Source organism: Lacerta agilis, chromosome 18, assembly GCF_009819535.1.
Source record: "Lacerta agilis isolate rLacAgi1 chromosome 18, rLacAgi1.pri, whole genome shotgun sequence".
In the NCBI taxonomy this organism is placed as follows: domain Eukaryota; kingdom Metazoa; phylum Chordata; class Lepidosauria; order Squamata; family Lacertidae; genus Lacerta; species Lacerta agilis.
The window spans coordinates 10102379-10236704 of NC_046329.1; the positions used below are offsets into that span (position 1 = coordinate 10102379).

The 134326-nt window shown below is 49.1% G+C and overlaps 4 protein-coding genes across 13 annotated transcripts; all 4 read left to right on the forward strand.

Annotated features, from left to right (window-relative positions):
• Window positions 1–2117: 2117 nt before the first annotated feature.
• Window positions 2118–71351, forward strand: TCF3 (transcription factor 3). Of its 10 annotated transcripts, none has more exons than XM_033136612.1 (19): window positions 2118–2216; window positions 6718–6790; window positions 33103–33176; window positions 33442–33535; window positions 39828–39886; window positions 41434–41563; window positions 46070–46119; window positions 50793–50895; window positions 51751–51890; window positions 52649–52775; window positions 55991–56049; window positions 56178–56256; window positions 57213–57286; window positions 57608–57802; window positions 59181–59310; window positions 61468–61615; window positions 68978–69204; window positions 69694–69838; window positions 71205–71351. In XM_033136612.1, the coding sequence occupies exons 1-18, from the start codon at window positions 2145–2147 to the stop codon at window positions 69834–69836; spliced, it is 1977 nt and encodes a 658-aa protein (XP_032992503.1). In that variant the 5' UTR covers window positions 2118–2144; the 3' UTR covers window positions 69837–69838; window positions 71205–71351. The 10 variants fall into 10 exon arrangements, with proteins under 10 accessions (XP_032992503.1, XP_032992499.1, XP_032992501.1 ...); XM_033136608.1 differs by having other exon boundaries at window positions 33100–33176; window positions 33439–33535; window positions 71205–71350; XM_033136610.1 differs by having other exon boundaries at window positions 33439–33535; window positions 71205–71350.
• Window positions 71352–81188: 9837 nt separating this feature from the next.
• On the forward strand, window positions 81189–85045 carry LOC117039503 (cytochrome b-c1 complex subunit 10). Its single transcript, XM_033136638.1, has 3 exons — window positions 81189–81325; window positions 82487–82620; window positions 84865–85045. Exons 1-2 carry the CDS (start codon window positions 81276–81278, stop codon window positions 82605–82607), a joined length of 171 nt encoding a protein of 56 aa, XP_032992529.1. The 5' UTR covers window positions 81189–81275; the 3' UTR covers window positions 82608–82620; window positions 84865–85045.
• A 6537-nt stretch (window positions 85046–91582) lies between these two features.
• MBD3 (methyl-CpG binding domain protein 3) lies at window positions 91583–101411 on the forward strand. The gene is given in 10 exon segments (XM_033136785.1): window positions 91583–91640; window positions 91643–91706; window position 92605; window positions 95484–95525; window positions 95528–95647; window positions 97019–97157; window positions 98464–98559; window positions 99129–99306; window positions 100231–100428; window positions 101311–101411. Coding segments are annotated over 9 exon segments (885 nt in total). The 5' UTR covers window positions 91583–91588; the 3' UTR covers window positions 100424–100428; window positions 101311–101411.
• A 6485-nt stretch (window positions 101412–107896) lies between these two features.
• MEX3D (mex-3 RNA binding family member D) lies at window positions 107897–112850 on the forward strand. Its single transcript, XM_033136847.1, has 2 exons — window positions 107897–108071; window positions 111591–112850. The coding sequence occupies exons 1-2, from the start codon at window positions 108011–108013 to the stop codon at window positions 112844–112846; spliced, it is 1317 nt and encodes a 438-aa protein (XP_032992738.1). The 5' UTR covers window positions 107897–108010; the 3' UTR covers window positions 112847–112850.
• Window positions 112851–134326: the final 21476 nt, after the last annotated feature.

A 134326-nucleotide genomic window follows, 5' to 3' on the forward strand; every position in this document is an offset into this window, starting at 1 on the left:
ATTGCAGCTTTAAGCCCATATACAAAATAACACACAGTATTGGGTAATTACAACCAGTTATATATACATATAAAACATGGATAAAACTTTCAAAATTCATATAGCATTCCATTTCATCTCTTATAAGACAACACAGAGGTTAAAAAATCTTGCCATCTTTGTTTCCGTTTTGGCACCTAACTTAGACCGCACATCTGGGTTTCCAACACTCTCACAAATGCACAAACTTGAGAAAAGCATGCTGCTATCGTCAATCGAATAAGCTTTGTGCGTGGTTATGTGAAGGCTTAAGGTTATGCTTAAGGGACGCAGGTGGCGCTGTGGGTTAAACGACAGAGCCTAGGGCTTGCCAATCAGAAGGTCGTCGGTTCGAATCCCTGCGTGAGCTCCCGTTGCTCGGTCCCAGCTCCTGCCCACCTAGCAGTTCGAAAGCACGTCAAAGTGCAAGTAGATAAATAGGTACCACTCCGGTGGGAAGGAAAACGGCGTTTCCGTGCGCTGCTCTGGTTCGCCAGAAGCGGCTTAGTCCTGCTGGCCACATGACCCGGAAGCTGTACACCGGCTCCCTCGGCCACTAAAGCGAGATGAGCGCCGCAACCCCAGAGTCGTCCGCGACTGGACCTAACGGTCGGGGGTCCCTTTACCTTTAACATTCTCATAAACACACTAACTTGAGTTACAGGTAGGTAGCCGTGTTGGTCTGCCATAGTCAAAACAGAATTAAAAATTAAAAAATCCCTTCCAGTAGCACCTTAGAGACCAACTAAGTTTGTTCTTGGTCTGAGCTTTCGTGTGCATGCACACTTCTTCAGATACCTATCGCCAGTAGAATAAGCTTTGTGTGTGGTTATGCGAAGGTTTGTGTGGTGGTTCCCCCCGTTCTCGTGCCTATTTTGGGGGGGGGTTGGAGGGGGGGAACTGGCTCTACCCCTTCTTTTTCTGACCCCCCCCCTTCCCAAGGCCTTATCATCTCTATTTGTGTGCTGTGTGTCTCTGAGTAGCAATAGTTTCCCGGTTTTCCGAGGATGGCCAAAGGCATTTGATGCAGGACCTCAGAAGGTACCCAGGGATAGAGGTGCTCTCTTATTTCCTGCTCCCTTCCCTTCCTGCAAAAATAAAAATCCTGTTTTCGTTTTCTTTTTTTTATAAGAATTTATTGGATTTTCATAATAAAAATACACAAAATACAAATACAAACACTACATAAACTACACAAAGTACACACAAGCAAAACAATTAATTACTTATCCTTATCTTCTTTATAATCCTAAACTTGGGACTTCCTCACATCCTCTCTTTTGCGTTCATTTCTAATCTAATCTTTAGTAACTTTGTAACATTGTAAAATCTACTTTCTTACGTCTAATCTTAATCTTACAATTATAATCAACATATTTTAAATCTTATTCTTATGAAATAAAACATCAAATTTCACATCTCAACTTCTTTTGTCCTCTCTTAACTTTGTTATGCTGTGGCCTATATTTCTTCTGATTCCAATTCGAAATATTTAAAAAAATAACACATTTTAACAAGTACCTAAGTATTTATTCCATTCTCCTAGTCCGTTTTCCCTCTGGGGTCGGAGTACCGTGGTCAGCCTTTATAATATCCCCATTAATTCATACTTTACCCCACCCTTCTCCTGTCCATCATCACCCTTCCCTTATAAAAATCCTGTTTTCATCTCACATATTCCCCACCCACCCCTGCAAAAACTGTGGCCGTCACCTCGCAGTCCGTCTCGCCCAGAAATTGGGGGGTTGGTGGGTTCAGAGAGGCACATTTTTTGGAGGGGGGGGAAATCAAAGCGTTTGTGGGGCTGAATTTGCACCCACCGATTTCCCCCCCCCCAATCCTCCATTCTCTATTCAATAACTCACTTGTTGTGGATTTGAAAGCAGATCCCTGCATGAAGGGGATAGCATTGCAAAATGAAACGTTTATTTCTGGTTGGTTTTGTTCCTCCGTTTCACAAATATTATTTTAAATTTTAAAAAATCTCTTTTTCTTTCTCTCCCTCCTCTCCTCTCTGCTCCCATCCCTTCTTCCTCTCCTCCTCCACCCCTCGCCCCTCTCCTTTTCTTCGGTGCGGAATAATAATAACAACGAAAAGACGGACTACGTTTGAATCTGGGGGGAATATGAACCAGCAGCAGAGAATGGCCGCAGCAGGGACCGACAAGGAGCTGAGTGACCTCTTGGATTTCAGTATGGTAAGCGAGACTCTGGTTATTTATCTCTTGCGGGGTTTACGCACATGTGAAGACGAGGGGAAGGGGCGGTGGCAAAAGGAATGGTGGCATTACACTGGGTTGGGTGTGTTTGAGCGAGGGAGTCGGACAGAGGCAACTCGCAAGGAGGCGAGCGGTTGCGGGTACCAACTTGTTTGTTCCTCGTCGCAGTATCAAGGGGAACGTGTAATTGCTACGGTCTCCTTGTTGTGAAGACTTAGGGAGGGTGGGGGCGGAGTAGGGGAAGGAGGGAGGGAGGGAGAGAGAGGGAGAAAAGGAAGGAAGGAAGGAAAAAAGAAACAGAGGAGGGAGGGAGGGAGGGAGGGAGACAGAAGGAAGGAAGGAAGGAAAGGAAAGGAAAAATGAAACAGAGAAGGAAGGGAGGGAGAGAGAAGGGGGGAAGGAAGGAAGGAAGGAAGGAAGGAAGGAAGGGAGAGAGAGAGACAGAGAGAAGGAAGGAAGGAAGGAAGGAAGGAGAGAGAGGGGGAGGAAGGAAGGAAGGAAGGAAGGAAGGAAGGAAGGAAGGAAGGAAAAAAGAAACAGAGAGAAGGGAGGGAGGGGGAAGGAAGGAAGGAAGGAAAAAAGAAACAGGAGGGAGGAGGAAGGAGGGAAGGAAAAAAGAAACAGAAGGAAGGGAGGGAGACAGAAGGAGGGAAGGAGACAGAGAAAAGGAAGGAAGGAAAAATGAAACAGAGAGGAGGAAGAGAGAAGGAAGGAAGGAAGGAAGGAAGGAAGGAGAGGGACAGAGGGAAGGAAGGAAGGAAGGAGAGAGACTGAGAGAAGGAAGGAAGGAATTGGACAGAGAGAGAAAAGGAAGGAAGGAAAAAGAAACAGAAGGAAGGGAGGGAGAGAGAGAGAGAAGGAAGGAAGCAAGGAAGGAAGGAATCAGGAATCTCAGCTAAAGCATCCATGGCAGGTGGCCACCCAACCTCTGCTTAAAAACCTCCAAGGAAGAAGTATCCACCACCTTCCATCCCACCGCCTCCGCCTCCTACTGTCAGAAAGTTCTTCCTGACGTTGAGTCAGAATCTCCTCTCTTGCCCCTTGCTAGGTTGGCAGGAGCTGGGACTGAGCAACGGGAGCTCGCCCCGTCATTGCGGGGATTCGAACCGCCGACCTTCTGATTGGCAAGCCCTAGGCTCTGTGGTTTAACCCACAGCGCCACTCGTGCCCCTCTCAAGAGGGAATGCCTCCTCCAAAAAGAGGCATTCTCCCGTTTCTTGGGCGCCTTCTGCCGATTTTATTGAGGAGAGCCGAATGGAGGCAAACTTTCGGCGGAGGAGAGGGTTGTGTCATGCCGGCCGAACTTGGAAGGGCGTGTGGTCTTGGCTTTTTAAGATAAGGAGCCTTGGAAGCAGGCCACGGAGAAGCACCACGTCACAGAGAGATAAAACACAACCCCAGAGAGTGACAGCTGACAGCGTCGGTCTCTTTTCTCTTCTCTAGTCCATTTCAACTTCGGTCAGGCAAGGGGTCACCGGGGTTGCCAAATTCTGCAGATTATATTAACACGGTTTCTTGAAATTTGGTGCCTGTGGGCTTTCTGTTAGATTCAGAGAACTGGAAATTTGGGATTCTGGATGGTTCCTTTTGTATTTCTGTGCCAGCTCTCTCTCTCTGCGTGTATGTGGTGTTGTTGTTGTTTTAGCACACAGCATCATGGGAGCTGTAGTCCTTGAGCGCTGCATGCATTAAAGGTGGTTTTCCCACACTGCATGGAAAATGAGAGAGAGAGAGAGAGAGAGAAGGAAGGAAGGAAGGAAGGAAAAATAAACTGAGAGAGAAGGGAGGGAGGAAGGGAGAGAGAAAGAGAAGGAAGGCAGGAAGGAAGGAAGGAAAAAGAAACAGAGAAGGAAGGAAGAAAGGGAGAGAGGGGGAGGGAAGGAAGGAAGGAAGGAAAAAGAAACTGAGAGAGAAGGGAGAGAGAGAAAGAGAAGGAAGGAAAGAAGGAGGGAAGGAAGGAAAAAGAAACAGAGAAGGAAGGAAGAAAGGGAGAGAGAGGGAAGGAAGGAAGGAAGGAAGGAAAAAGAGAGAGAAAGGAGGGAGAGAGAGAGGGAAGAAAGGAAGGATGAATGGATGGATGGAAGGAAGGAAGGAAGGAAGGAAGAAAGGAAGAAGAAACAGAAGGAAGGAAGGGAGAGAGAGGGGGGAAGGAAGGAAGGAAGGAAAAAGAAACTGGGAGAGAAGGAAGGGAGGGAGAGAGAGAGAGAGAGAGAGAGAGATAAACTTAAGGGAACTCCTGCCTTCTGTTGTTCAATCAGTTTCTTTTTTGTTTCCTTTGCACGTTCGCAAATCTGTTTCTTTTTCTGACGCTGCATAAAAAGGTTCAGAAGGGAGGATGCAAGTTGTCTGCGTTTTAAGGTGGCGGTGTAGGAAAAATATAAAGGTGCGGTTTTGCACCCCTCGAATTGGAGGAAATACCTCTGCTTCCTCCGAAGCCTGGTTCCGCTTGCGATGCTTTGAAGCGCCGCAGGTGGAATTGACCCTAAGCCAGAACACAGGAAGTCCATCTCGCTCAGTGTTTCTTGCACTGACCGGCAGCGCCGGGGGTTGCCCTAGGTCTGGAATTTCCTGGACGTAGCCGGAATACTGCAGTTCCCGGAAGCGGCGCCTGGGCAGAAAGCGCTGAAAGGTCCGTGGAAATCCAACGTTGGAAGTCTAGGTTATGACGAATTTCCTTAAGAAACAGCTCGAAAGCTATTGTTTTTCTTTTGCAAAGAAAACCCCCTAAGCTTAACAATTTTTGCGACTGGGTTTTTGCTCTTTGAAATGTTTTTAGTCAAGTGTGTTTCTGGAGAAGTGGGGGGACCGAACCCTGGGATCTTCGGCATGCAAAACGGCAAGCGCCTTTCCTAAAAACAGAGTAAGGCGCTAGTCCTCAGCATTCTGAACCTAGAGATGATCCATAGGGGCAACTTCCTTGTTGCTCCAACACATTTTGCGACTGGTGTGAGTTTATTCATTGCATTGATCTCCCACCTTTTCCTCTGAGGGAATCCATGGTTCGCCCCTCCTCAGTTAATCCCTACGACGGCCCTGCAAGGCAGGCCAAGAGGGCTGTGACTGACCCCAAGGTCACCCAGCGAGCTTCCTGGCGGAGAGGGGATTCGAACCCTGATCTCCCAGGTCCTAGTCTGACCCTCTAACCACTGCACCCCACTGTCTTCCTAGAGTCTTTCTGCTGTGGGGGGGCAGCTCTATAAATTAAATAGGTAGGTCAATATGTGGAAAGGAAAATGTCCCCATAGAGAAGGACCTGAAATATTTTCCTGGGAGCTCAAATTTGTTTTTGTTTTGTTTATTTTTCTTTCCCTTTTAACCTCTTTTCTGTTCTTTCCTTCTTTTTCCTTCCCTGTTTCTCTCTTTCGCCCCCTTTTTCTGTTTTTATGGTATCTATATGAATGTCTTGGTTTGGCTAAAAAGGAGAAAAGAGAGTAACTTTTGTGTCCCCCCCCCCTATAAACCTTAATAAAATTTATTGAAGCAGAAAGAGTCGCTATGAATGGCCCTTGGAGCCATAACTCGGCTTAATGTTGAACTTGCAAATTGCAGTCTGCTTAAGTTTCTAGTCCACAGTCATTTTCTACGCAAGCCACTTGTTTGCTGATAACCTGTGCCATATCTGAGGGATGGACAAAATCTCCTTTTTAGTCCCACAACATCATGGTACCAAACATGTTGGAGAAGGCTGCTTGCTCCTTATAATTTAGAAATCTGCAGCGGCTCAATTTGCACAGGCAACATTGTGATCCAGGTGTTTGTGCATTGTTTAAATATGCCCTTATCATTCCTCTTCCCGGATCTTCCCAGCGTCGGATAGAAAGCACAGAAGAGAAAAATCAAAGATGCATATTTTCACAGGTCTTTCCTGCAAAATGTTGACCAGGAAGACCGTGCAAGTGTGTTTGGAGTTGGAGAGATCTGCTTATGCATTGATCTGGGGCCAAAACTTGTTGATATTGCTGTGATCTCACGGGCAGTTTCTGATGTATCTGAATGTTTTTGAAGGGGGGGGTGACGTTAGGATTGCCATATGTCTAAACTTCATTTGCAACTTTGGCCCAAAAAAAGTGCTCAACTTTCGTGTCTGAATTTTCGCTTTTTGAATTTTTTTGGAATGATGCATGGGTACCTCGGTTCCCGAATGCCTCCGTTATCGCACGTTTTGGTTCTCGCATGCCGAAATCCCGAAACTAAATGCTTCCCTTTTTTACTTTCCTTGGATCAAGGGACTTTTCTTTAACTTCTCGAAGCTCTAAACCCGACTCTAGGTTGTCTTCTGATCTAGCCAGATGTTTAACTGAGAATCCATCACCCGTCCTTTGAAAAATCAAAACTTTAGAGCTGTCTTGCCCCCAAAACGGCAACGGAAATTTCGTTTTGGCGACCGCAGCCTTGGTTTAAGGAGCTGTTTGGCGACCGGCGTATATATATCTTGAGTTCCTAACTCTCCTTTCCCCCTCTTCTTCTTCTTCTTTCCCAGATGTTTCCGCTGCCAGTAGCCAATGGGAAAAACAGGCCTACGACTCTCGCTAGCACGCAGTTCGGAGGATCAGGTAACCTTGAATATATCTCCCTGTATTTCTATATTTTTTTTTCCTCCAGGGTTACACAAACGAGGAGCCTGAGGTCTTGTGCTTGCTGTTGCCGGGACTCCAGCTTCCTGCATGGCAATAATAATAATAATAATAATAATAATAGTACAATAATATAAATGATGCAAGCAAATGGTGGAAGTTGCGGGGATTCCGGCACAACAGCTGGAGAGGGGCGACAGGAGAGGATATATTGATTCATATTTCCCTTCCTAACTCGCACTAGCAAGCTGCTTTCTACAGCAGACTGTATTCCTCCCTTTACACAGCAGAAAGCTGGTTGCAGACTTGCGTGAGTCCCTTTGATGCCTCCTAAAAGAATAAAGGGACGTGGGTGGCGCTGTGGGTTAAACCACAAAGCCTAGGGCTTGCTGATCAGAAGGTCGGCGGTTCAAATCCCCGCAGCGACGGGGTGAGCTCCCGTTGCTCGGTCCCTACTCCTGCCCACTTAGCAGTTCGAAAGCACGTCAAAGTGCAAGTAGATAAATAGGTACCACTCTGGCAGGAAGGTCAACGGCATTTCCGTGTGCTGCTTTGGTTCGCCAGAAGCGGCTTAGTCATGCTGGACACATGACCCGGAAGCTGGACGCCGGCTCCCTCGGCCTATAGAGCGAGATGAGCGCCGCAACCCCAGAGTCGTCCGCGACTGGACCTAATGGTCAAACAGGTTTAGCCCATCTGGGAGATAACCTAGGTGCAGTCCAGGTGAATCCGGAAGCAGGCAGGACAGAAAAGAAGGGTGTGACTTGGGACAACAACTCCCATGATCCCTAGCTAACAGGACCAGTGGTCAGGGACGATGGGAAGTGTAGTCCCAAAACTTCTGGAGGGCCGAGTTTGCTGTGTGACGTGGCCTTTTAGAGGGTCTGGAAAGGTCACACCCACCTGCTAGCCACGTGCAAAAGGAAAGATGCTCCAGCCAGGTGTAACAGGTGGTTTCGAGTGGCTGGACCAACAATCCCCTGCAGGACCACTCCAAACAGGCAATGCTGTACTTAACTGCTCCAGTGGGTTAAATCCCACACGACCGGCGTTCCCCGTCCCCGATCTACGAAACAGCAGCCCTTCCCCTCCTGCTCGCGAGAGCCAAAGGGACAGCTGTCCTTTTAGAAAGAGGCATTCTCCCCTCTCGAGAGCAGAGAATGCCTCTTCTCAGACCAGGGATATGGGGGATATACCAGGGGGTCTTCCAGAGATTGGTGCCAGAACCCGCCTGCCCCCCAACTTCCAGCAGCCAATCCCGGGCCGGGGGTCTAGGGCAGGCACCCCCAAACTGCGGCCCTCCAGATGTTTTGGGACTACAATTCCCATCATCCCTGACCACTGGGTCCTGTTAGCTAGCGATGATGGGAGTTGTAGTCCCAAAACATCTGGAGGGCTGAGTTTGGGGCGGCGCCTGTTCTAACCACTACACCCCACTGCCTTCCTAGACCACTGGGTCCTGTTAGCTAGGGAAGATGGGAGTTGTAGTCGACTTTGTGCCTGTGCCTGGTCTAGGGCGAATGGGGTTTGTAGCCTGGCCACATCTGGAGAAAACCTGTTTGCTAGAAGGCTGCGTTTTTATGTTTAACTGCAGGTGCAAAAGTTCAAGGTGAGGGGGGAAGGAAACCCCCCCTTTCCCCCAATTTTTTTTAAAAATTTTTTGGATCTGGGGGCTCCGTTCCCTAACTTGGTTTTTGTGTGTTTCCTTTGATTTTGAGCATGAAAGCAAAATGTGCTTCGTTTGATGGGGGGGGCGCTTTGCTTTGATATGGGGTGTGTGCTATAGAGACTTCTGCGCCCGTTCGCGTCTTGGGAGCGGGGCGAGTCTGTGCACGTTCCCGAATTTTGAAGCTACAGGTGGTTGCAACAAAGTGGAATCTCTCCCTTCCCACCCCCACAGCACACACGAAAATAATACTGCCCCCACCCCTTTCCACTCCCTCTGCCCGGAGCTTGTCGCATCTGAGGAGGTTTCTTCAACTCCCACCCCACCCCCGGCTTTGATGCTTTTCACAAAATAATTTGGGCTTCTTGCTTGCCGCAACCGCCCCAGCAGTGTTTGAGATTCCGGGACGGGCTGAGCGGCCTGTACTCTTCCTTTTTGCCTTCTCAGCGCTCGTCCTTTCTGAAAAAGAGGGGAAGCAGAAGGGTTGGTGGAAGCTTCTGTTTTGTGCTGGGTGGAACTTCCATGGGCAGGAGAAGTCTACCCTCGGAGAAAGGGCCGAGTGGGGATGTGGGGCTTCTGTCGCTGTCGTGCCCCAAGGCTGGATCGCGTCGCTGCTTTCTTGTCTGCAGCAGGGTTAAAACTTTATGACTTTTTCAAAAAAAAAACCACAAAAAAACATCATTTCCTGTATCACGAAGGGGTGAGCTTTTTTGGTTACGAACACTGAAAAAGTGGCTGTTTCGTCTCAGTTTTTTTTGGGGGGGGGAAGGATCACCCCGAAATGAAAAGCTAGAATTGCCGTATAGAGGTGAAACTCGGAAAATATCGTGGAAAGGTTCATTTCTTTCAGCTATTCAACTTAAAGGGTGAAACTAATATATGAGATAGACTCATGGCATGCAAAACGAGATATGTGTCAAGCCTTTATTTGTTATAATTGTGATGGTTATGGCTGATGAGAACCCCAAATTAACAATCTCAACTTTGGGGTTTTCATCCGCTGTGCGCCATAACCATCACAATTATAACAAGCAAATGCTTGACGTATCTCGCTTTGCATGTCTTGAGTCTATCTCATATATTAAACTCCAGTAGCTAATGAAAACAATTGCTTTCGTAAATGGACTTTTACACGATATTCTGCTTTTTCGAGTTTCACCTGTAGGTAATTCAGTGAAAATGGCTGCAAGAATTTGTCGTAAATATGGAAACCTTAGCAAAAAAAATAAAATCATTGCGGGTATTGGAGAAACGTTGGAAGCAGGGGCCCTCCGTACCCCAGATCCCAAGGCGTAATTTGTGCACAGAATGTGCAATCCAAGCAATGCACGAACTTTGCGGCGCTTGCAAACAAAGACATACGGCAGCTTCGATTTACTCTAAGCAGCAAGAAGGTTGTCAAACTTAATCCATTGTGGGAGCCCGTTCGGCTCCCAAAAGGGTCGAAAACCGAGGCGCAGCGTCTGATTGGCTGCAGGAGCTTCCTGCACTCGGCTTCCGATAAACATTCGAAAACCGGAACGCTCACTTCCGGGATTTGCGGCGTTCGGGAGTCTATTTGTTCGGGAGCCAGGCCGTTTGGCTACCAAGGTACCACTGTACGATGCACGAAAAAACATTGTGCAAGCATCAGAAAATCCGCAATCGCTGTTTTCCCCCCACCCCTGTATCCTAATGCATAATTATTATGTGCAATTGCATAATGCATTATACAGTTACGTATACAAAAAATCCGGATGATTTTGGGGTGACCTTTATCCCCTCCCCCCCCCCAACCAAAAGGTTTGGAAAGGAGAGTTTTCATTGCTTTTTAGCCAAAAGCTCGTTGAACTAAGCTGCAGGAACAAGAGGTTGCCGAAAAATGGAAAACCTACAAGCTCTAGTCTGCAGTCTTCCAGATGTTGATAAGATTCGCGGGTTGCAGCGGCCTTGGCTGTTGGCCCTGGGGATGATGAGAATGTGGCCGCCACATCCCCACGTCCCGACCTCCTCTTTATCAGGAGAGAATGCCTCTCCACAGTTGTCTCGATGGATACAGGTTCATGACCTAGGAAGAGGCATTCTTTTCAAGAATACAGCGGCGTCTTGGTTCTCAAACTTAATCCGTTCCGGATGTGCGTCCCAAAACCAAAGCGTTCCAAAAGCAAGGCGCGCTTTCCATAGAAAGTAATGCAGAATGGATCGGTCCATTCCAGACTTTCAAAAACAACCCCTAAAACATCAATTTTACATAAATTTTACTATCTAACGAGGCCAATAATCAATGTGTAAAGGTAATGGAGGAGACTCTTGAGAGTCCCATGGACTGCAAGAAGATCAAACCTATCCATTATGATGGAAATCAGCCCTGAGTGCTCCCTGGAAGGACAGATCCTGAAGTTGAGGCTCCAAGACTTTGGCCACCTCATGAGAAGAGAAGACTCCCTGGAAAAGACTCTGATGTTGGGGAAGATGGAGGGCGCAAGGAGAAGGGGACGACAGAGGATGAGATGGTGGGACAGGGTTCTCGAAGCGACTGGCATGAGTCTGACCAAACTGCGGGAGGCAGTGGAAGACAGGAGGGCCTGGTGTGCTCTGGTCCAGGGGGTCACGAAGAGTCGGACACGACTGAACGACTGAACAACAAAGGTAAAGGGATCCCTGACCGTTAGGTCCAGTCGTGTCCGACTCTGGGGTCGCGGCGCTCATCTCGCTTTACTGGCCGAGGGAGCTGGCGTCCAGCTTCCGGGTCATGTGGCCGGCATGACTAAGCCGCTTCTGGCGAACCAGAGCAGCGCACGGAAACACCGTTTACCTTCCCGCCGGAGCGGTACCTATTTATCTACTTGCATTTTGTGCTTTCGAACTGCTAGGTTGGCAGGAGCAGGGACCGAGCAACGGGAGCTCACCCCGTCATGGCGGGGATTCGAACCGCCGACCTTCTGATCGGCAAGCCCTAGGCTCTGTGGTTTAACCCACAGCAGCTTACCTTTGGGCAGAAACCAAAAAACACCCCAACCCAAAACCAGCAACCGCCTATCAAAGGAGCAAGCGCCTGTTTTCTTTCCCCTTTTTGTGGATCCCCCCCATACACCTTTAATTTGGCACACTTTGATCTCTCTCCAAAAAGGAAGGTTGGCGTTGCATCTGAGAGTTGCTCTGTCACTCTCCGACCGACTCCTTTCTCCCTGCCCGCCCCCTCCGTCTCCAAAACAAAGAATTAAAACGCCAGCTTGGATTATATCTGTAGAAAGATATATTTATATGTACGCACGCACATAGGTATGGATCTCTTCCGCCTTTTATTGTGGAGCTCTGTGTGTGCAAAAAAGTTCACCTGATCTGTAAAAGCTTCAAGTGGGGCATCTTGCCAGCTCGTTGCGGGTACCTTTCTAGGATTTCGTTAATCCCTAAAATAATATATATGCTCCTGTGATTAAAGAAACAGAGGGCTTTTAAAAAATGAAATTGAAAAACGTCGCAAAAGGGTTCCGCCTTCCCCCCCCCCCAGCCACTCTGGTTTAAAATAAAATAAAATAAAATCAGGTGAGTTCTTTTTAAAAGTGGCAGCTCTTGAGTTTTCAGGTTGCAAAGCCATAAAACCTGCCGGTTTTTTTGGGGGGGGGGGGGTTGGGGGATTTTTTATTGGTTTTTCCACTCCTTTTTTGTTGCACCAATCTAAAGATTAAAATCATCGGTTGCACCCAGTGCTTGCCTTACTCAAGAGTAGACCCATTGGCGTTAGTAGACCCAAGTTGGGCACGCCTGCTGTTTTCGGCGGGTCTACTCCTGAGTAAGGCCAGCGTCGGCTGCAACCCCGTCGATTTTATTTTTCAGGAAACCCTTCCGGGCTGTAAAGATATTTTTTTAAAAAATAAATAAACAAATTATTGTTTTTTTGTTTTGTTTTTTAAAATGGCATAAATTGCACATTGCATAAGTCAGGCTGAGGGTTGAAATCTGGCACATTTTTCCAGAACAACAGCTAAATGAAATGGGTTTGGCAACCCGTCCTGGCATGTCGAGTCTCCCCAGGGTTCCAGGGATTCGCAGTAGAATTTGCCACTCTCCTTGCTACAGCCACGCTTGCTATTTTAAGTCAGGACCATGAGGACTAGGACCTTGTTTTACCTTTTTGGTCGGCGCTCGGAGTTCCCCAGGTGTGTTTTGCGACTTGGCGCGGGTCCTGTTGCGGCCATGCGGAGATCTCTGGGCGCCAGTTTGGCCCCTCCGGCTTTCTCCAGCAGGTCAGCTGAAGACCTTATTCCTAGTTCTCCTAGCTAGCCCATCATCCCTAGCTAACAGGACCCCAGTGGTCAGGGATGATGGGAATTGTAGTCCCAAAAAATCTGGAGGGCCGAGTTTGGGGCGGTGCCTGCTCTAACCACTACACCCCACTGCCTTCCTAGAGTCTTTCTGCTGTGGGGCAACCTTGCTATGTTGTTTCCGCGAGTGCAAAACGGCTGCTTTTCGAAGCCCTCGGAGGAAAGGCAGGCTGTAAAATCTCGTTGATAACTAAGGATAATAAGCCGGTGGACTTCTGACTTTTCAACGAAAAGTGCAGCCTTTCCTTGCGGGGTTGTTGCATTTTAGCTGCGTCTCCGGCGAAAGAGTTTAAAAGGGAAATTTTGAGCCAGACTTCCAGAGTCTTAACATCAAAACCTTGCACTTCAATACAGCGGCACCTCGGTTCTCAAACTTAGTCCGTTCCGGAAGTCCGTTCCAAAACCAAAGCGTTCCAAAACCAAGGCACGCTTCTTTCCCATAGAAAGTCATGCAAAGTGGATTAATCCGTTCCAGACTTTTAAAAACAACCCCTAAAACAGTGTTTTTCAACCTTTTTTGGGCAAAGGCACACTTGTTTCATGAAAAAAATCACGAGGCACACCACCATTAGAAAATGTTAAAAAAATTAACTTTGTGCCTATATTGACTATATATAAAGTAATTCTCTTGAATAGGAATCAAATAAACACAAAGAAAGTATTTTATAATTACTTTTCAGTTTTTCCCACGGCACACCAGGCAACATGTCGCGGCACACTAGTGTGCCACGGAACAGTGGTTGAAAAACACTGCCCTAAAAGAGCAATTTGACGTGAATTTTACTATCTAACGAGATGGTTGATTCAAAACACGAAAGTAATAATCAATGTACTGCAGAAAAATCAATCAGTAGCTGAACTGGGTTCCACACACTCACAAAAACCAAACGAAAAACAGCTGCAAAAAACAAGAAATGAATAGCGAAAACAGACAGAACTCAGCGTAAACACTCAAAACGGAGCACGTTCGACTTCCGAAAAAAGTTCGCAAACCGGAACAGCTACTTCTGGGTTTGCAGTGTTTGGGTTGCAAGTTGTTTGAGTGCCAAGGCGTTTGAGAACCAAGGCATCACTGTACAGTACCTTGCAATAAAAAAAACTCTGCGCTTCAATAATGGGTTTCTGAAAATCCGAGATGGAAAAAACGAAAGGAATTCCTGTGTAACCAGGAGTTTGGGTTAGCAGGGTGGCTAGTTGCTGTTTTGAGTAAATAAATTTCTCACGCAACACTCCCTTTTAATCTCGACTGGATGTTCCTATTCTTTTTTTAAAAAAAAATTAGAGGGTGTTTCTAATCAAAGGGATCCATCTCGTCAGGGATGGCATGACGGCATCTCCCAGCTCCTGCCAGCTCGGCAGGTTTGGCAAAGTTGGCACCGTTGCAAAGCCAACGCCGAGCGAGGGCGGCGCTCGCTTGCCCTCGCTCCAAATGGGCGCAACTCTTTAGTCCCCTGCACCGTTTTGTGGGAGAACCCCAAACTATTGCTGAAATTGCGGCAGGGGGGAGTGGGGCTTATTTTGTGGCAGTGTATCGCTGTCGGATGTGGGCAGGTTTGAGAGCCGCAACCGTTCCACCTGGTTTTTTGGCACGCCTTTCGAAGGGGAAATCTTCCGCCTGGGGGGCCATATTGGGTTCTTGACTGCAATCCAGTGTCGGGGTGGGGGGGGGACTGATTTACTAGGGAAATTTGGAAGAAGGGTTTAAGCCAACTTTTCTCCCTGAAATCACAGCTTCCCAGCACTTACAAGTACCTTCATTTTCAAACGCCTTGTTTCTCAAACACCGAAAACCCGGAAGTGAGCGTTCCAGTTTCCGAACGTTTTCCGGAAGCCAGGCGTCCGACGCGGCTGTCAGCTATCGTTTCCGGGGCGCCTGCGCCAATCAGAAGCCGCGCCTCATTTCCCAAACATTTCAGAAGTCAAACTGATTTCCGGAACGGATTTAAGTTTGACGCTTTTGTTTTCGCTCTTTATTTTGCGTTTCGGTTTTTGAGCCTTTTTCGGTTCGTTTGCTTTTGCGACCGTGTGGAACCCAGTTCAGCCACTGATGGATGGATTGATTGATTGTGTGGCTGTGGAAATGGATAACACCCCCCCCCCATCCCAACAACGCAGGTAAGAAAAAATAATAATTTTTATCATCTACGACGCTTTCTTATTTATTTTATAGCACAGCACATTCTTGCTTTCGTTTTATGGATCAATGGTCTCGTTGGAGAGTAAAATTCACGTTCCATTGTGGTTTTAGGGGTTGTTTTTAAAAGTCCGGAACGTATTAATCTGTTTTGCATGACTTTTATCTATGGGAAAGAATCGCGCCTTGGTTTTGGAACGCTTTGGTTTGGGAACGGACTTTCCGGAACGGATTAAGTTTGAGAACCAAGGTGCCACTGTATGGCCATTGGAAAATATCACCCAATGGAGATTTCCGTGTTCAGTATGCGAATCTGTGAGGGAGGGGTGCGTTTTTGCCAAAGGGAGGGGGTCTGCAAAAAAAAAAGCAGCAATGGGATCCGAGGGGACATTTCTACCACCTCTAAATTGGTAACGTGCCAAACCACCGTGTTGATATCGAGGAAGATCGGGGACAGGGGTGTGTGTGTGTCTCGCGGCCTTCGGTTTTCTCTGCCAATTGCCGCCTCTCTCTTAAAAAATGGGGGGTGGTGGTGGAGAGAACGCCGCGGCCTCCCTTCCGAAAGCTTGCAAATGCCCTATTAACATTGTTATACAAAACAGCAGCGCGCCGTTTAATTAGGAAAAATAAGGACTAACCTCCACCATATGTTCCGTCTCCGTCGCTATTTGCATTTGAAAGTCCGGCTGTGTTTCAAAATGGGATTTTCGCCATGTTGAAAAGCCTCCAAGTTTTGGGGTTGCTATGGGGAACGCGAGCGTGTTTGGTTGGGGAGGGGACGATGACGGAGACGACGCTGTGCATTCCTACCGACTTGAAATCTCTGTGTGGATTTTCTGCATGGTTTTGAATTATTCTTTTTAGCGGGGAATTTTCTGTTACCCTCATTGTGGCATCTACAAGTGATCCTCGAGGAAGGAGGTTTGTGGCCTGTGTTCGATACCCCCCCCAAAAAACATCTGTACTGCACCCTAATATATCATAAGCGAGCAGTTCTGCCTGGGTTTTTAAAAAAGCAAACTGCGGCCTGCGATGTGGCAGTGAGTTCCACTGGTCAGCCTGGCATTCTCCCTCCAAAAATGAAAGCTTCCTCTGGTTGTAAATATTAAGACGATACCAGCAAGGATGAGTCTTTCTGTAAAAGTGTGCATGCACACGAAAGCTCATACCAAGAACAAACTTAGTTGGTCTCTAAGGTGCTACTGGAAGGAATTTCTTATTTTATTTTGTAAAAAATATATATGATTTAAATCAAGTCTTACTGACGAGTGACTTAAATCGTGATTTAAATCGATTTGATTTAAATCAAATCCACCCTGACGGCTTGCGAGAAAAATAATGGGGGTTGTGGATCGGTTTGATGATAAATCGGTTTTATTATAAAACAGATTGGTGGGCAAGGGGTGTGTTCCCAGTCCCAGCTAGAGATGGAACCTAGACCCTCCGGCACACAAAATCGAATTTACAGCCCTTTGCCCTAATGATACGGCAACATTCTAGTCCTCATTGTTCTCAGCAAAGAGCTGGTTTTAAGTACAGTGGTACCCTGGTTCCCAAACGCTGAAAACCCGGAAGGACGTGTTCCAGGTTTTGAAAGTTTTTCGGAAGCCGAATGTCCGACGCGGCTGTCGGCTATTGTTTCCGGGGCGCCTGCGCCAATCAGAAGCCATTGCTCAGTTTCTGAACATTTTGGAAGTCAAAGGGACTTCCGGAACGGATTAAGTTTGGCGCTTTCTTTTTCGCTATTTATTTTGCGTTTTTTGGTTTTGGGGGCTTTTTAGTTTAATTTGTATTTGTGACTGTGCGGAACCCATTTCAGCTATTGATTGATTGATTGATTGTGTGACTGCGGAAATGGATAAGAGCCCCCCCATCCAAACAATGACTATCATCAGCGCAAGGAAGTGAAAAATAATAATTTTAATTTTCGTCACCTACAATACCGTCTTATTTATTTTATAGTACGGCACATTGATTATTGCTTTCATTTTATGGGTCAATGGTTTCATTAGATAGTGAAGTCCATGTTAAATGGCTGTTTTAGGGGTTGTTTTTAAAAGTCTGGAACGGATTGAATCGTTTCGCATTCCTTTCTACGGGGAAGCGCGCCTTGGTTTTGGAACGCTTTGGTTTTGGAGCAGAATTTTCGGAACGGATTAAGTTTGAGAACCAAGGTACTGTACCACTGTAGATGCCCGGGATCGATCCTCAAGCCTGCCTTTGTAGGGGGGGGGGGACCCTCCAGGCAAATGCCTCCAGCGACAGCCAGGATTTTGCATCTACAAAACGTGCCAAGTCTTTTATATACCTGATGATCATTCCAGATCCGGAGAGCGGCAGTTTCAAGTCAGGAAGCTGGCCCGAAACCTAAATTTAACTCCGTTCTATTTTAAATCGGCTCGGGAATTCTCTCTCTCTCTCAACCCCCCCCCTCCCCTCCAAATTTGGTAAACTTATTTTTTAAAAACAAAACACGTTTGCAGTTCGGCAAGCGAGAGCCAGAAGTTAGATGGTGAATGAGCTGACGAATATTATTTTTATTTCTGGACTACCGTTTGGGGTTTCACTTAGCTCATTTGGACCAGAATCCCAGCTTAGCAAACTTTCCTGTCAACGCATCATCAGCCAACGAAAGGACCTCTGGGAATCTCGGAGGAAGTGCACAAAGGCAGATGGGCGCGATATGAATACCTTGGTTCTCAAAACTTAATCCGTTCCAAAACCAAGGCGTTCCTAAACCGAGGCGCGCTTTCCCATAGGAAGTCATGCAAAACGGATTAATCCGTTCCACACTCTTAAAAAAAAAACCACCCCTAAAACAGCAGTTTTAATGTGATTTTTTTTAAACAAGATTTTATTGGTTTTCCACACAAAACAAATACGAATACATCAAAGAAACAACAAATACAACAAAAAAGAACAAAAATAAAAGAAAATACATACCTACATACAGGAACACCAACACTCCATCAATTTAATTCTAATCTTATTTCGAGTCTAATTAAGAGGACTTCCCCCATTCTCTCCTCTGCTTTCAATTCTAATTTACTTTAGTAACTTTCTATCAATTTTAACAAATCATTCACTTATATTCATAATCTGCATCTCTAATTCTTATGTCATTTAACATCTAAATCTCAAAATACAACTTCTTAATACAATTTTTATCTTCTTATAAGTTTTAACGTGAATTTTGCTATCTAACGAGACCGTTGAGCCATAAAATGAAAGCAATAATCAATGTACTGTACTATAAAATAAATAAGACGGTACTGTGGATGATAAAAATTAAAATTAGCTGTTGTGAGTAGCTGTTGTGGGGGTAAACCACAAGAGTGGAGTTTCTGATGCACGATTTTAGTCCAGGCGCTCTTGTGACAATGTGTTCCCAGGTTCAATTTTCAGCCATGTCCAGGTGCCCAGATTTACGCAGGTCCTGGAAACCGAGCCTGATGAGGAACGGTTGAAGGAATTGGCTATGTTCAGCCTGGCAAAGAAAAGACTGAGACTAGATAGGAGAGCCACCATCCATTATCTCAAGGGCTGTCCCATGGAAGAGTGAGCCAGCTTGTTTTCTCCCGCTCCCGAGGGCAGGACTCGAATCCATGGCTTCGAGTTGCAAGAGAGGAGATTCCGGGTCGGACTAGATGCCCCTCGGGGGTCTCTCTTCTGACGCTGCCATTTTACGATCTCAACCAAACCGCTCGACTGGCACCAATTCACTTGTCCTGGGATGCAAGAGGGGGGAAACGGATGCAGTTCAAAATGGAAATAGTACAGTACAAGCTCTGGACTAAGGCAGAGTTTTTTAAATGTCGGTCGCCAACTAGTGCCCGGAAACGGACATATAGTCGCATTTGGAACCCGTGCCGGTAGCCAAACACACCTGGGGGATTTTGAACGCCGTTAGAGGGCCGCGTCCACCGCCTGGACCCAAGGTCCCCCAAAACGAGGAAAGCAGTCTGGGCTACCTGGCCAGGATGTTTTGCATGTGCAGGAGGGAGGGAGCGAGAAGCTCCTGGGCCAGGAAGGTTAAAGGTAAAGGGACCCCTGACCGCTAGGTCCAGTCGCGGACGACTCTGGGGTTGCGGCGCTCATCTCGCTTTACTGGCCGAGGGAGCCGGCCTCCAGCTTCCGGGTCATGTGGCCGGCATGACTAAGCCGCTTCTGGCGAACCAGAGCGAACCAGAGCAGCGCACGGAAACGGCGTTTTGAACTGCTACGTTGGCAGGAGCTGGCACCGAGCAACGGGAGCTCACCCCGCCGTCACAGGGATTCGAACCCCCAACCTTCCGATCAGCAAGCCCTAGGATTAGAGGTTTAACCCACAGCGCCACCCGCATCCTGGTGTGCAGTAGTTGTTGTTGTTCAGTCGTTCAGTCGTTTCCGCCTCTTCGTGACCCCATGGACCAGAGCACGCCAGGCACGCCTATCCTCCACTGCCTCCCGCAGTTTGGTCAGACTCATGCCAGTCGCTTCGAGAACACTGTCCCACCATCTCATCCTCTGTCGTCCCCTTCTCCTTGTGCCCTCCATCTTCCCCAACATCAGGGTCTTTTCCAGGGAGTCTTCTCTTCTCATGAGGCGGCCAAAGTACTGGAGCCTCAACTTCAGGATCTGTCCTTCCAGTGAGCACTCAGGGCTGATTTCCTTCAGAATGGAGAGGTTTGATCTTCTTGCAGTCCATGGGACTCTCAAGAGTCTCCTCCAGGGTGTGCAGTTAGAGATACCTTATTTTCCGCACTATGAAAATGCGATTATTATTATTATTATTTAACCCACAGTGCCACCCGCGTCCCTGGGCCAGGAAAGCAGGGTGCAAATGCGGGCACAGAATAAGACCTGCAGACGAAACGGGCCCTGCCTTGCCAAGCTCCTTTTGCAGAGCTTCTTTGCAAAGGAAAGCTGTGTCCCCGAGAAAGGAGCTCACCGTATTGTTGTGGCAACAGCAGTTTGGGGGGGGGAAACAGTCTTAAGACAAAGGATTTCCCAGGCTGCCTGCCTCCCCCCTTTCTTCCCACCCCCTGTTTTTTGTTTAAAGCAGCTGGCAGCAAGGGAACACTTTGTTTACGGAAGAAAAGAAGTTTTTTCCCCCCCTTTCTTTCTCCGAGGGGCGAGCTTGTTTTTCCGGGCGCAGGGAATCGGCCCTTCCTGGCAGGAGCAGTTCTCCTCCTTATTGCCTTTTTCCTGCTCCGTGAGTCACCCGTCTGACGGCCCGCGCGGCAGATCGTGACCCTGCGCAACCCCAAAGCACCTTGCCTTGTTTGTTTTGTGTGTCCCCCCCCCCCCAAATACCAACGGCCCTCTTGGCTCGGCTCCTTCCCGTAAAGACTACGGGGCTAAGATTCTAAGATCATGGCCGCTGGTCCCATCACCTCCTGGCAAATAGAAGGGGAAGAAATGGAGGCAGTGAGAGATTTCACTTTCTTGGGTTCCATGGTCACTGCAGATGGTGACAGCAGTCACGAAATTAGAAGACGCCTGCTTCTTGGGAGAAAAGCAATGACAAACCTAGACAGCATCTTAAAAAGCAGAGACATCACCTTGCCGACAAAGGTCCGTATAGTTAAAGCGATGGTTTTCCCAGTAGTAATGTACGGAAGTGAGAGCTGGACCATAAAGAAGACTGATCGCCGAAGAATGGATGCTTTTGAATTCTGGTGCTGGAGGAGACTCTTGAGAGTCCCATGGACTGCAAGAAGATCAAACCTATCCATTCTCAAAGAAATCAGCCCTGAGTGCTCACTGGAAGGACAGATCCTGAAGTTGAGGCTCCAAGACTTTGGCCACCTCATGAGAAGAGAAGACTCCCTGGAAAAGAGCCTGATGTTGGGAAAGATGGAGGGCGCAAGGAGAAGGGGACAAGAGAGGATGAGATGGTAGGACAGTGTTCTCGAAGCTGCCAACATGAGTCTGACCAAACTGCGGGAGGCAGTGGAAGACAGGAGGGCCTGGCGTGCTCTGGTCCATGGGGTCACCAAGAGGCGGACACGACTAAAAACTAAACAACAACAAGATTCTAGTTCTCATGACTAGCCGAGAGGATGCTATCTTCTACCAATGGTCTATTGAGCTCAATGTTGCCAGCTCTGACCGGCAGCAGCTCTCCAGGGTTTCAGGCAGGGGCGTTGCACAGCCCTACCCGGAGACTCCATGGAATTGTTGTTGTCGTTGTGTATTGAGTTTAATTACTGCCCTATACCCGGAGGATTGAACCCGAGACTTTTGCATGCAAAGCCCAAAATAAGATTCTAGTCCTCAACGTTTCAGCTGATTCATGCAGGACTTCGGTTTGCCTAGGATTTCAATGGCAGAATTGGCATGGGGGGGGGGATTTAGGGAAATTCAACAATTTTCTTCGGGCGATTTGCTGGAGAAAGCTCCGCTGATTCACCCACCCAAAAAGCTGCACACCTTTTTGTTTCTGGATTTTTTACAAAGTCACACAACTTGCAAAACTTTTTTTTTAAAATATCCTTGTATACACACACACTGACATATGGACAAGTGTTTAATGGCTGGTTCCATCTTGGTGTTAGCATTCTTTAAAAAAAAAACCCCACACAATTGATTTTATTGTGTTGACTTAAAAAACTCCCCCCTTTTTCTCAGTGATCCCCTTTGAGGTCTTTTGTTTGGTCACTGTGGGGCGACCTTGTTTTCACAGCTGCCAGGAAGTGTTTCGGGGGCCGCAGAGTTTATTATTATTATTTTATTTTAATTGTTTTCAACCCTCCGGCTTATCTGTGCTCCGTTCGTCGTCATCTCTCCCCATCCCTCCCCTGCCAGATTTATATTTCTCCGATCGCAGGCTGCGTCGGCAGAGCCTGAGTTTCTTAATCTCGGGGTCCCGGGTTCGAGTCCTGCATCGGGCACAGGATTCCATGCATAGCAGGGGGGTTGGGCTGGAGGTCCCTTCCAGCTCTGCGATTCTGTGGTTGGTTCCATGGCTTCGCAGGAGCTTGGCAGGTGGAGCGCGCCACTTTTAATCTCAGGGTTATGGGTTCGAGTCCTGCATCGGGCAAAACAATTCCTGCATGGCAGGGGATTGGGCTAGAGGACTCCCGAGGGTCCCTTCCAGCTCTACAGTTCTGTGGTTGGTTCCATGAATTCGCAAGAGCTTAGCGGGTAGAAAGTGCGACTTTTAATCTCAGGGTTATGGGTTCGAGTCCTGGATCGGGCAAAAGAATTCCTGCATGGCAGGGGGTTGGGCTAAATGACCCCTGGGGGTACCTTCTCCTCCCCTCTCCTCTCCTCTCCCTGTGGTTCTTAAAATGCCCCAAACGATGCAACCGTTCGAGCCGCAGACTCTTAATCTCAGGGTGGCGGGTTCGAGTCCCGCATTGGTCAAAAGCTTCCTGCATTGCGGGGGCTAGATGCTTCATGGTCCCTATGATCATGATTGCGATTATGATTATGATTAGTTAAATCTGTATACAGCCCTCTCCCCGCAGGTCTGAGGTTGGTCCACGGGATAAAACCACAATATAAAAACACAAAATTCATAATCGAAAACAACCCGTCTTTCTGCCCCTCTTAACCCATTCTAAAAGGGCATTCGATGCCTCCTCTCCTTGTATTTCCTCTCGAGCTGAAAAGCCCCAAACGCTGCAACCGTTCGGAGCCGGAGACTCCTGATCTCGGGGTCGCGGGTTCGAGCCCCACATGAGGCAAAAGATTCCTGCATTGCAGGGAGTTGGGCTAGATGATTCTGGGGGTTCCCTTCCCGTTCTGGTACGATCTGCGTCAAATTTTGCCTCCGGCTTTCTGCTCCCCGGCCTCCCTAAGAAGAAGAAGAAGTTGTCTTCCCCCCAACCATCTCTAAAATTTGGGTGGGGCTAGTGGGCGGGGCAAAGCCGGACAGTGTGGGGTGCTGCCCAGTGGTGGTGGTGGTGTGGGGACCACATTTAAGCTGCCTCGCTCCTGGATCTTAGTTAGCTTTCTCACTCCAGGAAGATCTGGGTTCGAATCCGCTGCCCAGCCACAAACTCACTTGGCAACCTGGCCGAGATTCCCCTCCTGCCTGGCCTACTTTGCAGGGCTGATGTAAAGGTAAAGGGACCCCTGACCGTTAGGTCCAGTCGCGGACGACTCTGGGGTTGCGGCGCTCATCTCGCTTTACTGGCCGAGGGAGCTGGCGTCCAGCTTCCGGGTCATGTGGCCAGCATGACTAAGCCGCTTCTGGCAAACCAGAGCAGTGCATGGAAACACCGTTTACCTTCCCACCGTAGCGGGACCTATTTATCTACTTGCACTTTTGACGTGCTCTCGAACTGCTAGGTTGGCAGGAGCAGGGACCAAGCAACGGGAGCTCACCCCGTCATTGCGGGGATTCGAACCGCCAACCTCCTGATCGGCAAGCCCTAGGCTCTGTGGTTTAACCCACAGCGCCACCCGAGTCCTGGTATGCAGTTAGAGACACCTTATTTTTCCAGACTATGAAAATGTGATTATTTATTATTATTATGTTTTAAAAGACAGTCTTTTGCCGTTTTCGGTTCAGAATGGGATTTCGAGCCGTGCGTCTGAATGATCGCTGGAACCGAGCCCAAATGGCTGCCGGAGATTGTCTTCGGCATTTGGCTGAACTTGGCTGTAGGGATTTCAAAGGGAGGTGGCCGGGGCTGGGTTTGTGCGGAAAGGGGAATCGAGTCGGGGCGGTTGCCGAGGCTAGGTTTACTCTCGAGTAAAACGCGGTTGGCCGCAACCTTATCGCGGCTGTTCCCAAACCTTTCCCATAAATCCGTACCCGGTTGTCCCCTTATCCTGTAAAAAAAATTAAGACATGCAGAAATACTCCCTGCTAAGGAAGAGTTTAACGGAGTATGATTCGAAACAGCGGCAGTTAATTGCACATTAATCCAATTAAAACGGTTTAGTTTAATTAATTCAACGGAACTGATGGACTTGATCCAACGATAGCAAGCTTTGCAAAATCTGGTAGTTGGTCTTTTGCGCCTCCAGCCCCCCCCTTCCCAGTTATCTCACTGCCCACGTTGGGAGCCACCGGTCTGTGGTTTAGTTCCTGAATGGCTTCTTTCCGGTTCGCCTGGAGGACATCCTTGACTCGTCCCAGGCGAGTGGCTGCATTAAACCTCTGGCTCGGAGCATGCTTAGGGCTGCCCGACCCAATCCTGCGCTTTCAGACCAGGAAGCAACCCTCTCCGAAAAAACCGTGGCGACTTTTTACATCGCATTTTTACTATTAAGTTTTCATACGTGCTGGAAGCTGCCCAGAGTGGCTGGCTCCAACCCAAAAGCTGGACGCGGGTCTAGAAAAATATCATTATTAAATTGTTGTAACCTGATTGTCCGGGATGAGGGCGGGGGGGGGGGTCGAGTATAGTGGAAAACAACTTTGCTGCTCGCGACGAAGGCTAAACCTAATTATCGGCTGCCTTCTTTTATTGATTCCCAAATCTCGCTCGGCGATGTCCCCTCCCGATTCCAGCCCCGATTAGGCACTTAAAAGCAGCTTAATAGGGAAGTGTTTATCATGGCAGCCGTCTGCTACCTTCATTTAAATCAAATTATCGTCCCCACCTGCTTTAGGGGTCCCTCCCCCTTTAAAGGGGGGGAAAACACCCCGGGAATCTGAGCAAAACTCAATGCAAAGGGTCGGGTGAACATCCGCTGCGCGTCCCTTTTAAGTTTCGCGGAAAATTCACGCGTCTCCCGCGTGCCGTGCGCGGTTCTCCGGCGCTTGTGGGCCCCGAAGGACGCCCTGCAAGGTGCAGGAGGCTGGCCAGCCCTGAAAGGACAGAAAATGCAGGGGGGGGGTTGTGTTTTTAAAATTGTGCATGGCAAAGTCGCCGGGTGGATCTGCACTTCCGCCTTCTGGCCAGCTGCCTTGGAGGGGGCGCTCAAGAGCAACCAGCAGTGGAATCGCAGAGTTGGGACCCCCGAGGGTCGTCCGGCCCCAACCCTTTACAATGCAGGAATCTCAGCTAAAGCTATGCGGATGATACCCAGCTCTACCGCTCTTTTAAATCGGAACAAATGAAAGTCCTGTGTGAGTGCCAGGAGGCGGTTGGAGGATGGATGGCGGGTAACAGATGGAGGTTGAATCCTGACAAGACAGAAGGACTGTTTTGGGGGAGAGGGGGCGGGCAGGTGTGGGGGACTCCCTGGTCCTGAATGGGGTAACTGCGCCCCTGAAGAACCAGGTGCGCAGCCTGGGGGTCATTTTGGACTCACAGCTGTCCATGGAGGCGCAGGTCAGTTCTGTGTCCAGGGCAGCTCCATCTGGGACGCAGGATGAGACCCTCCCTGCCCGCAGACTGTCTGGCCAGAGTGGTGCATGCTCTGGTTGTCTCCCGCTTGGACTACTGCCATGCGCTCTCCGTGGGGCTCCCTTTGAAGGTGACCCGGAAACTACAACTGATCCAGAATGCGGCAGCTAGACTAGGGACTGGGAGCGGCCGCCGAGACCATATAACACCGGTCCTGAAAGACCTCCATTGGTTCCCAAGATGTTTCAAGCACAATTCAAGGGGTTGGTGTTGACCTCGGCCCAGGATATCTGAAGGAGCGTCTCCACCCCCATTGGCCAGCCTGGACACTGAGGTCCAGCTCCGAGGGCCTTCTGCCGGTACCCTCCCTGCAAGAAGTGAAGTTACAGGGAACCAGGCAGAGGGCCTTCTTGGTTGTGGCGCCCTCCCTTCAGATGTCAAGGAAATAAACAACTATCTGACTTTTAGAAGACACCTGAAGGCAGCCCTGTTTAGGAAAGCTTTTAATATTTGATGAATTATTTGGGTCCCTATTTTCACGGGAGAAATGTTTGAGGGGATGGAATTGTTGTTATTGTTGTTTAGTCGTTGAGTCGTGTCCGCCTCTTCATGACCCCATGGACCAGATTACGCCAGGCCCTCCGGTTTTCCACTGCCTCCCGCAGTTTGGTCAGACTCATGTTGGCAGCTTCGAGAACACTGTCCAACCATCTCGTCCTCTGTCGTCCCCTTCTCCTTGTGCCCTCCATCTTTCCCAACATCAGGGTCTTTTCCAGGGAGTCTTCTCTTCTCATGAGGTGGCCAAAGTCTTGGAGCCTCAACTTCAGGATCTGTCCTTCCAGTGAGCACTCAGGGCTGATTTCTTTGAGAATGGAGAGGTTTGATCTTCTTGCAGTCCATGGGACTCTCAAGAGTCTCCTCCAGTACCATAATTCAAAAGCATCCATTCTTCGGCGATCAGCCTTCTTTAGGGTCCAGCTCTCACTTCCGTACATCACTACTGGGAAAACCATAGCTTTAACTATACGGACCTTTGTCGGCAAGGTGATGTTTCTGCTTTTTAAGATGCTGTCTAAGTTTGTCATAGGGGATGGAATAGGACGCCCCTATTTTCACGGGAGAAATGTTGAGTATTGAAATGGAATTTGCACGTTATTGATAATCTTATCCTCCAGGAATCTTACAGTCGCAAGGGACCCAAGTTTTCCAATCCTCATTTGAAGCCATCCCTGCTTCTTGTGGTTGGGAGTTCCATAGTCTAACTCTGCAGAAGGAATTCCTCATTTTGATCCGGCCCGAACGTCCCGCAGTTCAGCTTCCTAGGCTGACCGCATGTTCTAGTGTTACGACAAAGGGAGGAAACTGTCTGTCTGTCTGTCTGTCTGTCTCTGTCTGTCCACTTTCTCCCCACCGTAGATGGCAGGTTTGCATGCAAGATTTGCAGTGCCAAAAACCCTTAAATGGGGGGTTGGGTGGGGGGGAGGACACGCTTTCCCCCTGACAAGCTACATTTTATATTATTAGTACGTATTTAATTAGAACACGAACACACGAATGCTTTATGAATATTCATGATCGGGGTTATTAAAATGCATAATTAATCTGTGGGGTCTCTCTCTCTCCCCCCCCCCCCCAGTTTTAATAACTCTATTAACGTAGCCAGGGTGGGAGGCAGAAAGGGAGCCCTGTGTTATTTTCCCTTCCTACCAACGCGACGGGACGTTGCGCTGAGAATTTCTTGTGCGAGCTGGAAGAGATTGTATTATTTTAATTTCATTGGTCTCTGCTTAAAGAAAGAATACTGGTTTTTATTTACAGTGGACTGTATAGCTAGTTGGGTTTTTATTCAGAGAAGACGTGCTGAAAGAAAATAATCCATGCCTGCTCATTTTGGCAATTATTATTATTATTATTATTAATCAATCAATCAAATACCTTTATTAGCATTGCAGTATAAAATGTTTCAAGTAACTGGAACAATTAAAAAGACAAGGGTGAAGTTGTCATGGGTTATAAGGTCACACTAGGGTTGTGTGCATGTGGATATTCTGCTACGCCCTGTTCATTTTCCACGCGGGTGGTGCTTTGGTCTAAACCACCGATCCTCTTGGGCTTGCCGATCGGAAGGTCGGCGGTTCGAATCCCCGCGACGGAGGGAGCTCCCGTTGCTCTGTCCCAGCTCCTGCCAACCTAGCAGTTCGAAAGCACATCAAGTGCAAGCAGATAAATAGGTACCGCTGCGGCGGGAAGGTAAACGGCGTTTCCGTGCGTTGTGGTTTCCGTCACGGTGTCCCGTTGTGCCAGAAGCGGTTTAGTCCTGCTGGCCACACGACCCGGAAAGCTGTCTGTGGACAAACGCCGGGTCCTTTACCTTTTACCTGTTTTCCGAAAGGATAGTTCGTTGGGAACCCTTTTGGGTAGAATTGCGGCTAAAAAGGCAGCTTGTTCATGCCGCAAGGAGTTTAAACTGCGGAAGTCGCTGCTGCAGGAATTTTGTGCAGGAAAAGGCTCTTGATGGCATCTAGACACAACAGTCGGACGTCCCTATTTTCACGGGAGAAACGCTGGAGGGGATGTAATAGGACGTCCCTATTTTCAGGGGAGAAATGTTGGAGGACAGGTGAACAATGAAATAGAATTCACACCTTATTTTTACTGTTAAAAGGGGGGATCTTGGAGAGCACACTTGAAAACTTAATAGGAAACAGCAGCATTTGGACGATACAGCGCAGAAGGAGCTTTTAAGCTGTTAACACAATGTATATATATCTATAAATCCAAGCGCTGAAAATTCCCAGTGATGTGCGAAGTTTAACGTTGCCTAGCGTTTTGGGGTTCCCGCCTTGCTATATCTTTTGGGGGTCGGCTCTGTGTTTGGACACCTTGCAAGAGACCGGCAGCAAATTTTCCATTCCCTGAGGAGCAGGTTTCCGTGCCATCAGATGCTGTTGGATTGCCGACGGACGTTTTCGAAACTGCGCCGGTTTAGGGGTTTATTTATTGAATATCTGCGCAGCGTTGGGTGCGAGTCTTCGAGTTCATTATAAAGAGATTGGGGGTGGCTCCTTGACTTTGTATAACGCCCTCCCTGCAAGGTTGGCCGGCGTTTATTGTGCCCAGGTTCCTTTTCAAGCCGTCTCTCGTTTAATGGCCGAGCGTCCGCATGGAGAATATTCTGTTTTTGGTGCTCGTCAAATCCGCAGGTGACGCCAAACTGGGAGGTGTGAGCGAAAATGCCGCGGACGACAGAATCGGCATTCGAGATGACCTTAACAGATTGGAGACCTGGGCCGAAGCCAAAAATATGAATTTCAACAGGGATAAATGTCAGGTTTTGCAGTTAGGCAGGAAGAACCAGATGTGCACAAATATAGGATGGGGGGCACCTGCCTTAATAGCAGGACATGTGAAAATGATCTAAGGGGTCTTGGTGGACCACAAGCTGAACATGAGTCAACTGTGTGATGCAGCAGCAAAAAAAGCTAACGCGGTGAGATATTTCACTTTCTTGGGTTCCATGATCACTGCAGATGGTGACAGCAGTCACGAAATTAGAAGACGCCTGCTTCTTGGGAGGAATGCAATGACAAACCTAGACAGCATCTTAAAAAGCAAAAACATCACCTTGCCGACAAAGGTCCGTATAGTTAAAGCGATGGTTTTCCCAGTAGTAATGTACGGAAGTGAGAGCTGGACCATAAAGAAGACTGATGGCCGAAGAATGGATGCTTTTAAATTATGGTGCTGGAGGAGACTCTTGAGAGTCCCATGGACTCCAAGAAGATCAAACCTCTCCATTCAGAAGGAAATCAGCCCTGAGTGCTCACTGGAAGGACAGATCCTGAAGCTGAGGCTCCAAGACTTTGGCCACCTCATGAGAAGAGAAGACTCCCTGGAAAAGATCCTGATGTTGGGAAAGATGGAGGGCGCAAGGAGAAGGGGAAGACAGAGGACGAGATGGTGGGACAGTGTTCTCGAAGCGACTGGCATGAGTTTGGCCAAAGTGCAAGAGGCAGTGGAGGATAGGCGTGCCTGGCATGCTCTGGTCCATGGGGTCACCAAGAGTTGGACACGACTGAACACAGAACGACTGCATCCACAGAAGTTTGCGTCCAGATCTAGGACGTAATACTCCTTCTCTATTCTGCCTTGGTCAGACCACACCTGGGATACTGTGTCCAGTTCTGGGTACCACAATTCAGGAAGGATGTTGACAAGCTGGAAGGGTGTGCAGAGGAGGGAGACTGAGATGATCGAGGGTCTGGGAAATCGAGCCTGATGAGGAACGGTCGAAGGAGCTGGGGATGTTTAGCCTGGGAAAGAGGACATAGGAGAGCCCACCTTCCGAAATCTCTTATGGGCTGTCCCATGGGAGAGGGAGCAAGCTTGGTTTCCTCCTGCTCCGGAGGGGAGGACTCGAACCCGCGGCTTCGAGCGACGAGAAAGGAGATTTGACATCTGGAAAAGCTTTTTGGCAGTCGGAGCTGTTCGACACCCCGGCAGGTGGCGGACTCTCCTTCCTTGAAGGGTTTTAAGCGGACGTTTGAACGGCCCTCTGTCCTGAATGCTTTAGTTGAGATTCCTGCATTGCAGGCGGGTTGGACTAGATGACCGTTGGGGTTCCCTTCCAGATCTACAGTTCAGTGGTTCTATCGTTTGATCTGCTCCTTTAACCGTTCCTCGGTGTTGGAATGTAGATCTGTAAGCTCCTTGCGGGCACAGCCCCACGTCCATTCAGTGATTTAGAAGTTTCTTGGCAGCTCCCAAACCTGCTTTATTAGCGGGTTTTGTAAATTTCACGTTTTCGGCCAATGCAGATTTAAATTCTTCTAGGACGGAGCGTCAAAAAAAGGGGGTCACCGGGGTGTGTGTGTGTGTGGAAGTGAGCAAGTGGCACGTTTGCAAAGCAGAACTTATTGTCAGAGGCAACAGGAATGCAAAGCTCCCCCCTCCCCACAGCCACCCCAGAAAAAAAATACTATCCAAATCGCATTAGCATCTTTTTCCGCCACCTCGATTCCGCAAAGTAATCACATTGGAGAGAGCAGGGATTGGGGGAAAAGGAGGGGTGGGGTATTTTTTTCTTCTTTTTTCTGATTAGAAAACAAAATCTAAATGAGAGTTATGAATATTCATTAGGCGTGGAGATTAATATGCATAATTATGCAAATTAGACAGCAATTAAACACCGATTCTCCGGGGAAATGATTAACACAAAAGGCTGCGGAATGGAAGCCTTGCAATTTTGAAAGAAGTTTCTGGTTAAATGAACAGTGTGGGGAGATTGGGGAGGGCCGCGATTCTTTTGTGTGTGAGTGTGAGTGCAGCATTGCACTTTTGCACACACACACACAGCCTTGCACACTCGCATCGGGGCGTGCATTTCGGCCCCAGGTTCCTTGCAGTCTCGAGAAGGTCGGAACCGAAGACCTTTCATTTACATTGGTTCCTTGGTTCTCAAACTTAATCCGTTCCGGAAATTGCGTTCCAAAACCGAAGCGTTCCAAAACCAAGGCAGCGGCGCTTTCCCATAGAAAAGCAATGCAAAGTGGACTAATCTGTTCCAGACTTACAAAAACAAGCCCTCAAACAGCAATTTGACATGAATTTTGCTATCCAACAAGACCATTGATCCATAAAATTAAAGCAATAATCAATTTACTGTACTATAAAATAGTTGTGGTTGTAGTTGTAGACAGTTGTAGATGATAAAAATTAATTTTTTCTTCTTCACCTGCACTGATGACGGTCATTGCTTTGATGGGGGGCTTTTATCCATTTCCGCAGTCAATCAATCAATCCATCCATCCATCCATCCATCCATCAATCAATCAATCAGTAGCTGAACCAAGTTCCGCACAGTCACAAAAACAAATTGAACCGAAAAAGCCTCAAAAACAAAAACTCAAAATAGCCTGTAGAGTTGAAGTTAGATAATTTTGAGTTTAATTGTTAGGTTTAAGATAAGAGATAGATTTGGATAATTGGATATTGATGTAATATAGGTTAAGAGATAAGAGAATAATTGATAAGTTGTTGTTAGAAAATAGATAGAAGTATAAGATTTTGGAAGTTACAAAAAAGGTATTCACAAGGGACGGAGAAGGAGGAGATAGGAGGAAGTCCAACTAAGATATGAGGAAAATACAATTTTTTTAAAGATAATATGTTGTAATTTTTCTAGTGTGTTTTGTTGCTGTTGTTATTGTAGTTGTTATGTTGTTGTTTTGTTTGTTATCTTAAAAAATCTTTTAATAAATATTATTTTTAAAAAACAAAAACGCAAAATAAGTGGCAAAAACTAAAGTGCCAAACTTAATCTGTTCCTGGAGGCCCGTTTGACTTCCGAAATGTTCGGAAACTGAGACGCGGCTTCAGATTGGCGCAGGCACCCCGGGAACAATAGCCGACGGCCGCGTCGGACGTCCAGCTTCCGGAAAATGTTCGGAAACCGGAACACTTTCGGGTTTTCGGTGTTTGGGAACCGAGGTACCACTGCAAAACCATAAAATGGGCCAATCTTCCAGTAGGAAACTACCCTATCCGACCATTGTGTCCCTCCAGGGCAGTGTTGCCTACACAGGCTGGCAGCCTCTCGCCCACCTTTCTCGGCCCTATCCGGAGACGCCGGAAATCGAACCCGGCGCACGTGCTCTGCCCATTCAGCCATCTCGCCTTTCCCTGTCGGGTTGCACCCCCCCAAGCTGGATAAGTTGGGGGGGCAGGCAGCAAAGGCCTGCAAATTTGGGGTGTGTGTGTTACACTTCCGTAGTTGGATTTTTTTTGGGGGGGGTGTCTCCTCCTCAGGGAGCCTTGTCAGTGGGCACGTTCCCGCTTAATGCCAACCCTCTGCGCCAGCCCTAAGCTCTTTTCCCCTGCTGTTGCTTCAGCTCCCTGCAAGTAGAAAGCTAGCGGCACAGGACGTGGGCCAATAGGATCTGTTTTGCGTGTTTCAAACGTAGCATTTAACCAAAGGGGCAGGCTCCCGCGGGTGACCTCTGGGGGAATAGCCCACTCCTCCGACAATCTTTTTTTTGGGGGGGTGGAGAGACCGTACCCCTTCAGTAGTGGAGGGATTTGCATTTGGGGGCGGTCCTTCTTCTGACTGCGTGTGGGAATACGAAACCACTGGAACCACGACGATCCAGGGAAAAGAATTCAGTTTAACCAAATTGTCGGGCAACTTCCTCCCCCTCCTCTTGCTTCCTGTTACTTGCTGGTACGTACTGGTTTGTACTGGTGCTTACTGGTCTGTACTGGTTTGTACTGGTGCTTACTGGTTTGTAAGCAATGCTTTTACCCCTTTGCAAAAGCTGCACAAATCTGAGCTGATCCTCAAAAATCTGAGCTGAACTCTGTTGCAAAACTTGGAGCTGATTCTCAAAAAAAAAACCATGGGTTTTAGAGGAGGAAAACCAGAAAAATCTTTTCTTTTTTTTCTTGTTTCCTCCTCTAAAAATGAGGTGTGCCCTATGGTCCGGAGCGTCCTATGGAGCGAAAAATATATTCTCTATTGAAAATAAGACGGATTTAACTAAAGTTGTGAAGTTTGCTATTCTCCCCACCCTGGAAAGAACCCCCTGCCTCTCCCCTCTTCTCTGTCATTTGAACACGGAATAGAACCTTCCCCCTATCCTGACACTCTAACTTTCTGCATGCAAGGCTTTCCATCATGGGGCGGGGGGAGAACACGACCCATGACGAAATTCAAAAAGCTATCGTCCCTTGGTCAGCCGTGCAACTTTGCAAAACAGGAAAAAGGTCTCTTTATTCTCTCTTAAACATCCAAATATCGTTCTGTTTTTGGAAGGAAAGCGGTTTCAGCTTCAGGAGAACGCTGTCTTTGTTTGATTGGGCTGCTTATCAAAGCTGATTCCTTTTTTAAAAAATAATAATAATAATAATAATTTCCTGGGCTTGTTTAATTTTTTTATTTCTCTCCCTTCTTCCAGCAGGTTTGGACGAGCGGCCGACCTCTGGCTCCTGGGCAGCAGGAGATCAAAATAACTCCACGTTTGACCAAGTCAGGGTAAGGATTTTTTTTTAAAAAAAAAAACAACAACTTTGAAATAGAGCAAAAATTAAAATAAAATCTTTAGAAAGATTTTTTTCCTCCAAAAGCATTTTGTTTTTAAAAATCTGATTTAAATGGGGGGGGGTGGAATCCGATTTATTTTTTTAAAAAAAAACCCATTGAATTTTATCCACCCTGCCGGAGAGTCGCCAGAGTCGCGTTCGTTTTTTTTTTAAAAGGATCCGCTGCTACAACATTTTCTTTCTCCTTCTTCCAGCAGGGCTACGGCGAAGGTCCCCACTACGGCGAGCACAGAGAACTTCCATCCCATAATAGCCTATCTTCGTCATCATTCCTGGGGTCTGGGATCGTAGGTGAGGGCCGCTGCATTGGTGGGGGGGGGACCTGCCTGCGCGGAACGTTTCTGGGCGAAGGTGCGTTGCAAAGGGGATTGAGCCAGATGGCCGCTGGGGTCCCTTCTTGGTTCCGGGTGCAACCGAGGTGATCATGAGGACTACAAACTTGTTTTATTTTACTTTGCGGGGTACAGGACCCCGCAGCCGCTAGGACACCTGCTTTGAATGCAGAGCGTCCCACGTCCAGTCGCAAGGTAGGGCTGGGAATGCCCCCCACCCCCGGTTTGAAACCCCGCAGAGCGGCTGCCAGCCAGTGCGGACACCGCTGAAGTCAATGGGACATATATATCTAGGAGTCTTGGAAGACCACAAACTTGACACGGATCTAGGAGTCTTGGAAGACCACAAACTTGACACGGATCTAGGAGTCTTGGAAGACCACAAACTTGACACGGATCTAGGAGTCTTGGAAGACCACAAACTTGACACGGATCTAGGAGTCTTGGAAGACCACAAACTTGACATGGATCTAGGAGTCTTGGAAGACCACAAACTTGACACGGATCTAGGAGTCTTGGAAGACCACAAACTTGACACGGATCTAGGAGTCTTGGAAGACCACAAACCTGACACGGATCTAGGAGTCTTGGAAGACCACAAACTTGACACGGATCTAGGAGTCTTGGTAGACCACAAACTTGACATGAGTCGACAGTGTGATGCAGCAGCTAAAAAAGCCAATGCAATTCTGGGCTGCATCAATAGGAGTATAGCGTCTAGATCAAGGGAGGTAATAGTACCACTGTATTCCGCTCTGGTCAGACCTCACCTGGAATACTGTGTCCAGTTCTGGGCACCACAATTCAAGAAGGATACTGACAAGCTGGAACGTGTCCAGAAGAGGGCAACCAAAAAGGTCCAAGGCCTGGAAATGATGCCTTATGAGGAACGGCTTAGGGAGCTGGGTATGTTTAGCCCGGAGAAGAGAAGGTTAAGGGGTGATATGATAGCCATGTTCAAATATATAAAAGGATGTCATATAGAGGAGGGTGAAAGGTTGTTTTCTGTTGCTCCAGAGAAGCGGACACGGGGCAATGGATTCAAACTACAAGAGAGAAGATTCCACCTAAACATTAGAAAGAACTTCCTGACAGTAAGAGCTGTTGGACAGTGGGATTTGCTGCCAAGGAGTGTGGTGGAGTCTCCTTCTTTGGAGGTCTTGAAGCGGAGGCTTGACAGCCGTCCGTCAGGAATGCTTTGATGGTGTTTCCTGCTTGGCAGGGGGTTGGACTGGATGGCCCTTGGGGTCTCTTCCAACTCTAGGATTCTATATTTTTTGCCATATCATTTTATAACAATGCAGTAATAAAATCCATCACGTTATCTTTTCAACTCTTTATCATGTTGGCTTTTTAAGGCCATGACTTCCTTCAAACCCTCCTTATGATATCCTAACATTCATCGCTAATATCTGTGCTTCACAAACTGATCACTGCTTAAAATTATCACACCACTAAAATTTCATTTTACAACGGCCTTCCTTCTTTAATCTGCAAAGCTTCTCGCAATCCTACCAGCGAATTCAGTTCAGTGTAATTGTCCTTCAAATAACCTGCAAATTTAGTCCAAGCTTTGATGAATTTGTGGTCCCGTTTTTCTCGGATTCTTCCCATCAAACTTATCCAGAAGTCAATGGGACCAGACCTAGCTTTCTATGTTTGGGGTTGCAGAGGGCGGTCACTTCAGGCGGGCCGGATCCGACTCCGCATTTCGTTTTGCGGCCTGAGCGCGACCGGGACGGGAGAACAAGGGTGCCTCTGAGCATGCCCCCAAGTGCCGGAATGAGCTTTTTCGGTAACGGGGGGCGGCTGCTTTCGCAGACAGAGCCAGGAGGGGTGCGGCTGGACAGCTGAGTTTTGGGATTTGAACCCGGGCCCTAGTCTGCCACTCTAACCTCTAAACCACATTGGGGGGGGCAGGTTCCCGCAAAGATGGGGAATAGGGTGATTCATAAAAAATAAAAAAATAAATTAAATTAAATTAAAAATTTAAATGCCTGCTCCAAAGGTCTTATCTGACTACACTAGGGATTATATAGCTATACCTGAAATTTCATGCATATCAGTGAATATCTTCACGAAAATAGCTGTTTACTTGACCGTTTCCCTATGTTGTAAAGGCTGAAATTTCAGTTCAGTGGAGCAGGGTCAAGCTATTAATTAATATTCACAAAATTTCAGATATAGCTATATAATCCCTAGTGTGGTGAAATAAGACCTCTGGAGCAGGCATTTTTTTAAAAAGTTTTTTTTAATGAACCGCCCAAATGGGGAACCCCAAAGCGAATTTTTTTTGGGGGGTGTGGCCCACCTTTGCCCCCATCTCTGACCGGCAGCAACAGCCTGCGTTCTGCCCTTCCCCTCTTCCGAAACACCCCCCACCCCTTGAGTCTGAGACTCTGCTAATCCCCGCAAAGCTGGGTGTTTGGGGGGGGGAGAGAAAGAGGGAGGGCCGAGGGGGGTGTCTGTTAATTCACCTGTGTCGATAAATAGATGGATACCGATAAAATCTCCATTGATCACTGCTACCTTTTGCAAACTTGCATATCTGCAAACGGATCAGCGGGTTTTATTTTATTTTATTTTATTTTATTTTATGGGGGGGTCGCGAATAGTGGTTAAGTAGTCTGGGAGCCGATAAACCCCGGGTGGATCCCTTTCAGGTCATTATTTCTAGCAATTAACTCCTTTTTCAAGACCCAGCCTGCTAATCTAGCCGCTGCCGTGTTGGGCAATGTTTTTTAATCGGTTCAGGCTGAACAAGACACACACACACACACACACGACTCCCCCCACCATGCCAATCGCCTCCTTTAATCTCTCCACCTTATCTCGCCTCCTTCCTCTCTTGCTGCTCCCCACCCCCACCCCCCCAAAAAGCATGCCATGAATTGCATTCGTTCTGGTTCCTGGAACCTCGGGCAAACATGTCAGCTCCGGGTTTTGCGCCTACTTTTCTTAACTGCGGTTTAGCGTTAACCCTGGTTGTTGTTGTTGTAATGTAATAGATGTTCAGACATTTTTCATTCTGGTCTCTGGGACCATGAGCAGATGCGTCAGCCCTGGGTTTTGCACTTGCTTTTCTTAACCACGGTTTAGCTTTGGATTTTTGCACCTCCTTTTCTTAACCCTGGTTTTAACCCTGGTGTGTGTGTGTGTGTAGACATTTTTCGTTCTGATTCCTGGAACCCCGGGCAAACACGTCGGCTCCGGGTTTTGCGCCTACTTTTCTTAACTGCGGTTTAACATTAACCCTGGTTTGGTTTTGGCTTTGTAATAAAAATAGGTATTCAGATGATCCGGACATTTTTCGTTCTGGTCCCTGGGACCCGGGGCAAACACGCCAGCTTTGGATTTTTGCGCCTGGTTTTCTTAACCATGGTTTAGCGTTAACCCTGGTGTATATATCTATATTTAAATATACGTTCAGACATTTTGGTTCCTGGGACCCTGGGCAAATGCGTCAGCTCTGGGTTTTGCACCTGCTTTTCTGAACCACAGTTTAGTTTTAATCCTGGTTGTTGTTGTTGTAATGTAATAGATGTTCAGACATTTTTCATTCTGGTTCCCGGGACCCTGAGCAAATGTGTCAGCTCTGGGTTTTGCGCCTGCTTTTCTGAACCACAGTTTAGTTTTAACCCTGGTTGTTGTTGTTGTAATGTAATAGATGTTCAGACATTTTTCATTCTGGTTCCCGGGATCCTGAGCAAATGTGTCAGCTCTGGGTTTTGCGCCTGCTTTTCTGAACCACAATTTAGTTTTAACCCTGGTTGTTGTTGTTGTAATGTAATAGATGTTCAGACATTTTTCATTCTGGTTCCCGGGACCCTGAGCAAATGTGTCAGCTCTAGGTTTTGTGCCTGCTTTTCTTAACCGCGGTTTAGCTTTGGATTTTTGCACCTCCTTTTCTTAACCCTGGTTTTAACCCTGGTGTGTGTGTGTGTGTGTATAGACATTTTTCGTTCTGGTTCCTGGAACCCCGGGCAAATATGTCAGCTCCGGGTTTTACGCCTGCTTTTCTTAACTGCGGTTTAGCGTTAACCCTGGTTTGGTTTTGGTTTTGTAAAAAAAAAAAAAAAAAGATATTCAGATGATGCGGACATTTTTCGTTCTGCCCCTGGGACCCTGGGCAAACGCACCAGCTTTGGATTTTTGCGCCTGCTTTTCTTAACCATGGTTTAGCGATAACCCTGGTGTATATATCTATATTTAAATATACGTTCAGACATTCTGGTTCCTGGGACCCTGGGCAAATGTGTCAGCTCTGGGTTTTGCGCCTGCTTTTCTGAACCACAGTTTAGTGTTAACCCTGGTTGTTGTTGTTGTTGTTGTTGTTGTTGTTGTTGTTGTTGTAATGTAATGTAATGTAATAGATGTTCAGACATTTTTCATTCTGGTTCCCGGGACCCTGAGCAAATGTGTCAGCTCTGGGTTTTGCGCTTGCTTTTCTTAACCGCGGTTTAGCTTTGGATTTTGGTGCCTGCTATTCTTAACCATAGTTTTAACCCTGGTGTGTGTGTGTGTGTGTGTAGACATTTTTTGTTCTGATTCTTGGAACCTCAGGCAAATGCACCAGCTCTGGGTTTTGCGCCTGCTTTTCTTAACCGCGGTTTAGTGTTAACCCTGGTTGTTGTTGTTGTAATGTAATAGGTGTTCAGACATTTTTCGTTCTGGTTTCCGGGACCCTGAGCAAATGCGCCAGCTCTGGGTTTTGCGTTTGCTTTTCTTTACCGCGGTTTAGCTTTGGATTTTTGCACCTGTTTTTCTTAACCATGGTTTAGCGTTAACCCTGGTGTATATATCTATATTTAAATATACGTTCAGACATTCTGGTTCCTGGGACCCTGGGCAAATGCGTCAGCTCTGGGTTTTGCGCCTGCTTTTCTTAACCATGGCTTAGCGTTAACCCTGGTTGTTGTTGTTGTAATGTAATAGATGTTCAGACATTTTTCGTTCTGGTTTCTGGGACCCTGAGCAAATGCGCCAGCTCTGGGTTTTGCACTTGCTTTTCTTAACCGCGGTTTAGCTTTGGATTTTTGCACCTGTTTTGCTTAACCATGGTTTAGCGTTAACCCTGGTGTGTGTGTGTGAGAGAGAGAGAGATTACAGGAAACGCTACTCTCCCCCTTTGGACTCGTCTTGCATCCTCGTATCGCAGAGATCGATGTGCACCAGAACATAACATTTGAACAATATGGGGGGTGGTGGAGAAAATGAATAAAGGAAAACCTCGCAGTTCTCTCTCCCGGCAGAGGCGGTTTAGGCCCCGGATCAGCCTGGCGATGAAACCCGGCGGCCTTTATTTTTTTGCACGGGGAGAAGGGAGAAATAAGGGGGGGAGCGTGCGAGAGACCGTCCTCCGCATGGCAAATTTAGCTCCTAAACCGCTTTGAGAGAGGCAGGGGGGGGGGAATTAGGTCAGTTAAAAGATTTTGCCCTGCAACCCCGCGACCTCTTGCTGACTTAACGCTAAGCCTCTCGAGAGAGTCGGGGAATGCGGGCCTCATGGAAAAGCACACCGTTTGTAGGGTGGCCATATTCCAACAATTGTTTGTGTGGGGTTTGTTTTGTGTTTTATTTTTTGCAAAATTTCCAAAAGAAAAATGAAGTTTTTTTTACACACACATAAACACACCCTTTTTTAAAAGGGACATCACCAAAAAAGAAAAAGGTCGGCGATTCCAATAAGGGCTGCCCTACAACCGGGTTCCCCCCCCCAGGACATTTCAGCCGCTTTTCATAAGAAATTCGGGGCCGGACGCCATTTTCGGCGGACAGATCCCGGCTACCAGACGTACGGCAGCACTAAGCGATACATTTTGGACAGTTTAAAGTAAAGTAAAGGTAAAGGGACCCCTGACCGTTAGGTCCAGTCGCGGACGACTCTGGGGTTGCGGCGCTCATCTCGTTTTATTTGCCGAGGGAGCCGGCGTCCAGCTTCCGGGTCATGTGGCCGGCATGACTAAGCCGCTTCTGGCGAACCAGAGCAGCGCACGGAAACGCCGTTTACCTTCCCGCCGGAGCGGTACCTATTTATCTACTTGCACTTTGACGTGCTTTCGAACTGCTAGGTGGGCAGGAGCTGGGACTGAGCAACATAAAAGTTGGAACGGGAACCCCAGGGGTCATGCAATCCAACCCCCGTCGCCTGAAACGCGGGTTCAAGAATGCCGGCTGCTGCTCCGCAAATGACCCCCCTGGATTTGGGTGCTCACAGACTCCTCTTCCTCCCCTCTCCTTCTTTTCTCTAGGGAAAGGCACGGAAAGAGGCGCTTACCCGTTCGCAAGAGACATGCCGGCTCTCAACCAGGTGAGCAAAACTTCCTTAACTTAATCCTCCTCTCCTTTTGCCGTTAGGGGGATTGCCGGCACGGAGAGCTCAAAAAAATAAACCTATGCTGCCAATACTCGTGGTAAATCAGTATACAATCAGCAGCACAAAAACGGCGCACACAAATCTACCAAACCATTCCACGTATAGAATTCTATATTGGTAGCCCAATCAACAAGAAAGCAATGCAAAAAGTCAAACAAAGAAGCCACAAACAGAAAACTCATTCAAGTTAGTACAACAGGACGATTTCGGTCTTTAAATGTCTTTAGCCAGGCTCCTGTAGATATTGATGAAAATAGGTCCAGTCAGATGATACGCACAGGTGTGTTAATAGATGAAAGAAAGTCCAAACAGATGGAATATTGACGATGTGACGCACAAAAATTAGACAGGGTGCCGGCGTTTGTCCCCTGTTTCGCCCATGGACAATTTTGGGCTTCTTCAGTAAACTCTTCCCCAGGATTTACTGTATATTCATACATACACTGGTGGGATATGAATAAGGTTTGACTTTTCATCAATATCTACAATATCTATTGCTTTCTTGTTGATTGGACTACCAATATAGAATTCAATACGTGGAATGGTTTGGTAGATTTGTGTGCGCCGTTTTTGCGCTGCTGATTGTAGGCACGGAGAGCTCGGCAGGGCTTTCGGAGCCCAACAGCAAATGGCACAAAGGCTCGGGTATTTGCAGGTAGACTGCTGCAGAATGTGGAGGTTCCGTTCGGCTACGAGGCCCCCAGCGGTTTGCGGAGAAAATCTAGGGAACTCCCAACTCCCGTTTTTTTGCACCCGTGAAAATCAAGATTTCCCCGCTCCTTTTTAGATGCTTTCACCGAGATTTCCCGCATGGCAGCGGGTTGGGCTGGATGAGTCCTGGAGGGCCCTTCCCGACTCTGCGATCCTATACTCTCTCTTCTCCCCCTGCATCCCTCCAACCAAAGACGCTGATTTAAAAACTGCACCGGTTTTTTCTGGGCATTGCGTTTCCAAAACAGCTGCGTGGGGACTTGCTCCTCGGTACAAGCGAGGATTTAATTTTTAAAATCGGAGGAGCATAAATGCCAGCCGGCTGTGGGTTTTAATTTTCCTCTGGGTTCCGGGGGGGGGGGAATTGTTTGCAGGGAGGAGGCGTGAGCGTGTGTTGGGGACCGAAGATGGGGGGTTGGCAGGATCTGAACGCAGCAGCAGGCAGAGCTGCCTCTATAGCTCCGAGGGCTCTGCACTGACCGGCAGCCTGAGAGCGTCTTTCCGCGTCTCCCCAAACGAGCGCAGGGCACTAGTCCTCATGGTTTCAAGGGGAAGCAGAAACACACGGCTTTCTCTAAAGCCGAGCCGTGGGTCTCTCTGGCTCAGAATGGCTTCTCTCGCACCCACAACCGGGTGCCCCCCTTCCTCGTCCTCGGGGTCGGTGGGGGGAAGAGAATGGGCCCGCCTTCGAGGGTCGTCGCGCCGCCCCCTTTTCCTCTCGGCTCTTGTTCACGGACGCTGTCGTTTTGCTCTCTCTCTCACCCCCGCAGCCCGGCTTCCTGCCTGGCGAAATGGGAATTTCGAGCCCCAGCGCGTTGTCGCCGACGGCGGTGAAGGGCGGTTCGCAATATTACCCGTACGCCAACAACCCTCGCCGGAGAGGGGCGGATAGCAGCATAGGTATGTGGGGCCCGGCGGGTTTGGGGAGGCCGCCCTTCCGCGGGGCGTTTGTGGTGCTGCTGCGGACATCATCAGTATGTTGGCCCATCTAGCTGAATGTTGCCTGCACGGGCCGGCAGCAGCTCTCCTTTCCCACCCTGCTTAGAGATACCAGGAACCAGACGTGTACATTGGCCCATCTAGCTGAATGTTGTCTGCACGGGCCGGCAGCAGCTCCCCTTTCCCACCCTGCTTAGAGAGGCCGGGAATCAGACCTGTACATTGACCCATCTAGCTGAATATTGCCTGCACGGGCCAGCAGCAGCTCTCCTTTGCCACCCTGTTTAGAGAGGCCGGGAATCAGACATGTACATTGGCCCGTCTAGCTCAATATTGCCTGCACGGACCGGTAGCAGCTCTCCTTTCCCACCCTGTTTAGAGAGGCCGGGAATCAGACCTGTACATTGGCCCATCTAGCTGAATACTGCCTGCACGGGCCGGCAGCAGCTCTCCTTTCCCACCCTGCTTAGAGATACCAGGAACCAGACGTGTACATTGGCCCGTCTAGCTCAATATTGCCTGCACGGGCCGGCAGCAGCTCCCCTTTCCCAACCTGCTTAGAGATACCAGGAACCAGACGTGTACATTGGCCCATCTAGCTGAATGTTGCCTGCACGGGCCGGCAGCAGCTCCCCTTTCCCACCCTGCTTAGAGAGGCCGGGAATCAGACCTGTACATTGACCCATCTAGCTGAATATTGCCTGCACAGGCCAGCAGCAGCTCTCCTTTGCCACCCTGTTTAGAGAGGCCGGGAATCAGACATGTACATTGGCCCGTCTAGCTCAATATTGCCTGCACGGACCGGTAGCAGCTCTCCTTTCCCACCCTGTTTAGAGAGGCCGGGAATCAGACCTGTACATTGGCCCATCTAGCTGAATACTGCCTGCACGGACCGGCAGCAGCTCTCCTTTCCCACCCTGTTTAGAGAGGCCGGGAATCAGACCTGTACGTTGGCCCGTCTAGCTGAATATTGCCTGCACGGACCGGCAGCAGCTCCCCTTTCCCACCCTGCTTAGAGATACCAGGAATCAGACGTCTAGATTGGCCCATGCAGCTCAATATTGCCTGCACGGACCGGCAGCAGCTCTCCTCTCCCACCCTGCTTGGAGAAGCCGGGCATCAAATCTGGGGCCCTTCTGCATGCAAGGCAGGTGTCCCACCACTCAGCCATGGTGTGGGGGGGGCCACGTTGCACACTTTCCATCAAAAGCCGTCCTGGTCCCCAAACGCCCCCCAACCTGCCCTAGCCTGCCGGAGAACGGGGTGCATTTCCAGAGGCATCCGCTGCCTCTCTTTGGGGCGGGGAGACCCTTCCCCCCCCCGCACCCAGCTCTTCAGAAGCCCCCCTCCCCATTTATTACGGGGCGGGGCGGAGGTGCCTACAGGAAACGCTCTGCTCCGGTTCCAGACATCTGGCATTCATTGCGGGAAAGGAATCTCAGGAATGAAGGCTTGTTGGAGAACTCGGGCATGTGCAGAAAAAAAAAACCTTCATTTCCCCCCTCCCCTTTTAAACTTTGCCTAAGTTATTCTGCTTTATTTCGGGGCGGTAGCAGTCAAGGACGCAGGCAATAGCCCCCCGCCCCACCCCAAATAAATCGGGCCTTCGATAGGCACCCTTTTCGGTGCGACTTATCGGCACTGTGAGGGTTCTAGGAACCTGGAAATAAAAACACAGCCGAGATTCTCCGGGAGTTGGCAAGCCCCAGCCATCCTGCACCCAGTCGAAACATCTATTTGTCCAGATCTGGCTGGCAGCAGTTCTTCGGGGGGTTCCCCGAGTCTCTCCCAACCCTATCTGAACATGCCCCCTCCCCAGCGAAGACACATTTCCTTCCAAAATGCCCTATAAGCCTAATGCTTTTTTTCTGCCTGTGGCCCCCCCTCTCCCCAGCAAGGACGCATTTTTCTTGCAAAATGCCCCGGAAGCCTGTTCATTTTTTCCTGCCTCCTCCCCCTGCCCCGCCACCCCCAGCAAAGAGGCATTTTCTTGCAAAACCGTTTTTTGCAAAATAAAATAAAATAAAATATGAAACAATAAAATCCCATGAACGTTCCCTGTCTGGAAAGGGGCGTGGGACAGCTCTGCCTGCGCAAACCCCCCACCCCACCCCACGGTTTCCCTCCTGCACAATTTCCTGCCCCCCTCCCCCCGCTTTTTGCTTTCATCCCCCCGCCTTGGAACTAATGAAATCCACCTGTTCTGTGGCAGCAGGTTCACTCCATAAAATGCCTCTCTCTTCCACCCCCCCCCCAAGCATGCTCCGGCCCGCGGGGTCTTAGCGCCGAGCTTTTTGGGTTACCCGTCTCCCAAAGGGGGTCGTGCCGCAAAAAAACAACAACAACGGAGACTTAAAACGTTCCCAGATGCCGGAGCCCCTATCCACCCGAGGGCCTGCCGTGTCTCTGTGCGACTCCCCGTTCCGAATTCTCGGGGCTGGGTGCGGGTTGCGGGTTTTGGCACCCAAGGTTTCGCAGAAGGGGTAACTGTTGGGGATCCGAGCCGCAGGGGTACGGCGGTAGCTTGGTTCTCAGACTTAATCCGTTCCGGAAGTCCGTTCCAAAACCAAAACGAGACGGAGTAGAGGATTTCTGGAAGATATCTGGGGGGTTCTGGGGCAGGTGGGACAATGGTCCCCCCCCCCGGTCCACCCGCAAAGGGAAGGGCCCTTTTGTCCCTCCTGGGGTAGGGAGAGATGGGCAAGTGAAATCTCTGTGCCCAGGGGGGAGAAGGAAGAGACCTTTGTTCCCGGAGAGAAATGGGGAAGAGAGGCCTTTGTCCCGGGGGAGAAATGGGCGAGACCTTTGCGCCCAGGGAGAAAGGGGTAAGAGATGTCTTGTGTCTCCCCGGGGCTATACAGCGGTCCCTTGGTCCTCAAACTTAATCCGTTCCGGAAATTCCGTTCCAAAACCAAGGCGTTCCAAAACCGAGGCAGCGCTTTCCCATAGAAAGCAATGCAAAACGGAATTAACCCGTTCCAGGCTTTTAAAAACAACCCCTAAAACTGCCATTTAACTTCAATTTTACTATCTAACGAGACCGCTGATCCATAAAACGAAAGCGATAATCAGTGCGCTGTACTTTAAAATAAATAAGACAGTATTGCAGATGATAAAAATTATTATTATTATTATTATTGTTATTATTATTATTATTTTACGTGCACTGATGATAGTTTGGATGGGGGTCTTTTATCCATTTCCGCAGTCGCACAAATCAATCCATCAATAGCTGAACTGGGTTCCGCCCAGTCGCAAAAGCAAATGAACCGAAAAAGCCTGAAAAACGAAAACGCAAAATATATAGCGGAAACTAAAGGGCCAAACTTAACCCGTTCCGGAAGTCCGAAATGTTCGGAAACCGAGGCGCGGCTTCTGATTGGCGCAGGCGCCCCGGAAACAATAGCCGACTGCGCCATCGGACGTTCGGCTTCCGGGAAACGTTCGGAAACCGAAGCACTCAAATCCGGGTTTTTTGAGTTTGGGAACCAAGGTGCCACTGTACACTGGTAGCAATATGCATCTGGGGGGTCGGGGCTTCCCATTGGGACATCTGCCCCCCCCCCCGTGAGAACAAGATGCTTGGGGGCGGGGTTCACTTTTATGCAGCTTACAGGTCTTGCGTTCGAGAATGAAACCCTCGAGATCACAGCACCGAAACCGGGAATGCTAAAAATACCCCCGCCCCGAAATAGCGAGCCGTGCGGTCATAACCGGGAGAGCGGAGAAAAGTCCCGGGGGACCTTTTTCGAAACGGTTCGTGGCCTCTGGCCGCCCACCCGTAATAAACCCGTCGGACTGTGAGCGTGGCTTGGAAACTTCTTCTTGTTAATTGGATTTATATACCGCCTAGGCCTCGGGGCGCTTCGCGGAATGAAATCGGAATATAAAACCGCAAAATGCGCCATCGGAATAAAAAGCAACAACCCAGTAGTACACACATATCCCCCAAAAAACACCCCCAGTATTCTGACTCCGACAGAAGTCGGCGAGATTATTTTAGAGCAGAAACGTTCAGCCCCTTTAAACCCCAAAATGCGTTTCTTAATCCTTTCGAGATCTGCTTGTGAATCGCCCCGAGACCTGTGGGTTTAGGGCACAAATTCAACAAATTAATAAAATACTGTACTATATGACAAAGTTGTTTTTCACTCTAAAATAATGTTCAAAATCTGGGCTCTCCTTATTTATACACGGATAGTATATCTCCCACCCACCCCATTTTCTTAAATCGGAGTCCCCTGAAATAGGAGGTGTCTTATAAAATACGGTAATTCATAAATCTGGGGTGCAACAGGATGGGGGTCTCGGTTGGCAGAAGGCACCCCTGGCGCTACGAAATCTATTCTGCCACGTTAGGAATGGCTTTTTTAAAAAAATCTGTAATTATGTTTGCTAATGCTTTTTTAAAAAAATCTTTCTCCCCCCCCTCCTTTTCTCCCCATCCTCCTCGCACCCCAAATTCAGATGGACAACCGAAAAAAGTCCGGAAAGTTCCTCCAGGACTTCCCTCTTCGGTAAGCAATTTTCGGTTTTACTCTTTGGCGAAGGCGGCCGCAGCTTGGGGTGATCCCCCCCCCGTGCCTCCCATTGGCCGGGCTTCTATGATGTCACCGAATGCCCAGCAACGGTTGCAAGCGTTAGGATGGCGGCGAGTTCGAGAGGGAAGCCCTTAACGGTGGGCACCTGGCGGGGAAAGCGGGTGGGTGGGAATCAAATCTCTATGTCGGGAACAAGGTGGGAAGTGGGGATCCCTTTATGGATCAAGGGATCCCAGACCCTGAGATCTCTTTAGGTGCCTTTCTCCGTGTGCCTCCCCCAGGAGAGGTCCAGAACGGTGGCAACTCGAGAGGAGGGCCTTTTCCGTGGTGGCTCCCCGTTTGCGAGATGCTCTCCCCATTAGGTGCCAGGTGAAAATGTTCCACTTCAACCTGGTCCCTTTTGAAATGTGGTTTTGTTTTTAATTGGGGGTTAGTTTTTTTGTTTTTGTTTGAACGGCGTATTTTGTGGTTTTAATGTTTTATCTTGCGAACCGCTCTGAGAGCTATATTATTATTATTATTACTATTACTATTACTATTACTATTACTATTAATATACCCGCAGGGCTCAGGGCAGTTCACGGAATAAAATCAGAATATAAAACCGCAAAATGCACGATCAGAATAAAAACAGCAACAACTACCCAATAACCCGCCCCCCCCCAAAAAAACCATTAACAAATTTAATAAATAAAATCGATATTGGGGAGAAGCGGGGAATAAGCTCACCGGGTAGCTCGGTTGGTTTGGAGCCATGGGGCTGATAAAAAACGCCCAAGGTCGCGAGTTCGATTCCCCCGTACGGTTGGACCAGGTGACTCTCGGGAAGCAGGCAAAGGGAGGAGCCAAACCGAAAAAACGGCTGGGGGGGTTTAGGGTTGCCATATTTCCGCAAGTGGAAATCTGGACGCAAAAGTTGTTGAAGTTTTTGGCCAAAGTTGTTGAGCCAAAATCTATACACTTCCGACATGGCTTGCCAGATGGGCGGAGTAAAATTATTATTATTATTATTATTATTATTATTATTATTATTATTATTATTATTATTAAGTCCGAATTTCCCCGGACATTTAAGCCATTTCCACCTAGACACTGTTTCTGATGGCAGAATACCCGGCAACGTCCAGGAAATTTTGGGTGTGTGGCAGCCCTAAAGGTTGAGCGTGACTATTATTATTATTATTATTTATTAATAATAATAATAATAATAATGAATTCCGAATGAACTCTTGATACCGACTGGGACTTCAAAGACATAAAAAAATCTCCGCTCAGAAACCTCGGGGAGAGTTTCTCCCCCCCTTTCCTCATCCTTCACCCCAAACTTTTAGGGCGACGTTTGCAGGGGGGGACACCCTCTCTCCCCATAAATGCACATTTACGGATAAGGCGTGTCGGTCAGTTAACTCACGCTTGAAACCACCACCCCCCCATTCTCTCGCTCCCCCTCTCTGTTTTTATTTCAGGGACACCCCCCATCCCGCCTCCCCCCCCATACAAAGACTTTCCCAAGCTGCGGGTTTTCGGGGGGCCAGTGGCTCCCCCCCAGAAACGCCCCTGCGCTCGAGTTTTCCGCTTTATTTCCCGCATAAGCGGAATTCTGCATATGTCCAGAATTTTGCATTTTGGGGGGGGGGTGCTTAATGAAACCCTCAAGCCCTGCACCGCCCCCCAATATTATCCCCCCCAAAATACATCAGAAGGCAAGCCGGCGGAGAATTATCCTTTCCTCCGATTCGAGAACTGCATAGTTATTTCCGCCCCGCCCCCCGGGAAGGAATCGTCCCTGCTTCAGTTTGCAGAATTTATTTATTTGGGGGGGGGGGACACATTGCCATTGCATGCACAAACCCTCCGTCCTGTTTGCAGATTTCCCTTCCGTTGAGATTTTCTCCCCTTTGCATGCATCCCCCCTGTTTTTGAAGCTGCTCTTTCCCCCCCCCTCTCCCGCTGCCCCCACCCTCATATTTTTCCCCCCGGTCTCCCCCCTCCTCGCTCCCCCCACCAATCCCCGCCAGCCCCACGCAGCTGCCTGCAAATCTGGCCGCTTGCCAACCCCTGGCAGATGGCACAGAGCTATTATTCCTGCTTGGAGCTCCGGCTCCTGCTATGTAATCAAATTATCGGAAAAGGCAATTTGCTGGGTTTCTTATTCTTTGCAGCCGGCTACGTTCCCCCCCTCTCTTTTTCTCCCCCCCCCTCCAACCCCAAAACCTGCACCTCTCGCTCCAGTACACAGAACACGCTGCAGGGGAGGGGGGAATGGGGGGCGTGGGAATCGTATTTTTATTTTATTCCCTGCAAATCCACGCACCCCCCTTGAGTTGGATGCGGTTTTAAAAAAATAAAATAAAAATATATGCAAGGTTATTATTGTTATTTTTTAAAGGCTGTTTAGCAAGGATCCTAAAAAGCAAACAAACCCGTGATCAAAACTTGGAGGGGGGGCGCGTGTACGATTTTGGAATCGTTTGATATAATTATTTTTTCTTGGTTCCCTGCAAATCTGCGCCGCGCCCCCCCCCCCGAGTTGGGTGTTTGTTTGTTTTTTTAAAAAAGAAGCAATTTTTTTTAAAAAGGCTGTTTTGCATGGGTGCAAGATTCTCGTCATCGAAACTTGGAGGGGGGGCGGTGTATGATTTTGGAATCGTTTGTTATTATTTGTTCCTGGTTCCCTGCAAATTTGAGTTGGGTGGGTTTAAAAAAAGAAGAAGAAAACGTGCTTTTTTTTTAAGGCTGTTTAGCATGGGTGCAAGATTCTCATAGTTGAAACTTGGAGGGGGGTGGCAAACTGTTACAACCCCCCCCACTCCCACCCCGTGATATATGCAAAGCGAGCTAAAAAAAAATCCACGTCATTTTAAAAGAGCTTGAGAATCTTCCCGGAGGCCTAAATTCTGCTCCTTTTGAAACTCTTGAAGCCAGTTTCAGTTTGTGGGTTTTTTCGGTGTCTTAAAAGTGGTCATTTCTGAATGCACACACCCCCACAAACACCCTGGGAATTGGTTCCCCCCCCCAAAAAAAAAACCACACACACACCCTGGAATGAGAAGAGCATAAAGGGTCCATATGGGTCTCAAGCTCATTCCCCAATGGCATGCAGGTATGGCTGGGAATATCTCCCCCCCCCAAAAAAAGAAATTCGCTAGAGAGTAGCTGCCGGTCAGAGTAGGCAACACTGGGCCAAAGGGACCCAGCGGTCTGATTTTGAATAAGGCACCGTCCAGTGTTCCTGTTCAATCGGCTCTTTGAATTTGCCATGAAGCCGGGAAGATCACTTGCCTGTGGAGTCGCTGCCGTGCGAGGAGTCTTTGGCGCAGCGTGGGGCTCGAACCCGCGGCCCCGAGATTTAAGAGCCGTGCCTCGCAGGGGGCTAGGAGGAGGCAGGCGGCCGTTCCCTGCTCTGACCGGCAGCTGCGTGCGAGGAATTGGGAGGAAGCCCCTCGCTCCCTGCATTGCAGGGGGTTGGGATGGATGACCTTTGCTAGCCCCTTGAGCAGACCTGCTGCCCCTGCCAAGCCTCCCTGGATTTCCCGCCTGCCGTTTTAAGCCCATAGCTTGACATTGAGGGGTTATTCCTGCCCCCTTCCTGGGGGGTCTCCTAAGAGGATTCAGTGGGCAGGGTCAGCCTTAGCCCCGCCCCCAAAATCTCACCAAGCTCCGCCCCCAAGCCGCCACCCTCTTAAAAGACTAGGCTCCACCCTCTCTCGGCAGGTCCCGCCTCTTTCGCTCCCAGGCTCCTCCCACAGGAGATTAACCCTTTTGCTCCGCTGTTGCTGCTGCTGCTGTTGCAGAAGCGCTGGGTTTGGGGAGACCCGGGTTCAAATCCTCGGCTCAGCCACTAAGCTGGGGGGGGGGATGCAGCTTCCCTACCTTGCAGGGCTGTTGTCAGGATTAAGTGCGCCACCTTGAGGTCGTTGGGGTGAAGGGTAGGAGGTTAATTAATTGCAGCGGAACCTCGGTTCTCGAACTCAATACGTTCCGGAAATCCGTTGCAAAACCAAAGCGTTCCAAAACCAAGGCGCGCTTCTTTCCCGTGGAAAGTCACGCGAAACGGATTAATCCGTCCCAGACATTTAAAAAACAAGCCCTAAAATGGCAGTTTGCCGTGAACTTTGCTATCTAACGAGACCCATCGATCCGTAAAAAGAAAGCCGTAACCAACGCGCTGTACTTTGTAGAGGATTAAAATTTAAAATGAATTTCTTTTCTTTACCTGCACGGGTGACGGTCATTGCTCAGGTGGGGGGGGGTTATCCATTTCCACAGTCACATCAATCAATCAATCAATCAATCAGGAACTGAACTGGGTTCCGCACAGTCACAGAAACAAATGAACCAAAAAAGCCTCGAAAACGCAAAATAATGAGCGAGGACAAAAGCGTCAGACTTAATCCGTTCCGGAAGTCCGTCTGACTAAAATTGTTCTTTATGCCCTGCTCATTTGGCTGGGTTGGCCCTCTAGGAAAAAAAGGGGGCAGAATTATTATTATTTTTTAAACAGAATAAAACTTTGAAAACTCCTTGGCTCGGCAATCACGGGTTCCTCCGGAGGTCGTCGGGATTCGCACCCGGCACGGACTCCGTAGATGCTGCCGGCTGGGGAAATGGGTGACGGACTTTCCCCTGTTTTCTCTCTCTCTTAACAGGTATATCCACCCAACTCAGGTGACGACTACAGCAGGGAACCAGCCAGCTACCCCCCATCCAAAGCCCCCAGCACTGTCTACCCTGGAGCCTTTTACATGCCAGGTAAGGGCGGGCGAACAAACGAACGAGGCGGGTGAACTTTTGGGGTGCCTTGCGGCGGTGGGGGTGTGTGCCAGAGAGAGAGAAAAAAAAACCTGGCACCGTTGAACTATCTTTCTCTCTTCCTGGACACAGCCGCAAGCAAAACGCTTTATAAACGTGCTGCGAAGCGCAATATACAAATGTGTCACTAGGTGGCAAGAGTGAGCTACGCCAAACGCAATGTATTTTTTTTTCAAAATTTGTTGTTGTTGTTCAGTCGTTCAGTCGTGTCTGCCTCTTGGTGACCCCATGGACCAGAGCACGCCAGGCTCCCCTATCCTCCACTGCCTCTCGCAGTTTGGCCAAACTCATGTTGGTAGCTTCGAGAACACTGTCCAACCATCTCGTCCTCGGTCGCCCCCTTCTCCTTGTGCCCTCCATCTTTCCCAACATCAGGGTCTTTTCCAGGGAGTCTTCTCTTCTCATGAGGTAGCCAAAGTATTGGAGCCTCAACTTCAGGATCTGTCCTTCTAGTGAGCACTCAGGGCTGATTTCTTTGAGAATGGATAGGTTTGATCTTTTTGCAGTCCATGGGACTCTCAAGAGTCTCCTCCAGCACCATAATTCAAAAGCATCCATTCTTTGGTGATCAGTCTTCTTTATGGTCCAGCTCTCACTTCCGTACATTACTACTGGGAAAACCATAGCTTTAACTATACGGACCTTTGTCGGCAAGGTGATGTCTCTGCTTTTTAAGATGCTGTCTAGGTTTATCATTTTCAAAATTAGTGAAATGTATAAATTTGAAAAGCGTAAATGATTTTAAATGGAGAGGAGAAAAGAAACCCTTTTTTTTTTTTGGTCCTTGAATCACAGATGGACTTCACAACTCGGCGGATTTGTGGAATTCCTCCACCTCCATCAGCCAGTCCAACTACGGGGCCATCCTGGGAGCGTCGTCCTCCCCTCTCCCTCAATCCGGCAACTTCAGCAGTCTTCATCAGCACGAAAGGATGGTAATGGCACAGATATATTTTGGGGAAGGAGGTAGTAGTAATAACAGTGATGATAATTATTATTGTTGTTGTTGTTATTGTTGTTATTATTATTTCATTTTGGTACGCCTAGTGCTGCCATACATCCAGAATTTCCAGGCGTATCCGGGACTCGTCTGTCGGAAAAAGCGCCGGGCGGAATTTCTGAAAATCATTTTTTAAAAAAACCTCAAAAACATCAAATTTAGGGGGGAGATATTTTTTGGGGGGGGTTAACACAAGATTAAAATGTTCCCCTATTTCCACGGAGTAAAGGGGGTTAATGTAGGGCTGCAGTAGGCACAAAATTTCCCAGATATAGCCAGACGAAAATGAGGTAGTAGTAATAACAGTGATGATAATATTAATAAAAATTATTATTATTTCATTTTGGTACGCCTAAGGCTGCCATACATCCAGAATTTCCAGACGTATCCGGGACTCGTCTGTCGGAAAAAGCGCCGGGCGGAATTTCTGAAAATCATTTTTTTAAAAAACCTCAAAAGCATCAAATTTAGGGGGGAGATATTTTTGGGGGGGGTGTAAACAAGAATAAAATGTTCCCCTATTTCCACGGAGTAATGGGGGTTAATGTAGGGCTGCATTAGGCACAAAATTTCCCAGATGTCTGGGCGGAAATGGTGTCTGGGCGGAATAACCAAATGGCAGCTAAAATGCCCAGGGATCTTTTGGGGCAATTTTACTAAATAAATAAGGTTGGCCCCTTTGTCCCCTTCCAGAATTACCCGATGCATTCAGGAGAAGTGAACGGCGGTCTCCCCTCGGTCTCGGGGTTTTCCTCGGCCTCCAACCAGTACGGCGTTTCCAGCCACACGCCCCCCATCAGTGGGACGGAGAGTGTCATGGGTTCGTATCCAAACCCTTTCCTTTCCTTTTATTTTTTTCCTGTTACAGCTGATAACTGAGTATTCGAGCTGCCTCCGTTCCAGAGATTTACAGGCCAGAGTTGGGCAAGACGTTCAATCTTGCGAGCGTAAAAAATGTGTCTATATTTTAGAATAGGCAGAGAGGGTGCCGCAGAGTCGAAATGGGAAAGTGGGAAACAGCTGTGCCGCAAGCGAAATTTCCTGATTGTGGCCAAGTTGTTCCGACGCTTGGTATCATTTAGGCGCTGGAAAAATTGGACTGTTTGCTTTACTAAAACCCAAAGTGAGTAGCTGTTGCGGTGATAAACCACAAGAGTGAAGTTTTTGAACAAAGATTTCCTAATTATATGCATTTTGAACCCTTTATGGGCCTTAATCTTATCATACCAAAGATAGGCATGCCATCCAAAAACATTGTCCTGACCTTCCAAATCTAATACATCAGCGTTCTCTAACGTAAACCAGTCTTTCAACCAACAAAAGGCAGCTGCTTCATAGTAAACCTTTAAATCTGGCAGGGAGAATCCACCTCTTTCCTTGGAATCAGTTAAAATCTTATATTTAATTCTTGGTTTCTTTCCCTGCCAGATAAATTTCGATAAATCTTTCTGCCACCTTTTAAAAAACAACCCATCTTAGCAATAATAGGTAATGAAACAACATTTTCGGCAATACGTTCATCTTAATTACTGAAATTTGGCCTGAAATAGATAACTTTAAATCCGTCCATATTTCTAAATCTCTTTTTATCTCATTCCAAAGTTTTTCATTAATTGTATTTATAAAGATTTAAATTTTTTGCTGTCATATCAACACCCAGATATTTAACCTCCTCCTACCGTCAAACCGTAGCCTTGGGATAAGGGACCCCCGGGGGTCATCTAGCCCAACCCCCCCCCCACCTTGGCACCATCCAATCCGAAACCGGACCAGACCCTGTTTAGCATTGCTAACATGCGCTGGCAAGTTTTGCGAGCAGAAAACCGAAATTCCCAGATGACCGCGAGGAATCGGGGAAGGGGGGGCCAGTTTATATGCAAGGGGGGGTCCACTGCATGTTTATTTCCCTTCCGTCGCCTGTTTCAGGTGGGAAAAACCTCTTCCGGCCTTTTCCTCCTCCCGGCACTCCGCGCCCCTGCCCCCCCGGTTCTCGTCCTTCCCTGCTGGATGTAGGTTAATCCCTTGGAGAGTGTCGGAAAACCATTAGTGCTACGGAAATAGATGCGTTTGGCTCTAAGCCGCTGTCTAGGGGCTGTCCGGCACTAATGCCCCCCCCCCTGTTCGGCAGATGCAAGCACGCAGCCTCCCTCTGTTTGGAGCTGGAAGCAGGTTTATTTTATATATGATGGTGTTGTTGTTGAGTTGTGTCCGACTCTTTTTGACCCCATGGACCAGAGCACGCCAGGCACCCCTATCCTCCCCTGCTTCCCGCAGTTTGGCCAAACTCATGCCAGTCGCTTCGAGAACACTGTCCCACCATCTCGTCCTCTGCCGTCCCCTTCTCCTTGTGCCCTCCATCTTTCCCAACATCAGGATCTTCTCCAGGGAGTCTTCTCTTCTCATGAGGTGGCCAAAGTCTTGGAGCCTCAGCTTCAGGATCTGTCCTTCCAGTGAGCACTCAGGGCTGATTTCCTTCAGAATGGAGAGGTTTGATCTTCTTGCAGTCCATGGGACTCTCAAGAGCACCAGAATTCAAGTATATTTGTTGTTGTTCAGTCGTTCAGTCATGTCCGACTCTTGGTGACCCCATGGACCAGAGCACGCCAGGCCCTCCTGTCTTCCACTGCCTCCCGCAGTTTGGTCAGACTCATGTTCGCAGCTTCGAGAACACTGTCCAACCATCTCGTCCTCTGTCGTCCCCTTCTCCTTGTGCCCTCCATCTTTCCCAACATCAGGGTCTTTTCCAGGGAGTCTTCTCTTCTCATGAGGTGGCCAAAGTACTGGAGCCTCAACTTCAGGATCTGTCCTTCTAGTGAGCACTCAGGGCTGATTTCTTTGAGAATGGATAGGTTTGATCTTCTTGCAGTCCATGGGACTCTCAAGAGTCTCCTCCAGCACCATAATTCAAAAGCATCCATTCTTTGGCAATCAGCTTTCTTTATGGTCCAGCTCTCACTTCCATACATTACTACTGGGAAAACCATCGCTTTAACAATACGGACCTTTGTCCGTATATATGACCCGATTTCCTTCAGAATGGAGAGGTCTGATCTCCTTGCAGTCCATGGGACTCTCGAGAGTCTCCTCCGCCTGTCTTTGCCACAGGGGTCACCAGACAGCGTCTTTGCAGGGAGAGCGATGCATTTATTTATTTTTGCACCGGGGGGGGGGCGGTGGAGGGTGCTTCTCTCCCCTTTCCCCCCCCCCAAAGAAGAAGCAACCGGGGAGGCGAAATGCAGACCCGTTGCACGAGATGAGGAGGAGGGGATTACTCAGATGGGGGGGTGGCGCCGTGGTCGGATCAAGACTCAAAAAGGCCTAGTGCTCTGTTGTGAAAAACACACACACACACACACACACACACACGAGTGTGAGGGGGCTGGAAACTCAGGCCGTGCTAATCTCCCTCACCCTGCAATGAACCTGTTGCAAAAATCCGGTTGCAAAACCCCGGTGGCTATTAATCTCTCTCCTCTTCTCTTTTCTCGGCTTTTATTTTTGCGTTTTCGGTTACAAACCTTCGTTTCTTTCCCTAGAATATATTCCATTAGCTCAACAACCGATGCCACAGCCTAAGAACAACTTCGGTTCTCTATTGCGACCCTAGTTATTTCCTATCGCAAGAAAGCCTGTTTTTCCTTGACGTCCTAAGTTTCCATTTGGTTTCGCTGCAACGTTTGTCTCCGTTTTTAACGGGTGTTCGTAAATCCATTGCTGCTTTTGTTCTCTTTAAAAAAAATGTTTAGGGGGCACTCGCGTTTTGACTCCAGAAAACCACCATTTTAGAGTTCCAATCGGGGGAAATAAATACAGTAAATGGACAAAAGTATGAAAAGATTCACAAAACGTTTAAGGATATCCGTACCCTTGCGTTCCCCCAGGGGGGAAAGCACTGCATATCCCTGCTTGGATATTTAAAATGAATCGGGCCTGATGGAACCAGCCGCCTCAGCTCCACATTTCCGCGGGCGGTTCTCCTTTTCGCATGCGCGCGTTTTCCTCCTCCCTCACCCTCCCTCTCTCCTCTTGTGCCAGGTAACCGAGGAACCACCGCTGGAAGTTCAGGAGATGCGCTTGGGAAAGCGTTGGCTTCGGTAAGTGCTACTTTCCCGAAAAAGTTTAAGAGAAGCTTTCCCTTTTTTGCGGGGGGGGGGATAAAAAGGGCCCGCTCCATAATCTTTGAGAAGACCAAACCTTTTCGTCGTTCTCCCCTTTTTTGCAGATCTACTCCCCAGATCACTCTAGCAATAATTTCTCTTCGAACCCATCCACACCGGTGGGCTCCCCTCAGGGAATAACAGGTGAGCTTTCTGCATTTTTTGCGGGGGTTGGGGGGTTATGTAGCAACCCTAGAGCAGGTCACCCCAAGACGCAGGCTTTTAAAAAGAAAAAAATGCTATTACAGTGGTACCGAGGGAGAGATGGACGAGACCTTTACGCCCAGGGAGAAAGGGATAAGAGAGGTGGTTTGGCACGTTCCCAATCTAGGGGTGGTAGAAATGTCCCCTTGAATCCCATTGCTGTTTTTTTGTTTTTTTGTTTTGCAGAATGCTAAAATTAACCCCCCTCCCTTTGGCAAAAACGCACACCTCCCTCGCAGATTTGCAAACTGAACATGGAAATCTCCATTGGGCGATATTTTCCAATGGCCATACAGTGGCACCTTGGTTCTCAAACTTAATCCGTTCCAGAAATTCCGTTCCAAAACCAAAGCGTTCCAAAACCGAGGCACGCTTCTTTCCCACAGAAAGTCACGCAAAACGGATCAATCCGTTCCAGGCTTTTAAAAAAACAACCCCTAAAACAGGAATCGAACGTGAATTTCACTATCTAACGAGACCGTCGATCCCATAAAATGAAAGCAGTAAAACGGCGTGCTGCGGCCGCGCCATCCGTCCATCAGTAGCTGCACCCAGTTCCACTCAGTCGCAGAAAAAGAGCCGCGGAAACAGAAACGCAAAATATATAGCAAAAGCCGGGCAGAGCTCAGCGTAACGCTCCGAATGGAAGCGTGACATTCGGATCGGAAGCGTGGCACTCAAACCGGAGCACATTCGGCTTCCGAATAAAGTTCGCAAACCGGAACACTTACTTCTGAGTTTTCAGTGTTTGGGCTCCAAGTTGTTTTGAGTACCAAGGCGTTTGAGAACCGAGGGGGCACTGTGAACTTTATGCTGGAATACAGCCGGTTACGTCTCATATCTTTACTGTCCTGGGCCCTGGCACAAACTCTCTCATTTTTCTCCCCCCCCCCTAGGTTCTTCGCAGTGGCCCCGGGCTGGCGGACAGGGTGCCTTATCCCCGAGCTACGAAGGGACACTTCATACTTTGGTAAGCCTCCTTCCGGTTCCCCTCCGCTTCTGCTTCCGGAAAAGGGAGCTCGCGACGTGATTTATAGACTCCTAGAATCGGAAAGTTGGAAGGGACCCCGAGGGTCATCCAGTCCAACCCCCTGCAATGCAGGATTCTCAGCTGACAGACGGACACCCAACCTCTGCTTAAAAAACCTCCAAGGAAGGAGAGAGTCCGCCACGTAGAGTCGGAATCTCCTTCCTCGTCCCTCGGAGCCATGGGTTCGAGTCCTGCCCTCCGGAGCAAGTAGAAAACGAGCTTGTCTGAGACCCTCTCTCCTTTCTCCCCCCCTCCCCGCAGCAAAACAAGATGGAAGACCACTTGGACGAAGCCATCCACGTCCTGCGGAACCACGCGGTGGGGCAGAGCAACCACAGGGACATCCACGACTTGCTGGCGTCGGCGGCGTCGGCTCACGGCACCACGGTCGGCGGCCTCAGCCAATCCTTCCCCCCCGCCTCTGTCTTGCCAATCGCCAATCGGCACTCAAACCTGGTAAGGGGCGAGCCGAGGGTGCCAGCCAGTGTGGTGTAGTGGTTAAGAGCGATGGAATCTGGTGAACCGGGTTCGCGTCTCCGCTTTTCCACATGCAGCTGCTGGGTGGCCTTGGGCTAGTCACACTTCTCTGAAGTCTCTCAGCCCCACTCACCTCACAGAGTGTTTGTTGTGGGGGAGGAAGGGAAAAGGAGAATGTTAGCCGCTTTGAGACTCCTTCGGGTAGTTATAAAGCGGGATATCAGATGCAAACTCTTCTTCTTCCTCTTCCTTTGCCATTTTGAAAGCTCTTGTTGGGATTTTCGATATATCATAATATTTTATTCTCTCTCCACCCCCGCATAATGAAAGTTAGATAGGTTACTCAAACCATTATACAGCGGCACCTTGGTTGTCAAACTTAACCCATTACGGAAATTCCGTTCCAAAACCAAAGCGTTCCAAAACTAAGGCAGCAGCGCTTTCCCATAGAAAGGAATGCAAAACGGATTTGCCTGTTCCAGACTTTTAAAAACAACCCCTAAAACAGGAATTGAACATGAATTTCACTATCTAACGAGACCATTGATCCATAAAACGAAAGCAAGAATCAGTGTGCTGTACTGTAGAATAAGTAAGACAGTATTGTAGATGATAAAAATTAAAATTACATTTTTTTTTTCTTTACCTGCACTGATGATAGTTCATTGTTTGGATGGGGGGCTTTTATCCATTTCCACAGTCACACAATCAATCAGTCTGCCAGTCCGTCAGTCAGTCAGTCAGTAGCTGGACTTGGTTCCACACAGTCCCAAGAACAAATGAACCGAAAAAGCCTCAAAAACAAAAACTCAAAAAAACAAAAGCGCCTTCCGAAATGTTCAGAAACCGAGGCGCGGCTTCCGATTGGTGCAGGCGCCCCGGAAACAATAGCCCAGGCACGTCCAACAGGTAGATTGTGATCTACCAGTAGATCACTGGACGTCTGCGGTAGATCACTGGTAGATCACTGACTCCCCCAAAGAAGCTCAACAAGTTTGTCTCCCCTAAGAAAATCTCAACATTTTTGCCCTGTACCCCTAAAAAACTGGGCTTTCCTCCTCCCAAAAAAAACCTCAACAAATTTGACCTGAAGCCCCCAAAACGGGGTAGATCACTGCAGTTTTTAACTTTGGGAGTAGATCACAGTCTTTTGGGAGTTGGCCACCCCTGCAATAGCCGACAGCCACGTTGGACGTCCAGCTTCCGGAAGACATTCGGAAACCAGAACACTCACTTCCGCGTTTTCAGTGTTTGGGAACCAAGGCATTTGAGAACCAAGCTGCCACCGTCATGAAATGTATAGACTTGAGAAGCATCAATTAAAACTTAACACGCGGATCTGCCTTCGCTCCTTCAGGTGACAGGAGGACACTCGGAAGACGGCCTCCCCAGCAACCCCAGCCTCCTCCACAATCACGTCCCTCTCCCAGCGCAGCCCAGCTCACTCCCGGACCTCAACAGAGGCCAGTCTTCGGATGCCTTCAGCGGTAAGGTTGAGTCGCGGGCCTCGCCCACGCCGTCCTTCCTCCTCCCCACGGGGCTCAAAAGTCCCGGCGTCCTTGCTGGGGCAACCGAATGCCATCTATCCCAACCCCCTGAAAATGTAGGCATCGCAGCTAAATCGGCGTTCTTGTCCAGGAGGACCGTTGGGCGCGGGCGATATATTGTCCAAATGTTGGTCGGAATTCGCCAGCCGCTTTTTGCACCCAGGCACGGGTGGCACTGTGGGTTAAACCACAGAGCCTAGGGCTTGCTGATCAGAAGGTCGGCGGTTCGAATCCCCGCAATGACGGGGTGAGCTCCCGTTGCTCGGTCCCTGCTCCTGCCAACCTAGATGTTCGAAAGCACGTCAAAAGTGCAAGTAGATAAATAGGTACCGCTCCGGCGGGAAGGTAAACGGCGTTCTGGGGTTGCGGCGCTCATCTCGCTTTACTGGCCGAGGGAGCCAGCATCCAGCTTCCGGGTCATGTGGCCAGCAGGACTAAGCCGCTTCTGGCAAACCAGAGCAGCGCACGGAAATGCCGTTTTCCTTCCCGCCGGAGTGGTACCTATTTATCTACTTGTACTTTGATGTTTGGCCAAACTGCGAGAGGCAGTGAAGGATAGGCGTGCCTGGCGTGCTGTGGTCCATGGGGTCACGAAGAGTCGGACACGACTGAACAACAACAACTTTGATGTGCTTTCGAACTGCTAGGTTTGCAGGAGCTGGGACTGAGCAACGGGAGCTCACCCCGCTGCGGGGATTCGAACCGCCGACCTTCTGTTCGATAAGCTCGGTGTTTCAACTCACAGCGCCACCCGCGTGATATCTGCTTCATAATTTTTGACCTGGCGATGCATCGCAACGTTTGTGCGTGCTATGCAAAAATCGCGACGCAGGAAAAAAACCCACAAAGCCCAGCCTCTTCCTAGCTCCATCCTTATTCCAGACGTCACGATACATCAGTAATATCACGATACATCAGTAATATCACGATATATCGGTATATCACAAGGCTGAGCGCACACGCAGAGCTTTATTGCGGTCCCTAGACCCCAACGCATTACGTACAGAAGTGGTGGCCAAACTTGGCCGTCCAGCTGTTTTGGGACTACAATTCCCATCACCCCCTGGCCACTGGTCCTGTTAGCTAGGGATGATGGGAGTTGTAGTCCAAAAACAGCTGGAGAGTGTTGTTGATCCTTGGGATCCCTTTCCAACGCTATACGATTCTACGACATCCATCCCTCTCAGCGCTTGAAATAAAAGTTTCAGGTTTGGGGGAGATATTTCATTTTGGATTGTTGGTTTAAAAAAAGAAAAGGAAAGGAAAGCAAATTTCTAGCTCTTGCGCCGAGATCTTGAAGGTCCCCTGCCTTGTCTCTCACCCTTTTTTCTTTTTTTAAATAATTTTTTTATTATTTTATACTATACCACAACAAGAAAATCAAACATACATTCACTTACATTTTCCAGTTTTGGCTAACATAGCCGTGACTTCCCTTAGACCTTCCACATGGCTTTTGAAATTATATCTTAGTATTATACTTCTTTAGTCTACCACTGCTTACGTTATCGTAAATCTCATGCATACTCTAACTACCATACTTAACAATAATATTTCTACACATGAACCACAAAACTTCTTGAAGTCCTATTAGTGTGTTCAATTGCAAATTGTCTTTCAAATAGTTCCAGTTACAGGTGGGTAGCCGTGTTGGTCTGCCATAGTCGAAACAAAATAGGAAATTCTTTCCAGTAGCACCTTCGAGACCAACTGAGTTTGTTCTTGGTATGAGCTTTCGTGTGCATGCATCTGAAGGTATCTGAAGAAGTGTGCATGCACACGAAAGCTCATACCAAGAACAAACTCAGTTGGTCTCTAAGGTGCTACTGGAAAGAATTTCCTATTTTGTTTTGTCTTTCAAATAGTTCGTAAACTTTAAGCAGTCTTTGATGAATTTCTGGTCCCGAATTTCTGGTTCCCGGATTCTTCCCGTCATTTTATCCAGTTCTGCATATTCTGTCAATTTCCCTGTCCATTCTTCTTTCGTCGGTAATTCTTCTTGTTTCCACCTTTGTTGCTAGCAAAATCCTAGCTGCAGTCACTGCGTATTGGAAAGTGTCTTGTCTCTCATCCTTGCCTGCCTGCTTCCCTTTCCAGGCTTGACGGGGGGGCTGGGCCGGGCCAGCGTCTCGTCGGGCACCAGTGAGATCAAGCGAGAGGACAAGGAAGACGACGAGAACACGTCCGTGGCGGACAACTCGGAGGAGGAGAAGAAGGAGCTGAAGGCGTCGCGGAACCGAACAAGGTGCTCACTGAACAGGTCTCAGTCCTTTCTCTGTTCCCTTTCCGGGGAGTGGCATGGGGGGGGGACCACCGGGATCCTAGGCCTTTGGCGCGGCCGGCCGGACGGCAAAGCCCCTCGACGGACGGGGAGGTCGAGGTTGGGACGGGACGACTGGGAAAGCGAGGAAACCAGCTCGCTCCAAACACCCCCAGGAGAGACTTGCTGGGTGGGGAGGGACGCGGGTGGCGCTGCGGGTTAAACCAGGGTTTCCCAAACTTGGGTCTCCCACTGTTTTTGGATTACAATTCCCATCATCCCTGACCCCTGATCCTGCTAGCTTGGGATGATGGGAGTTGTAGTACAAAAACAGCTGGAGACCCCAAGTTTGGGAATCTCTGGGTTAAACCACAGAGCCTAGGGCTTGCCGGTCGGGGAGGTCGGCGGTTCGAATCCCCCGCAATGAGCTCTGCTTTCGACCTTTGAATCTCCCTTGCGGTTTACTGCAGTTTTACCCAGTCGGCTTCTTCCTTTTGGGGGGGGCGTGTTTCGGGGACATGCTTTGCCAAACCGTCTGGCCCTGAGAAGTGCGGTGGATAGTTGGGAGGGGGGGAAATGTTTGGGTTTATGTTCGTTCCATTGCAAAAAAATTAAAAATTAAAAATTGCATTGCAAAAAATTAAAAATTGTGGCGGGTGGTGTGTTGCCCTGTGTGTTTTGTGCATCCCTTTCCCCCCCCCCACGACCCCCACCCCACCCCACCCCGGTCCCCTTATTTGTGCACGATGCTTTCCGGTGCCGAGGTGTGCCCGCGAGAGGGGGAAAAAAATGTCCTCCCCCCACCCACCCCTTGTCTCATTCTCATTTCAAATCATCAGTCAAGATGAGGACGAGGATGACGACCTCCTCCCCCCAGAGCAAAAAGCCGAGCGCGAGAAAGAGAGGAGGGTGGCCAATAATGCCCGGGAGCGCCTCCGCGTCCGCGACATCAACGAGGCTTTTAAGGAGCTCGGGCGCATGTGCCAGCTGCACTTAAACAGCGAAAAGCCGCAGACCAAACTTCTAATCCTCCACCAAGCCGTGTCGGTTATCCTGAATCTGGAACAACAAGTTAGAGGTCAGTGGGGGGCTTCCGATGTGGTGACGTTTTCCGAGCGGCAAAGGGGGCTGTCTGTCTCGTCCTCCCGAAACCCCCCTTGTCCCCGGCGCTCCTCTCCGAATCCTGCTGACCTCCCCGAACCCCTTGAAACTCCCGCGTCTCGGTTTTGTTTGTTTCTTTGCCATTTTGGTGTCTCTGTTGTCGTTTAGCGCGTCGCCGTTTTTTTGCTTTTTCTCCGCTGCCTTTTCGCACCCCTCGCTTTTCCCCGTGTCCCCCCCCATCCGCGCCGGAAATATGGGAAAGCAAGCGTCGCACTTCCTGCATGCCGCCACCCCTCGTGCCTCTGCCAGGGGGTGGGGAGTCTCCCGCGCATTGTCGTTTTCCTCTCCTGCCCCCAAACTGCTACGTACAGCTGCAGTCGGACTCCTTCGACACCCCATTGCTAAAGCGGGTTTATGATTCAACATTTGCAGGCTTCCGGCGGTTTGCAAAGGAGCAAACGAAGCCATGGAATTAAAATAATTTTTAAAAATTCCTTCCAGTAGCACCTTAGAGGCCAACTAAGTTTGTTCTTGGTATGAGCTTTCGTGTGCATGCACACTTCTTCAGATACACTGAAACCGAAGTCACCCAGACCCTCATAGACCCTGCCAAGTCAGGGATAAAAGCATCTGCGCAGATATAGTCGGGGGGCTAAAACGCGAGCCCACTTCTCTGCCAGGCGCAAGAGAGCCAGTCTGCTTTCTCCTCTCTGTGAATGTCTTTCCCCCACGCTTGGCTGTGCATGCAAGCACTTAACTTTTCCTTCCTCGGAATCTGCGAAATGGACGCATCTCGAGTTCGATGCAGTTTCACCTTCGACGGAGGTGGCCGGAGGGCGGGGAGGGGGGGCCAGCGCGCCTCGTTTCTCGGCAGTACAGAACCTGTGCCCTGTTCTTCTGCTCTGCTCCTTCGTTGCTGCAAGCCCCACAATGTGCTCCTCTCTCCCCCTTCCACCCTGGAGCTTCCTTTAATTTCCCCTTTTTGTCTACCGCGACATGTATAACTCTTTTATTTTATTTTCCCTGGTCTCTTCTCTCTCTCTCTCTTGTGTATATCCTTCGTTTGCTGCCACCCCTTCTCTGCTTTCCTACAGACAGACCCCAGCCGTGACCCCCTCGGTGGTTCCAACCCTGTACCTTGTACTTGCTGCGTCCTCAGAGAGACAGGAAAACCCGGGCGGGCAGCAGCAGCAGCAGCGGGGCGGGCAGGGGAAGGAATAGCCTGCAAGCAGAAAGGCAGGTGCACCCTCCCCTAATCTTGAAGTCTGTGGTGCATCTCCTTTTTAAAGTTGTTATTTTATTTCACCACGTTCCCAAAGGCAGTGCGTTTGGGACAGTTCGGCCGCTGGCGTCCCCCGAGCCGAAACCCGGCCAGCTGAAGAGCGCTCCGATTTGGCCCACTTCTCCGGCTGCAGCCTTTGGGCGCAGATGGGCCGCCCGTGGAATCGTAGAGTTGGGAGGGGGGACCCTGAAGATCATCCAGTCCAACCCCCACCGGCGACACAGTTGTCCCATATGTCATGCCCTCCAGATAGGGCTTTTGAAGTCCAGTCACAGGCAGGCAGCCCCGCTTGAAGGAGTAGCATTCCCTACGAACACAAGAGAAGGGTATTCGGGGGACGCCTCTCCTTAGAAGGGCACGTACGCGTTTAGAAAATCAACGTTGCACCGTGTTGGGTGGAGTGTGTCTCCCGAGCATGTGCAGAGTATAGGGAGGACCGGGTTGCCGATCCTGTTCTTGCAGGTGCCCCAAAGCTCGACAACAAATCTCCCCACTTGCTCTCCGCGACTGGCATTCATAGGAAAAACGGCATCCGATACTGGAAGGAATAGACAGCCGGCGTAACTCATAGTTATCAATAGCCTTACAAGAACATCAGGGGCGCGGGTGGCGCTGTGGTCTAAACCACGGACCCTCTTGGGCTTGCCGATCGGAAGGTCGGCGGTTCGAATCCCTGTGACGGAATGAGCCCCCGTTGCTCTGTCCTTGCTGCTGCCCACCTAGCAGTTCGAAAGCATGTCAAGAGTGCAAGTAGATAAATAGGTACCGCTCCGGCGGGAAGGTAAACGGTGTTTTCGTTCACTCTGGTTTCCGTCATGCGCCAGAAGCGGTTTAGTCCTGCTGGCCACATAACCCGGAAAGCTGCTTATGAACAAACGCCGGCTCCCTCTGCCTGAAAGCGAGATGAGCGCCGCAACCCCAGAGTCGCCTTGGACTGGACTTAACCGTCCCGAGGTCCTTTAACGTAAAGGGACCCCTGGCCATTAGGTCCAGTCATGGACGACTCTGGGGTTGCGGCGCTCATCTCGCTTTACTGGCCGAGGGAGCCGGCGTCCAGCTTCCGGGTCATGTGGCCGGCAGCACTAAGCTGCTCCAGCACCATAATTCAAAAGCATCCATTCTTCGGCGATCTACTCGCAGTGTATAAAATACTGGCAGTGATGTACCCATTGGTTGTTGAGCTTTAAGCCAGTTCCTCCCCCCTTCTTTGGGGGGGGGGAGATCTCTGAGGGGCCCAAGATCTACCAGGAACACCCCGCAACCTTCCAGTAGATCGTGATCTGCCTGTTGGACATGCCTGTCCTGAGCCAACGCAGAAGGCAGCTTCGAGCAAAATTTTGCAAGCAAGCAAGCCACGTGGTCCAGTCCGGCATCCTCTTGTCGGAGGCAGTAGATGCCTCTGGGTACCACTTTTTTTTGCACATCGCAGCTAAGGGGGGGTCTTGTCCGCTTGTGGGCTTCCTGGAGAAATCTGGTTGGCCTCTGCAAGAACAGGGTGCTGGCTTAGATGCTCCTCTCTCCCCCCCCCCCCAAGCTTTGGCCGGATCTAGCATCGAAATTCTGACTTTCTTTACACATTTTGAGGGTTAGGCGTAGGCCATTCATTTCTGCCTTGGTCCGGATATCGAATGCCAAGAGACGGGAGGACGGAGAGGAGATTGATTCTAGGCAACACCTACAGGCGCAATCAAAATTGTTCCAACCCTGCCCCCCCCTTTCAAATCAGGTGAAATTCCGCTGGAAAGGCAACTTCGATGGGCTTCTCCAGTCTCGCCCTTAAATTGCATTTTCAGCCGAATTTCGGGGAAACTGCTCTGAACTTACGTTGTGCGGAGCTGTTTCCGTGGCTTTTGTGGGATTTCACACCTTGCAAACAGCTGAAAATTTGCAAATGGTGAGAATAAACGTGGTTTGCAATTGGGGGGGGGTTGGATTATTTCGATTGCAACTCTTTAATAATAATAATAATAATAATAATAATAATAATAATAATAATAATAATAATACTTTTTCCAAGAGAACAAGGTGAGCTCCAGCACCTTTTTCTACAAAAACAGCTCTGATTATTATTATTAATAATATTAACACTCATCATAACAACCTTCTTCTGGGAAACCAGAAGGGAGGGTGTAAATAAAAAATAATTGTTATTATTATCTTCTGACAGTAAGAGCCATTAAACCGTGGAACAGACTCCCTTGGGATTTGGTGAGCTCTCCCTCCTTTTGGAGGTTTCTAAGCGGAGCTTGGGTGGCCAACTGTTCATGGAGATTCCTGAGATTCCTGCATCGCACGGGGTTGGGCTAGATGACCGCTGGGGTGTCCCTTCCAACTCCACGATTCTCTGTGTAAACCGCATAATGCTTATGTGGCGAATGTTTAGGAAGGGACCACAACCTTGGAGGACGGAGGGCCCCCCCGGAGCCCGCAGGGAGGTCCCAGACATACCACCACAACCAGGGTTGTGGTCTTAAGCTGAGCTTCTCCTCCAGTCGCAGCAGACCTGTCCGTTGTGTGGCGGATGTGTGCCATTGCCCAGTCTGGACACATCTAAGCACCCCACCCTTTCCAGCTGTGAACAGACCTCCCTGGGATCTTCAGTCTTGGATCTCCCTGGAGGCAGGGACACTCTCTCCTTCCTTCCAAGGTTTCAGATTTCCAAAGGCCGGCGCGGTTGGGTTGGGCTGTTATTGAAACGTCCAAAATCGACATCACAAAACAGGGACTCCAGCTTAGTTAGGCGTAGAGCAGGCATGTCCATCAGGTAGATCATTGGACGTCTGCGGTGGATCGCTGACAGATCACTGGCTCCCCCCTTCCCCCAAATAAGCTTAACATTGGCTCCCCTAAAAAAAAAAGCTCAATATTTTACCCCCTCCATGAAAAACAACTTTGACCTGAACCCCAAAAACGTGGGTAGATAGAAATAGAAATACTTTATTGTCACTGTTACAGGTAGGTAGCCGTGTTGGTCTGCCCATAGTCACAACAAAATAAAAAATAAAAATAAATTCCTTCCCGTAGCACCTTAGAGACCAACTAAGTTTGTTCTTGGTCTGAGCTTTTGTGTGCATGCACGCTAATTCAGATACAGATATTGTTCTGAAGAAGTGTTCATGCACACGAAAGCTCAGACCAAGAACAAACTTAGTTGGTCTCTAAGGTGCTACGGGAAGGAATTTTTTTATTTTTTATTTTGTTTAGATATTGTCACTGTGACACATGTTTACAGTGAGATTAAATAATAAATAATAATAATAATAAATTTTTATTTAGACCCCGCCCTTCCCAGCCAAAAACCGGGCTCAGGGCGGCCAACACTAATTAAAATCACAGCGAAACATAAAAACGATCAATTTAAAATACAGTACAAATTAAAAAATTAAAAATTAAAACTGCAGTCTCGTTTTCAAATAGCCCACCAATAAAAGAATGAAGCATAACTATCAAACAGAAACCAACCCAAAGGCCAGGTGGAACAGCTCCGTCTTGCAGGCCCTGCGGAAAGATGCCAAATCCCTCAGGGCCCTGGTCTCTTGGGATAGACCGTTCCACCAAGTCGGGGCCAGTACTGAGAAAGCCCTGGCCCTAGTTGAGGCCGACCTAGCATCTTTGTTGCTCGGGAGCTCCAAAAAGTTATTATTTGAGGACCTTAAGGTCCTACATGGGACATACCAGGAGAGGCGGTCCCTTAAGTACGAGGGTCCTAAGCCGCATAGGGCTTTAAAGGTCAAAACCAGCACCTTAAACCTGACTCAGTACTCCACCGGGATACAGATATTGTCACTGTACCACACATTTGCAGTGAGATTAAATGCACCCCCCAAAAAAATCTCTCAGTCCTTGTTACACTCTCTGTTCTGTCGTGCGACCACCAACCCCAAACGTCGGCTGCAAGGTTGCTGTCTTCCATTCAGCGGCCTCACGGCCCACAGGTAGAAGCTGTTCTTTAACCTGTTGGTGAGGCTTATCCTGCTTCTATATCAGATTAAAAAGCTGCTGGCCAGGGCGTGAGTCATCCCTGAGAACGTTCCTCGCTCCTCTGAGGCAACGGTTCTCCTGCGATGACGTCTAGCGGACTCAGGGGGACAGCCCACGATGTCTTGTGCTGTCTTCACCACCCTCCCGTAGGGACTTTCTGTCCACGGCCGTCAAACCAGCGTAACCCACACCATAATACATTGTGAGAGAACGCTTTCTATCGTGGACCGATAGAAGGAAACCGCCAGATCACTGCCAGTTTTTTAACTCTGTGAGTAGATCGCAGTCTCTTGGGAGTTGGCCACCCCTGGCGTAGAGAAACTCCTCGGCGACTTACCCAGATCTTGTGGGACTCGCCGCTGACCATTGGCCACGCTGGCTGGCTGGGGCTGATGGGAACCGGAGTCTAAAATCGCCCCAAGGCGCGATGGGAACCGGAGTCTAAAATCGCCCCAAGGCGCGGAGCCGCCACCCCCGATTTATTGTATTGCTTCTGCAATCGGCTGCCCCAAGAGGGAGCTGGCGGCCTCTCCTCACTTGGAGGTTTCCGTGCGGAAGCCGGGTGCCCAACTGCCCCGGGTCCTTGAGCCGAGACCCCAGCGTCGCTAGGGGGTTGGACTGGATGACCGCTGGGGGGTCCCTTCCGCCTCTACGATTCCAAAAAGAGAGGCGGCACCTGTATTGCCCCAGAGGACAGGGGGACAACCTGGCTTTTTAAGTTTGATTTTGCCCGTGTTGCCAACCGGCACGCACGTCCTCCGAAGCGTTCGGCGGCTCCTTGTCTCTGAGGTGGAACGAAAGGGTCCTCCTCCTCCTCCTCCTCCGTCAGTTGTCCCGTGCCGCCTTGGCTCGCCGCTGACGTAGACTTCCCCCCCCCCGCTGCCCACCTTGGCACCGTCCCCCCTGCCCCTGCCCCTGCCCCGCGGAGTCCCTCCGTCGCTCCCCAGACTAACCCCCCCCCCCGTGGTGCTGTGTGAACCCAGCAGTACAGATGAGGCGCTGTCACTGGAAGACAAGGACGTGAGGGACCGGGAGAGGCGCATGGCCAATAATGCGAGGGAGAGGGTGCGCGTCCGGGACATTAACGAGGCCTTTAAAGAGCTGGGACGCATGTGCCAAATTCACTTAAAAACAGACAAAGCGCAGACCAAGCTCATCATCCTTCAGCAGGCGGTGCAAGTCATATTAGGCTTGGAGCAGCAAGTACGAGGTACGGCGCCGGGGGGGGGACACCCCCACCCCACCCCGAGGTCTTGTGCGCATCTCTCCCATCTGTGCCCTCTCGCTCGCTCGCGCGTCTCTGCCTCTCTCCCTTCCACCCTTTGCTCTGGGCTCGAGGTTTTCCGTCGCTTCCCTTCTCCCTTCGCTCTCTGGTTCGCGGTCCGTGCAGAGATGACCCCCCACCCCCAAAAAAGCGGGGTGCAGCGGCGGGGCTTACAGCTTTTAAGCGGCAAGGTGGGGAAGGGGCTCGGGGAGGGCGCCGGGCGCCCGGATTCTAACCCTCTCGCGCTTTGTGCAATCCTTATATCCCTCTGTCCGTCTTGCCTCTTTACCTTGGATGCTTGTTGGGTTGGGTTGGGTTGGGTTGGGTTGGGTTGGGTTGGGTTGGGTTGGAGGTGGCTCTTGCCAGACCCGAACGTCCAGATTTCCTCCTCCTCCCCACCGCTTCTCTCTCTCTCTCTCTCCTCTCTCGTCTCAGAACGTAACCTGAACCCTAAAGCAGCCTGCCTAAAGCGCCGCGAAGAGGAGAAAGTGTCTGGCGTCGTCGGGGACCCTCAGATGGCACTCTCGTCGTCTCATCCGGGTCTAGGAGATGGGCACAACCCCGTGGGGCATATGTAAAGGTACTCTCTCTCTCTCTTTCTCTCTCTGCACCTGCTCTGGGTCTTTACTCCAGGTTGGGGAGTTTTGTTTCTTCTGGAGAGGGTTGGTCCTTCAATAGTGGGCTTCGGTCAAACCTGGTACCAAAACATGTAAAAGAATTACTGTGGACCTCCTGTTTTTTTTTTCTTCCAAAAGCTAAGCCCTGGACCCCCTACTTTTGGAAATTTTGACACCTCTATGGTACTTACCTGTGCAAAGCAATTACAGCGGTCTCTAGGTTCTCAAATTTAATCCGTTCCGGAAATTCCCTGCCAAAACCAAAGCGTTCCGAAACCAAGGCACACTTTCCCATAGAAAGGAATGCAAAACGGATTCATCCGTTCCAGACTTTTAAATACAACCCCCAAAACAGTGATTTAACATAGATTTTACTATCGAATGCAGGGGTAAGCAACCTAAGGCCAGGGGACCGGATGCGGCCCAATCGCCTTCTCAATCTGGCCCACGGACGGTCCGGGAATCAGCATGTTTTTACACGAGTAGAAAGTGTCCTTTTATTTAAAACGCACCTCTGGGTTGTTTGTGGGGCCTGCCTGGTGTTTTCACACGAGCAGAACGTGTCCTTTGATTTCAAATGCATCTCTGGGTTATTTGTGGGGCATAGGAATTTGTTCATTATTATTTTACTGTTCTCTGTAATTCTATAACAGCTTGGTACGGTACAGCCTCCAAGAGAGACGAGAAAAGGCTCCAACGAGCTTTAAGAATTGCAGAAAGGGTAATTGGTGTTAGCTTGCCTTCAATAGAGTCAATTTATGCTACCCGAGTTAGGAAGAGAGCAGAGGGAATTGTAGCAGATCCTTTACATCCCGGTCATCATCTGCTTGATTTACTTCCATCTGGACGTCGCCACAGGACTTCATATACAAAATCGGCCAGGCACAAGAATAGTTTTTTCCCTTGTGCCATTAAATTGTTAAATTCGTAGTTGTATAGCTGAAGGGGAGGTAAAATATGGGTGGGGTTTCTTTGCTTCTTTGTATTGTGAGAGGAACAAGTGTCTGTATGTTTACATTGCAAAGTAGCCGAAACAAATTCCAAGTATGTTGGAAAATGTACTTGGCCAATAATAAATTATTCCTATTCCTATTCCTATTCCTATTTTTGCAAAATATACTCTGGCCTCCCCACGAGGTCTGAGCGACAGTGGACCGGCCCCCTGCTGAAAAAGTTTGCTAAGCGATTCAGAGATGGGTCGGAGGCACCCTAGGGCGGTGGAGTACACAGGTGTCGCTTTTGAGATGTGCGTTTTTGCGCAACGAACCTCCGGGCTCTTGCGCTGTTTCTCTCTCACACCTTCCCCCCCCCCTTTTTCTCTCTCCGCAGGTGATTTATTTTCTTCGCCCTGCAAGCCGACGTCTGTAGGAAGAAGGGAAGGCTGGATCTCTCACACATCCCCCCTCCTCCATTCCCCGACAACCACCGTGTGTCCGCACCAGAAACTGTAGTCCTGTTTTTAAATACCGATGTGCGGCCCGTTTTTGGGGAGGGAGGGGGAAAACATGCGGAGAAAAGTTCAGCTAGAAGGAACTTTTCTCTCCTTTCTCTCTCTCTCTCTCTCTCTCTCTAAAGGAAAGGAAAAGTAACAAGTTTTATCGAAACAAAACAAAACCAACAGCAAAGATTGCCTTAAGTCTATATTCTCTCGAACTTTCAGTGCATATCCTTCAGTTACCGAGTTTTTTTTCAGGGGGGGGGGTGTTGTTTGCGGGGATGTGTAACATTACAAATGGCTTGTGTTCACATAAGGCCAGCAAAAAAGAAATTGTGCCTACGCATTTTATTTTTCTTTCTTTCTTTCTTTTTTAAAAAAAGAACATTAGTTACAATAATTTTTTTATCGTAGAACAAACATAGTAATGCCTTTTGTGGACGGGGGGGGGGTTGTTGTTTCGTTTCGGGTTGTTGTTTTTTTTAGCTTTTTTTGCGTATATGTTTTGTAAGCAACGACGGGAGGGGGGGAAGGACGTGTAAAAAAAAAAAAAAGAGATTTCTTCCCCACCCCCTATCGACCCGCTTTTTATTTCCACCACCCCCCTTCTATCTCTTTTCTCTGCTGCTGTTTCTATAGTTAATGTCGCATATTATTTTTTAAAGAAATTAAGATCAACCAGAAATATTAAAAGTTTGTATTAAGAGGACTGGATGTCTAAAAACGAAAAAGGGGACTAAATTCGAGGACGGAACGCCGGGGTTTTGGGTTTGGGGACACACACACAAACGGAGACACGGAGAGTGTTGTTGTTTCGGCTTCAGAAATGTCGCAAACGTGAATTGAAATAGGCGGGCTGGTGAATGTCCTCGTTTGGCTAGGAGCTTTCCACGGTCAAGAATGTGCCGTCGAATATTGAAAGGGGATGGGGGTTGGAGACGGCAAAGCGATTCGGAAGAGTTCCCTCCGCCCCGCACGGTTCTCGAACAGTCCTATATCGTGCCCTCTGCTCCCATCTTAAACCCCACCCCAAAAAAGTCATCTGCGGTCCCCCTTTAACAGAGGTCAAAGACACTATGAGCAACCTGAAGTCCTTTTTACGGAAGACCGTGGCATCCCGGGAACGCGGATCTCAAGACAGCGAGGATCGGGGGACTTTGGGAGAGAGCGCCCGTCTTTGAAACGCAGGGTGGAGATGGGATTTCCGGCTCACGTTCCCACCGATAACCTTCTTCGTTTTTGGAACAAGCACCTGAGCGAAACCGGCGTGGAACGAACAAATGGAGGGAGGTTGGGACCGGTTGGTTTTTAAAAAAATAATAATTAAAAGAACTGCTGGAGGCAGAACGAAGAACAAACGAGCCGCATCGAGGAAAAAAAGACGAGATGGCGAGATTTGGGGGTGGGGTTTCTTAGCCGGAGGCACATGGGGGGGGCCCACAAGGCCACACGCAGGACTTCCTGCCGAAGATGGACCCGCTTTGCATTTCGCGAGCTCGGGAGGAACTGGCGCCGGCCGGTGGGGCGGTCCCCTCGCCGGATACTTCCGACCCCCCCCCCGCCAGCTTGCGGACAGAAAGCGACTGGGCACCCCTCCGGAGAAGGCCACACCCGTGCCGCGAGAGGAGATCGCCATCGCAGGTCTCTGATTTCAGGAGGGCGCGTCGACGACTTGTCCCGGTGTCTCGCCCAGGCGTCGTCCTCCCAAGTTTGCCCGCCGGGGGGGGGGTTGACAGATCTTTGGAGACTCTCTCCCGTGGGTGGCTGCAACCTTCGGAATCGGAGGTTTCGAATATCCCGGAAAGTTTGACTTTGGGCAAATCCCGTTAGAAACACACACACACACACTCTTCCGATGGCGTAGAAGCTGCATCCCAGGGGAAGGGGGGGCGCTTTACTAGCAGAGACGGGGAAAGGTCCCTGCTGGGGTGGGAACAGGGCACCCTTTTTTGCGGCGTGGGTGTCCCCCGCGGTCCCCGCTTTTCCACCCGTCACCTGGCTCGATTCATCTCCCGTCGCAGACCCGATTTCTGGCCCTGTCGCCGCGGTTGGCGATTCTGCGCCAAACTGGAAGGGGGGTTTTTTTGGAGGGGGGGTTGTTCTCTGGGGTCGCCCCACGTCAAGGTGACATTGCAGGAGCCGAGGATGCGGAGTGGGCAGGATAACTTTGGGCATCTCCTCCTCCTCCCCACCCCGCCCTGACTAAATCTCCCTTTAAAGGAGAGTCGCGACAACGTCCTTTTCCAGTGCCAGTTCATACAACCCCCCCCCCCCGGGGGGGGCAAACACTTTCCAGTCCACAGTCTCAAAATAAGTCCTCCTCCCTTCCTTCCTTCTCAAAGTTGTATTTTATTTTAACTATTTGGTTCTGTTTTTTATTGTGTTTTTGTTCCGTTCGGGGAAAATGGAGGGGGCGGGTGGAGAGCTCGCCTTTTCGGTAGGGGCTCGTCTACACTACAAACTCTTAAACCAGTTTCAGACCGGTTTTAACTATCTAAAGGAATCCCGCCGTTTTTCGCGAGGGCGCTCAGAGATCCTTTGCCGCGGGGAGCCAGCTCCGGGTGCTCAGCCCCCCCCTCCCCGCTCCTTGCAACCCCCAGACGCCCCCCTGCATTTAGGTCGCTACGATAGCTTAAAAACGGGTTTGAAACTGTTTCTTTCTTTTCTTTTCTTTCTTTCTTTCTTAAAGTTTGTAATATAGATATGTCCCAAATGATCTTGGGATATTTATTTTTGTTGGCGGGGGTTAGGGAATTTAAGAAAGGGACAACCAGCGAAACAAAACAAAACGAAACAAAAAAAAAGGAGAAACAGCACCGCGGGGAGGGGGGGGGATTTTTTAAAAAACTTTTTTGTTTGAAGAAAAGAGGGTCACGCACTGCAGAGAACAAATTTTACCTTGATTCCCGTTAAGCTATATTTTTTTAGGTGGGGCGGGCGAGACTGTGTATCCTTTTCAGCCTCTCTAGATGGTTTTTTTTGGGGGGGGGCTCTCTCTATTTCTTTGTTGCTATTGGGGATTTTTATATATATATTAAAAAAAAAGATAAAAATGGATCTTTGCTTTTTCATGGGGGGCGGGAAGGGTGAGTGGCCCCGATCCAGGTACAGTTAGCCATGACTTAAGTCTTAATGGGAAATGAATGGACTCGACGAACCTTTCATTTATTTTTATTGTACTTTCAATGGACGAGTGGGGTGGGTTAAGTCATGCCTAGCTGGTATTTGGATTTGGGGAGGGGGGTGGCTAGGGGTATTTGGTTTTTTTTTCTCTTCTCCTTTTGCTGCCTACATTGTAAAATCCAGCTGTACGTTAAAAGTGGCTGAGAATCCTTGTTATTAAATCAGATACACATTATAGTTTTGAAAGATATATATATGGTATAAAATATATATATATGCCTAACCCCGGTTTAAAAAAAGGAGGAGGAGGAGGAGGAGGAGGAGGAGGAAAATGGAAAGAAAAAAAGAGTATTTGGTGAGGTGTGGAGGGCACCACAGAATGGAGGGGAGGGAACCCACACTTTTGGACTGAATCACAAATTTCTGGGATCGGGTGGGTGGGGGGGTGGGGAGCACGGGGGGTTAAAAAAAATTGTGTTTCCGAGTGCCTCAAGATATGGATTGTGTTCATTTTTTAAAAAATAATAATAATAATAATTTTATACAAGTGTCGAGAAGAAGAAAAAAACAGCTGGCTGGATTATTTGGAATTTTTAAATAATCCTTAACTTTTTTAAAAAGTAGAATTTTGAGAACTGTCCTGTATATAACAGTAATGTAGCAATAAAAATTTGACATTTTATAACAATATTACCTTTCCCCCCCCTCCCCACCTCTCCCCGTATCTGTCTCTCAGATGTTGTATACCTATCGATGAAAAAGTTGTAATAAAGGTTCTGCCTTGTACTAAAATCGCTTTTTTTTTCCTGGTTCTCTCGCTGCCCCCCCCCCCAATCCGTTTCATTCCTGACCTTGACGGGAACGTTGAGTTCTTGCTTTTAATTTTTTTTAGGTGGGAATAAAAGGCTGCCATCCTAGATTCCACTTACTGAACTCGATGGGAATTACTCCTGAGTAGATAATGGCGTGAGGTTGCGCTGATTTGGGGTTTGTTTGTTTTTTTAAAATCTAGGGTTGCCACGCGCCTGGGATTTAACCAGCCTGTCAAATCGCCAAAACGTCCTGGATTTCGAAGTTGTTTGCGATAACTTTTGCTCGGCAAAGTTGAGTTTAGGAAACTCGGAACGACGTTTGAGTTTCCTTAAAAATAGGAATAGGGATCAATTTTATTGGCCAAGTACCAGCATAATTGGAATTTTGCTTCGGCTTCGTTGCAATATAAACGCGAATGAAATGGGAAAAAAGGGAAAGCTTGTTTTGCCCGTTTTCCGAAATTCCGCTGCTTTAATCCAGGGCATCCCTTGGCAACCCAAGAAGGACTTCCTTTTGTACGCGGAGGAATCTGTATTTTAGATAGGGTTGCCAGGACTGCTTCCAAAAAATAGCGGACAAGTGGGAGGGGTTTTTTTAAATTAAATTAAATTAAATATTTTCTTACAAACATTTTAACACATATTAAAATACCATTTCATCATAAAGCTTTTGAATTAAAAAATGCCCACTATTTTGTGGGGGGGGAATAGTGAACATTATGTGAAAAAGTGGACCCTAATTTTAGAAGACTTTTGGGGGGCTGCAGCCCTGACTCCCATTTACCTGGGAGCAAGGCCTGTTAAATACAGAAGGTCCCTGGATCAACTCTCCTTTCCTGAAAGCTTTTGAGAGTTGCTGCCGGCCAGGGTAGACAATATTGAGATGGACCCAAGGGTTCCTGGCTGCTAATATCCCGTTTGAAACCGGAAACTTGCTCTAGGACAGGCACGTCCAACAGGTAGATCATGATCTACTGGTAGATCACTGGACATCTGTGGTAGATCACTGGTAGATCACTGGCTCCCCACAAAGAAGCTCAACATTTTTGCCCCCCAGAAATGGGGCCTTCCCTAAAAAAAGGTAAACAACTTTGATATGAACCCCTAAAAAATGGGGCTTTCCTCCTCCCTAAAAAAACAACTTTAACTTAACCCCCCAAAACAGGGATCTCCTTCCTAAAAAAGCTCAACAACTTTGACCTGAACCCCCCAAAAGGGGGTAGATCACTGCCAGTCTTTAACTGTGTGAGTAGATCTCAGCCTCTTGGGAGTTGGCCACCCCTGCTCTAGGATAAATAGTTCCCACCAGGAGTGCCAGCTTGGCCCTGTGACCCGTGGGTGCCATGCTGGCGCCGAAATTTGTGGGTGCCCGGCTCCTTCATGCAGAATTTTGTGGGTGCCCAGGGTCACATTCGGTTGTCACATTGCTTTCCATTCTCCGAAATTAAAAGATATTGCTTGCCCTATGTCTCGTTGATTCCAACGGGTGGAACTTAGATGGGTGCAGGCCCTGGGGAAAAAAATGGGGTCTGGAAGCCAAGCCTGATGAGGGACGGTCGAAGGAGCTGGGTACGTTTAGCCTGGCAAAGAGGAGACGGAGAGGAGATAGGGGAGAGCCACATTCCAATAATATATCTCAAGGGCTGTCACACGGAAGATGGGGGCAAGCTTGCTTTCTCCTCCTCCGGAGGGCAGGACTCGAACCCGTGGCTCCAAGTGACAAGGAAGGAGATTCCGACTAAGCGTAAGGAAGAAATTTCTGGCGGTAAGAGCTGTTTGACCGCGGGGCGGAAGGTGGCCAACTCTCCTTCCTCTGAGGTTTTTTTTAAAAAAATAAATATTAAGAGTTTTTTCAATTAAATCCAAATTACAATACATGATTAAATTTTCCCAAACTCCCCTTTCTCTCACCAAGAGGAGCATACAAAACAAACCCCCCTCTCACTGGGGTGATCAGCAATTCTTTCCCAATTTAACCACTTGCTTTACAATCATCTTGTAACTTTTCCGACTTCCCCGATTTCCCCTCCCGTTGATTTCCAGATTGTCCCTAATTCACAGTTATTGCCAATTAATCCCCATATAACTTTCCCTCCTCCTCACATTTTTCTTAATTCTTTTACTAATTTTTTTATTAGTAAAAGAATTCTTATTTATCATTTTATTCTTATTTATCATTTATTTATTCTTATTTATCATTTTAACCTATCCTCTGCAATTCACTCTATTCCTGAACCTCCGTTGCCTAATTTCAAATTCCATTACGACAACCCTTTTTTAAAAAAATAATTTCATTTTAACTCTTTCCCCCCCCCCTCCTCTGAGGTTTTGAAGCAGAGGTTGGGTGGCCATCTGTCGTGGATGCTTTAGCTGGAATTCCTGCATTGCAAGGGGGTCAGACTGGATGGCCCCTGGGGGTCCCTTTCCAATGATTCTATGATTCCCAACTTCCATTAGCCAGCCAGCTCAATGGTCAGGGGTGATGGGAGCTGGGATTTTGAGAGCCGCAGGTTCTCAGCCCCTTTAGCTAAAAGGAAAGGCCTTGAAACCTTGTCAAATGCAGGCAATTGCGGAACAAATTATTATTGATATTCCACAATGGCTGGGGCGGGGTTTAGGAAGCTGCCCTTGCTAGGAAGAACGGGGCGTTTCCTTTATTAATATTTGCATTTACACTTTTTAAACTGACGCACCAACCGGAAAGAAAGGAACATGCCGCTCAGAGGTCAATTGCAAAGGCTAAAATGCGCTTTAATTTATCGGGTTGCCAGGTGTCCACTATTTGAGTGGACAGTCCACTTTTTTCACATTATGTTCACTATTTCCCCCCCCACACACACACACACACAAAATAGTGGACATTTTTTTTATTCAAAAGCTTTATGATGAAATGGTACTTTAATACGTGTTAAAATGTTTGTAAGAAAATATATAATTTAATTTAACCCCCCACTTGTCTGCTATTTTTTGGAAGCAGACCTGGCAACCCAAGCTTTAAAATACATATTTTATTTTAATTAAAAGTGCTTTTTAAATAAAAGTCTTTGTCTAGGCGCTTGGTGCAATGTGCAGCTGTGAGTAGGGTGTGTGTGTGTGTGTGTGTGTGTATATATATATATATATATATATTCCACCAATATATATTTAAATTAAATAGTGGCCCAGCTGCACAAGGTTAAGTGCAACTGGTTAACTTTGCACAAGTTTTTATTTGTTGCGATTTACAAATGTGGAGTTTTTGAAAGGGCTGGTGGGATCCTGGCTCATTCAAATACCTATTTGGAAATTATGCATTACTTTTGCAGACATTTTGTTAAGTCTTGCTGCCCTTAACACTGCTTTTAAGGAGTTTGAGGTTGTGGCCACAGTCCCTCTGGCCGGTTATAGCTGAAAATCGGAACATTTATTACATATCTAAAGGGAGCCCTTGCCTGATAATAATCAGGCACTGCAGTAGACAGCGCACTCCCCTCTCTCCTTGAAAACAAAAACAACTTGGCGGGGGTCCTTCGACGAGGAGGGCAATGGAATGAGGCGGAAAGCTGGCGCCGCGCAGGCGCGTTAAAGCAAAGCGTGCAATGCTTAACCATAGATCTTTTTTTTAAAGTAGAGTCGCGCGCCCACAGTCTTCTTGCGAGGTTGATTTAAAATATACATATATATATATATAGATAGATAGATACAGTATATATATTTGCGTGTGGTCTCTCTCTCCCATTCAATAAAAAGCAGGCTGCAAACGTATATATTTGCATTTTTAAAATACTTAAAAGCGTGGTAACATTCAGATCAAAGGAATACCAGATTTGGGGCATTTGCTGCCAACTGAGTGTGTTGTTTGGTTTTTGGAGATTTTTGCCTGGGGATTCATCAACAATCGCCAGACAATGTCAATGAATCTATGTTGTGGTTTTTATCTTGTGAACCGCCCTGAGACCTTGCGGGAATAGGAGGAATAAATCTTATTTAATAATAATAATAATAATAATAATAATAATTTGTATTTGTGTTGTCCTATTATTTCCTATGATTATAATAATGACGACGATGCGAATTGTGCAGTATTTGCGATGTTCTGTCGTGTCCTATCCACGCCATTGTCATTTATTGTTCGTAAGCCGCTTTGGGATTCCTTTGAGCTGAAAGCAGCTTGGAAATAAAAGAAACCTAATATTCCTACCATAGTTTGATTATAAAATGCATTTGTGGTGTTTTATCATAGGCTATTATTATTATTATTATTATTATTATTATTATTATTAAAACAAAATAAAATAAAAAATTCCTTCCAGTAGCACCTTAGAGACCAACTTAAGTTTGTTCTTGGTATGAGCTTTCGTGTGTATCTGAAGTATTATTATTATTATTTGCCTATGATTGTTGTTGCTGTTCAGTCGTTCAGTCGTGTCTGACTCTTCGTGACCCCATGGACCAGAGCACGCCAGGCACACCTATCCTTCACTGCCTCCCGCAGCTTGGCCAAACTCATGTTGGCAGCTTCAAGAACACTGTCCCACCATCTCGTCCTCCGTCATCCCCTTCTCCTTGTGCCCTCCATCTTTCCCAACATCAGGGTCTTTTCCAGGGAGTCTTCTCTTCTCATGAGGTGGCCAAAGTACTGGAGCCTCAACTTCAGGATCTGTCCTTCTAGTGAGCACTCAGAGCTGATTTCTTTAGGAATGGATCGGTTTGATCTTCTTGCAGTCCATGGGACTCTCAAGAGTCTCCTCCAGCACCAGAATTCAAAAGCATCAATTCTTCGGCGATCAGCCTTCTTTATGGTCCATCTCTCACTTCCGTACATTACTACTGGGAAAACCATAGCTTTAACTATACGGACCTTTGTCGGCAAGGTGATGTCTCTGCTTTTGAAGATGCTGTCTAGGTTTGTCCTTGCTTTCCTCCCAAGAAGCAGGCGTCTTCTAATTTCGTGACTGCTGTCACCATCTGCAGTGATCATGGAGCCTAAGAAAGTGAAATCTCTCACTGCCTCCATTTCTTCCCCTTCTATTTGCCAGGAGGTGATGGGACCAGTGGCCATGATCTTCGTTTTTTTGATGTTGAGCTTCAGACCATATTTTGCGCTTTCCTCTTTCACCCTCATTAAAAGGTTCTTCAATTCCTCCTCACTTTCTGCCATCAAGGTTGTATCATCAGCATATCTGAGGTTGTTGATATTTTTTCCGGCAATCTTAATTCCGGTTTGGGATTCATCCAGCCCAGCCTTTCGCATGATGAATTCTGCATATAAGTTAAATAAGCAGGGAGACAATATACAGCCTTGTCGTACTCCTTTCCCAATTTTGAACCAATCAGTTATTCCATATCCAGTTCTAACTGTAGCTTCTTGTCCCAAATAGAGATTTCTCAGGAGACAGATGAGGTGATCCGGCACTCCCATTTCTTTAAGAACTTTCCATAGTTTGCTGTGGTCGACACAGTCAAATGCTTTTGCGTAGTCAATGAAGCAGAAGTAGATGTTTTTCTGGAACTCTCTAGCTTTCTCCATAATCCAGCGCATGGATTTGCCTATGATAAAACACCACAAATACAGTTTCGTTATCTTTATTTATTTCTGCATTTATTTGTTATTATTATCAGCCTATGAGAGAACATCTCGAATACAGCAACAACAACAACAACAACAACAACAACAACAACAATAATAATAATAATGGACTACACTGCAGGGCTGTCGTCCAGCTCAACGTGCTTGTGCCATTACGCGGCTTTGGCCGCTAGATGGCGCTGGATTCAGTTCTATGGACAACGTTCCCAGGGAACAGAGAGAGGGGTGGGTGGGGCGAAAAAAAAGCAAGCTCGCAATCCGGCGGCGCGTTTGCGACTCTTGATGGAGGTCTATATGTACGAGGAGCGGGCCAGGCGGCGTCGCGACACCGCGCACGCGCGAACGCAAGCACGCACGCAGGAAGCGCACGTGTGTAGGGGAAAGGGGGCGGTGTGCGCACGCGCGTGAGGGAGAGGTGACCTTCCAGGCGGAAAGGCGCTGGAGCCGGGGGTCGAGGCAGGATGCTGAGCAAGTTCGTGGGCCCCCGTTACGGGCAGCTCCTGCGCAACTGGTGAGTGGTTGCTCTTGGGGTGGGGGTGGGGGAAGGTCGGAGAGGGGGCGGGGCCTCGCTTTGGCCCCGCCCCGCCCTGCTCCAAAGGTTGGGGTGGGGGGTCACCCACTCACCCCCAAAATTAAAACCCCCCCATTAAATTGGAGAAGGTTGAACACACGTGGACTGGGCTTGCTGGGAAATTCAGGTTCAGAAATGACATCCCCCCCAAAAAAAAACAACCAGTTAACCTTTGGAACTCACTGCTGCAGGAAACAACTGTGGCCAGCAGATTATAATAATAATAATACTAATAATAATACTAATAATTTGTTATTTATACCGCTCCCATCTGGCTGGGCTTCCCCAGCAACTCTGGGCGTCTTCCAACAAAATATTAAAATGCCATAATCCATCAAACATTAAAAGCTCCTTTCAGATGTGGGTGGCTATGGAAGAGGGTTCCTTAGAGGTCCCCATTCCTTCTCCCCAAAGCAGGATGCAGGGGTGGGGTGGGGTGGACAGCACCTTGCTGCTTGTTTGGCCCGGAAAAGAGCAGGTAGGAGAGCCGTCTTCCAAATATCTCAGGGCATGGAAGAGGGAGCAAGGAAGGTAGGACTCGAACCCGTGGCTTCACCGTGAGAAGGAAGGAGATTCCGACTTGACGACGCCGGGAAGAGCTTTCCGGCAGTCTGAGCCGTCCGGCCGTGGGATGGGAGGTGGCGGCTCAGTATCCCTGAAGGAGCGTCTCCACCCCCCCCCATAGTCCAGTCCAGACACAGAGGTCCAGCTCCGAGGGCCTTCTGGCGGTTCCCTCCCTGCGAGAAGTGAGGTTACAGGGAACCAGGCAGAGGGCCTTCTCGGTGGTGGCACCTTCCCATCAGATGTCAAGGAAATAAACAACTATCTGACTTTTAGAAGACATCTGAAGGCAGCCCTATTTAGAGATGTTCATAATGTCCGATGTTTTAAGTGTATTTTTAATATTTCGTTGGAAGCCGCCCAGAGTGGCTGGGGGAACTTTAGCTGAGATTGCTTTGGGGGGGTTGTACTGGATGACCCTTGGGGGTCCCTTCCAACAATCCTGTGGTTCCGAAAGCTCCACGTGAACCGCACACGGTTGCGTCTCCGACGTGCCCAGGGGTACGCGAGCACCGCTCCTGTTCTTTCTCCTTCCCGCAGGATACCTACGATGAGCATGTGGGGCACCGTGGGAGCCGTGGGGCTGGTGTGGGCCACAGACTGGAGGCTCTTCCTCGACTACGTGCCTTGGATCAACGGCAAGTTTAAGAAAGACGACTGAGCGTCGCAAGGAGGTGGGTCCTCTCTGGATTATAAATCCGGGCCTTTTGCATCTGCTCCTTTCGGGGGGCGACTCTCGTGCTTTGGCACCGGTTCTGGGGGAAACCACGACTTTCCCAGGCAATGATTCCGTCCCCCAACGTGGAACCGGGGTGGCCTTGGAAGCGTCTCCACAAACGGGGTTGTGCGGCGCCGGGAACGACACCCCTCCCGTGTAGGCGCAGATCCCAAGCGAGGCCCCTTTGCAAGCTGCGAGGCAGAGAGCTTGCGTTTCTCCCGAGAAAGGAATGGTCACGTTGACAGGGATGGGAGAAACCGATAGATCCGTCGTTTGGAGCGCTGGTGCTGATAATGGCAAGGTTGCAGGTTTGATCCCCATATGGGACAGCTGCATCGTCCTGCATTTGCAGGGGGGTTGGGGTAGATAAACTAAGGCCCGGGGGCCAGATCCGGACCAATCGCCTTCTAAATCCGGCCCACGGAAGGTCCGGGAATCGGCGTGTTTTTACATGAGTAGAATGTGTGCTTTTATTTAAAACGCATCTCTGGGTTATTTGTGGGGCATAGGAATTCGTTCATATATTTTTCCCAAAGTATAGTCCAGCCCCCTACAAGGTCTGAGGGACAGTGGACCGGCCCCCTGCTGAAAAAGTTTGCTGGCCCCTGTACTCGAACCTCTCTGTCTTATCCGCATTGAACTTCAGTTCAGGCAAGCAAGTCTGGGGAACCACCTGCTACTAGAACATGGGGAGGCAGACTCTGGCCCAATTGCCTTCTAAATCTGTTCCCCAGACAGTCCGGGAATCAGCGTGTTTTGACATGAGTAGAATGTGTGCTTTTATTTAAAATGCATCTCTGGGTTATTTGTGGGGCATAGGAATTCGTTCATATGTTTTTTTCAAAATATAGTCTGGCCCCCCACAAGGTCTGAGGGACAGTGGACCGGCCCCCCTGCTGAAAAAGTTTGCTGACTCCTGGGGTAGATGTTCCTCGGGGCCCCTTCCAACTCTGATTTTGTGAAATGGCTCCGCACAACAGATGCTTCGAGCGGTTTCCCCAAATTCGGCTGAAAATGCAGCTTGTTGCAAACAGCTGAAACTCTGCAGATTTTGGTGGTGAACCTGATTCTCAATGGGACACACTGTGGGAAGTTTTAGAAATTCAGATAGATAGATAGATAGATAGATAGATAGATAGATAGATAGATAGATAGATAGATAGATAGATATACAGGTGAAACTCGAAAAATTAGAATGTCGTTGAAAAGTCCATTTATGTAAGCAATTGTCTTCATTAGCTACTGGAGTTTAATATATGAGATAGACTCATGACACGCAAAGCGAGATATGTCAAGCCTTGCTTGTTATAATTGTGATGATTATGGCGTACAGCTTATGAGAACCCCAAATTCACAATCTCAACTTTGGGGTTTTCATCAGCTGGACGCCATAACCATCACAATTATCGCTTTGCATATCCATCACAAGTCCATCTCATATATTAGTTTCACCTTTTAAGTTGAATTACTGAAAGAAATGAACCTTTCCACGATATTCTAATTTTTTGAGTTTCACCTGTAGATATGAAAGCTAGGTGCCAAACGGCTCCTTAGACCAAGGTTTCAGTCGCCGAAACAGAACATCTAGTTGCCGTTTGGGGGGGCAAGACTGCTACAAAGTCTTGTTTTTTCAAACGATGGACTTGGCTGTGATTGATTCTCAGTTAAATATCAGGCTAGTTCAGAGGATAACCTTGAGTTGGGTTAAGAGCTTGGAGAACTTGAAGAAGAAAAGTCCCTCGATCCAGGGACAGTCCACATATATATTGGCCTTTTCCGACCTTTTTCTGAATGGCGACACGGACCATTCATAACGTGGGGATATCCTTCCCAACGGTGAGCGGGGGGGGGGGGGGGAGCCCCTTTCGCTGCCCCTGCACGGAAAAAGCATTCTGGTTCCAGAAACTCATTCCGACTGTGCAGATAAAATACAACGGATGGAATCCTACAGGGTTTTGTATTAGCGTGTGAAAACGGTCCAGATCCAAGGATCCCCAGATGGAGACATCAGTTGCCATCCTGGCACCCGGGCATCTTCACTTCACAATTGCCCGATAGCCGGGTGCAAAACGCTAATTTCGAACACTGACTGCGGGAATCTACTTCGGCTATCCTCATTGTCTGAGCGATTCCTGCAAAGCACCAAAGCTTTTTTTTTTGCGACATCCTTTCATTGTTCTCCTTTCCCTTCCCTTTGCAGAGCAACCCGTTTGGTCCCGGAGAGGCTTCCTTTCCTTCCCTTTGCCTTGCCGGCGCTCCGAAACTGTGAAACCCTTGAAACTTGCCTGGCGGTGCCGAAACCTTTCCATTTCCTCTCGCCGAACGGGCAGATCCTGCGCCGATAATGTCACAATGAATAAAGCCTCTTTTAGCTCACAGGGGAAACGTGCTGTTCTTGTGGACCGTTTTGCTTCTCTGCGGAGTCAAATGCCGCACGAATCGCGGCGCAGAAATCTCACGCGTTGGCCAATGTCGGGGCCTTTTTTTTGCGCACAGGCCTGGGGTCGAAAACGCCGCTTTGCGGTTGCCTGTTTTACATTGCCGACTGGGATGCACAGGAAGGAGAGAGAGCCTCCTTCGTCCCATCGCAATTCCAGAAATTTAGGTCCCATCTTCCCTTTGCATTTGAAGCAGAATTGTCGAGGCGTTTGCCCCACAAAAGTCCCGGGAACTGTAGTTTGCAGAGGGCTGTTAGGAGACTCCCCTCGCAGAGCTGCAGTTTCCAGAGTCGCCCAGCAAGAGGGGTTATATTCCAGAAATCGTAGTTCTGTGGTGGTGGGGAAATAAAGGCCTTCTAACAATGCGCAGGGTGCAGTTCCCGGAATTCTTTTGCAGGAAGACATGTCTGTTTATGATGCTGGGTTAAATGAATCCTAGAATCCTAGAGTTGGAAGAGACCCCAAGGGCCATCCAGTCCAACCCCCCTGCCAAGCAGGAAACACCATCAAAGCATTCCTGACAGACGGCTGTCAAGCCTCCGCTTAAAGACCTCCAAAGAAGGAGACTCCACCACACTCCTTGGCAGCAAATTCCACTGTCGAACAGCTCTTACTGTCAGGAAGTTCTTCCTAATGTTTAGGTGGAATCTTCTTTCTTGTAGTTTGAATCCATTGCTCAGTGTCCGCTTCTCTGGAGCGGCAGAAAACAACCTTTCTCCCTCCTCTATGTGACATCCTTTTATATATTTGAACATGGCTATCATATCACCCCTTAACCTTCTCTCCTCCAGGCTAAACATACCCAGCTCCCTAAGCCGTTCCTCCTAAGGCATCGTTTCCAGGCCTTGGACCATTTTGGTTGCCCTCCTCTGGACACCTTCCAGCTTGTCCGTATCCTTCTTGAACTGTGGCGCTTCTTGAAATGTAGAGGGCACCTTGCGCCGTTGCTACTTCCACGATATCCGTGAAGCGTCACAATTCTGTATTCACGGCGTTAAAAACTCGGATATATAAGCCAGGTGCCAAGTGACTCTTTGAAACAAGGGTTGCGTTCGCCAAAACGGAAGGCCTATAGTTGCCATTTCGGGGCAAGATGGCTGCACTAAAGCATGGGGGGGGGGGCAAACTTAAGGCCCAGGGGCCGGATCCAGCCCAATCGCCGCCTCAATCTGGCCCGCGGATCACCGTGTTTTCACATGATTAGAATGTGTGCTTTTATTTAAAATGCATCTCTAGGTTATTTGTGGGGCCTGCCTGGTGTTTTCACATGAGTAGAATGCGTCCTTTTATTTAAAACGCATCTCTGGGTTATTTGTGGGGCATAGGAAATCGTTCATTTCCCCCCCCCTTCGAAATATAGTCCGCCCCCCCCCCCAAGAAGGTCTGATGGGCAGCGGACCGGCCCCCTGCTGAAAAAGTTTGCTGACCCTTTGCTCCAAAGCCTTATTTCCAAACACGACATTTCGCTTCCTGAAATTTGTCCCGGTGAAAATACCGTGGGTAGAATCCTACAAGGGTGTGTGTTGCAAGTGTGTGGAAACGGCCCGGATCCAAGGATCCACCAGGCAGGCCACCTCCGGATGGCGGAGACGTCGGGTCGCAATGGGGGGTGAGGGGCGAGAGCTAGGTGCGAAATCCGCCTGGCGTATTTCGAACCCAGAATTTTTTGGGTTCAGGTCGAATTTGTTTTTTGTTTTTGTTATTTTTAATAAAAATTTTATTAATTTTCCACATTAAACAACAAAAACACAGAAATACATCACACAAATACAATTAAAACACTACAAATACAATATCAAACTAAAAATAAGAAAAAAAGAAAGAAAACTTATACATACCTAACACAGGAACATTATATACTTATCGTTTAACTCTAATTTCAAATCTTAAATGGGGGACTTCCCCCGTTCTCTCCACTGCATCCAGTTCTAATTTACTTTAGTAACTTTGTAACTAATTTCCCACCAATCACCATTATTCTTATTGCAACTTCAAATAACTAACTCATTTCGTATATCTTATTGCTACATTTAATAAACATACCTCTTTCGTCAACATCACTTCTAGTATACTATTTTTACCTAACCTATTACTAAAGCCGCTTATATTCACTGATTCTGCTTTCAAATATCTTAATTTTTCACGATTTTTTAAATAATAGCATTTAAATTTCTTCCAATCTTCTCGCACCATCTCCTCCCTCTGGTCCCTGAGTTTCGCAGTCAGTTCAGCGAGTTCCATAAAGTCCATTAACTTCATCTTCCGGGTTCGCGTCGAATTTGAACCCTGGAGGGTTTTGCACCCGGAGAATCCTAGTGCAGAATTTGACCCGTCCCGCAGGACGATGGCAAGTGGCCATCTTTCCTTGCTTCGAATCCCATTTTTAAGGAAAAGACGTTAATCCAGAAATCGAGGAGAAATCTCTGGCGCCCTCAAAGCAGTGAAGGACTACAACTCCCATGAGCCCCTGCACCCAGCATGACCCATAGCCAGCAACGTTTGGAGAGACATTTTTCCCACCCAGAGGCAGATTTAGGGGAGCGCTGCGTCTTAAACAGGGTGGGGTTATGGGGGGGGGGATATCTCAGGCCAACGACCCAAAGCAGCCCTGCACCATCGGACCCACAGGTTTTTACCCAGGATTCACTTCTCACCTTCCTTGCAATGCACACACGGAGGAGTGCGTGCAAAAAATAATAATCACTGCCTTTTGCACCAAGGATGCACCCCCACTTTAAAATACACCGCATTTTCCCATGTATAAGACTAGGTTTTCCCCTTCAAAAAAATAAAAGACCAAAAATTTGGGGGCGTCTTCTACATGGGGGCCACCTCCCCCCATTTTCTTAAATCAAGAGCCCCCCAAAATAGGATTGCATTTGTGCTTCTATTGCAACATTTAGGCGTAATAATAATAATAATAATAAGTATTAAATGGTATTGTTAAGGCACCTAATGGAAACTGCGGGTTTTGCCAATATTTAGGTTTTTTTTTTCCATATTTCAAAACGTGAAAATCAAGACACAAAGGTTTTTTTTTTTTTTTTAAAGGCTCAACAGCTTTTGAGCAAAAAACAACAACACTTTTTTATTTTTATTTTAAGAAGCTATTTTTTTTAAGGGAAATCGCCAAAAACAAGTTTCCGACGGCAGAATCAGGAAAAATTCTGGATGTGTGGCAACCCTAACCAATTATTGAGCTGGTCAAGGTAAACAGAAGGGGAATTTGCACCTCCTTTGGGAAAGGCAGAAATTCACCAGGTTAAGCGGTTCCCCTCTCTTAGCACAGGCAATGGAGAGAAAACCTCACCTGTTGAATTTCTTCCTGCTTTGATTGCACAGGAGCCCTAAAAAGGGGGCAGGGTGTTGCATATTAGGTGAAAAGGCTTTTTTTATTTTGAAGGGGGGGTGCAGAATAGAAACTTTGGGCTTCTCTTTCCACTTGGGGGGGGGGTTTCCGTTCAATTAAATCACGCTCCTAACGAGCCCCACTTAAACGACTGGCCCTCGAATTCAGTGGGTCTACTCTAGGGTGGGAAAGGCAGAAATTCACCAGGTTAAGCGGTTCCCCTCTCTTAGAACTGCAATGGTATGCGCTTGGAGAGAAAACCTCACCTGTTGAATTTCTTCCTGCTTTGATTGCACAGGAGCCCTAAAAAGGGGGCAGGGTGTTGCATATTAGGTGAAAAGGCTTTTTTTATTTTGAAGGGGGGGTGCAGAATAGAAACTTTGGGCTTCTCTTTCGACTGGCCCTCGAATTCAGTGGGTCTACTCTAGGGTGGGAAGGGCAGAAATTCACCAGGTTAAGCTGTTCCAAACCCCCCCCCTGGATGGTTTGCCCTTGGAGAGAAGGAAACCTCACCTGTTGAACTGGCGGATCACCTGTTGAACTCCTTCCTGCCCTAAAAAAAGAAGGGGGGGAATGTTGCATATTAGTTGATTTTTGGTTGGGGGGCGCACAGAACAGAAACTTAGGGGGCTTCTCTCCCACTTTGGGGGATTCCATTAAATTTACAACGAGCCCCATTGAAATGGCCATTGAATTCAGGGGGGCAGGGCAGGTGTCAGCTGCAAGCCCCCCATTCTTAGGGGGGAGGTGTTTAATTTTTTTTAAGTGTGGGGTGCTTCTCGCCCCCAATCCCATCCCACCCTATTGCTTTCTTCTGCCCCCCACCCCACCCCCTCGGGGCTGGCTGGCTGGCTGGCTAGCTGGTTGCAGTGGGGCGGGGCTTGTGGGGCGGAGAGGGGCGGGGGTCGCGTGCATTGGGACCACGTGGCGGCCTCTCGACTGCCGGGGGTTGGGGGGGGCGAGGAAGATGGCCAAGGCGCCGGGGGGAGCTGGGGGGCCGAGAGGAGGAGGAGGGGGCCCCCGATGCCCTCCTTTGGGGTGAGCATGCAATCTCTTGGGGGGCGATTTTGCAAGGTGGGGGGTGGGGGGTCACGCATTGCATGCATACATGCATGCATGCAAAAGGGGGCGAAGGTCCCGCGGCTAACAATGGGGTCAGTGTGGGTCACCGTGCATGCAAGGGGAAGGGGGGAATTTTGCAAAAGTGGGGGTCCGGGAGGGGGGCAGGGGGGTCGGGGGAGCCTGATATGGGGCAGGTGGGAGTTACTGGGAGGGTGGGGAGTTGCAAGGGACCCAGGGCAAGGGGGTATGGGGGGGTCAGATCTAGGGGGCGGGGGCTTGTTTTGGATGTGGGGCTGCTGGTAAGGGGCCATAGGGGAAGGAGATTGGGGGGGCTGCGGGGTGGAAGCAAAGGGGGCATGGTTGGGGGGCTGCTATGGGGAGAGGGAACAGGTGGGTGGGGGGAGCTGGTGGGGGGTGAAGTGTTTGGGGGGGGTCTGGCAAGTGTTGGGGGGCGGGCATGGGGCAGAGAAGGGAAGGGGGAGGTTAGGGGGCGATGGGGAGGCGGAGGGAGGGGCTCCATTTGAGCCAAGGGGGCGACAGAGGGAAGGGGTCTAGGGAGATGTGGGGCGGAGGGTTCATAGGGGGGTGTTTAACGTCGAGGGGGGTAGTTGTGGGTTCTATGGGGAGCAGGTGGCCCATGGGGCGAGTTGTGGGGACGTGGGGAGGAGCCATAGGGGGCGGGGAGGTGGTTTGGGCGGGGAGGTGTGGGGTGGACCAGCCCTATAGGGGTACTGTGGGGATTCCAGAAGAGCTTTCTTGGCAAAACTTGAGGGCGAGAGATATTATTATTATTAATTGAATTTAGATGTGGGGAGAAAAGGGGGCTTGTCTTGGGGCGAGGGTTTTTTTTTTTTTAGTGCGAGTGGCAGGGAGCCGGCGGCCGCATTCACACGTTCAGCGTTCTCGCGTGGAGCGAGGCGGGACTCGTGAGGGGGGGAAGCGAGACTTGCGTGTCGTGACGTCGTACGCGTGTCCGGCTTTTTAATGTGGGAGGAGACTTGTGAGGGGGGGAAAGCGAGGCTCGCTTGTCGCGTGCGCGTCCCGACGTTGAATACGTGTCGAGCGTTTTTATGCGGGGTGAGGAGAGGGAAACCTATCTTCGCGTTTCCCGACGTCGTACACGCGTGCCCTGCCTTTTTATGGTGAGGAAAAAGGCGAAACTCGCCTTCGGGCGTTGTTGAATGCGTTCCGACGTTGTACCCGTGTCGGACTTTTGCCTTATTGGGAAGAGGCTTTGTTCAAGCGCTTCGGGGCATTTTTTTTTTGTGAGGCGGATGTCGAGCTTTTTATTCCTGGTGTGTGTTGGTATGGTGGAATTGTGCGTGTTCACGTGTCTTTGCCGAGACACGTGTTTTCCCTTCCTGAGGGGAAAACACCTGGGACTATATTCCCTGCCTTGGAGCGGAGGGATACCGCCTTCGGGGTGGGGGGAAAAGCGTCCGCGTTTCGCCTCGAGCGAATTGGCGGGGAAAAAAGGCGGACGCTTCATAACTTTAAAAAAAAACCGTTCGCCAACGGCTTTCCGTGCGCGCGCGCACGCTTCCCCCGTTCTCGCCCGCGGCGGAGGGCAAGTTACCGCGAGAGGATGGAGCAGAGGATTGCGCGCGGGGTAATGAATGGAGCAGCATCGAGCCAATGGGGGGCCCCGAAGCGCGACCTACGCACGCACGCACGTTCCGTACGTCGGGTAGCGTAACGCGGCGCAGCGCCCCCTTCCGAGCAGGTGGAGGAGCGCTTGGGTGGGAATGGAACGATGCGGGCGTGATTGACAGCTCGCTTTTTCCCGGGGAACGTTCCATTCCCCTAGCAGCCGGCGGAGGGCGCCTTTTTTTCTTTTTTTGCAAGCAGCTGCAGCAGCAGCAGCGAGCCTGGCCTTGCAAGCCCGAGCGGACCTTTCAGTCGCCAGCAGCTGCAGCAATAGCAGCGAGCAGAGCCGAGCCGAGCCGAGCCAAGCACCAGCCGCAACCCTGGCAGGGAGAGATCACGGAGCTGCCAGGCAGGCAGCAGGGGCCAGAGCAGGAGGAGGAGGAGGAGGAGGGGGCTGGCCCGAGCCCGACCCCGACCCGCCGGGCCTCATGGAAGCGATGGATCGGAAGAGGTGGGAGTGCTCAGCTCTCCCGCAGGGATGGAAAGGGAAGAAGTGACCAGGAAATCGGGGCTCTCCGCTGGGAAGAGTGATGTCTATTATTATAGGTGAATGTGCCATGGCGGAAGGGGGTGGGGGGGCCGGGAGGAAGGAGGGTGGGTGGGTTTTTTTGGGGGGGGTACACTGCTGCCTGCAGCCGGCCTTTCTTCCTTCCTGCCTGCTTCCTCGCTCGCTCTTGCAAAAAGACGCTGTCAAGACGTCAACCACATGCCCTTTCGCTGCCTGGCACCTCGTTGCCTGGCGGGGGGGTGGGTGGGGGGCTGCAGGCGGGGGGCCGGGCGAGATCTGCTTCCCGCTTGCTTGTGCAATAAGGGTGTTGGGGGGGGTCCTGTGGCGGGGGCGACCCCCCGAAGTTGCACTGCCACGAATCGGAGCTGTTTTGCGGGAAGGCGTTGCTGGCAGATCGCGGCTTCTGTGGGGGGGGGCGGGTTAGGCCGCAAGTGACAGCCCCGTTGCGAGTCCCTGCCCCCCAACCCCCAACCCCCAGTGCTAGTTTTGATTTTGCAAAAGATTTTTTGGGGGGGAGCAAGTGGGTTGGGGGTGAGTTTCAGATTGAACGGGCACCCTGTTGGAATTTTTTTTTGCAGGGGGGGGAGAGAATACATGGGCCACGTGTTCGCCAGCAGCTTTTCCTTTGCACGGCACTCGGTCAAAACTCAGGAATTCGCTTCCACCGGAGGCAGCAGTGGCTGCCAACTTTAGAGAGGATTGGGCAAATTCTTGGAGGCGTTGGCGGCTACTAGCTAGGATGGGTGATATGATAGCCATGTTCAAATATATAAAAGGATGTCATATGGAGGAGGGAGAAAGGTTGTTTTCTGCTGCTCCGGAGAAGCGGACACGGGGCAATGGATTCAAACTACAAGAAAGAAGATTCCACCTAAACATTAGGAAGAACTTCCTGACAGTAAGAGCTGTCCGACAGTGGAATTTGCTGCCAAGGAGTGTGGTGGAGTCTCCTTCTTTGGAGGTCTTGAAGCGGAGGCTTGACAGCCGTCTGTCAGGAATGCTTTGATGGTGTTTCCTGCTTGGCGGGGGGCTGGACTGGATGGCCCTTGGGGTCTCTTCCAACTCTAGGATTCTATGAAAGCACTTAAAATATTAGGGTGCACCCCATACGTGTCTGTCGTATTTTTCCGTGTATAAGACGACTCCGTGTGTAAGACATGCCGTATTTTTTTTGAACCCCAAATTAAGAAATCAGTATTTTAAACACCAAAGAGAATGACTTTTGAGGGTTGGTGGGGGGCGGGTTTTGGGTGAGGGAGAGGTCGCCCAAAGTTGTTAGGAAATTCAAAATATAAGCAATCCTGAAGCGTAAAATAAAACTTGCTTTTTCCCCCCCAAAATGAACAAAGCCTACAGTAAGATGGACCAAACAAAGTTCAACGGCTTTTGTTGTTGATTGTCACTTTTTTAAATATGGCAACGCTAACCCGGACCAAATCACAGTAAACTGCAAGGGAGATTCAGAACTCATAATAATAATAATAATTGTTATTTGTACCCTGGCCATCTGGCTGGGTTGCAATAGAAATATCGAATCCCCAATCTGTACTTTACGATTTTGATGGTTTCAGGCAAGTGGTTCTGCTTTTTTATAGGCAGTTACCAGTATATAGGTATTTCTTTTCCTGACTGTGTTTGCACGGTTTTTGTCGTCACGGACTTTGGCTAGCGCAATAGAGGTGATTTGGGAGCCCGGCGTACGCAACCTGATGGGATCTGAGGGCCACGGGTAAACTCTGCATGCTGTCGACTTGGGTCTTGTGTTTCTGGACGTAGAACAGGGGCTGTGGGAGCTGTTTGCAGCCTGGGGGCCGTTTTCCCTTCCCGGCAGCCTCCTGATGGGCCGCATGCCAGCTGTGAGCGGGGCAAAGGCTAGAATTTTTTGCCTTTGCCCAATACAATTTTCACGCAAGGCACACACACACACATACACACCCATTCTCCTCCCTGGGAGGCACATTTCCACCCACACATGGAAGACACTTCCAAGGGCCAGAACGGGAAGCCCGGGGGCCGCATTCAGTCCACTGGCGTGGAGCCTTTCCCAGAATCCTCTGCGACGCAGAAGGGCTTTCCTTGCAGAAAGAAAGTTCTGGGAAACGGCCCTCTGCCTAATCCATTGTTTAATTCTCAGGGTTTTTTTGCAGTGGCTGGGGGGGGTGTTCTTTTAAAAAGCAAGCCCCTTGCGTGGTTTTTTTTTCTTTTCCAGGCTCTGAAAAATGTCTGGTGTCTGGAGCTAGAAAGGGGCGGTGTAATGAAGCTGGCTTTTATTGATAATAGGAGCCGGGCTCATTTGCAAAACCTTCCCCCCCCCTTTCCTCGCTAAAGAGGGGAACAAAGAGATTTTTGCTTGCCCGTGCCGAGTTGGACTATGGAAGGTCGTTTGGGCACCTTGAATAGGGCTGCATTCATCTAATCTCCCCGCCCCGTGCTCCCAAAAGTCTGAATTTGCAAGTTGAGCGCCTTAAAGAAAAGAGCGAAAGAATTGCAAGGGGGAGGGAGGTCTCCCCCTTTTTTATATTTCGTTCCTCGGCGGCTGGGGCAAGCCATTGAAAACCTTACAAAGCAAGCGTAAGTTGGGGAGGGGGGAGCGTGCAGAATCGTTTCTCAGCTGCTTTCTCCTTTTTTTTTCTTCCTTTACAATAAAAAAATCTTGGTCGCGGTGGGGGGCGGGTGGAGAGTCGTGCAGCCAAAAGTCGCTTTGCGCTTGCTTTTCACAAAGGGGAGACATTCCCTCGCTTCCAGGCCCCACGACGAGAGCTTCTCCCTCCCTCCAAGCATCCGAAACCTCAGAGTTGCACGGGTTTCAAGTTTCGGAGGCTTTTTAACGCACTTTTGTGTTGTTGTTTTATTGCACGCGCTGAAATTCTGCGCTTGCAGGAGCAGCGAATGATGCTACAGTGGTGCCTTGGTTCTCATACTGAATCCGTCCCGGAAATTGCGTTGCAAAACCAAAGCGTTCCAAAACCACGGCGCTCTTTCCCATGGAGAGTAATGCAAACCGGATTAATCGGTTACGGAATTTTAAAAAAACAACAACCCCTAAAACAGCCATTTGGACATGAACTTTGCTATCTAACCGGACCATTGATCCATAAAATGAAAACAATAAACAGTGTACTGCAGTCGCAACATCAATCAGTAGCTGAAGTGGGTTCGCACATTTGCAAAAAACGAAACGAGAAAGAGCTGCAAAATCGCCAAAATAAGTAGCAAAAACAGGCCATAAGGTAACATTTCGAACAATGACTCTCTGCAACCTCCCTCCGCCAGTTGCTTTAGCAGCACTTCTCTTTCGCGCTTGTGGGCTTTGAGTCCACCTGCCAGAGGGACATAGGGTTCGGATGCGGCCCTCCGTGCCTTTTCCCCTGGCCCTTGGGACTCCCCACCCCCTCACTGGGCTTTCTGCTCTGCTTTTGGCGGCTGGAATGCGCACCTAACCGGCGAGAGTCCTCTCACCTGCCCGGGTTAAGGGATGAGGGTTTTGTTGTCCAGAAACCTCGTTTTATGCCTCCCCATTGCAAAACAAAAAAAACAAACGGTAAGAGCCTCGCCCGTTGCTTGCGACGAATTTGCCTGCCCTCCAGAGAAACGTGGCCCTCAGAAAGTTCCCCGCGATGGTGATTTGGCCCCTGGGACGGAAGAAGTTTTCTCCTTTTTCTTCGCTCTGCGGCTGTGTTTGTGTCCGTAGGGCAGCTCTGCGACGAACAAGAATTTTGTTTCCTCGCACCCGGTTCGGCCTCGTGCCAACGCCCCCCCCAGAAGCCCATAATTTCTCTCCCTCCCTTTTTTATTTCTCTCTCCCCCCCCCCCAGCCCGACGGGAAGAAATTCCGGAGCAAGCCGCAGCCAGCTGGCCCGTTACCCTCGGCAACTCCATGGACCTGAGCACCTTCGACTTCCGGACGGGGAAGATGCTCATGAGCAAAGTGAACAAAAACAGGCAGCGGATGCGCTACGACTGCTCCAGTCAGGCCAAGGTGAGGACCCCCCTCCCAGAGCCCCTTGGCGCTTGACCCTCCCCCACGCCAGCCTCCCCAGGCCTTTTGTGCCCTGCTATGCTACAGGGACGTGGGTGGCGCTGTGGGTTGAGCCACAGAGCCTAGGGCTTGCCGATCAGAAGGTCGGCGGTTCGCATCCCCGCATGCCGGGGTGAGCTCCCGTTGCTTGGTCCCTGCTCCTGCCCACCTAGCAGTTCGAAAGCATGTCAAAAATGCAAGTAGATAAATAGGTACCACTCCGGCGGGAAGGGAAATGGCGTTTCCGTGCGCTGCTCTGGTTCGCCAGAAGCAGCTTAGTCATGCTGGCTCCCTCTGCCTATAAAGCAGATTAGCGCAGGATTCAAAGGAATGGAATACTTGTGGGGTGTAAATATGTACAATTTATTTTATTTTTTGGAAAGTTTGTTTAAGGTGTGGTGGAAGGTTTGCAGGCTAGGAAGGGCTTGCTCACAAGTTTATTGACAGCTGCTCGAGTTTAGGATTGAGGTTGAGTCCTGACAAGACAGAAGTACTGTTTTGGGGGGACAGGGGGTGGGGGGACTCCCTGGTCCTGTATGGGGTAACTGTGTCCCTGAAGGACCAGGTGCGCAGCCTGGGGGTAATTTTGGACTCACAGCTGTCCATGGAAGTGCAGGTCGGTTCTGTGTCCAGGGCAGCTGTCTACCAGCTCCCTCTGGTATGCAGGATGAGATCCTCCCTGCCCACAGACGGTCGCCAGAGTGGTGCATGCTCTAGTTATCTCCTGCTTGGACTACTGCAATGCGCTCTACGTGGGGCTACCTTGAAGGTGACCCGAAAACTGCAATTAATCCAGAATGCGGCTGCCAGACTGGGACTGGGAGCGGCCGCCGAGACCACATAACACCGGTCCTGAGAGATCTACATTGGCTCCCAGTACGTTTCCGAGCACAATTCAAAGTGTTGGTGCTGACTTTGAAAGCCCTAAACGGCCTCGGCCCAGTATACCTGAAGGAGCATCTCCACCCCCATCTTTCAGCCCGGACATTGAGTCCAGCTCTGAGGGCCTTCTGGCGGTTCCCTCCCTGCGAGAAGCGAGGTTACAGGGAACCAGACAGGGGGCCTTCTCGGTGGTGGCACCTTCCCATCAGATGTCAAGGAATAAACAACTATCCTACTTTTAAAAGACATCTGTAGGCAGCCCTGTTTAGGAAAGTTTTTAATATTTAATGCTGTATGTTTTTAACACTTGATTGGGAGCCGCCCAGAGTTGCTGGGGAAACTCATCCAAATGGGCGGGGTACAATTATTATTAAGGGGCAGATGAACCCTCAAGACGTGCCTTTTCCGTTCTGTTTGGAGTCACCTGCCTCTCTTTCCTCCTGTTTCCAGGGCAAACCCGACCTGAACACGGCACTCCCCGTCCGGCAGACGGCTTCGATCTTCAAGCAGCCGGTCACCAAGATCACCAACCACCCGAGCAATAAAGTCAAGACGGACCCCCAAAAGGCAGTCCGACCAAACCAGCCAGGTAAGTGCGGTTGGGGACACCTGTGTGTTATGTGCTCCGTGTTCCGTGTTTGCCTGAGCCTTGAGTCCTGGGCTAAAGGTTCCGAGCTCCTTTGTCCGATTCGATACACGACGCCCAATCACAGGGCGTTTCAGGATTTGGGCCTCTGCCATTGGCACCGTTGAACTCTTTGAGTCGTGATTCGCAGCTTGGGAGTTTAGACAGCCAATCCCGTTGGGAGGTGGGTGTGGGCCCCAGGCTTCCAGGAATGCATATAAGCACTTGCTTTGCCCCAATTATGCAGACAGGTCCTTGTGCAAGTGGGAAACTTTATTTAGGCGGATGCAACGGGACTCGCCTTCTATTGTTACTCGGGGGTTTTTTGCCTCTGAAGATGTCAAGGGCCTCTTGGGCAGTCTTGCGACGCAGGGAGGCTGCGTCAAATTGTGGTGTTGGCCTTCTTTTTTGTGCCCTTCTATTATTTCCCGCTGATCGCCGAAGAATTGATGCTTTTGAATTCTGGTGCTGGAGGAGACTCTTGAGAGTCCCATGGACTGCAAGAAGATCAGACCTATCCATTCTCAAAGAAATCAGCCCTGAGTACTCACTAGAAGGACAGATCCTGAAGTTGAGGCTCCAGTACTTTGGCCACCTCATGAGAAGAGAAGACTCCCTAGAAAAGACCCTGATGTTGGGAAAGATGGAGGGCACAAGGAGAAGGGGACGAGAGAGGATGAGATGGTTGGACAGTGTTCTCGAAGCTACTAACATGAGTTTTGGCCAGGCTGCGCGAGGCATTGGAGGATAGGGGTGCCTGGCGTGCTCTGGTCCATGGGGTCACGAAGAGTCGGACACGACTGAACGACTGAACAACAAAATTATTTCCCGCCGTTGACGAAAAACATCATTAGTGGTTATCTGCTGGGGGTTTTTTGTGGGGAGGGGGAAGCTATTTCGTTCCCCCCTTCCCCGTTCTTTACCCATAAAATTCAAACTGGCATGCAAGTCGGAGTTAGTAATTTTAAATAAATGACACTTACAAAATATTCTCTCTGGCTGAGAGCCAGCATTGGACTGTGTACACGTGTAGACTTAAATGCACATGGCTTCTCCCCACCTGCACCCCCCCAAAAGAAAAAAAAAACTCGTGGGAAATATAGTTTCCCACTCGCACAGCTACAGTTCCCAGCGCCCTTAACAAACAACACATTCCCAAGGATTCTCACCGTGTGGTTTTAAATGCGCGGGGCAGCTTGTGTGTTCGTGGCGCTCGTGATGTTCAGAGAAATGTGCTTAACCAGACGTTCTCTTTCTCTTTTCCTTTCCCCCCAGCTCTTCTGGGAGAAGAAGCTCAGCGGCCTCAACGCCTTCGATATCGCAGAGGAGCTGGTGAAGACCATGGACCTCCCAAAAGGTTTGCAAGGTACTGGGCTCCTTTTTGATCTCTGCAAATAAACGATAAGTCACCTTGTCCTCTGGGGTCCTGCCTCTGGGGTCAACTAGATACCATCAGAGGGAATATAATAATAATTATTCATATTTATTTATACCCTGCCCATCTGGCTGGGTTTCCCCAGCCACTCTGGGCGGCTCCCAACAGAATATTAAAAACACGATGAAACATTAAAAGCTTCCCTGAACAGGGCTGCCTTCAGGTGTCTTCTACAAATCAGATAGTTGCTTATTTCCTTGACATCTGACGGGAGGGTGCCACCACTGAGAAGGCCCTCTGCCTGGTTCCCTGCAACCCCGCTTCTCGCAGGGAGGGAACCGCCAGAAGGCCCTTGGGAAACGGACCCAGGCGTCCGGGCCATGTCGAACCCAAGGCGAGCTCTGCTCCAATGTCATCTTGGCTGGCGCTCAAGACAACCTTGCCGTTAATTGGTAGATTTCTCTGACCAGGGGTGTTCTAGGCAGGCAAGGCCTCGCACCCATGCATTGACCGCATGCCGCGTGTCTCCTCTGGCACCCCTCCTCTCCCCCCCCCCGCAGGCGTGGGGCCAGGCTGCACCGACGAGACCCTCCTCTCGGCCATTGCCAGCGCCCTGCACACCAGCACCATGCCCATCACCGGGCAGCTCTCTGCCGCCGTGGAGAAGAACCCCGGCGTCTGGCTCAACACCTCCCAGCCCCTCTGCAAAGCCTTCATGGTGACCGATGAGGACATCAGGTCAGTGAAGCTCCCTGGAGTAGGGAGAAGTTCTCTCTTTCTTTCTTTCTTTCTTTCTCTCTCCCCCTCTTTATCTCGCTCTCTCTTGTCTCTTTATGTCTTTCTCTTTATCTCTCCCTCTTTTTTTCTTTATCTCTCTTTCTCTCTCTTTTTTATCTCTCCCTCATTCTTTCTCTGTCTGTCTGTCTCTCTCTTTATCTCTCCCTCTTTCTTTCTCTTCTCCCCTTTCTCTGTCTCTTTCTTTTCTTTCTTTCTTTCTTTCTTTCTTTCTTTCTTTCTTCTTCTCTCTCTCTTTCTTCTTCTTTTTCTTTTCCTCTTCTCTCTCCTCTCCCTCTTCCTCTCCCTCTCTCTCTCCCTCCCCTCTTCTCTGTCTCCCCCCCCTTCTCTGTCTTTTTGACTCTCTTTTCCTTTCTTTCTTCGCTCTCTTTTCTCTCTTCTCATCTTCTTCTCTCTTCTCCTCCTCTTTTCTCTCTCCCCTCTCTCTTTCTCCCTTTCTTCTCTTTCTTCTCTTTCTCTCCCTCTTTTCTTTCTTTCTCTGTCTCTTTCTTTCTTCTGTCTTTCTCTTTCTTTATCTCTTCTCTTTCCTCATTCCCTTTCATATTATATTATTATTATTTTATTATTATTATTATTATTATTATTATTCAATCTCTACAGTATCTTTGTTGAGCGAGCTGGCCTTAACTGTGTCCAGTATTCCAAACGCCAACATTTTCTCCTTCTCGTGGCCATTGTTTCTGTTCTTGCACCTTGAGGGTCCCACCCTCTTGACCGCAAAGGGGTCTCCGCGCTCGTCTCCCAGGCGTGCGGCAGAAACCGCAGAGCATCTGCGAAGACAGACGGTTGTTTTGGGGGGGGGTTAAGCCGCCGTCCCCCAGCCTCATTCAGCTTTCCATCCCTCTCCCCCCCCCTTTCACCGGACAGGAAACAGGAAGAGCTCGTACAGCAGGTGCGAAAGAGGCTGGAAGAAGCTCTGATGGCCGACATGCTCGCTCACGTAGAGGAGATCGCGAGGGACGGCGAGGCGCCCGAAGAGAAGGCCTTGGGGGACGAAGACGGGGAGGAAGAAGAGGAGGAGGAGGACGTGGATCACGGGCCGGAGGTGGAGAGCGTATAGTCCAGGTAACAATAACCGAGGGAAACTCTGTAGCTCCGTGGCAAAGCATGCAGGCAGGAAAGACTCCTGTCTGAATCCCTAGAGGGCTGCTGAAAGGTTAAGGCAGAAGTTTTCAACCCTTCTTTGAGTCCGCAGCTCCCTTGACCCACTGCATTATTTCTGTAGCACCCCTGTGGGGCTCAGCAGCCCAGTTCTTCCCCCCCTTGCCTGCAGAGCTGGCAGCCTCTCGCCCTTTTTCGAACCCCCTCCCTTGTGGAGTGTTCCCTCTGCCTCCTCTCCCCTCTCCTTGGGGGTCGTCTGGGCAGCCGCTGGTCTCTGAGCTGCCCCAAAGAGAGTTGCCTCCTCTCTCTGCCCCACAGGGGCCTGGGAAGAGGATGCCCCCAGCCTCAGTGGCCCAAGGGAGACCGGCCAAAGGTGAACATGAGGCCAGCACCTTACCTTGGGTGGCATTAGAGGGTGCTGCCAGGACTGCATGGCACAAAGGCTCCGCTTCAGCACCGGGCACTCAGCTCCCAGGCTGGCATTGCAGACAGCAAGCACAGGAAAGGCTGCCTGCCTGACCGGCCTCCCACTAGTCTGCCCATTCCCAACAGCAAGGGCTGGCGGACTGGCCGGCTGGTCTCCCTCGCCCGCTTGCTTGCTTGCTTACTCTGAGGCCGCACCCAGCACCCCCTGGCCAGCCCCAGAGGCACCATTCGCCCGCGGAGCTTGCAGTCAGGGCTGCTGCAACCAACAGCCGTGCCAGCCTTTGGGTGGCAGAGACGCAAGAGGGCATCAGAGGAGGGAGGGAAGGAAAGAGGGACACAGGCCAGGGTTGCGGACCCAAAATGTTTCAGCAAGGTGCTAGTCCTCTGTGATGGATCAAGTCTCTCTCTCTCTTCCTTCAGGGAGTCCCTCTTGAGAATCCTAGCCTTTCCTCGCCCCACGAAGGGGCGAGCTTGCCGTCGGACAGCATCGCACGTCATCTCCACCGCCACCTGGAGACGCCTCCAGCAGATGCCTCCAGCCTCCGGTCGTCTTCAGCCTTCCTTTGCCGGACGCTCGAGAATCCAGTGGCTCAGTAGATCCTGAGTAGCTTGAAGATGGACTTTACTAAAACCCGTACTCTCTCTCTCTCTCTTTTCTCTCTCTCAACCTACCACCCCCAATTGTTATTTCCTCAAGTGTTAACAGGCAAGGAACTCGGGAGAAACTGCAAATGTTAACTGCCCCATCTTTCGTTTCCCAGGGCACAGCGATGCAATTTGAGCATGCTTCCCTGGCTGTTTTTTTTTTTTTTTTTAATATTAAGTAGCACACATGTACCCAAACTTAACGTCCTCTTTCGGCTTAAGGTAGAGGCACCGTTTTTAAATGGGGACCACCTGTCCCAGATTTCGTTCGTTTGCTTCAGTTGTAGATAACCCTTCCTTCTGCAAAATCTTGCCATGGGGTTTGTGTGTTTTCATCTGGCTTTGGGGGAGGGCGTTTTCAAGACTTCTCCGGTCTTCCTAGAGGTGTAACGGGGGGGTTCCTTCTCATATGAGGAGAACAACAACCATCTAGGGGACCCCAGAAGCTGCCAGCCGGTGTGTGTGGATCTCTCAGAAGTGCAGACACACACACACAAAGTCCAATTTATCCAGTGGCAATGTCGGTGGCCGGGGGGTGGGGTGGGACCCGTTTGGAGAAAACTTTCGTGAGCTTAAAGGTGCCGTATCATTTCTGTGTTTTTCATGACCGGTGCATTGCGAGGAGGGTATATACTGACATCCCCAAATCCATTTTACTAGATTCAAATCATTTGCTTGGGGGGGGGGCACGTGTGGCCTTTTGCTCGTCTCACACAATTAGAAGCGATAGATCGAAAGCGGTGCGTGTCCTCTGAAGAGGCGAGCCAGAATCGGGCTTGCTTGGAATTAGCGCGAACCTTGTTTGAGGAGCCAGCATGTTGCCGCGCAAAAATCTGCGGGTTTAAATTGTAACATTGCCATGCAGAGATCTGCGGGTTTAATTTCTACCGTTGCTGTGCAGAAATCTGGGTTTAAATTGTACCATTGCCGTGCAGAAATCTGCAGGTTTAATTTCTACCGTTGCTGTGCAGAAATCTGGGTTTTAATGGCGCTGTTGTCGTGCAAAAATTGCACCATTGCTGTGCAAAAACCTGTGGTTTTTACTTTTACCCGGGCTTGTTCTGAACCTGCTTAAACCATTGCTTTCTGGAGCCACGCACAATGACGGGAACCTGTGACGGAAAATCCTGGGTTGTTTTGCGCCGCCCGGGACCCATGCAGTTTTCGGCTTTGGGTCACTGCAGCAGCTACCCCCACCCCCCAACCAATCCCATCTCCAGTGCTGGGGTTTTGGCCATGCCAACTGCTAGCTCCACATTGGCGCTTCCAAACCAACATACGGGGTTGTTTCTTTGGGGTGGGGGGGGGGACATGGGGCTCCGCACTGCACCCGGTTCATTGACCATCCCTGCTACTGAATTTTGGATTTTTTTTTGTGTGTGTGTGTGTAATAATCCCAGAAGCACGAATTTTCACTCCTCTCCGAAGCTGTCTCTGAGACTCCCTTTCGGGTAGGGGATGTTAGGAGAGGGGCACATTCTTACAATGGAGGGATTTAACAGTTTGTACACACACACACGGAGATCCCGTCTTTCTTTCCTCCCTCTCCTTTTTTCCTCCACCTGCGGTTCCACCTTTTCAGGTAACTCCACGCAGACCCGTTTCCTTCCCTTTTAAGCTTTCGCCGGCAGTAAAAAACTGCGCCGGCGAGCTTCTCTCTCCCTGCGATGTTGCCGTAGCAGAAACCTCGTTCCTGCTGCACGGACAACTTCCTTTAGCAGCGTCTCGTCACCACCCGGCGCTCCCCGTCCAAACCGAGTTTATTTTATTCCTTCGAAGCGACTTTTGTATCGACTGCTTTTGCGGGGTGGGGGGGTATAGTGCGGTTTTGCAGCTTTTAGATATTTCGCAGCGATCCGGGAGCCCCTTCTCTTCCCCCCCCCCCGCCTCCTTAGCACTAACCGATGATGTCCTTTCAGCCGTGATCATATTTGTAATATTTGTTTTGGGGTGGGGGGACGGACGACTATTAGTTTTGTAATTAAAAAGGGGAAAAAAGAAAACGATGTTTTCCGTACGTCCTTCCGGTCTGTTTCAACGCTTGGCGAGAAAACGTAGAGCTTGAATGCAAGTTGTCGCGCGACCTCAAGGCTGTGGAGTTGGAAAAGGATCGGGAGGTGGAAGAACGCTGCTGAGGAAAGGATCAAGCGTTTGCCTTTTAAAAAATTTGCCGCAATTGCTCTTGTGATCTCCTCCTGGCACTCAGGAAATCTCTGAGCCCGCTGGGCAAATTTTGCTCAATGAGGTGGTCTGACTGTTCAGTACTTTGCCCATTTGGAAATAATAATAATAATAATAATAATAATAATAATAATAATAATAATAATAATAACAATAGCAGTGTTGAAGGAGGAAGTTGGGAAGAGTGCCACTCTATACCACTTCCTGTTTCAGCTCTATGTGCTTTTTTTTCAAGGCTTGGGTTAATTCTAACAGATCTGCATTTCGCCCAGATTGCTTACAAAGCTCCCTTTTTGCTTTTCCCTTTCCTTGGGTGGGTAGAGCTGATCCAGTGAAGCAGCGGGGAAACTCCCAAAAGTTTAAACAAAATAGAAAATTCCTTCCAGTAGCACCTTAGAGACCAACTGAGTTTGTTCTTGGTATGAGCTTTCGTGTGCATGCACACTTCTTCTTCCCAAAAGTTTGGCACCCTACACAAGGGGTTTATAAATTTCATTTCACTTTTAATTTGTGTTCCACCTTGAGGCGGTTTGCAAGCTGCAAAGAAAATAGGCGGCAAAGATCGTGCACGTTGTAGTAGTTGTAATAATAATAATAATTAATAATAATTTATTATTTATACCCCGCCCATCTGGCTGGGTTTCCCCAGCCACTCTGGGTGGCTTCCAGCAAAAATACTAGAATACAATAAGAAACTTAGTTGGTCTGTAAGGTGCTACTAGAAGGATTTTTTGATTTTATATTTTGTTTTGAATAATTCATCAAATATTAAAAGCTTCCCTAAATAGGGCTGCCTTCAGATGTCTTCTAAAAGTCAGGTAGTTGTTTATCTCCTTGACATCTGATGGCAGAGGGTGCCACCACTGAGGAGGCCCTCTGCCTGGTTCCCTGCAACCTCGCTTCTCGCAGGGAGGGAACCGCCAGAAGGCCCTCGGAGCTGGACCTCAGTGTCCGGGCTGAACGATGTAACAATCTGATCCGATACCGAAAGTCGTCACAGTAACTTTAAAATAAACAACTATCAAATAAAGCAATATTCGACAATCCATTAGAATACAGTAGTGAACGGTAAAATTAAATTATCCACAAATAATAATTGGAACAGCTCGCACTTGTCAGTTACAATAAAGAATGCCTAAACTATTCAGTTAAAATAACGGCAAGGCACAGAACATATGAAACCGTGTGAAATGATTAGATTGAGAAACAAAAGATACACAATTTAAAATATATATATATATATCCCTGAATTCCTCTCTTCCCAACTGGTTCAGCTGTTCGCCAAGTCACTGTTCCGATTCCTGTGAATCGGAACAGGCATTTTGAAATTTCAGGCGTTGCGGACCAAACCTTCCATGATTTATTAATGAATGGAATAAAACGTTTAACTTTTAGTAAGGAACCAGAAGTTTTTAGTTTAGGGATAACAGGTACAGAGTTACACACACACACACAAAAACAACAACCCCACAACTTCATGCCACGACTGCAGCGAGAATGATTAATAATAATAATAATAATAATAATAATAAATTTTTATTTATACCCCGCCCTTCCCAGCCAAAAACCGGGCTCAGGGCGGCTAACACTAATTAAAATCGCAGCAAAACATAAAAACAAGCAATTTAAAATACAGATTAAATACAAATTCAAAATGAAAACTGCAGTCTCATTTTCAAATAGCCCACCGATAAAAGAATGAAGCATAAGTATCAAACAGAAACCAGCCCAAAGGCCAGGTGGAACAGCTCCGTCTTGCAGGCCCTGCGGAAAGATGCCAAATCCCGCAGGGCCCTGGTCTCTTGTGAGATAGACTGTTCCACCAAGTCGGGGCCCATACTGAGAAATGCTCAGAAACTGAAAATATATAATGGGACACTCAGTGGACAATGGCAAAATGTGCAGGAGCAATAAGGAACCAAGAGAGGGGGAAAACTTTATAATAAAGGGGGGGAATTTGTGGACTATTTGAAATGTCATTATACACGTATAAACTCGCTAGCAGGATTAATTTAAACCAGGCATAGGCAAACTTGGCCCTCCAGCTGTTTTTGGGACTACAATTCCCATCATCCCTGACCACTGGTCCTGTTAGCTAGGGATCATGGGAGTCGTAGTCCCAGAACATCTGGAGGGCCAGAGTTTGCCTATCGCTGACATGAACCAAACACTTAAAATTAACATTAAAAAACAACTAGGGGATAAATTACGAATTGTAGGAGAGGCAGCGTTACGGACTTTAGAAAATGGTAAGAGACCGTAAAAGGAGTGCGAGTCGAAATAGATTTATTTGTTGGGAAACGATGGGTTCTTAACCCATTTCTGAAGAGTTGAAAAGTAAAATTTATGGGAAACTTTGCATCGGCCCGAGATATCAGAGGCGTCGTTCCAGTCAACAGACCTCACTCCCAGGTAAATTGGTGGAATCATAAATTACAGGAGTTACATAGTTTGGTACCAGGTCCAAATTTGGCATCTCTAAATAGGGCTGGGACTGACCTTTTGCCCAGAACCCCAGAAAGAGACCGGCTAATATTCAGGGTGGGAGATAACTTCTCCACGTGGAGCCTGTGTTCATCTGCATAAGTCTGCTTCCTTATGCAGCCCAAGGCGCACAGATAAATGATAGATAGATAGATAGTGACAGATAGATAGATAGATAGATAGATAGATAGCCTGCCTGCTAGATCTGGAATTGTAATGGGGGGGGGGAGGATACACACACCCCAAAATACCCAGCTTCCGTTTGGATGGCATCGCCATCCTTTAAAAAAGAAAGGAGGGATGGAGGAAGGAAGGAAGGATGAAAGGAAAGAGGGAGGGAGAGAAGCAAAGGAATGGAAGGAAAGAAAGGAAGGGACGGAAGGAGGAAAGGAAAGAGGGAGGGGGAAGGAAGGAGGGAGAGATGGAAGGAAGGATTAAAGTGAGGGAGGGGAGGAAGGAAATAGGGAGGGAAAAAGGGACGGAAGGGGAAGGAGGGAGGGAGGAAGGGAAGGGAAGGGAAGAAATGAAGGAGGGAAGGAAGGATGAAGAGGGAGGGAAAGAAGGAAGGATAGGGAGGGGAGGAAACGGACCGGAGGGACGGAGGCAGGGAGGGTGGAAGGAAGGAAAGAAAAAGAAAGACGACCCGCAGCAGAAGCAATCCCCCCCCCTCCAGTTGCCCCCCCAGGGGTCTAGGGCGGCAGAGGGGGAGGCGAGGAGGGCGTGGCTGTGATTTGCCCTCCCTCCCCCCTGGGCGCATGCGCCCTCCCGGCCGCTCCTCCCGGCGCCGGCTCTCATTGTTGGGCATCGGGTGACGCGCGGGCGTCGCGGGGCGAGGCTCGGGCGCCTTGTGGGTGCGGGGCGGCTGGCTCGGCTCCCCTCCTCCTTCTTCTCCTCCTTCCCTCCCTCCCTCTCTTTCTTTCTTTCTTTCCTTCTCTCCTCCTCCCTCCTTGCATGGGCTTGCAAACCAAAGAGGGGGGCTGGGCGAAGGGGCTGGGGCGCGCGCAAAGGCGGGCGGCATCTGGGGGCGGTGCGGAGGAGCCCCCCGAAAGCCGGCCGGGGTCCCAGGCTGGGGGGCCAGCAGGAGGAAGAGGAGGAGGAGGAAGGAGAGGGAGGAGGGGGTCGGGGGCAGGAGGAGGAGGAAGACCCGCCGCCTGCCATGCCAAGCGCCCTCTACCAGCTGGAGGGGGGCCCCGGCACCTGCTGCCCCCCTCCCGGCTTGGGCAGCCTGCTGCTGAACCCCACCGCCGGCTTCTTCGACCCCAACAACGGCATCCTTCCCCCCAAGGGAGATGCCCCGGAGCATCCCGCGCCGAAGGACCACCGGGCGGATGAGGATGCTGAGGATGGAGATGGAGACGGAGAGGACCCCTCGGCCGCGCTCCGCTTCGCCCTGGACCAGCTCTCCATCTTGGGCTTGGCCAAGGATGGGGAGGAGGAGGAGGTGGTGGAAGAGGAGGAGGAGGAGAAAGCGGCTAGAGGAAAGGCGGAGGAGGAGGGTAGAGGAGAGGAGGAGGAGAAGGAGGAGGAGGAGCAGCAGCAAGAGGACGCAAAGGATGGAGATCTTGGAGCGCTTCTGGACCAGGCAGAGGGGCTGGACCACTTTGCCTATGCCGGAGGAGGAGGAGGAACGGCGCTGCCACTCCTGGGCCCCGAGGGCGGCGGCGGCGGCGGCGGCAACATCAGCGCCCCGCCGGCCCCGCCCGAGATCTTCGGGGCTTTCCCGGCCCACTTGGGGCACCCCCACGCCCCGCAGCCCCCCCTGCTGGCCGGGCACCTGGGCAGCATCGGCAGCCGCAAGAGGAGCGTCAACATGACCGAGTGCGTCTCCGTGCCCAGCTCGGAGCATGTGGCTGAAATCGTGGGGAGGCAAGGTAAATCCATAGAAGCTGCAATTGATGGGCAACCCTGGGGGTGGGGGTCGGGGGGGTGGGGGAAAATGCCGGTTTGCTGCTTTGCCCACCTTGAACAGGAGCCCGGCAGGTAAGGAGCAAAGGGGAGACAACTTTCCGAAATGCGCAGGTAACAATTTTATTATCTATGCCCCACCCACCCACCCAAGACGCCCACTTAGTCAAACTCACCTGTGTGTTTCCTTTGGGGGGGGTCATTATTATTATTATTGCATGGGGGGGCTGTGTTTTCAGTGCGGCCTCTCTCTCTCGCTCGCTCCTTAACTTTCTTTCAACCAAGAAATAAAATGAGCATCTTTTAGGCAGCGCCTTACGAAGGAAAATCTCAAGGATAGAGCCATTTCTCTCTCTCTCTTGGAAATGGGGTTTTCGTGGAGGGAGGTGTGGAATTAGAGGACAGGCATGCCTGGGGGGCAGGGAAACATATCGGGGAGCTAAGCTAGAGGACACCCCTCGTCCAAAAAAACAGCCTAACCTAAATATATGTTTACCGTTTTCAACGTAGGATGGAAATTGGGGAAGGGGGGGGGGTTTACGTCTCTGTGACTTCCTCCCCCCCCAAAAAAAATACCCCCACCAAATTGCTTACCACCTGAGTTTATAAATGCAGACCTATAAGAGATTTTTCTCACAGATTTCAAGGCCTCAAAAGATCCCCCAAGCCAGGAACTGCCTTAAACTCTCATTTCTGCTTGGGGGTGACTGGGGGGTGGAGGTGGGAACCCCACACAAACCCCAAATCCTTTTGTTCTTCTGTATCCTAGGAGCAGCGAGAAGGGAAGGAAGTTTGAGAAGTGCTTGACTTTTTTTCCATCCCAAAGCGAAATAAAATCAGTGTCTCCTTTATATCTTCCCCTTGCTTTTATAATTCGTAGAGAGACACAGAGAGAGAGAGATAGTTTAGGGATCTATGGTATTGGAAGGGGGCGTCCCTCCTCTCTGGGAGACCCATGTCAGCCTGTGGGCAAGGTTTGCCTCACTTTGCAGAGCAACACGACCCGGGTAAAACTGTCGAACCCTTTGAGCCTTCCACCGAAATTAAAATTTTTAAAAAATAATAATGGGTTGAGTCCAACCAAGCTCTGCTCAGGGTCGATGGGCCTGGAACGAACGGGCCTGAATTTCAGTGGGCTTACTCTGAGTAGCACTGACTTTGCCATCAGTCGTTTCCCTCACCCCCCCCAAAAAAAACCTCCCAAAATTCTTGATGGACCTCTGCGTTGCCATTTGTTCTCTGGGCAACTTTCTTTCTCGTGTTTTGAGATGCGCTTCCAAACTTCACCTTTTCAAAACGAAACCCCTCTTTAAAAAAAAAAAAAAAAAAAAAACTCACTCGCTTATCAAACCTTTATTAGGCATTTACATGTAAAATCGCGAGAGAAAGAATCACATACAGGAACTTTAAAATATATATACACAAAGAAACAACAATTAAACTCGTAGGCTGATTGTATGTGTGTATTAGTAAAGTCTAGAATTTCCTCCTATTAAAGTACTCCTTGAAGCACTGCTGCCAAAAACTCGGCTACCCCCTGCAGTCACCCCTTGGTCAACACCAACGTGTTTTTGATTCCCTGCTTGGAAAAGGAAGATAGAATTTAAAAAACGGCCTAGAAAAGAGAGTAGGTCAAATATTAAACCGCCGCCCCTTTGCTTCTTTTTTTTTGCAAAAAAATAAAATACAGATGAAAGCAAACCTGCTTTAGTTTTTGCAAAAAAGCTGAATGGAACAATATTGCACCCTTCCTGTTTTAAGCATGGAACCGGTTGTGACGTGCAATTCTCGCCCCACGCCCCCCCCCCAAGCATTTCCCCAAATCTCTATGTATCTTAAGGCAGGCCTTTCCATAAACTGCAACCTTCCCTTCCTTTGTCCCTCCAGCTCTCCATCCTTAAGTGGCCTGAGCTCCTGTGCAGCTGTTCCTGAATTTCCAACTGGGTTTTGGTTGGGTGTTTTTAAATTTTTTTATTTCCCCCCTAACGTTTATTTTTTTGGGTGGGGGCTGTGCATCTCTCAAATCCTCCCCCCCCCCTTTGTTTAATCTCCGCTTTGTTCCCTTTGTGAGACGAGCATGCTGTCTCGAACGCAGTGACATCACGGTCCCTGCTTCCGATTGGGCCGTTCCGGGATCACACACCCCCTCACCCCGCCCCCTAGACCACGCCCACCTTAAATTTAGACCATGCTCCTATGCCCAGCTTCAATTTTTTTTTGCACAGAAGGGGGGGACGGGACATGCATTGGGGTCAGTGCCAGATTTAACGTCTAAGCTAAACAAGCTAGAGCTTAGAGCCCCACTCTCTTGGGGGGTGGGATTTAAAGGGAAAAAACACCTGGATGTATATTTCCAAAATATAAGATAAAAAAACAAATAAATACAGCAATAATGTTTTGTGTTTGTAGGCTCCTAGGATGTCAGTGTTATTATTGCATGTTATAGCACGTTTCTAGAGACTAGATTATGAGTCTTTTTCAATTGTGTTCCTAAAGGAACTTTTGCTAAATTGCCAAACGCCAAATGAGTTTGCATTATTAAGTTTGTCATGAATAAAAAATTCATTTCAAGTTAGAGTTTAATAAAAAATATTAATAAGAATTTATTAGATTTTCAAAATTAAGCAAATTACAAATACACACAGCACACATAAAACAACACAATACACACAAAACAACACAATTAATTAAAAATCCCTCACTTTAAAATCCTAAACTTGGGACTTCCTCGCAACCTTAATTATGTGTTCATTTCTAATCTTCTTCAGTAACTTTGTAACATTGTAAAATCTAGTTTCTTACTTCTAATCTTAGCCTTACAATTATAATCAACGTATCTTAAATCATACAATTTGTTCTTATCAAATAAAACATCAAGTTCCAAATCTTAAACTTCTTATATCCTTTCTCCTCTTAACTTAGTAAAGCTGTTGCTCTTGTTACTTCTGATTCCAACTTGCAAAAAATATATAAATCGACACATTTTAACCAAAACCTAAATATTTCTCCCATTCTCAAATTCCAAGTTAGAGCTTAATAATTATCTACTATTAATATACTTCGTCTTAATTGTATTCCACTATTAATATACTTCTTAATTGTATTTCAGTTCAACCATTACTTTGATAAAATACGTGTTTTGTTATGTGCAAATGGCTTGAGATACCTATGAGGTCCATCAATATAGCATATATTCAACACAAAAAAACAGCGACAATTTGTTGTTGGCAAAGGACAGCTGGACATAGAAAGGGCCCCATTGCCTTCAGGAGCTGAGGGCCGCATCAAACCTCAATCCGGCCCTGGCCGCAGTAGTGACATACATAAATAACCGTTTTTGACAGCTGGGTATTTCGTTCTGAATTATCCCCAACACAAAAAGGACTCTGGTTTTCTTTGGGAAAGTACTTAAAAATATTTATTTCGACCGAGGGCTAACATTTCGGCCGTTTCTCTCCCCCTTCCTCCTTTCCGCCCGGCTCCAGGGTGCAAGATCAAAGCGTTGCGGGCCAAAACCAACACCTACATCAAGACCCCCGTGCGAGGGGAGGACCCGGTCTTCATCGTGACGGGGAGGAAGGAGGACGTCGAAATGGCCAAGGGCGAGATCCTCTCGGCCGCCGAGCATTTCTCCATGATCCGAGCCACGCGGAACAAAGCCGGCGGCACGGGGGGCTCGGCCCTGGGGCCCCCCAACCTCCCGGGCCAGACGACCATCCAGGTGCGCGTCCCTTACCGAGTGGTGGGCCTGGTCGTGGGTCCCAAGGGGGCCACCATCAAACGGATCCAGCAGCAGACCCACACGTACATCGTCACCCCAAGCCGGGACAAGGAGCCCGTCTTCGAGGTGACCGGCATGCCCGAGAACGTCGACCGGGCGAGGGAGGAGATCGAGGCCCACATCACCATGCGCACCGGATCCTTCGTCGACCTCAACGCCGAAAACGACTTCCACTCCAACGGCACCGACGTCTGTCTGGACCTCCTGTCCGGAGGCCCCTCCGGCCTGTGGTCGAAAGCCCCCAACCCGGCCCGCCGCGCCCTCCCCGGCCTCCGCAGCGAGGCTCCCCCGGCGGAGACCTATTTCGGCGGCCCTGTTTCCGACGGAGCCCCCGGCAGCCCGTTCGGCTCCGGCGGCTTCCCCTTCAGCGACGCCCCTGCCGGCGCACTGGGCTCGGACGACGGCGACTTTGCCTTGGACTTCCTCCCCTTGGAGCTGGCGGCGGCGCCCGCCCGCATCTGGTCTCCGTTCGAGCCCCCCGCCGACCCGCACCAGGCCTTCAGCCGGTCTTCCTCCTCGTCGCACAGCGGCGCTTCCCAGCGGCGCAAGAGCACACCCCGGCATTCGCCCACCTTCCCAGAGGCCTCGGCGGCCCTGGAGCACCCCCTCGCCCGCCGTATCCCCAGCGACCCGGTCAGCGCCCTCCCCTGGCTTCCGCCGCCCCCACAGGGCTCCCTCTCGTCGTTCTCCAGCAGCACGGGCTACTCCTCTTCGTCGTCGCTGCCCGGGAGCCTCTCGGCCGCCTCGGGGTCCCCCACCGACTCCACCGGATCCGAGGGCCCCCGCAAGCCTTCCCGCGAGTGCATGGTTTGCTTCGAGAGCGAGGTGATCGCCGCGCTGGTGCCCTGCGGCCACAACCTCTTCTGCATGGAGTGCGCCATGCGAATCTGCGGCCGCTCCGATCCTGAGTGCCCCGCCTGCCACACGCCCGCCACGCAAGCCATCCACATTTTCTCGTAGGCGCGGGGGGGGCGGGTTTTTCCCACCACCCCACTTTACGAAAACACGGCCGGCTTTTTGTGAACTTCAAAACTCGTTTCTATCAACCTTTTTTTATATATATATATAAAAAAGAAGCACACACAAACACGGCGGGGAGGGGAAGGGGCGCCCGAAACGCACCCGTAATTTACGCCTTCGCTGCGTAACAAGCAAGATTTGGAGGTGGGCGGGAGGGGGACGGAATGAATTCGGGGGAGCGGGAGGGCGGGTGGTAAGAGCGCCGCGCAGATTTCGAGAGCTGGGCCGGCGGAAATATATTTTGAAACCATATTGTTTACAGGATAGCTTTAAACTCTCAATCCGGGCGCGACCTTTTTTCTCCAAATAGCAGTATTTTCTTTCTCTCTTTCTTTCTTTTTACAAACAAACCGAGTGAAAACCGAGGTCCGCATGAACTTTGAAAGGGGCCGCGGTGGTCTGTTTTGTTGTTCTTTAATCAAGAACACCGTCTATTAATATTTTTGCATATACAATTTTTTTTTGGGGGGGGGGTCGCCCTGCGGTTCCGGGTTTGTGGATTGCGTCCGGCTCAGTTCTGCAGAACTGCTGCCAATGGGCCAAATTCACAACCGTGCATTTAAAGCAGAACAGCACCACTTTGAACACTCCTGAGGATTCTGGGAAGTATAGTTTCAAGGCGCTGAGAGTTGCTAGGAGACCCGCACCCCGCTGCCCTCTTGGCGCTACAGTTCCCAGCGTAGTTTAGCAACCAGCTCTTCTTCCCAGGGAGCTCTGGGAATTGTAGTTTACTCCGAGGGGGGCTGGGGGGAGGTCTCCTCACCACTCTCGGCGCCCTGAACAAACTACGCTTCCCAGGACTTTATGGTGCCGCAAATGTCCCCCGGCCATGCCCACGGATCGCAATGGGTCTACTCTGTGTAAATGCCCGATCCGTCTACCTTCCTTAGTCGTATGCAGAGTAAACCCATTCAGTGGGTTTAAATTGCATCAAACTGTTTATTTTTTGCAATGACCCTTCTCCAGTTATGGCTAACACTAGAGCTCAGACATATTTAGGTGGACATGCATATGTAATTTTTGTTGGTAAGACAAATAAACCCCCGCTGTCCCCCCTCCAAAAAAAAAATCCATGCAAAGAGAAGTGGGGGGGGGTGTCATTTGGGGGTTCACCACGGTCGAAAAAAAATGGGGAGAATCGCCCATGATGCCAATTTCAGTCACAAATACGCACACACAGAAAGGAAAAATTGCCTCTATTCAGGGTTAGACCCATTGAAACGAATGAATCCATTGATTTCACTGGGCCTACTCGAGAGTAGGGGCTTGTTACACCCCCATTATCTCTCGATTTTTCTTTTTTTCTTGGCCTGGTTGTTGTTGTTTTTTTAAAAAGAAAACTTATTTTTTACTTCTGTGTATATGTAGGGAATTTCTAGGGGAGAATAATTTACTTTATTGAATAAATTTTAAGAACTAAAATATATTTTATTTTTTAAAGAAAGTGGGGAGTGGGGGGGGGCTTGGGGAGGGGGCCGGAGCTTTAACCGGATCGTGGCTAAAGTTCACATATATATATTTGGTGATCGCACTTGCCGATTATGAGAATTGTATGCAGAGATTTATTTTTTTGAACTTTCAGAGCCTTCTTAAATAATAAGAATAAAATAATAAGAGGAATGAAGACTTTTTTTTTTTTTGCTACCAATGAAGAGCTTGCGTCGTGCGGCCGGGGGGGGGCGGGGTCTGGGCGTTACTGTGGGAAAACTTTCAAAGTTTAATCGTGTACAGCTGAAACTCGAAAAATTAGAATATCGTGGGAAGGTTCGTTTCTTCCAGTAATTCAACTTAAAAGGCGAAACTAATATATGAGATAGACTCACAACATGCAAAGCGAGATATGCCAAGCCTTTATTTGTTATAATTGTGATTATTATGGCATACAGCAATGAGAACCCCAAATTTTTAATCTCAACTTTGGGTTTTTCATCAGCTGTGCGCCATAATCATCACAATTATAACAAGCAAAGGCTTGACGTATCTCGCTTTACATTTATAGGTTATGTAGCCGTGTTGGTCTGCCATAGTCAAAATAAAATAAAATTAAAAATCCCTTCCAGTAGCACCTTAGAGACCAACTAAGTTTGTTCTTGGTATGAGCTTTCATGTGCATGTATCTGAAGAAATGTTCACCTTAACAGATTAGAGAACTGGGCCAAAGCAAACAAGATGAATTTTAACAAGGAGAAATGTAAAGTACTACACTTGGGCAAAAATAAATAAATGAAAGGCACAACTACAGGATGGGTGACACCTGGCTTGAGAGCAGTACATGTGAAAAGGATCTAGGAGTCTTGGTAGACCACAAACTTGACATGAGTCAACAGGGTGATGCAGCAGCTAAAAAAGCCAATGCAATTCTGGGCTGCATCAATAGGAGTATAGCATCTAGATCAAGGGAAGTAATAGTACCACTATATTCTGCTCTGGTCAGACCTCACCTGGAATACTGTGTCCAGTTCTGGGCACCACAGTTCAAGAAGGATACTGACAAGCTGGAACGTGTCCAGAGGAGGGCAACCAAAATGGTCCAAGGCCTGGAAACGATGCCTTAGGAGGAACGGTTTAGGGAGCTGGGTATGTTTAGCCTGGAGAAGAGGAGGTTAAGGGGTGATAGGATAGCCATGTTCAAATATATCAAAGGATGTCATCTAGAGGAGGGAGAAAGGTTGTTTTCTGCTGCTCCAGAGAAGCGGACACGGGGCAATGGATTCAAACTACAAGAAAGAAGATTCCACCTAAGCATGAGGACGAACTTCCTGACAGTAAGAGCTGTTGGACAGTGGGATTTGCTGCCAAGGAGTGTGGTGGAGTCTCCTTCTTTGGAGGTCTTGAAGCGGAGGCTTGACAGCCATCTGTCAGGAATGCTTTGATGGTGTTTCCTGCTTGGCAGGGGGTTGGACTGGATGGCCCTTGGGGTCTCTTCCAACCATATGATTCTATGATTCTATGAACTTAGTTGGTCTCTAAGGTGCTACTGGAAACAATTTTTTATTCTCTCTTTGCATGTCATGAGTCTGGGCAGCGAGTGCCAGTATCCCAGTTTTAAGAAACTTTCCCTTCCCACAAATCAAAGCATGTAACTCATAAATCGCCGGCAGTGACCCAGGCGGCTGGGTAGACCTCGAAGGGTCGTCGGTAGGAGACGCATTCGCACAACTTTGAGCTTCTTGGAGGGAAGGCGGGCTGCGAACCTTAGAATTAAGTAACGTGAAACATTCCTTTTTCATTTTGTAAAATTTATGGGTGTAAAACACACACACATACACACGACCTCAGAGAATTTTCACGAAAAGATAAAAACAAGGGAAAAATGACAACCCTACTTTAAAACTGTCGGGATGTTTCATGCTCTCGTTCCTTGGAGGTTGGGTGGCTGTCAATAACGGGTGTTTTGGCTGAGATCCCTGCCTCGCGGGGTGGGGCTGGATGACCTCTGGGGGTCCCGCCCGACTCTGTGATTCCTCAATATCCATCGCCAATAAACAGAGCACTGACAGCATAAAGGCATTCTCGCCTGCTCCTCACCTGTGGGCCAAGGGAGGTGCGTTTGTTACCCTATCTCTCCACCCACTATATGCAATAAAAATGCTTCTGTTTTTAAAACAAAAACAAAAAAGGTGTTTTCAAACATTTTCCTTAACTCATTATATATCATTTCCCAGAAAGGTTTTACCTCCTTACATGTCCACCACATAGGGTAAAAAGTACATTCCTGTTCCTTGCATTTCCAACATTCATTTTTTTCGTCCTACACATTTTGGCCAGTTAAACTGGTGCCCCAGTTCATGACTCAATAGGGATTCGACCCCTGCTCTCTCCCAGTTCAATTTCATGACTCAATAGGGATTTGAACCCTGCTCTCTCCCAGGTCCCCGTCCGGCACTCTAACCACTGCACGGCGCTGCTTCTCGGCAATACTCTCCCAAGACGACAGGCTCCCTGCCCCAAGGACATTGCAGTTAGAGATTCTGACACAGGGGAGGCTGGAAATTAAAAAAAAATACTTCTTTTTTTTAATCCATGCTGCCGAGATTAAAATGCACCTGGGTCCCTTTGGTAAGTTGGCAACCCTAATAAGCAGCGGCACTGCGGCCAACGTGTGCATGTGGCAACCTCATAAGTTAATGTCTGTTAAAAATGTCTTATATAAAAAAAAATACCCCGTCATAATTAATGGATTTTAGGAATGCGGAGACCTGCTCATCTCCTTTCCTACCAGCAGAGGGCGGCTGTGGAGAATAAAACGTGGGTTTCGAATAAATCTGAAATTATTACCCAGACCTGAACTTGAACTTGATCACTCAACCTCGGCTTTTGAATTTTGCCAATAAAGTCATACAGAAAAGACCCTGCGTTTGCTGTCTCCTATTCCAGGTAAGACTTGCCCAAATATCTTCGCCAGGGATCGCTTTAACCTACCGTTTAATTATTTTAATTCTTTTTCTTAAAACTGCCTCGAGGTGGTGTTGTTGTTTTTTTTAAAAGAGAGTGGTGCCCAAATTGTACAAAACGAAATAATAATAAGAACAGGGATAGCTGAAGGCGTGATTTTTTTTTTTGTTTCGACCAGTTTCTAATTTTACCGGTTTCAAATTCAGCCCTCCGCACTCAGATTGCAATTTTCTCTTCCTTTGCTTCCTTCCTCGAGGAAGTTCCTGAGGTTTGTATCCAATTTTAGCACGGGTGTTTCTAAAATCACTTCCCCGACATAATAAATTATAGAGGTGAAACTCGAAAAATTAGAATATCGTGGAAAAGTCCATTTATGTAAGCAATTGTTTTCATTAGCTACTGGAGTTTAATATATGAGATAGACTCATGACATGCAAAGCGAGATACGTCAAGCCTTTGCTTGTTATCATTGTGATGATTATGGCGTACAGCTGATGAAAACCCCAAAGTTGAGATTGTTAATTTGGGGTTCTCATCAGCTCTATGCCATAATCATCGCAATTATAACAAATAAAGGCTTGACACATCTCGCTTTGCATGTCATGAGTCTATCTCGTCTATTAGTTTCACCTTTTAAGTTGAATTACTGAAAGAAATGAACCTTTCCATGATACTCTCATTTTTCGAGTTTCACTTGTAGAGTTGGAAGGGACCCCCGGCGGTCATCTAGCCCAACCCCCTGCAATGAATTTGAACGTGTCCAGAGGAGGGCAACCAAAATGGTCCAAGGTCCTGGATCGCCAAAGAAAGAAGAAGAAGAATTACATAATTCATTGGTTTTGTATAATTTGTAGGCTGCTTGATTTTGGTGGGGGGGGTGGTGGAACCTTGAAGCAGTTTACATAAAGATGAAATGATAAAATCTATTTTTTAAAAAAAACATCAACCCTACTTTAATGCTGTCAAAAAGGCGGCGGAGGTTTGTTAAGCAGAGGTTGGATGGACATCTGTCCTGGGTGCTTTAGCCATGATTCCTGCATTGCAGGGGGTTGGACTGGATGGCCTCCGGGGGTCCCCTTCCAACACTAAAGATCCTCTGATTCTCTGACCAGCTAAGCCCCCGTGCTCTGAGCATGGCTGGTGCCGTTTGCCATCTTCTGTCACATCTCCACGAGCCCCAGTGACCTGATTCCGTTTTTTGCGGAGAGAGAGGCAGCGTACCCACCTTACCGAATCTTTCGAGGTCACCCGAACGAGGCTGCTCTCCCTGCAAACGGCGTGCGTTTACGCAACGTGAATCGGGGCAGCGGCCAGGCCGCGGGCAGCTTGGGGTTGGCGCTGACGCCAATAATGAGGATAATTCGAGGGTGGGAACGTGGAGTTCTGGTCCAAATCTCTGCCTTGCACTCACCTCCTTTCCCCCTGCCCTCATCTCTCTAATTGTCCTGAGTCACCTATGGCCATTGATGGATCCCCGGTTGCCGTGGCAATAGATGAATAGGGACCAAAGATTGGCCATGGGAAAACGGAGCGAGGAAAAGGACGTTTAATGTTTTGTTATTATTATTTTCCATCTATCTATATTTGTTGCACCGGAGACGAAGCCATTTGGTAGCAAATAAGAAAACGCTTTGAATGGGCGGCAGGCTTCTTTTTCATGCCTCGGAGGCAGGCAGGGGGTCCACGAGGGATAAAATAAAATAAACAAAAATTACAGGGTGGGGGGCGTCCTCAAGGTATTGTGCGAAGGGTGTGTTTGTGTGTGTGCTTTTCGAGGAGAGAAAGGAGCACCGCTTATTGTCCTGCCAGGCAGAACAAACGAAATGATGTTGTGGGTTTGTAGGACACCAGTTGGTCTTTGTTGTTATTTTTGTGTGTGTGTGTGCGTGAGCCGGGAGGTGAATTGGTTTTCGTTCGAAATGTGTGTCGAGGAGGAGGAGGGGGCGGCGGGAAAAGCTCTGGGCCGCTGCCCACCCCACAACCGGAGGTGGTGGAACCTCCATGGCCAGGAGCAATCTACCCCTGTTGGCCCTGTCCACTCAGAGCAAGCAGCAGAGGGGCGGACCCGAGCCCAGTCGTGGTCAGGCCATCGCGGCAGGTGGCAGGCTCTGGTTTCCGCCTGGGAGCGCAGGCTGGTCTGTTAGGGCCTCCTGGCCCCTAACTGTGCCCCTGAAGGACCAGGTGTGCAGCCTGGGGGTCATTTTGGACTCACAGCTGTCCATGGAGGCGCAGGTCAGTTCTGTGTCCAGGGCAGCTCCATCTGGGACGCAGGATGAGACCCTCCCTGCCCACAGACTGTCCGGCCAGAGTGGTGCATGCTCTGGTTATCTCCTGCTTGGACTACTGCCATGCGCTCTCCGTGGGGCTACCTTTGAAGGTGACCCGGAAACTGCAACTAATCCAGAATGCAGCAGCTAGACTGGGGACTGGGAGCGGCCGCCGAGACCATATAACACCGGTCCTGAAAGACCTCCATTGGCTCCCAGGACGTTTCCGAGCACAATTCGAAATGTTGGCGCTCACCTTGAAAGCCCAAAACGGCCCAGAATACCCGAAGGAGCGTCTCCACCCCCATCGTCCAGCCCGGACACTGAGGTCCAGCTCCGAGGGCCTTCTGGCAGTTCCCTCCCTGCGAGAAGTGAAGCTACAGAGGGGCGAGGGAGCCTGAGAATCACTAGTCCTTTAGTCGTGTCCGACTCTTCGTGACCCCATGGACCAGAGCACGCCAGGCCCTCCTGTCTTCCGCTGCCTCCCGCAGTTTGGCCAAACTCATGCCAGTCGCTTCGAGAACACTGTCCCACCATCTCGTCCTCTGCCGTCCCCTTCTCCTTGTGCCCTCCATCTTTCCCAACATCAGGGTCTTTTCCAGGGAGTCTTCTCTTCTCAGGAGGTGGCCAAAGTACTGGAGCCTCAACTTCAGGATCTGTCCTTCTAGTGAGCACTCAGGGCTGATTTCCTTCAGAATGGATAGGTTTGATCTTCTTGCAGTCCATGGGACTCTCAAGAGTCCCCTCCAGCACCATAATTCAAAAGCATCCATTCTTCGGCGATCGGTCTTCTTTATGGTCCAGCTCTCACTTCCGTACATTACTACTGGGAAAACCATAGCTTTAACTATATGGACCTTTGTCGGCAAGGTGACGTCTCCGCTTTTTAAGATGCTGTCTAGGTTTGTCATTGCTTTCCTCCCAAGAAGCAGGCGTCTTCTAATTTCGTGACTGCTGTCACCATCTGCAGTGATCGTGGAGCCCAAGAAAGTCAAATCTCTCATGGGACTCTCAAGAGTCTCCTCCAGCACCAGAATTCAAAAGCATCCATTCTTTGGCGATCAGCCTTCTTGATGGTCCAGCTCTCACCTCCATACATCACTGAAAATACCTACCCAGCGGGATATCTCAAAAAGGGCATTGTGGGCATTGTTCCATGCTCAGCCGCCAAAGGATGAGGGAAATTCCCTTGCAAAATTTGCGTGGGTCTTGTCCGGCCTTCATTCACGGCCCTCCAAAATGGACACCAAGGTTTTATTTTGGGGAGGAACAGAAGGACGGCCTCCCCAACATTTTCCCCGTTGCCTGGCGATCCTTCGATCCCAAATTCTCCGCAGCGTTTTCCCCCATCCGTGGCTTTCAAAACCTTCGCCAGCCTTTCGGGGGGGTTTCTCCGTCTGGGGGTTCTCCCCACGTGCCGTGTGCCCCCCCAAGAAGAAACAACAAGGTGAGAGTATATTGGGATATGATATATCATGAGTTAAGAAAAATGTTGAAATATAATTTTGTAAAGAAACCTGAAGCCTTTTTACTAGGTATTATACGTACAGACATTGAAAAAAAGGACATTAAGCTTTTCGAATACGCAGTGACTGCAGCTAGGATTTTGCTAGCACAAAGGTGGAAACAAGAAGAATCACCGACGAAAGAAGAATGGACAGTGAAATTGATGGAATATGCAGAACTCGATAAAATGACGGGAAGAATCCGGGAACAGCGGGACCAGAAATCCATCAAAGACTGGTTAAAGTTTACGAACTATTTGAAAGACAAAACAAAATAGGAAATTCTTTCCAGTAGCACCTTAGAGACCAACTGAGTTTGTTCTTGGTATGAGCTTTGTATCTGAAGAAGTGTGCATGCACACGAAAGCTCATACCAAGAACAAACTCAGTTGGTCTCTAAGGTGCTACTGGAAAGAATTTCCTATTTTGTTTCGACTATGGCAGACCAACACGGCTACCCACCTGTAACTGGAACTATTTGAAAGACAATTTGCAATTGAATACGCTAATAGGACTTCAAGAAGTTTTGTGGTTCATGTGTAGAAATATTATTGTTAAGTATGGTAGTTGGAGTATGCATGAGATTTACGATAACGTAAGCAATGGTAGACTAAAGAAGTATAATACTAAGATATAATTTCGAAAGCCATGTGGAAGGTCTGAGGGAAGTCACGGCTACGTTAGCCAAAACTGGAAAATGTATGTGAATGTATGTTTGATTTTCTTGTTGTGGTATAGTATAAAATAATAAAAATTATTGTAAAAAAGAAGAAACGACAACAACGCCCCACCCTGTGATAAGCAGCAGAACCACACCCTTTTAAAGAACCACTTTGGAGATGGGCTGTCAGGCCCCATCGATCAGCGCCGAACTCCCTCCGCCATCTTTCCCCCTCAATGAGCTGATCTCTTCCGACGTGCCATGGCTGCGGGAAGAGGGGCTCTCCGCCTGAGCCCGGCGTGGCTTGGCGGAGGAGCAGGGGGGGGCGCCGTTGCTCTGCCAGGCCGCGGGGGGCTAATGCATCCTGACAAGGAGTGTGGTGTCAGCAGACAAGTTCCCCCCGCCCTGCTATCTCCACCACCTTCCCCGGGGTGAAGGCGAGGGCCAGGGCGGACGTTCTCGTGGCACACCCGAATTCCGGCGAAGAAACACCGGCCATTTTTCCATGGAACCTACCACTATCACTCTTATGCTTCACTGTATTATTATTATTATTATTATTATTATTATTATTATTATTAGGAACTGTGTTGCAACAGAAACATAAAGATCTGCCTTGCACTCAATCCATCCCCTCCAACGTTTCTCCCCTGAAAATAGGGACGTCCTATTCCATGCCCTCCAACGTTTCTCCCCTGAAAATAGGGACGTCCTATTGCATCCCCTCCAACGTTTCTCCTGTCATGGTGTGTATTGGCTAGTGCCTACGATTCTTCCTCTGACTCTGCGGGTTTTTCCTGCCTGCTGAATGTTTTTTGGCTGTTATTATCTTGGGCCAGATATCCGCAATAAACATTAACTGGCTGCGTTGCCAAATAACTAGGTTGACCCGACTACCTCTGCTTGGAAAGTCCCGTTTAACAACACAAGATGCATTTTAATCCTGACAGTCCTCCAGCCCGTTTTGTTTTTTTAAATTATTTTTACCCTGCTTGTGCAGGGCTTCTCCGTTCGGGGAAGAAAGAGACCCTAAATTCAGCTTTTGAGGATTTTCACGCCCGGCATGCATTCGAGTCCCATTTCTGGCCTATTAAACTGTCTCTTCCACGAGTAACCATGCAACTTTAATGGCTCGTACTTGCTGAAATATTCATGGCGTCATCAGAGCAAAGGAATGTTTAAGTTGCACGAAAAGCTTTCTGCTATTCTCCCCCTCCCTTTTTGCATGAATTATTTCACCCTGCAAATTTTTAACAAGGATCCCGTTGCGGCAGAGAAACGGGGAGGTGGTGGTATGTGGGGAACGGCAAGGTGCGTTTTCGAAAAGGGATGGCGCCGTTACATTAGAGTACAGTTCCATGCATGTAATCACAGAATCTTAAGAGTTGGAAGGGACCCCCAGAGGTCATCTAGTCCAACCCTCTGCAACGCGGGGAATCTCGACCAAAGCACCCAGTGTGGTGTAGTGGTTAAGAGCGGTGGGCTCGTAATCTGGTGAACCGGGTTCGCGTCTCCGCTCCTCCACATGCAGCATGGGTTTCTGAAAAATAAGTCATGTCAGACCAATCTGATCTCATTTTTTTTGACAGAATTACAAGCCTGGTAGATGAAGGGAATGCTGTGGATGTAGCCTATCTTGATTTCAGCAAGGCCTTTGACAAGGTGCCCCATGATATTCTCGTAAAGAAGCTGGTAAAATGCGGACTAGACAATGCTACCATTCAGTGGATTTGTAACTGGCTGACTGACCGAACCCAAAGGGTGCTCATCAATGGCTCCTCTTCATCCTGGAGAGAAGTGACTAGTGGGGTGCCACAGGGTTCTGTCTTGGGCCCAGTCTTATTCAACATCTTCATCAATGACTTGGATGACGGGCTTGAGGGCATCCTGATCAAGTTTGCAGATGGCACCAAATTGGGAGGGGTGGCTAATACCCCAGAGGACAGGATCAAAATGACCTTAACAGATTAGAGAACTGGGCCAGAGCAAACAAGATGAATTTTAACAAGGAGAAATGTAAAGTACTACACTTGGGCAAAAAAAAAAAAATGAAAGGCACAAATACAGGATGGGTGACACCTGCCTTGAGAGCAGTACATGTGAAAAGGATCTAGGAGTCTTGGTAGACCAGAAACTTGACATGAGTCAACAGTGTGATGCGGCAGCTAAAAAAGCCAATGCAATTCTGGGCTGCATCAATAGGAGTATAGCATCTAGATCAAGGGAAGTAATAGTACAACTATATTCTGCTCTGGTCAGACCTCACCTGGAATACTGTGTCCAGTTCTGGGCATCCCAGTTCAAGAAGGATACTGAGAAGCTGGAACGTGTCCAGAGGAGGGCAACCAAAATGGTCAAAGGCCTGGAAACAATGCCTTATGAGGAACGGCTTAGGGAGCTGGGTATGTTTAGCCTGGAGAAGAGACGGTTAAGGGGTGATATGATAGCCATGTTCAAATATATCAAAGGATGTCATATAGAGGAGGGAGAAAGGTTGTTTTCTGCTGCTCCAGAGAAGCGGACACGGGGCAATGGATTCAAACTACAAGAAAGAAGATTCCACCTAAACATTAGGAAGAACTTCCTGACAGTAAGAGCTGTTGGACAGTGGGATTTGCTGCCAAGGAGTGTGGTGGAGTCTCCTTCTTTGGAGGTCTTGAAGCGGAGGCTTGACAGCCGTCCGTCAGGAATGCTTTGATGGTGTCTCCTGCTTGGCAAGGGGTTGGACTGGATGGCCCTTGGGGTCTCTTCCAACTCTAGGATTCTGTGATTCTGTGATTCTATAAGTTCTTCCTGATGTTGAGTCAGAATCTCCTTTCTCGTAACTTGAAGCCATGGGTTCGAGTTCTAAACACCAGAGCAGACATTCCGGGGTCAAATCAGAAACCGAGACGGCTTCTTTAAATCCAGGACTGTCCCTGGAAAATAGGATCTGGGGGGGGGGGCAGAGGGGACCACTGCCCCTAGGATCGGACTCCTATGCCAGGGGGGCATCTGCCCTCTTTGCCAACCCCTTGTGCATCTACTCCCCCCCCATGCGTTTCCTGTACGCATTATCAGCCAAACCACGAAACAATGCGCCGCGCACTCATCCTCGAAGCATCCTTAACCGTTGCTGAGCCACAAGAGTTTGAGATCTTTGTGGGGTTGTGCGATGGGAGCATGTTTTGCAGGGGGGGGGAGAGCCAAGAGGGTTTGCCAGCCACCCCCCCCTCCCGACACCGGAAAGCTCTTTGCCAGCGTCTCGGGCCTAATGGAAAAGTCGTGTCGGATTAGCCCAGCCGCGGTGAGGGCCCCATCTGCCTGCTTGTGGGCCGCCCCGAGGGGGTGGCGTCGCAGGGGGGGCAGCCATGCGTGATGGCAGATCTGGGCCACTGTGCCAGGGCGCGAGCGGAGAATGCGAGACCCGCACTGCGGTGGGAACAGCGGTGGGGGAAGAGGCACGGCCGCTCCATCTCTGACCGAAAAATGTGCCTCTAAAGGCCACGCAAATTGTGTTTCTTCTCGTTTCATTGCGCCAGCTCTTTTTCCCATCTATGCGCAGAGTTGGAAGGCACCCCGAGGGTCATCTAGACCAACCCCCTCCAGATTGAGGTTGAACCCTGACAAGACAGGAGTACTGTTTTTGGTGCCTTTTCAACCACACCTGGGTCCCTTAAATCAGAACCAGCGAAGGCGGTGAAGGTCCTGTGTGAGTGCCTGGAGGCGGTTGGAGGATGGATGGCAGCTAACAGGTTGAGGTTGAATCCTGACAAGACAGAAGGACTGTTTTGGAGGGACAGGAGGCGGGTGGGTGTGGGGGACTCCCTGGTCCTGAATGGGGCGACTGTGCCCCTGAAGGACCAGGTGCGCAGCCTGGGGGTCATTCTGGACTCACAGCTGTCCATTGAGGCGCAGGTCAGTTCTGTGTCCAGGGCGGCTCCATCTGGGACACAGGATGAGACCCTCCCTGCCTGCAGACTGTCTGGCCAGAGTGGTGCATGCTGTGGTTATCTCCCGCTTGGACTACTGCCATGCGCTCTCCGTGGGGCTCCCTTTGAAGGTGACCCGGAAACTGCAACTAATCCAGAATGCGGCAGCTAGATTGGAGACTGGGAGCGGCCGCCGAGACCACATAACAGCAGTCCTGAAAGACCTCCATTGGCTCCCAGGGCGTTTCCTAGCACAATTCAAAGTATCGGTGAGGACCTTGGAAGCCCTAAATGGCCCAGTATACCTGAAAGAGCGTCTCCACCCCGGACACCGGGGTCCATCTCCCGAGGGCCTTCTGGCGGTTCCCTCCCTGCGAGAGGCGAGGTTACAGGGAACCAGGCAGAGGGCCTTCTCAGTGGTGGCACCCTCTGCCATCAGATGTCAAGGAAATCAACACCTATCTGACTTTTAGAAGACATCTGAAGGCAGCCCTGTTTTTAATGTTTGATGTTTTATTGTGTTTTCAATATTCTGATGGGAGCCACCCAGAATGGCTAGGGAAATCTGTTAGCCACCATCCATCAGGGGCACAGTGACCCCATTCAGGATAGGGGTGCCTGGCGTGCTCTGGTCTGTGGGGTCACGAAGAGTCGGACACGACTGAACGACTGAACGATGACGACGGCCAACTCCCAAGAGACTACGATCTACACACAGAGTTAAAAACTGGCAGTGGTGTACCCCCTTTTGGGGGGTTCAGGTCAAAGTTGTTGAGTTTTTTCAGGGAGGAGGTAAAATGTTGAGCTTTTCTTTATACGGGGGGCCCACAGTTGTTCAGCTTCTTTGGGGGACCCAGTGATCTACCGGTAGATCACAATCTACGTGTTGGACATGCCTGGTGTAGATGTGAAAAAGCATGGCGGAGAGGACGGAGCCCTGGGGCACCCCAGAGCCTGGCGAAGCCAGAGCAGTTTCAGGTCGGAAGCGGGCCGCAGCGGAACGGAAGCGTCACTGCGTGTGATCAGACGAGGGCGGGGAAATATTTTGACTGCGAAATAGCTTTCTCTTTCCCTCCCCTGTTCCCTGTTTCCGTCACCCAGGTTGCGAGGGCAGCAGTATCCAGCTGCGGCATCCGGCTCCTGGCTTGGCTCTGCCGCGAAACGGGTCCAGCACGCGGCTGCCATGTGCGTAGCTGCCCCTCCCCTCGGCAGCCCCAGTTCTCGCAAGGCTTGTGCGGCGAATGAACGACTAGCTTTGCCGTAGCAACCCAGCCGGAGCTCAGCTCTCCGTTAGGGAGGAATCGAGGGGAGCCAAAACAACAGCGCTTCGGAGTGCAACGCACGGGGGAAACTAGGCCAAATGAAAGTGTAACAGCTGTTTCCAAGCCTCCAACATTTCTCCTGTGAAAATAGGGACGCCCGATTCCGTAATCATCATCGTAATCATCGGGATAATAATAATTTTATTATCTATACCCCTGCCCATCTGGCTGGGTTTCCCCAGCCACTCTGGGCAGCTTCCAACATATATAAAACACAATGAAACAATAAATTTTAAAAAAAAAAACCTCTTCCTTCTACAAGACTGCCTATGGATGCCTTCTAAAGGTTGTATAGTAACTCATTTCCTTGGCTTGGCAGTCGCATAACTCCATCCTCTGTTTCTGCGCTGAAAAGAAGGACGTCCTATTCCATCCCCTCCAACGTTTCTCCCCTGAAAATAGGGACGTCCTATTCCATCCCCTCCAACATTTCTCCCCTGAAAATAGGGATGTCCTATTCCATCCCCTCCAACATTTCTCCCCTGAAAATAGGGACCTCCTAAGGAAAAGTGGGACATTCTGGGATCAAATCAGAAACCGGGACGGCATCTGCGAATTCGGGCCTGGAAAATAGGGGTACTCGGAGGGTCTGCTGTTTACAGGCATTCCACAAAGCAATCTGAATTTCGTGGTTTTGCGGACGGGGAGTTTTCTGCCCTCCGTGGCAACGTAGGGCAGGAAATTATTCATCATGTGCAGAAAAGATAAACCCAAGCCATTTCCACTGTCCTCCATCGCTCACTGCTGCTTCCAATTGGCTGAGGCTGCTCTGATGTCACAGATGGTTCCTCCCGAATTCGCCGGAGGGTATTGTTGGAAACAGGAAGTCACGGGATACGAATTGAGGCTTAGCAAATTTCGAGACATATCCGTTCCACGCTTGATTCAGTTGGTTCCTGCCGCTTCTCGAAAAACGTGTCGGAGTCGAGATGAGTTTTAAGGTCTTGTTTCATAATCGCTGGACTTTGCTCTCGGAGATGGAGCTTGTAAAAGAAATGGTTATTATATGCCGGTTTTACAAGGAGGATGGAAACACAGTGTGTGCCACCGCCCTAAAGAGCCCGTATTTGCACCAAAGAGGGGGAAATCTACACAGTACTTTTTTCTTTAAAAAAAAAAAATGTTTTGCGGTACTCTCATTTAGACTCAAGAAAATGACAGTTTTGTTTTTTAAGAATTTATTGATTTTCCTCAATAAACAGCAAATATTTATGGAATTTTTTATATTAATGAGGTTAGAAATAAGTTAATTGTAAGGAGTTAGATGTTATAGGATTTGGATTAAGAATAATGGTGAATGATTGACAATTTTGTTACAAAGTTACTAAAGTAAATTAGAACTGAACTCAGACGAGAGAACGGGGGGGGGGGGTCCCTAATTATGATTTGAAATTAGATTTAAATAATTAGTTTCCGGGGTTTGTACATTTCTGTGTCAGGTATGTATAAGTTTTTCTTTTGTTTTTGTATGTTTTTGTTATTGTAATTGTAATGTTGTTGTTATTGTAATTGTAATGTTGTTGTATTTGTTTTTGTGTGGAAAATGACAGTTTTATCGTTCGAATCAGAAAAATAAATAAATGCAGCAAATGGACAAAAGTACAAAGGTTCACAAAATGTTTAGGGGTATGCGTTTCCCCCCCTCAAAAAAAAAGGATCTACAAAACCTCACAGGCCCTTCAAGGGGTGTGGGGATGGGAGCCAGGACAGAGAAGAGATGGGGCCAGACAGGGAGGGGACCCCCACGGAGGGATCTCCAAGGAGCCCCCTCCGCCTTCTGCAACTTTCCACGAAGCAAGGTCATTTTCTCTTTCAAAGCGGGCGACTGCGGAGTCGGTGGTTTGGCTATATATACCGCTAAGCCATAGCATGGTGTCTTTCCAAAGTCCTGGCCAAAGAGGGGCTTACAGGTACCCAGGATAGCTCTCGGGAAACCTCAATTAGAAAGGATCAGTAGAGCACTGTGTTAATGCACAATCTCTTTCACCCTCCCCGGAGAGGGATTAACCCTCCCTAAGGTCAGCCGGGGAGGGGGGGGTGGTCCTGGTCCTGCGTGTGCGTTCGTAGAGATTTGGCCGGTTTCTGTTTCTATGTACAATGGTGCCTTGGTTCCCAAACAGCAAAAACCCGGAAGCGAGTGTTCCGTTTTTCTTCTTTTTTTTTTAAAATTAATTAATTAATTTATTAATCACATATATTATACAGTTACATTTACACATAACTCACACATACACAAATAGCACACACCCAACTACACTCATACAATTACAGTTGTGGTAATGCAATTATATAACAATTATAATACCATATACCAATACTTATACATATATCCAAATACTTTTTATATCTTCTGTTATGGAAAAATACCAGGTGTGGAGGGCCTATCCCCTAAGGGCCAGGTGGCTGGGCAATTCCACACCTGGTATTTTTCCATAACACTTCCAAACTCATTTTAGACAAAATATATTTCTATTACATAGATTATTTATTTATTTTTTAAAAAAGTATAAACTTGTTCTTTCTAGCCTTCCGCTTACCACGGTATGACTAAATTGTTGAATAATTTCAATCATCGACTTCCCTGTCCATCTCTTCATTAGAATATGTATGAAATTATTTTTATCATAAATAAAATTATGACGCCGAACTCATTTACTTTATTTTTTTTATATTTCATGATGGTATAATCTCGTGCGTCTTTTTATTCCTATGTCGTTTTCCAAAATAACAGGGGTTATTCCAAAGCTAAAACTGTGTTAATGCTACATCTTTGTTTTTTAGGTATCGCAAAAAAGCTGCTCCATTTTTCAATGAACTTTTCTCTCGGGTTATCTTTTATCTTTTATCAGAAGAGAGGGAATGGTTATACAAAATGTTAGAATATATAGAACTTGCATATCTCTCAGAAAAGATAAAAGTGTTCCGTTTTTCGAGCGTTTTCCAGAAGCCGGACGTCCGACGCGGCTGTCGGCTGTTGTTTCCGGGGCGCCTGCGCCAATCAGAAGCCTCGCCTCGGTTTCTGAACATTTCGGAAGTCAAACGGACTTCCGGAACGGGTTAAGTTTGGCGTTTTTGGTTTTCGCTATTTATTTTGAGTTTTCGTTTTTGAGGCTTTCCCGGTTCGTTTCTTTTTGCGGCTGTGTGTGGAAACCAGTTCGGCTCCTGACTGATTGCGCGACTGCGGAAATCGATAAAAGCCGCCCATCCAAACAATGACCGTCACCGGTGCAAGGAAGGAAAAAAATAATAATTTTAATTTTTATCACCTGCAATACTGTCTTATTTATTTTATAGCACAGTGCATTGATTATTGCTTTCATTTTACGGATCGACGGTCTCGTTAGATAGCAAAATTCATGTTCAATTGCTGTTTTAAAGGTTGTTTTTAAAAGTCTGGGACGGATTAATCCATTTTGCATGACTTTCTATGGGAAAGCGCGCCTTGGTTTTGGAACGTTTTGGTTTTGGAACGGACTTCGGTTTGAGAACGGATTAAGTTTGAGAACCAAGGGACCACTGCATTTAGTTTTCGTTTTACATTCTGGGGCTAACGAAACGCCATTCCGGGTCATATGGCCAGCAGGACTAAACCGGTTCTGGTGCAATGGGACACCGTGATGGAAACCAGAGCACATAGAAACACCATTTACCTTCCCGCCAGAGTGGTACCTATTTATCTACTTGCACTTTGACGTGCTTTTGAACTGCTAGGTTGGCAGGAGCAGGGACCGAGCAACGGGAGCTCACCCCGTCATTGTGGGGATTCGAACCGCCGACCTTCTGATCGGCAAGCCCTAGGCTCAGTGGTTTGACCCACAGCGCCACCCGCTGGTCAGACCTCACCTGGAATACTGTGTCCAGTTCTGGGCACCCCAGTTCAAGAAGGATACTGACAAGCTGGAACGTGTCCAGAGGAGGGCAACCAAAATGGTCCAAGGCCTGGAAACGATGCCTTATGAGGAACGGCTTAGGGAGCTGGGTATGTTTAGCCTGGAGAAGAGAAGGTTAAGGGGTGATAGGATAGCCATGTTCAAATATATCAAAGGATGTCATATAGAGGAGGGAGAAAGGTTGTGTTCTGCTGCTCGAGAGAAGCGGACACGGGGCAATGGATTCAAACTACAAGAAAGAAGATTCCACCTAAACATTAGGAAGAACTTCCTGACAGTGAGAGCTGTTTGACAGTGGGATTTTCTGCCAAGGAGTGTGGTGGAGTCTCCTTCTTTGGAGGTCTTGAAGCGGAGGCTTGACAGCCATCTGTCAGGAATGCTTTGATGGTGTTTCCTGCTTGGCAGGGGGTTGGACTGGATGGCCCTTGGGGTCTCTTCCAACTCTAGGATTCTATGATTCTATGAACCACCAACCTTCCGATCGGCAAGCCCTAGGCTCAGTGGTTTAACCCACAGTGCCACCCGCGCGTCTCTACCTTTACTGTTAAAATGTGCAAAAGAAACATTGAATGCCCTACAGATGCATATGGGCTGTGTTGTCGAGGGAGGAGAGCATCCTGGGTGGGTTGGATCCTGCTTGGGGTCTGTGTGGCTTCCCGCTAGGGCACCTGGGTGCCTGCTGAGAGGAGCTGGGATCCTTCAGACCAGCAGGAATATACCGGTCTTGTTTTTTTATCGCCGTTGCTGCCAACAACCTCTGCCCTACTGACACTTTGCCCAAACTATTTCCGACGCTTTGCGTTAGCAGCTCAGCTTAATCGGATCAGCCGCCGTTTGGAACACCCAGGGAGAACATAGCAGCACATGAGCGTCCGCAATGCACTGATGTGTGTGCGTGTGTGTGTGTCCAGAAATCATTTCTGATTTGCAATCCCTTCGGGGCAGAGAACCGTCCCCTCGCAAGGCACCGCGTCAAAGGACACAAGCTGAATACATAGCTAAAATCCTCCCTCTTCGCCTTGTTTCCTCCGTTTATATCCTGGCCCTTTTCTCCCAAGATCTTAGGCTAGTTTCCCGGTTCTCGGGGCGCTCGACAACATTTGGGGAGCCCTGGGAATTTTTGAAACTCTTCTCCCCCAAATGACCCTGTGAGGTAGGCTAGGCCCAGCGTCACCCGGTCGGCTTCGTGGCTGAGTCGGGATTGGAACCCGAGTCCCACAGGTGCTCACCACTACGACACCCCACTGGCTCCCCTTTATTTTATATATATATCCAACCTTTCCTCAAGGCAACAAATAAAAACTTGCTTATTTTTTAGCACATGAGGCTGGTTAGGCTGAGAGGCAGCGACTTGCCCAAGGTCTCTCTCTCTCTCTCTCTCTCTCTCTCTCTCTCTCTCTCTCTCTCTCTCTCTCTCTCTCTCTCTCTTCTTTTTCTCTCTCCTTCCATCCCTTCCTTCCTTCTCTCTCTCTTCCCTTCCTTCTTCCTTCCTTCCTTCTCTCTCTCTCTGTTTCTCTCTCTCTCTTTTCTTTTTCTTTCTCCTTCCACCCATCCCTTCCTCCCCCCCTCTCTCTTCCTTCCTTCCTTCCTTCCTTCCTTCCTTCCTTCCTTCCTTCCAGTTAAGTGGGGATTCTTCCTTCCTTCTCTCTCAGTTTCTTTTTCCTTCCTTCCTTCCTTCCTTCCTTCCTTCCTTCCTTCCTTCCTTCCTTCCTTCCTTCCTTCCCTCCCTCCCTCTCTCTCTCTTTCTCTCCCTCCCTCCCCCCCTCCCTCCTTCCTTCCTTCTCTCTCAGTTTCTTTTTCCTTCCTTCCTTCCTTCCTTCCTTCCCTCCCTCCCTCCCTCTCTCTCTCTCTCTCTCTCTCTTCCCTTCCTCCTTCCTTCCTTCCTTCCTTCCAGTCAAGTGGGGATCCTTCCTTTTTCCTTCCTTCCTTCCTTCCTTCCTTCCTTCCTTCCTTCCTTCCTTCCTCTCTCTCTCTCTCTCTTCCTTTCCTCCTTCCTTCCTTCCTTCCCTCCCTCCCTCCCCTCCCTCCCTCTCTCTTTCTCTCCTTTCCTTCCTTCCTTCCTTCCTTCCTTCCTTCCTTCTCTCTCTCTCTCTCTCTTCCTTTCCTCCTTCCTTTCCTCCTTCCTTCCTTCCTTCCTTCCTTCCTTCCTTCCTTCCTTCCCCCTCTCTCCTCCCTCCTTCCTTCCTTCCTTCCTTCCTTCCTTCCTTCCTTCCAGTCAAGTGGGGATCCTTCCTTCCTTCTCTCTCAGTTTCTTTTTCCTTCCTTCTCTCTCTCTCCCTTCCTTCCTTCCTTCCTTCCTTCCTTCCTTCCCTCTTTCTCTCTCTCTCTCTTTTCCCCTCTCCCTCTCTTTCCCCCAAATGAAAACTGACATGGAAGGGTTTCACATCCTTCCACCCCCCAACCCAGACGCAGCATCACAGAGCAGGTGGCGCTGCTGCTTGCCCCCCCCCCCCTGCACCCAGAAAGGCCTGCCTCCGCCGCCGCCCCCCTCCTTTCCTCTGGCTCAGGAGAGCTGGGCCCTGATTTAGATACAGCTGCTGCTGCTGCTGCTGCTTCCAGCCCCACGTAACTCGCAGATAGCAAATTACATAAGCTCCCAAATAGGCTTATAAACACAAGGTGGCTGTTTGCATTTCTATCCCTGTCTTTCGCCGCTGCCTCAAATCGAGAAGGCGGGCAGGTACATCGTAAAAACCTGATTATAAAAGCTCTGTACCGGTACAGCAAATATTTTTAAAATTTCCAATCGGGGTCAGAGGCTGGAAGCATCTCGGCTGCACCGAAAAAAGCAAATTTAACAATTATTTGTCCAGGGGGCTTTCCACTCTTGGCGGCCGGGGGGTGTGAAGCTGCCTTCTACTGAGTCCTATTTCCCACTCTGACTGGCAGCAGTTGTCCAGATGGGTGCCTTTTCAACCACACCTGGGTCCCTTAAATCAGAACCAGCGAAGGCGGTGAAGGACCTGTGTGAGTGCCTGGAGGCGGTTGGAGGATGGGTGGCGGCTAACAGGTTGAGGTTGAATCCTGACAAGACAGGAGTACTGTTTTCGGGTGTGGGTGTGGGGGACTCCCTGGTCCTGAATGGGGTCACTGTGCCCCCGAAGGACCAGGTGTGCAGCCTGGGAGTCATTTTGGACTCACCGCTGTCCATGGAGGCGCAGGTCAGTTCTGTGTCCAGGGCAGCTCCATCTGGTATGCAGGATGAGACCCTCCCTGCCTGCAGACTGTCTGGCCAGAGTGGTGCATGCTCTGGTTATCTCTTGCTTGGACTACTGCCATGCACTCTCCGTGGGGCTCCCTTTGAAGCTGACCCAGAAACTGCAACTAATCCAGAATGCGGCAGCCAGACTGGGGACTGGGAGCGGCCGCCAGGACCATATAACACCGGTCCTGAGAGATCTGCATTGGCTCCCAGTACGTTTCCGAGCACAATTCAAAGTGTTGGTGCTGACCTTTAAAGCCCAAAACG

Coding starts and splice junctions, on each gene's coding strand:
- TCF3 (XM_033136602.1), top strand. CDS start 2,145: ATGAACCAGCAGCAGAGAATGGCCGCAGCAGGGACCGACAAGGAGCTG. Junction 41,564..46,069: donor AGGGGCGGATAGCAGCATAG/GTATGTGGGGCC, acceptor CCCCAAATTCAG/ATGGACAACCGAAAAAAGTC. Junction 56,257..57,212: donor CTCCCCTCAGGGAATAACAG/GTGAGCTTTCTG, acceptor CCCCCCCCCTAG/GTTCTTCGCAGTGGCCCCGG.
- LOC117039503 (XM_033136638.1), top strand. CDS start 81,276: ATGCTGAGCAAGTTCGTGGGCCCCCGTTACGGGCAGCTCCTGCGCAAC. Junction 81,326..82,486: donor GGGCAGCTCCTGCGCAACTG/GTGAGTGGTTGC, acceptor TCCTTCCCGCAG/GATACCTACGATGAGCATGT.
- MEX3D (XM_033136847.1), top strand. CDS start 108,011: ATGACCGAGTGCGTCTCCGTGCCCAGCTCGGAGCATGTGGCTGAAATC. Junction 108,072..111,590: donor TGAAATCGTGGGGAGGCAAG/GTAAATCCATAG, acceptor GCCCGGCTCCAG/GGTGCAAGATCAAAGCGTTG.